Below are 144,179 nucleotides of genomic sequence, written 5' to 3'. Positions count from 1 at the left end.
CAAAAGCCAAAACAAAAAACAAAAAGGATTTTTTAAAAAAATAGGTATAGGGAGGGGAAAGGGTGAGAGAGATTGAGGTGGGCCAAAAAACCAGGCCATATACTTCAGTGGTTGAGATTTCCGGGGCAACAACAATTTACATTTTGCCAGTGGGAAACTTATCTTGAGCCTAATACTTACTACTGGAGTTTCACTGGACTGTGCTATACATCGAGTATTACATTTGCTATTTCATATAGTATTGTGAGGATCATGGGGATTGTTCAGTAATTATTGATAAAGCCCTTGAAGAGGGCTTTTATGCACAAAGCTTTGTTTTCCCTTTTGTTACCAAAACACTTCCAGGGAATGTGGCTATACATCCTTTTCCCCAGAGGTATATCTTTTCCCCAAAATGACAATATATCTTTGACTCAGAATAGCTAGAAACTTTGACCTTCTGTTTCTTCACCTCGGTCCAGGGTGGTGCAGGAAATGTTTCCTCTAATTATGTTCATTTAATGTCTTGGTGGGGGAGGGGGGTAGAATAAAAGGACTCATTTAAAGTACTAAAAATCTTTATCACCATGAATAAGCATATTGAAAGTATTGCCTATGGGACACTGTTAATTATAATATTGTTTATTATCTGGTACAAATCCATTTTGGTATATCATTAGGTTAATATTTACTGAGTAACTTTGCCACCTGGGTATGGATTTATGGCCCTCAAAGGAGATAAATGAACTGCTATTCAAAGTATACTATGGATTAAGTGTAACATTTTATCAACTACTTACTAAAAGTCATCAAGTGCAAGGTATTCTAGGCAGGAAGTAAAAATCTCAGGAATCAGAAATAAGTCGAGTGTCATAAAGTAAGCACCAGTCAGGGGGATATTTGGCACAACTTATAACTTTTTTTATAAACTGCCAATTTAAGATACTATTTCGAATTTCAGAGTGCTAATTTTAGTAAAAACTCAGCTTTAGTCTATGATCGAGAAGTCTTACCCAACAAGTCTATCTCACAGTGTATTCTCCCTTTTCTAAACTCCTTGTGAGAAATGGGCAGTTGTTTCTTCTCAGTGTGGATGTGTCAGTCATACTCCTCCTGACCTGTTTGTAGGACAAAGGTCTCAGATCCCCTCCTCCCCCTCAGGTTAGCAAGGTCACATGGTTCAAGGAGCCCTGGTCTCAATAAGGTCTGCTCCAGAGTTGTGTCCATATAAGGAAGTATAAGGTCCACTCCTGAGTTATGCCCATACAAGGTAGAGGGGTGGGAATACTGCATTCTGATTAGCTAGTTTTTGCACGTAGATTGTAACCCCACCAGTGATGAAAAAGGGGAAGGTCCATTCAGGTTAGGGACTAGGGTATAAAACAGTGCCTGCAAACCCACTTTCTGGGCACCCACTAGCTACACACTAGGGTGCCTCCTTCTCATGAGAAGAAAATAAAGCCTTTGTCACTTCGCTGCTGAGTTTCTGAGAACTATTGAGAACAGTATGAATTTTTCCCTCATACTCCTAGTTTAGCTTTTTATTAGATACATTCTATACTACCACCCATCTTTTACAAAGTCCTTACTATATTCCTTTGTTATAAATGCCAGAGATACAAAGAAAGGCAAAAGAATGGCCATACCTGTAAAGGAGAATACATTTAATGGGGAAGACAACATTCAAGCAACCTATAAATGCAAATACAGTGTAAATAGGAGGTACTCTGACAGAGACAACATGGGGGCAGGTGAAATGGCAAAGGATTGTTACAGAAGCTGAGATCCGAGCTGTCTTTAAAGATACCACAAAAGCTAGGAGGCAGAGCTGAGGAGGAAAAATATTTCAGGCATGAGGATGAGCCAGTTAAAAGGCATGGAGTCAGGAAATGAAGTGTCCTATTTGAGGAAAATAAAGAAAGATATTTTAAGCAGCTAGGTGGCACAGTAGATAAAGCACAGGGCCTGGAGTCAGGAAGTCAGGAAGACCTAAGTCCAAATTCAGCCCGATACTGGTTTCGTGACTCTGGGCAAGTCACTTAACCCTATTGGCCTCAGTTTCCTTAACTGTAAAATGAGCTGGAGGGAGAAATGGCAAACTGGTCCAGTATCTATGCTAAAACAAACAAAAAATCCAAACGGGGACCCAAAATTCAAACAGGACTGAAAACCAACTAAAAGAAAGGTAACATCACTGGATGGGAGAGAACATATAGGGAAGTAAAATTTAAGACTGGAAAAATGGCAAGTGGCCAGGTTGTGAAGGTCTTTGAAAGTCAAACAGCTTATTCTGAAGATAGTAGGGAACCAATGGAATGTATTGAATATATGGATGATATGGTGATCCTTTGCCTTAAGTTCCCTTTGCCAGCTGAAAGGAGGATGGATGGGAGAGGGAAGAGACTTAAATCAGGAAAACCTATCAGTACGCAGTTGATATAATCTGGGTATGAGGTACTGAAGGCCTGCACTGAGGGGGTGGGGGGGAGGTAGTTGGTTAAGTGGATACAGGTGGACACATAAAGAGATGTCATGAAGGTAATTGTTACTTGATATACGGTGTTCTATTTGTTTGCTTGTTTTTTGTCTTGTTTATGTCTTTTGGAATTCATAATTTATGATATTTCATGAGCTACTCAAGTTCACCATGAGCCTGCCAATTGCTGTTTGGGTAATCTTCAACTTCAATTCTTCAGAGACTGTGGTATTCCTCCAAAATGTAAGCTATCCAGTATCACCAAAAGAAACCCCGGAGTTATCCTCAGCCTTTTATTCTTCCTCAAACCTTATTTTGAATGAGTAATTTTTATTGATTTTACCTTCATTCACATAAGTATCACTTCACACTTGGCCTATTGAAATACTCTATCTCTTCCTTTTTCAATCAATATTCCAAATAGCTGCCAAATTAGAGTCCCTAGAGTACAACTATAACTACATCATTCATCTGTTCAAAAAATCCCAGTGACCTTTGGGGAAAATACAAATTTCTCTGTTTGGCATATAAAGTTTGAACAATCTAAACTCAGCTTACTTTCCTGGGCTTATTCCATCTTATTTCATGAACTTTCAACTCCAGACAAACTTACTTACTTGCTATTTCCCCATACCATCCCCAACCACACACATTCCATCTCCCATCTTTTTATTATATCACACATCTGCACTTTACTCTTTACTCAACTCCACCTTAAGACTACTCTGGGGCAGCTAGGTGGTGAAGTGGATAAAGCACTGGCCCTGGATTCAGGAGGACCTGAGTTCAAATCTGGCCTCAGACACTTGACACTTACTAGCTGTGTGACCCTGGACAAGTCACTTAACCCCAATTGCCTAAAAAAGAAAAAAGAAAAGACTACTCTGGAATTTATTCTGAATATATTTTGTATTTACTTATTTGTATTCACTCTTTCACCCAATAAAATGCAGTCTTCTTAGAGACAGGATCTATTTAGTTTTTGTCTTTGTATTGCCAGTGTTGAGGACAGTGCCAAGTATATGCTAGACACCTAAATCCTTATGAATGGATGAATTAATGAACGAAAATTTTGGGTCTTTTTTCAGTAAGAAACTTGTGTCCACTAAGGGAACTGTGCATTTTTTCAAAGGCTACTCACCTTATGTCTCATTCAGGATCCAGCTCAATGTCCATTTTCAATGTCTGTCTAATGTATAAGTATTAATGGAGAAACTCAATTGGTTATCCATAGATCTACATGTAATAGCATGGATGAAAGGCATTATTTGTCTACTTTGTTTTTTTCTGTGTGGATCATGGGGTCAAAAACATTTAGGAGCCTCTGAACTATTCTGGGCTTTGTCACAACCACCATAATATCATTTACAAACAAACATATAGGGAACCCTGACATTTATAGGGAATTTCTCTTCTATTCGAATTCTGTGCTAAATATACTCTATGGTACTACAAATATTTTTGGCAATGTTAACAGAGAAATTTATGACTGCAGAAAAACTGATCTAGTCATATGGTGAGAATGAAGGTTGAAGCATGGTGGCATATATGTACAATTGGTATCTATGCAATGTTGAAAGATCTAGAGGATGGGCCTCCGAAAGTTGGATTGACCTGCTTTGGAAGATTTATGGGAGGACCTAGACAAGACTCTTATTGCTGAGACACATGTAGATGGGTTGAGAACCATGTTATATGGAATATGTCACCAATTCATTGATGTGCCAAAGAATTTTTATCTACCTAGCCAAAATATACATTTCTTTCTTTTTTTTTTTTTGTGAGGCAATTGGGGTTAAGTGACTTGCCCACAGTCACACAGCTAGTAAGTGTTAAGTGTCTGAGGTCAGATTTGAACTCAGGTACTCCTGAATCCAGGGCCAGTGCTCTATCCACTGCGCCATCTAGCTGCCCCTAAAATATACATTTCTTAAGGATAGAGATGCGTTCCCTTTAGTGATTATCATGGTTTTAGTGCTTGGCAAATTTTTATGCTTGGTTTATTGTAAAATCTTGGAATGGATGGATTCATAGATCATGAACTGGGAAGGACCTTAGAAGAAGAACTTAGTCCAACACTCTTATTTTATAGATGAGGTTACTGATGCCAAGAGGCCTTAAATATATTACTTAATACCACACAGGTGATAGTTGGAGAGCCAAAATGTGTCAAGACATACCCTGACTCAAGCACAAATGTTCTTGCTACTCTTCCATGATTTCTCCCACTAAAAGAAATATCATAGATTAATTTAATAAGAAAATTTATTTGTTTTTATTTAAAAGTCTGTAAAAGAAGTTTGGATATATTATATCAGATAATATATATGTGAAAGAAAATATAGAAAGACTAATTTTTCTGGCCGTATACTAGCATATACTATATATACAATCCAGAAAATATAAAAGATAATGAATGTTGCTCCCTTTTCTGAAAGTTAATTAAGACACAACCAATTAATTTCCTGACAGATAATGCCATCTATATAATATCTGCCTTTTTTAGTTCCTTATTTGAATATGTCTGTTTCTGTTATTTCTTCAATGGGGAGGAGCAACCCATTTGTCACTTAATAAAGCCTAGAGAGTTGACTGAAGCTTTAAGAAAGGAAATGACTTCATCAGGGTTACAAAGCTAGCAAGTGTCAGAGGTAGTATTTGAGTGCATGTCTTCCTAACTACAAGCCCATCACTCTATCCACTATTCTATGCTTTCTCTCCTATGGTTCTTAGAAATATGACCTCAAATAATATTTTCATGATTTATTATTTTATTTGTTTATATTTATTTATTTTGAACTTAAATATAAAAAGGCCAAAAAAAGGACACCTTTCCACATACATAAAAAAGCATTCAATATAAAACCATGAATTCCCATTTCACACCATTTGCTTTTTTTTTAAGGAAAACTATTATGAGTAATAGACATTGTTTTCAAAGCTACAGTGTTTTTCTGTGCTTCCTTCTAAGTTTTCTTTGGTACTCTTCTGGGCACTTTTTATTTTTGTTTCTCCCTCCCTCACTTACCGTAGAGAAGGCTACCATTAGACATTAGATGTGGACGGCATCTTCCTTCATGGATTATTCATAGCTTATTTTTTGTAATTTTTTTGTGTTTTTTTTTTGTAATACTCAAAATGAGTTAGTTATTCAAAATTCTTCTTAGAACAACATTACTGTTAACTGTGTACAATTTTCTCTTGGTTCTCATTTTACTCCATTATTTCATGCAAGTCTTTCCATGTTTTTCTAAAATCAACCAGCTCATCATTTCTTATAGAACAATAGTATTCCATCACAATCATACCACAGGTTGTTTAGCCATTCCCCACTTTCTAGTTCTTTGCCACCACAAACAATCTATTATAAATATTTCAGAACATATAAATTCTTTTCCCTAATCACCTTGGGAAACAGACCTAATAGTGGCATTGCTGGGTAAAAGGGCATACACAGTTTTATAACTCTTTGGACATAATTCCAACTTGTTCTACAAAATAGTTGGAAAAGTTAATAATTTCAACATGAATTACTGTCAAATATTATTTTGTTCTTACTGAAAATATCAGACAAGAATATCATGTTTCAACAATATGATCCTCTAGCATTAGAAGAGAACTGAAAGTCATTTATACATTTATTCATTCATTTATTAAAAATATTCATTGTATTTGTATATAAAAATAAATACATTATGCTAGGTGCTAAGGAAGATATGAAGATATAATGATATAATCCCTTTCCTCAAATTGCTTACAAAAAGTCTACATGGAAGTGATGACACATATATAGATAAATGCAATACTCATAAGAATATGAAACTTCCACTTTGTGAAACCTTACTACCAGAGGGATAATCAGGGAAGGGCCCATAAAGAACATGTTCATTGAGATATCTCTGGAGGTTGAATAAGATAGAGATGTGTAATGGAGGAAATGGGGTACGGGGTTTGGGTTAGGGGTTGGGATTCTTAGGAATTCCTCTTTAAAGAATTACACCCTCTTGCACACAAAAGTAGTTAGAATAAGGTGGTAGTTTATTTAGGGGCAAGGGAAGGGAAGGGTGGGGAGGAAGGGAAACCATGAAAGAAATCCTTGGACTTCTCATGGGGAGATAGACACAAAGCATGTGGCTCAGAGGTATCAATCTCCTCAAGCTGGAGAATGGCAGGTACTTTTATAGAGGATTGATGGGGGGAGGGGTGACCATCTGACTGTGGAAAGTTCCTTTAGTGAAGGAGGACCATCCCCCACTGGTGGTAGCTGGGGGAATTGGGTGAAGAGTGGAGGACCATCCCCCACTGGTAGTGACCAGAGGAATTGGGTGAGGGGTGGCTATGGAGCCCTCTTCAGGACACAAAGGCCACAGCCACACCCAAATTTATCTCCCCAGGGTAAGGGAAACCAGAATGAAGGGTGGGAATCCTTAGCTAGCTCAGTGATTTGGTTCTGCTTATCTCTCTAGGTGTTATCTGCCCTCTGGTTTAGTTTCTCAAGGAGAAGATTCCTTGATGTGCCCCAGAGAACTGCACCCCATGACAGATGGATGAACATAAAGGAAAATCATTTAAGATCTAGGGAAGAATCACCTAATCAGGGATTACCCTGATTTATGGTATGAGTTCCCTCTGCTAAGTTGCCAAGAAATGATCATGTAACCTTATTCAAACCTACACTAACAGAGAACTCACTTTTTCACAAAGCAGCCAATTTTTGGAATAGCCTATTTTTCTTTTTTAGAAATTTCTTCTTGGGGGCAGCTAGGTGGTGCAGTGGATAAAGCACCAGCCCTGGATTCAGGAGGACCTGAGTTGAAATCTCAACTGCCTCAAACACTTGACACTTACTAGCTGTGTGACCCTGACCAAGTAACAACCCTCATTGCCCAGTAATTAAAATAAAATAAATACATAAACAAACAAATAAATAAATAAATAAATAAATTTTTAAAATAAAATTTAAAAATTCTTCTTTATGTATAACTTAAAGTCTGACTCCTTTTAACTTTTCACTATTTATTTTTCACTATTAACTTTTCACCTAGTTCTTATGACCATTATCTCAGAGCTGAAAGTGATCTTAGATAAAATTTAGTTCTATCCCCTCACTTTTTGGATGAGCAAATTGAGGTAGAGAAAAGGGAAATAAGTTTCCCAAGGTCACATACGTGTTTTTTTTTTAATGCCTCAGAATGAGCAGTTAACAAGTTACCATCTTTCTATACTTCAAAATACCTGGAGTTACAATAAAGCAATTATTTTATAAAATTATGATACTCTATTGCCACTCTTGATATTTTGTAAAGACTTCCAGACCCCAACCAATGAAGAAAACAAAATTAATATAAAAATACGTTTCTGAGGGGCGGCTAGGTGGCGCAGTGGATAGAGCACTGGCCCTGGAGTCAGGAGTACCTGAGTTCAAATCCGGCCTCAGACACTTAACATTTACTAGCTGTGTGACCCTGGGCAAGTCACTTAACCCCAATTGCCTCACTTAAAAAAAAAAATACGTTTCTGCCCCTCAGAAGAAAAGCCTGGGCCTTACAGTATACATGGAATTGTCCTCACAAAGATATGGGACCTGGGATTAATTTGATATTACCCTCTCTCCTTGAGGTAAGCAAAGTTTTCTTAAATGAAAATTCCTCCATAATCCCTTTAGAACATTCAACTGCAGATTTGGACAAAACATGTCCTGGTGTAATTTTCCATACTGGACACAGCAAAATCTTTGCATACAAGGAAATTCCATGGAAAGTCTGTATGAGTTTCCTCTGCATCCAGAAAACAGCCTGCACTTCCAAAAATGTTTCTACCAATGCACAGAGACATCCAAATGGAGCTTTGGACTTAACAGTCACTATGATAAACTGGTTAACTTAAAAGAAAAACAAATTTTAAAAATCTCCTAAAAGATGAAGGGTCCCCAAAATGGGCTTAAGGACCTATGGTTGATTAGTCATGGTTTCAGCAGACAAACCTTATCATAAAAACCAATATTCCATTAAGATCTCAGATAGTTTGTCAAGACTCCTGTCACAATAAAGCAAACAGTCTAGGTCTGTTTAAAATTAAAAGAAAAAAGATCATTTATGAGGTATCATAGTGTGCTTTAGGTAAATTGCTAGGCACCAATATTTGAGGGATGCAAAAAAACCACAATGAAATTTTATATTGCTTATAATAGCTTGGGCGAGCTTGAAGAAATTAATATAGTAATAAAAGAGAAATCAGTACTTAAATATTCAAATAAACAAAAATTATCATGAAAATCAAAAAAGAAAAAAAGCTGCGACTGATTCTAAAGGAAATAAACTGAAAATTAGACTGTTAAATTTTAATCAAGACCAAAAAATAGAAAAAAAAATCTAATTTTACTCTACTAAATCCTGAAGACAAAACTAGGGTATTGTTATGGGGAAATAGGGTAGGGGGTTTGGGATAGGGGTAGGGATTTGGGGTCCTTAGGAATTCCTCTTTAAATAATTATACCCTCAGGGGGCAGCTATGAAGTACAGTGGTTAAAGCACCACCAGTCCTGGATTCAGGAGGATCTGAGTTCAAATCCAGCCTCAGACACTTGGCACTTACTAGCTGTGTGACCCTGAGCAAGTCACTTAACCCTCATTGCTCAACAACAACAACAACAGCAACAACAAAAGAATTACACCCTCTTGCACACAAATCCAATAGAATAAGATAATAGTTTATTTAGGGGCTGGGGAAGGGAAACCAAGAGAGAAATCTTTGGACTTCTTCTCATGGGGAGAAGGCATGGCACAGAAAATGGCTCTGAGATACCAATCTCCTTGAGCAGGAGACAGGCAGGTCCTTTTTTTTTCTTTTCTTTTTTTGTGTGTGTGTGACTTGCCCAGGGTCACACAGCTAGCAAGTGTCGAGTGTCTGAGATTGGATTTGAACTCAGGTCCTCCTGAATCCAAGGCCAGTGCTTTTTCCTTATTGAGGGAGAACCATTCCCCACTGGTGATGACTGAGGGAATTGGGTGAGAGGTGGCTGCAGATCTCTCAAGCCATCTCTCTCCTCCTCCAGCCCACAAAGGCAGCAGTCACACCTAATCTTATCTCCCCAGGGGTGAGGGAGTCTAGAATGAAGGGTTGGTGGTCCTGGAGCTAGCTCAGTCCCAATCTGGTTCAATTTATCTCTTTAGGTGTGTCTGTCCTTTGGTTTAGTTTCTCAAGGAGAAATTTTTTTGATTTTTTTGGGTTTTTTTCCTGGGGTGGCCTGGGCCCATAACAATATCTAGGAATGAGAGTCCAGGATTGAAAATATGTCTGGTTGGCCCATGCAAATGTGAAGGGGCCACAATTGTCATAGATAAGTCACCACAATGTATCAGGCCTCTAGGGCTACTTTTACTTTTCCAGGCTGTATCCTAAGAGGGCCACAGACTATTGCTATTTATGGTTCTTTGGGGAATCTAGAAGAGGTAGTTTCTTCTGATAACTGCAATTTACTGAGAACTGACTGATCCCCAACAACTCCCCATTCCCAAGCCAGTGAATTGCCTGGGAGTAACCAGTCTTTGTCAATTCCAGACTCTTGATCGTCTTATGGATCTCCCCCAAACAAACTATCCCCTCCCAAAGATTCCCAAGCTTACTTCCTGGACTTTAGGTTATTACGTAAAAAGGCTCATTTATATTAAGTATTTTCTGTCAGTGAGAAATTTAGTTTTCCCAAGGGCAATTTCATAGCTCCCTGTTCTGTTACCCCATATAAATAAACCCTGTCCTCAGTCCCCATCTTTGGGTATTCCTAGTATCTTGCTTTGCCATACTCTGAGTTTTAACTCCTCTGCCCCGATTAAAGACCTTATTTCTCCTATAATGATTGTTTCATTAATTTCCATGTTAACATTTGGGGGCTCTTTCTGGGATTTGAAGACTTCATGTCCAGCTAGCAACTGTTTTTGACCTCCCAAGGCTTGGCGCCAGCAGGAATGTTTTGTGTTCTAGTCTAGACTCAAAATTCAATGGCTCTGTCTGGGTAAGGGTCTCTCATATTCAGAACTCAGCATCCTTTTCACTTGAGTTCCTAAAAGCTCTTTGATCAGGGGTCTGGTTTTGTCCATGGATAACTTGGCAACTTGGGTCCATTCTGCCAGGTCCCCCAAAAGGGGATGGCTGCAATTTGTTTTTATGAACAATATGTGGCCACTCTGACAGGTCCCAAAAGAGGATAGCTGTTGGATTGTGTTTTCAAATCATGTACTACATGATTGCAAGTACCTGGAAAATTAGCAGAATTCAAGCCTGACCTACAACACTGATGGCCACAGTGGGGTCTCTCTCCTTTGTGAGTTTAGTCTTGATTCTGCCAGTCCAAAAATTAAAGGCCCTGAGTGTGATATTTTTGTTATTTTTTTTCCTCTTTTCAATGGCATTTTGAATCAACTAGGTGAGAATCTGAATCTGTATCCTCCTCCCTTCCAGAAAAGAGTCCCCCCCCACCCCCCACCCACGCCAAAAAGAGGAGGAAAATAGGATTTTTGATAGGATTTTTGTCCCTCAGGAAAAAGGTCTCTTTTTTTTTTTTAAGAAAGAAAGAAAGAGACCACTTGACCCAGCTCAAATTAATTGGTCTTTGAGGATATGGAGGACTAAAATTGTGCTTGCTAAATTATCTTAAGAATCTTTGCCATTATTGTTTAATGGTTTTTGTGTCTGTACTTAGAGTGATTTTTGTATTAAAATGTGTGTGTGTCCCTTGCTATTCAATCTAATTCTCTTATCTTACACTCAGCAATCCTCTCTGCCACTCAAAGCAGAATTGTCAGAAGGGTAATTTACACAGAGAAGCAATTAGAGAGTGACTATAACTTGTTTTTTGTTTGCCTGTTTTTAAGAAATTTGTAAAATTTTAATTGGGAATTAATCTCCAATATTTGATATTTTAAATCCAGCTTTTATGAACCCCCAAATTAAGGTTATAATCAGGTTCTGTTTAAGTCTGGGGAACTATCTGGCTTCTCACTCACCAGTGTTTATCACTATATAAAAAAGAGTATTGATAATAAATAATGGTTTCATATTGATATGCTAGTAGATGTGCCTTTGATAAATGAGAATTTTAGCATTTGGGAATAGTTCCAGTTGTAATTTTATCTATTTGTTTTATTTTAAGTGAAATATGACTTCTAATGATGTGAGGGGTTTTTTAAGTTGAGGTTTATTTTGAGATTTGCATTAAGACAAAGTGTTAAAAATTCGAATCTGGAAATTTGTGAATTGCATGATCTTAAAGCAAGTTACTTCAATTTACCAATCTATAATGTGAATATTTGATAATTATATTCTTTTTTGTTATAAATTGTTATAGATGCAACTGTTAAAAGAACATCAAGTACTTGAAATTGTTTAGAAATGCAGTATTACTGTGAATTCACAAAGAAGTGATTTCAAAATCAGGAATATCTGGATTCAAGTTTTCCCTTTGGGATACTCCCTAGTTATAATGAATGTGTGACCCTGGGAAAAATCATTTGGATTCTAGGTGTTAATAGCAAGAACAAATTTATTAAATTCTGAAAACTGAAGGTTTCCCTAATATGCCAGAGACACATGTTCCATTTAGCAGTGGTGCTATTTCATAGTTTTTCTCAATAACTCTGTTAATCAGTTTCTTCATCTAAAATCAGACCTGTTAGATACTATTGAAATATTATAATAATAATGGCGTGGAAGTTTAAAATAACTTTGTTTTAACTTTGTTAAACTTTTGCTGTTTTTTTTTTCTTCAAGCTTCAGGTATTTCAAGTTTTTATACCCCTAGCAATTCAAATATTATGATGGCTTTGTATGTTTAATAACTTTTAATTGATAGATGCTTAGTGTTTTATTTCAAAATAGGATATTCAACTGGAATTTCTTTTACTATCTGGTGTTTTTGTTAAAACATTTATGCTGTTTGAACCTTTTTTACTTCCCTTAATATTCTATTTCATTGCCAGGATTAGAAACTTCCATAGCATTCACCTACTTTTTAAATGTTGTCCTATTAATGGTATTTTTAGGCACACTGAATTTTCATACCAAGTGTGACTTATCAGAGTCAACCTTAATGAGCTATTGTTTTATCTTTCTTTCTTCCTTGAAAGCTTTGATTATTATTACAATTAATTTCTAATGAAAATGTAAAAGATGCACCTCCCCACCTTCTAGGCTGTGGCTTTCACTGGAAATACAGAGCTACTATTTATTTCTCTCCCCATAATGACATCCAGCTCTCCCTCTTTCTAAAAAGCTCTCTACTTTTCTCCATACTCTGACAGCTCTTCTCAACCCCTGGATGAAGTCCCATTGTCCCATTTCCCCCCTGAGCAGTTAACTCTTCTGATATTGGAAAGGTTCTTAGTGTCGCTCCAATCCAGATTCAGTTGGATCCCTCTAAACCTCTTCCTTGAATCTAACAGTATCCACTTTCCAGAGGTAATTGAGGACATTAGACCTCTCATTAAAGACTATCTTATCCTCTGGTCTTTTAGACTAGTTCTTCCAATTCTGATATTTCCTGTTTGTGACCACTTCTTTTGCTGGTGGTTCTGTTGTCCGTGACATCTTGTCCAAGACCTGAGCAGTGAATGCTTGTGTGATTCCTAGAATATCTGTGGTACCTAATCCCTATACTCTCCTGAATTTCATTCCCCATGATTTCACTGTTTTCACCTTTGATTTCTATAGTGCCTTTTTTCAGTGGGTCCTTTGGTGTGAATTGCCAGTTTTTACTTTTTACTTTACTTTTACCTGGGAGGGCTTGCTGTACACTTGGGCTGTTTTGCGTCAGAAAGCCCCTCCTACTTTTCACAAATTTTGAAAGCAGACCTTGCTGACCTTAAGTTTCCTTTCGACTTCACCCTCTCCAGTATGTAGATGACTTACTCCTTTGCTCCCTGGATCTCCAGTCTTCAAAAGCTGATTCCATTTTTCTCACCTCCTTCCTCAAATGCCATAAGGTATCTTGTTCTCAGGTTTTAAGTTTTTAGGACATCTGATTACAGCCAATAGTCTCTATCTTGCAGGATTAGAGATCTCTCTACTATCCAAACCTAATGGAGCTCTCAGCCTAGTCACTTTCCTTCCTGAACAAAGGGGACAGGAATTCTTACCATATATAGGATCACGATCATATTAAAATTATTTATTTTATTTTACCCTCCCCACCCCCAAGAAGATCTCCAAGAAACTGAGATAGAAAACCTCGATTATTCCTGGTACACTGATGGTTTCTGTCACAAATAATGCTGGGTATGCTATCACCACCACAGAAGAGGTCACTGACACCTTCCTTTGGCTTCCTCAGCAAAACACGCTGAATTTGAAGCCCTGATTCGAGTTTATAAATTAGCAAAAGGAAAACTAGCGAACATTTGTTTGGGGTAGCACATGATTTTAGGATGTTATAGAAATATAATGGGTTCCTGATATCCTCTGGCAGTCCCACACAAGTCTAGAGATTGCTCGACTCCTTTTTTTGCTAGAAGCAGTGACTTATTAAAGTGCCAAGACACTCCCATAAAGATTTTCCCCAAGCACAGGGTAATGCCCTTGCTGACCTGCATGCCAAGCAGGCTGCTCAGAAAACTCAAATCCCTATTAGTCTGCCTTGTTTTAAATCTGCTGGGCCTGGCCCCAAATTAACATTGACCCTAGCATAGCTTGCTGTAGTCCAAGAGACCATATCCTATCCCATCCAAGACAGACTAAGACTGGAAGCATACAAAAAAATAAACTCTAGGCTCTGGTATGGGCCAAATGAATTTCCATTGACCTATGATGGAATACCTTCACTCTTTAAGTTGCTGGAGTCCTGATAAACCTCTTAGTTTAGGCTGCAAATATTGGTGGGGAAAATGAGATGCACATGACATTTATGTACAATGTGAGATCTGGTCTAAATACACTGTAAGCAAGCCCCTAAAACCTCCCCTTGGAAATTCTTTCACCCCTTTTCAAGTTTGGCAAATTGATTTTATTCAGCTTCCACCCTGCTCCAGTTTTGTTTGTATTAGTTATGGTTTGCATGTTCTCCCACTGGGTAGAAGTTTTCCCTTGCAGGAAAGCTACTGCAACAGTTGTAGCCAAGTGTTTATTAGAAAGGATTTTTCCCACCTGGGGAATTCTTGAAGAAGTTCACAGTGATAAAGGTATTTCTTTTACTGCTTCAATTGTTTCCCCATTGTTATCTTCCTGGCCAGTACTTCAGCACTTACAGTGCTAACCATCCCACAATCCTCAGGTCTGATAGAACTTATCAATGAGGTTTGGCTTGGCAAGTTTGGATGATTTGGGTCTGCCATGGTCAAAAAGTCCTTTTCCTAGTTCTTCTGAACCTCGAGGCAACCCCTTTTGGTCAATATTCTTTCACACTTTACCAGGCATCATTTCTCTCTCTAGGGACTCCCTCACCAGCAAGGCCTTACCTAAAATGTTCATTGCCTTAGCCATCTTGTCTCTTGGTCATTTTCTAGAGGCTCAACCTTAAATTAGTCTGCTATTGGAAAAGGCACCTACAAAAGGATTCCCTATAGCCCATATGGAAAGGTACCTACCAAGTCCTGCTGAACAACCCCTCTGCTGCAAAACTGAAAGGAATTGACAGCTGGATCCACTTATCACATCTGAAGAAGGCTCCTGACCCCTGAATCGATGGCCAGACATACTACCAGCAATACTAAACTTTGTCTGACTAGGAAAAAGAAGTAGGTAACAGCAGGGTAGATAGCTTTCCCAAGATGCCAGATGCGACCTGAGAATGCTGTATTTCATACCCCTTCACTACTTTTTGGTCATTGACAAATTCCAGAATTGTTCTTGACCAAGAGGAGGCAATGATTACTGCCATTTACTGAGAACTGACTGATCCCCACCTACTCCCCATTCCCAGGCCAGTAAATTGCCTGTGGCTAACCAACCTTTGCCAATTCCAGACTCTTGGTTGTCTTATGGATCTCCCCCAAACTATCCCCTCCCAAAGATTCCCAAGCTTACTCCCTGGGCTTTAAGTTATGTATAAAGGTTCATTTACATTAAGTAGTTTCTGTCTGTGAGAAACTTTTCCCAATGGCAGTCTCATAGCTCCCTCAGTTCTGATACTCCATATAAACTTTGTCCTCAGTCCTCATCTTTGTGTATTCCTAGCATCTTGCTTTGCCATACTCTGAGTTGTAACTCCTCTGCCCTGATTAAAGACCTAATTTCTCCTATATTGTTTCATTAATTTCCAGGTTGACACTTCCTTGCACCATTGTTCATGATCCCCCAATGCTGTGCTTTTATAAAGAATATTTATTAATAAGCTATAGAGGGGCGGCTAGGTGGCACAGTAGATAAAGCACCAGCCCTGGATTCAGGAATACCTGAGTTCAAATCCGGCCTCAGACACTTGATACTTACTAGCTGTGTGACTCTGGGCAAGTCACTTAACCCCCATTGCCCCACGCAAAAAAAAAAAACCAAAAAACAAATAAGCTATAGAGAAGACAGTTGTTATAGGACCTGTCTCCAAAGTGGCAGCACACCCTTGCCTGGAGGCAGCTGGGGGAGTAGAGTCAAACTTAGAAAACACATGTGGCCAAAGGGTAAATTCATAGCTACTAACAGCTGAAAGTCCTTTTCTCTCTTTGGGTAGTACTCCTCATGTAAATGCATACATATACATATATGCACATGCATATATGCATATACATATATGTACTTTTTCCCTAGGCTTTGAGGGTCAATGCCTATGAGGAAAATGACTCAATAATTTTCTAGAACTCAGTGTCGTTGAAGTGTCAAAGGCTCATTTATTGACATTCTCATGAGAATGCACAAACCAGTGTGTAGCTGGTGGGTACAAAGAATGGAGACTCAAAGGCCCCGTTTGAACCCCTAGTCCCTAATGTGAATGGACTCTCCCCTTTTTCATCATTGGTCAATTACTCAAGGGTTACAATCTATGTGCAAATACTAGCTAACAGGAACACAGTATTCCTAATGCTAATTTCCATAATTCTTCTTTGTGTTCTTAGCCAATGGGGGAGGTGACACAGGGACATTTCATCAATCTCCCCTTATATGGTCACAACCCAGGAGAGGACCTAATTGAGACCAGCTCAGGGCTCCTTGAACCTCTGTCATCTTGTTTGCTGGAGGGGAAGGAAGGGGACTGAGACCTTTTTCCTCAAACAAGTCTGAAGGAGTATAATTTGAATGGTGACTATTATATCCTTATTTAGAGGAGACTATTCCCCATTTCCTCACAATGCCCTTGTAGAGTGCTGAGGTCTCTCCTCTTGTATTTCTAAATTAACAATGCGAACACTGATGTCAATCATTGTTACTCTGGGGATATTATTAGAGTTGCTGATTAGACCTCTGGGTTTTCCAAACTTAGGAAATCAGTGTCATCATCTTCTTGTCAAAGAAAAGATGGTAGAAGAAGGGAGACAAAAAAAAAGAAACTTCTGTCATTCCTGTACACAGGCAATTACCTCTCAGGAGTCCTTCACCATTGTATGCAATGAATGGGAGACTGGCCTGTTGCTGGAATGCATGATACTTAATTGGTTGCAATATTATATGTATGCCAAGAGGTGTATCTGATTCTTCTTAGTCAGTCACAAGATATATCCTTATAGCATTATTTATTTTTAATCAATAGCCTAATGTTTCTGTGGTTCTTTCAAATTCATTTATTTGGTCTGTCACTAAGCAGTTATTAAGTACTTACTATGTGCAGTGTACTATCTTAAATGCTAAAGATACAAAAGGAGGCAAAAAACAGCCCCTGCCTTCAAAGTGCTCACAATCTAATGAGGGAGACAGCAAGAAAACAAATATGTACAAACAAGTTATGTATAAGATAAATAAGAAATTAAAGAGAGATTGGGAAAGGCAATAACTTATTCCACCATTCTTCAACAAATAGGGAATAAGTTACAGTTCTTTGTACAAGTTGTTGCTAAGAACATTTTTGTACATATGAATAATTTTATGTTTTCTTTTATTTCTTTGTAACATATGCCTAGGAGTTACATCTCTGGATCAAAGGACTTGTTCAATTCAGCCACTTTTTTGGGCACAGCAGCAAATTGTTTTCTAGAAGCCTGGACCAAGAGCTTCAGCAGTAATGCTCTGATGTATTTGCATTCCTTAATCTCTCCAATTGTCATTTTCCTTTTTTTTTTGTCATTGCTAATTTCATAAATCTGAGGTACAACCTTGGAGGTGATTTCATTTCTCTTATTATTAGTGATTTGGAGCATTTTTCATATTTTATTTATAGATAGCTTTTCCTCTTTCAAGAACTAATTTTGCATACTTTGACCATTTATCTATAGAGGAATGTCTCTTATCTGCATTTGAATTATTTGAATCAGTTCTCTCCATATCTAGGATAGCCCACTTTCCTCTGAGAAATTAGCTATAAATATTTTTTATAACCTAGCAAACTCTTTCCCTTCTAAATGCATTGTTTGTTTGTTTGTTTGTTGTTGTTGTTGTTGTTGTTGTTTTTTTGGTGTTTGTGGGTGAGCAAAAATGTTTCAACTTTAATAAAAATTTTCCACTTCATCTGTAATCTATTCCATTCCCCATTTTTCCAAGAACTCTTCCACTATTAATAGTTGTGAAAAGTATTTCTTTTCTTTGGCCCTTTAATTTGTTTATTGTGTTGTTTTTCAAAACTACACATGCATCCAGTTGGGGGTTTTGTGGTGTATAGTGTGAAATATTGATTTAAAGCTAATTTCTGCAGGACAGCTTTCCAAATTCATCAACAATGTCTGGAAAAAAAACTTTACTGCAATTAATGGTATTTTTGCACTCATCAAACACTATTTTGCTTCATTGAGTTGTGTCTATATTTTATGTACCTAATCTGTTCCTCTGGTAAATTTCTCTACTTTATAATTAGTACCAACTAATTTTTTTAATCATTGTTGCATTGTATTATAATTTAATATCTGATACGGATACTCGCTTCCTTTTTTATTTTTATTATTTATACTATTTTCTTGATCTTTCATTGCTCTTTATTAATTTTATTATTTTTCTAGCTCTATAAAAGAGTCATCATTAATTTGATTTTTTATGGTACTGAAAAAGTAAATTAATAAATAATGTTATCATTTTTATTATATTGGACTAGCCTAACCATGAGAAACTAATACCTCTCTAATTATTTAGGTCTGGAGCCTAATTTCCATTGTTATGATTGGAGTGACACTACCTGCTGGAGAATTACTGCAGGAAAGCTCCGCCATGAGGAGAAGGCGTCTGAGGGCAAGCCATGCGGCTTTTCCTTGGCATCAGGAAGTGACGTTTGCTGGTAGGTACTGTCTATCAAAGCTACCAGCCAATTAGCTTGGAGCTGTGTGTGGGTGTGGATGGGATGTTCCCAGTTTCACGGGAAGCTTCTGGGAGGAAGAAGGAAACGTTGGGTCCTTTTGGTTCCTGACCTCGCCATGGCAGGTCGGATTAATGGGGTCTCTTAGAAATAGTTAGGTTTTTACCTTTCTCTCTGATCATTAGATCCTAATGCTCTTTAATAAATACTTAAACACTTAAATACTCTTCCTAAAGCTTATCATTTATTGGTGACCACTCATTAGATATTTTAGATGGTATAGCTAGGATTTTAGCCTCTTACACCATCCTAGGTTCTTTTAAAATGTGCTTATCTTTTAAAGCATTGTGGAGTTTCTTCCTTTTGTTCTTTGGTTTCTGGGGAGTTGGTAGTATTCTCTATTTGATTGTAGAATGTTGGTTCATTTTCCTTAATATTATAATACACATTCAAAAAATCTCTACTTATACCTAGGCTTTTTGTCTTTCAGTCACATTGTTCTTTCATACACTTTGACTTGTTTCTGACTTCCATTATTGCTCTCACTATTTGGTTCCCCCACTTTCATTATTACACAGACTCCTGCTGCTTTGGCTTAAGATGTATAGAGGCCTGACTGTGTTTCTGCCAAACATAAACTCTGTGCTGAGATGGTCACTCTGAACCAGGTAATTTTGTTAGAATGGAAATCTCTTTCTCTCTAGTCATCTCTCTACTACCAGCTAGCTCTGCAACAACATATCTTTTTCCTACCCTACCCAACCTTTCATCTCTTGAATATCTTTCTTTTATGTGGTAGGGAAGAAACAGTTTTCTTCTTGTGGAGTGTGGGGTGGGATGAGGGGAGGAGGATGGGATTCAGAATGAGTTACAACAATAGAAGCAATGGAACATGGGGAGAAGAGACTACCAAATTCTTACTCTGAAACTCAAGGAGGCTGGTTGTTTATGTTCCTTGAACCTAGTGAGCACAGTTTTCTGAAAGTGGCTTTGGTGAATGAGATTTCTAATATTTCAGCTTCCTTGTTATTTCAATAGGCTTTTCAAATTAAAAATTCCATAAAAATACAATATGTCTAAAACTTAACTTATTATCTTTCTCTCCATGACCTCCCCTCTTCCTAAATTCCTTACTACCATTAAGGGTATCAGCTTCCTCCCAGTCACTCAGACACACAACCTAGATTTCTTGCTCAAATCCTTACCCTTTCTCAACTGCTATATACAATTAGTAATAGTAACATCTCTCGAGTACATCCCATTTTCTCCTCTAATACAGCTTCCACCCTGGTGTAGGCTCTTATCACATCAAGCTTGGACTATTGTCATTGTCTAATGGTTGGTCTTCCTGCCTCAAGTGTCTCCATAACTCTTGTTCAATCTCTACTAAGCTACTAAATTGATCTTCCTGAAGGGTAGATCTGAACATTCACACCACCCCCCATTCAATAAACTCCATTGGCTCCCTATTACCTTCAGGATCAACATAAAGTCCTCTGTTAGGCTTTTAAGAGCCATCATAATTTGGCTCCTTCTTTTCCGGTCTTCTTACTACTTATTCTTTCTACATATTCTACAATCTAGTAACACTTCCTTCCTTTTCCTTGTAAATGAAATTCCATCTCCCAAATCTGAGCATTTTCACTGGCTTTCTTCCATGTCTGGATTTCTTTCATTACTTATCTCTACTTCATAGCCTTTCTGGCTTCATTCAGATCTCATCTAATGTCTCACCTTCTACAAGAACCCTTTTCTGACCCACTCCCAGTCCCTTTAATCCTAGGGCCTTGCCTCTAAGACCACCCTCAATTCCTACTGTATATGTCTTTTTTGTATATCATTATTTTCATGTTATCCACCTCCCCCATTAAACTTAAAGGAAGGTATTTTTCTTTTCTTTTCTTTTTATTCCTAGTACAGCACCTGCCATATAATAGGTGCTAAATAAATGCTAGTTACTACTACTGCTTTTGCTGCTGCTATTGCTGCTACTACTACTATTACTACCACCACAACCACCAGAACCACCACCACCAATACTACCACCAGAATCACCACCACCACCACCAATACTACCACCATCACCACCACCACTACCGCTACCACCACCACCATCACTACCTGACATGTATATGGTTCATTTATGTGACATATTATGTGCTGGGTACTGAGCTAAATGCTTATAAATATGATTTCATTTGATGCTCACAAAACCCTGGAAGGTAGGTATTATTATTATCACCATTTTATGGGAGGTAGGTGCTATTAATATAGGTGAGGAAACAGGCAAATAGAGTTTAAGTGACTTGGTCAGAGTCACACAGTTAGTAAGTGTCTAAAGAGAGATTTGAACTTAGGGCTTCCTGAATCTAGTCCCAGTGCTCTATCCACTGTACCAACCTACACATCTAGTTGATTGAATTTTCTCTTATCCAATATTTCTGTCATCTTACAAATTCTGTTTTTGGCTACTATAGATTTGGGGCATATTTTTCTCCTTTTGAGTTTTTGTTAACTGTTTCTTTTTGGGGGGGGTTATTTAGGTTGGAGTGCTATACATAAAATAATAACTTTCTATGTCCATCAAGTAACTATTGCCTAGACTATCACACTACTCACTGGGTTCTTACCATGAGTCTATCCCTTTTCCAATTCATCATTCACAGCACTACCTCACAATCTTGATAATTTGCCCTGTGGTAATATATATTTAAAAGAAGGTCCAGTGGTTTCCTTCTGAAAGATAACCAATTGATCCTGGTATTCATACTTCTCCAAGATCTGGCTCATGTTCACCACTTCTGGCTTATTTCATATAGCCAACATTCCAGCCAAACTATGTCCAGTTATCTTACTGACTTCTCCTGATTCTAGAATGATTCCATTCCCCATGACTTAAATGGGGTCTCCCATTTTCATTCGGACTAGATTATTTTAATTCTAAAGTTCCTTCTCTCCTTCCCATTCAAACTTAGGTACTGGTCTGTCTCTTCATGCAGTCTAATTCCCTGGGTAAAAGGGATCTATCTGCCTCAATATTATCATGGCATTTTGTATGGATCTCTTCTTCGTAGTTATGATACTCTCTTTTATATCCCAGAAATTTATATCCTTTTGCTTCTCTCAGTGAGATTGTAATTCTTTTTTTAATATTTGGGCCTATATGGTATTTCTGTATCTTTATTGTTTATTACTGTGCTTTACTTAGTAAGTATTGATGATCTACGTTGAGCTAATACATTGTAAAATTAAATGAGCTTCATGGGTAGTCACATGAGACTGGTGACTCATACTTATCTAATAGCTAATTAAACATTCTCCCTCACAGGTCTTTTTCACATATATTTCTGTTAATCATGTCTCTCACATACTATACTTATTCAGTTGATCATTACAACCTAAGTGTTGAACTTTTCATTCATTTTTAATAAATTTCATCTTTTTACACTCAGCCTATATTTCCTACTTGTCAAAATCCTTTTGGATCTCTATTCTGTCACCCAAGGTATTAGCTATTCCTCTCAACTTCATTTTTGAGAACCATGAAATTTATGTAATCTCCAAGTCTGTAATAAAAAGATAAAATAAAACAGTCCTGGAATTGGTCCATAAAGATGCGTCTCCAAGTTGATACTGCTCTATTAATACTTTTTATGTCAGAACATAAATCACATCAGAGCATGATTGTCAGTCATCTAGGTCTGCTATAATCTCCCAATCTTATGCAATTAACATTTATTAAGCATTTGCTATGTGCCAAGCAGTGTGCTAAGTCCTGAGCATAAAATCAATAAAAAGAAAGTTTCTATCCTCAAAGAGCTCACAATCTAATAAGGGAAGACATTACGAAAAGGAGACAGAAAAGGTGGAGGAAAAGTAGGGGATACCCAGCACAGGGACATTCTGTTCAATGGAGTTGAAATGATGCAGAGTAGTATCCACATTCCTCCAGTGGGTCTATTTTGTGAGGGATATTGTTAAGTAATTTGCTGAAATCCAGTTGCATTAAGTCTATAGGTCATGTCAATAAGCATTTATAATTGTTTACTATGAGCCAGGCAGTGTACTAAGTGCTGAGATACAGAGAGGCAAAAACATAAAAATAGTCCTTACTCTCAAGGAACTCACAATCAAATGGAGGAAACAAGAAGCAAACAACTGCACTCAAATAAGACTTAGACAGAAACAAATTGGAGATAATCGAAAGAGGGGAAACACTAAAATTAAGGGATATTGGGAAAAGCTTCTTGTAGAAAACTGGATTTTGGCTGGAACTTGGAGAATGCCAGAAAATGGAGATGAGAGAGAAAAGAATTCAGTCATGAAGGATAGCCAAGGAAAATGCCTGGAGGTTGTATATGAAGTGTCTTGTTCAAGGAACAGCAAGCAAGCCAATGTCACTGGATTGCAGAATTGTTGGAGATGAGGGATAGAGGCAGTGAGATGTAAGAAGACTGTAAAGGGAGGAGGGGACCAGATTATGAAGGTCTTTACATGCCAAATTGAAAATTGTATATTTTGTTCCTGGTGGTAATAGGGAGCCACTGGAGTTGATTAAATGTGGGGAGAGGCAGGAATGCTATATAATGAGGTTGAACTTTAGGAAGATCAGTAACAATTTGACATTTGAATTGAAGGTGGACTGGAGTGAGGAAATGGATACTTGAGGCAAAAGGCTATGTCTATAGCATTCCTCTCTTTAACCCATTTAATAAGTGTAAGAAATGGAAATGAGTTTGAACCGGTAGGATTTTTGCTTAGTATACTTCTGCATCTCCAATTTCCTTTTCTAAGTGATTCCATTAGTAGGGCACACCACCAAACAATCACATTTATTATTATTATTTCCAAAATATTATCTTTAGAGATGTCATATAGAAGCATGTTTAAGAGATGAGAAAGTTGTCATATTTTATTATATGTTCATTCATTCTTTTTAGAGCCAAGAATTTTACAGGATGGATTTTAATAAATAAATAATTCCCAGGTAATTTCTCACATTAATTATTCAGTGAAAGTAGAGTAATTAGCCTTCTCTAAAAATAATTAATGCTGGCAGTACGATCAGTAATAACAAAATTAAATTATACAAGTTATATGGTAGGACATGGATAAGTACAGCCAATAAGAAAAACAGGTGGTTTATCAATGTTCATGTCTCAATTTGTAAATTAGTGCTGCTCATACTTGTCAGCTAAATAAAGATCTCTAATAAAATATAAGATATAATATTGACACATAGGATGAACCGCCCCTCCACATAATTGCATGAAGCTATAAAACAGAACAATCTGTTGACATTGTAAGGACAAACCAATTCAATGCTTCATTCTTTAAGCCTCTGTTATTTCAGAAATAGGATCTCCATCCTTGTAAATGAAGGTAAGCATAATGTAGTCTTCCTCAAAAATACTGGGGTTTTTGTTGATTTAAATATAATTGTATAATTTAACTAACTGCATTTAAGACAAAGAACATTTAAAATGATTTTTAATATGAAAAAAAGTAATTAATTTAAAATGCCAGTTCAAGATTCATGTATCATTCATGGAATTTATTTTGAGGCATTTTTTTCAGTTGTTATTTATTTACTAAATACTAAATATGGTATTTATACATTACTCTATAACAGGGATTCACAACTGCATTACAACTTTCAGTAAACTTTTTCATCTTAAGAGTTTAGGAAAAATGATAAAATCACCAAGAGTTTTTCTACTTTATGAAGACTGAAAGTTTAAAACATACACTCATGATAAAATGAAAATATATGATACAAAACCTAATTCAATAAGAGTTTTAAAATTTCAGCTTAAAAAATATTTCTACTATTTGTAAAGTTACAAGCATTAGAAAATAGTAAGAACTTAAGGGGAAAACCACATGCTACTGGGATTTTATTTTTGCTCTTAGTCAACCTGTCCATTAATTAAAATCACCTCACTGTACAATAGTTGCCATGCTACTTTATGCTAAATAAATATGTGGACATATTACTTTAAAACTATCCTTTAAAAATAAAATGAAAATAAAATAAGATTGAATTAAAATACAAAATATTAAAATTATAGTCTAGTACTGCAAACTCAACTTGCTTCTATGGATAAACCTGTGGTTATTTACTTATAAATTAATAATTTGAAAACTAATTATTTATCATTAAATGTATAATAGCTGTTTCCTCTACCACATATCTCCAAATTTCATTTTATATAATTAGCATTTTTAAAATCATATACATTTTTTAAGAGAAAAAGAAAAAAAATACAATGATAGTGAGCCTTTTCTGTTTCTTAGGTATAATGGGATGGAGGGGAAGCATTTGATTTCTAGGGAAAAAAATCTGGATTAAATCTCAAATCTGTCATTTAAAGTTATATTATTTTTAGCAAATAAATATCTCTCTGAATTTGAGTATCAAATTATGGTTTCAAACATAATACACTTATTATCTCAAGATTTCTATGATGATGAAAAGAAATAAAAGCTATGTTTTTGTAAGTAGCATATTAGTATATGCATTTCACTCAAAACCAATTCAATTTTGTTGTCTTTGGAGAGTTGCCATAATAACATGCAATATACCACAAAACTCACATTTTTTCATCTGATTAAGAAGTAAACATTTTGGAATGAATTCATAAGGATCCCCAAAGTGTAATAATGTTAAATTTTATTTTACATTTAATTAAGTCTCAAATGATATCACATTATTGACTCTTGTGGGAATGAATTTCCTGACTTTGACCAATACCTTTGATTTTTTCATCATCACTTAATTTCTAATGTGTGTCCTAACCCTAACCCTACTTGCCATTGGTCAAAAGCCCTTCTCTGATAAAATAGATGTGGTTATTTTTTTCCTTGCTTGGCATTTTGATAATAGGATAGGTCAGGAAATGAGAAGTAGAATGATCAGGTTCTGCACAAGGTGGTTTTCTTTCTTTTTTTAATTATAATCTAACATTTGAAAAATTCTTATGTTTATTTGAAAAATTATCAGTGCTTAATAATTTGTTTAGAAGTTAGAGTTCTACACTTGGCCCTTTTTCTACATAATGGAGCCCTGTGAATTTCAGGGGCAGAAGGGAATCTAAATTAGGCAAACATTTCCAGTAAAGCAGATTGTATGAGCTAAAAATAAGAAACGGTAATTAAGATGTTTTATCAATTTTTTTGCTGTGATCAGTTTAAGAAAAGATGATATAAGCCTATAAAATTTAAGTGGAATGTGAAATGTGGATTTTAAAAGCACAGTATTAGAAACATAGATAATATAAAACAAAGGCAATCTTATAGCTTTTTTAGGATATTAGTTCGTCCACTTAAAAATATTTTTTACTTTAATGCCAATTATTTGAATTAAATTATACATAACTATGATATAACCAAACTGTTCAAATTTCAAGAATTTTTTTTTGTTTGTTTTTGTTTTTTTGTTTTGTTTTGTTTTGCAGGCAATGGGGGTTAAGTGACTTGCCCAGGGTCACACAGCTAGTAAGTGTCAAGTGTCTGAGGCCGGATTTGAACTCAGGTATTCCTGAATCCAGGGCTGGTGCTTTAACCACTGCACCATCTAGCTGCCCCTCAAGAATTATTTTTTAAAATTTTATTTACTTGCAAAATGGTCAGTAACATTTTGTTTTCATTGATACTTTATATTTTTTTACTAGTGACTCCATTGGATTTTGTCATTAATGTTCTTTCCTGGGAAATAGGAAAAACTGTATCATTTTCATTCCTTTCTCCTTTAGGGAATATGAATTATTCTTTGTCTTCTATTACAGTGCTTATAAAATCAACAGGTAGTTAAAATGGGAAGGTGGTTTTGTCTAGGTTCTCTTAGGAAAAATAATTTTATTAAAAAGTTTTCAACTACTTATCATTTTCCCATAAAAGTAATTTGAAAGAAAATAATAATTTGAATCTAGAAATGATTTAAAGGGTATTCCTTGTCCTAGCAATCAATTTATTTTTACAAATACAGGTTATTGCTGGTATTACTTAAAATCGATTAAATGTGCTAAGTGGGTATTCCATTTTCTAGTTAGTGACATCATTTTCAATATTATTCATTAATAATTAAACATCAGAGAAATCTATAGTCTGAGTTATGTGTTATAAATGGCTTTGAAGGAATTTATTTAGATTTTTGTTCCACTTTGAAACTTGTGCTTTGTGACAAAACATTTGAATTATTTTATAGGAAGCACTGTCTTGACCAAAAATGTTTATTTTTGGTTTTTTGGTCAGGCAATGAAGGATAAGTGACTTGCCCAGGGTCACACAGCTAGTAAGTGTCAAGTATCTGATACCAGATTTGAACTTAGGTCTTCCTGAATCCAGGGCCAGTGCTTTATCCACTGTGCCACCTAGCTGCCCCCAGCCAAACATGTTTAATATCAATAAATTATAATAACAATGAATTATGAATAAGAATTAGAGCCTACTAATTATGTTGTTAAAGTTGTGATATGTTGAAAAGTTTGAGAAATATGTAACATTATGGGAAGAATGATGCTACTGTTAAGGGTAGGGGAAGAATGACCTTAGTTTAAGGAAGAAACTTTTGATCTTTAAAAAACAACTAAAACTTCTGGTTTTCAGTTTCAACTTCCCAATGCTGATCTGGCTGAGTCCTCCTATTTAATTATGATCATCTTATTGTCTATTTGGAACATAAGTCCTACAACAAATATAGACTTATGAAAGGAATTTATAGGTTGTCCATTGAACTGCATAGTATCGTCTACTTGCTTCTGTCTTTATGAATGACTAGGATAAATCTCATTGATTTGGCTCTGCAGTGATCTAGGGCTTGACACAATCATTCCAATGTCACCCTCAAATGGAACATCTGGAAGAATCCACCATATGTAGGAGAAATATCCTTTGACTTAGACTCCATGGTAGAGTCTGCCAAGAGAATGGTTTCACTTTAGGAAAGTATATATTTATTGGATTGTGCTGTGTTTGATATTAGTTATTAAAGGAGAGTCAAAAGCTCTTTGTTATTAAACTTTCTAGGAATGTTTTATAATTTTGACACATGTAAGGTAAATATATTTTTTGTTTTTGTTTTTGTTTTTTTTTAGTGAGGCAATTGGGGTTAAGTGACTTTGCCCAGGGTCACACAGCTAGTAATGGTTAAGTGTCTGAGGCCGGATTTGAACTCAGGTCCTCCTGACTCCAGGGCCGGTGCTCGATCCACTGCGCCACCTAGCTGCCCCCTCATTTTTTTGTTTTGTTTTTAAATATATTCTTTTATGAGAACTTCTTATGCTATTTTATGTTCTGCCAAATCAATTGCTTTTTTTAGATGACACATTAACACATTTGTATCTTTAAGTCTCTAAAACTTTCAGTAAATATTGTGAAATAATACTTGTAAAAAAATTCTGTTTCCTCCTAATACCTTTATCAGAAACCCTCAATACATTATATTATTTTTACACACAACAAAATCACAGAGATGAGAAAGAAGTCACTCATGAGTACATTTATACATATTTATATGTATTTGTATATTCATACTCGTGCTTTTTTGACATCTTTTTTTCATATTAATTGAGAATGCATCTCCAAATTACCTGCAACACAGAACTTCCATGTATTTTTGATCTAGAACTGTTACTTGTGCTGTCTTTAATTCTTAAGTATAATTTCTACTTTTTGTAGCAGCGTAACTAGGACAATTATGATTCAACAAAAAGACTCTCTCTTCTGGATAGTGAAAAAGAATGTTTTAGAAATCCCTACTCTTCCTTTTTCATTTATTGTCCTCATTCCAGGTTCAACCTTAATTGCCCTCTAGCTGACTTTGGTTCAGTGAGCTTTTGCCAAACTTTCTTTAAATTTATTTTCTAGGGAGGGGGGAGGAAAGAGTAGGGAACAAGTACTTATTAAGCTCCTACTATGTGCCAGGCACTGTGCTAAGCTATTCATAAATATTTTCTTCTTTCTTTTTGCTTTATGAGGTAAAACTCATAATCTTCTCCATGAAATTTTATAAATGACTTTGTATTCTAAACCAGGGATTCTTAACCTGGGGTCTGTAAGCTTTTTACACACACACACATACATACATACAATACATAAATACATACATACATTTTAGAAAATAATTCATTTCTTTTGTAATGTTGTAGCTTTTATTTTAAGTTTAATTTAGGTAAGAACATTTTTTGAGAAGGGGTCCATTTATTTCACTTAGACTGCCAAAACAGCCCTTAAAATAACAACAATAAAATTAAGAACCCCTACTTTCAACTGATATTTCCTTCATTATTATATTTCTCTATTTGACAGCAGAAGCTAGATGATGCAATAAATAGAGTGTTGAATCTGGAATCAAGAAGACCTTCATTCAAATATGACTTCAGATACTTACTGAGTGTGTGAACCTTGGCAAATCACTTAACTTCTGTCTTTCTCAATTTCTTCAACTGTAAATGGAGACAAAAGTTACAACAACATCTACTTCTCAGGGTCCTTGTGAGAATCAAGTTGAGGTAATACTTTTAAATTGTATTAATTAATGCCTGACACATAGTAGGTAGTTAATAAAGGCTTATTTACTTACTTCCTTAACAAGGAAATGAAATGTTTCCTGACTGATATAGTTTCTATAGTCCCTTTGTCTTTGTCTTGTGACATTTGAGTCACAGGGTGCCACATTTCTGCCATGAAAGGACAGGTAAAATATGAGATGAGATCCCTGATGTCAAAGGGAGGGTTGTTCTTCTTTGTGTTGGAGATGCTCCACCTTCCAGTTCAGATATTGGGCTGGTAGCAGGAGGTGGCAAGTACTGATAGAAGTAGATGCTTTGCTCCAAATGAAAGGTATCCCGCCTGAATACTAGAAGCCTTTACTCAGTGGACATGCTATGTCCAGTAGCAGATGTAAGGCTCAGGGCACTAGCACATGTGGGGTCTGAGATATCCTCACCTGAGGAGGTTATGAGGTAGCAGCAGGAAGAGTTATGAAAGCAACACAAAGTATGTTGTCTAGATGTGAACATGCATCTGAAAAGAAACCTTATACAGGGATTCTTAGCAGTATGTATTTCTGAGACAGACAATACAGATCACATGGGTCTAGTTCTAATTTTAAAAAAGAAGGAGGAGAGCAGGATAAATTCCTTTCAAGAAATTACAAAGTACTTTTATTGACCTTAAGTTTTTTGTTGATTCTCTAGGATTTTCTGAGTATAACATCATATCATCTGCAAAGAGTGATAGTTTTGTTTCCTCATTACCTAGTCTACATTAATTTCTTTTTCTTTTCTTATTGTTATAGCTAACATTTCTAGTAAAATATTAGATAACCGAGAAAATAATGATCATCCTTGCTTCACCCCTGATTGTACTAGGAAGGCTTCTAGCGTATCCTCATTACACATAATGCTTGCTGATGGTTTTAGATAAATATTACTTATCATTTTAAGGTAAGCTCTATTTATTCCTATGCTCTCTAGTGTTTTTAATAGGAATGGCTGCTGTATTTTGTCAAAAATTCTTTTCTACACCTCTAGAGATAAACATATGATTTCTGTTGGTTTTGTTATTGATATGGTCAATTATGCTCATAGTTTTCCTAATATTGAACCAGACCTGCATTCTTGGTATAAATCCCACCTGGTCATAGTATATGATACCTGTGATGTATTGCTGCATTTTTTTGCTAGTCTTGTATTTGAAATTTTTGCATCAATATTCGTTAGGGAGATGGGTCTATAATTTATTTTCTCTGTTTTTGTCTCTTCCTGGTTTGGGTATTAACACATCATTTTTCTCATAAAAGGAATTTGGTAGGACTCCACTTATTTTCTCAAATAATTTATATAGTATTGGAATTAATTGTTCTTTAAATGTTTGGTATAATTCACTCATCAATATATCTGGTCCTGGGGATTTTTTCTTTTTCACTGATGGCTTGTTCAATTTCTTTTTCTAAAATAGGATTAAGTATTTTATTTCTTCTGTTTATATGGGTAATTTATATTTTTGTAGATTTTCATCCATTTCATTTAGATTGCCAAATTTATTGGCATATAACTGGGCAGAATACTTCTTGTTCTTGTTCTTGTTCTTGTTCTTGTTCTTGTTCTTGTTCTTCTTGTTCTTCTTCTTCTTCTTCTTCTTCTTCTTCTTCTTCTTGTTCTTCTTCTTCTTCTTCTTCTTCTTCTTCTTCTTCTTCTTGTTCTTCTTGTTCTTCTTCTTCTTCTTCTTCTTCTTCTTCTTCTTCTTCTTCTTCTTCTTCTTCTTCTTCTTCTTCTTCTTCTTCTTCTTCTTTAGTGAGGCAATTGGGGTTAAGTGATTTGCCCAGGGTCACACAACCTGTAAGTGTTAAGTGTCTGAGGCCAGATTTGAACTCAGGTAGTCCTGACTCCAGGGCTGGTGCTCTATCCACTGCACCACCTAGCTGCCCCCAGAATACTTCTTAATAATTGTTTTAATTTCTTCTTCATTGGGGGGAGTTCACCCCTTTTATCTTTGATACTAGCAATTTGGCTTTCTTTCCTTTTTTTTAAAAATTAACCAATGCTTTGTCTATTTTATTGTTGTTGTTTTTTCATTAAATCAGCTTCTAGTTTTATTTATTAATTCAATGGTTTTCTTACTTTCAATCTTATTAATGGGGGGCAGCTAGGTGGTGCAGTGGATAAAGCACTAGCCCTGGATTCAGGAGGACCTGAGTTCAAATCTGGCCTCAGATACTTGATACTTACTAGCTGTGTGATGCTGGATAAGTCACTTAATCCTCATTCCCCCTCAAGAAAAAAATCTCTCTAAATCTTATTAATGTCTCCTTTGATTTTCAGGATTTTCAATTTAATGTTTAGTTGGAAATTCTTAATTTGTTCATTTCCTAGTTTTTTTAGCTGCATGCATGCCCGATTCATCAATCTGTTTTTCCCTCTATTTTATTGATATAAGCAGTTAGGGATATAAAATTTTCCTCAAGTACTACATTAGCTGCATCCCATAAATTTTGATACATTTTCTTATCATTGTCATTTTCTTTAATGAAATCATCAATTGTTTCTATAACTTGATCTTTGACCCACTTGCTTTTTAGGATCAGATTATTTAATTTCCAATTGGTTTTTAATCCCTCTTTCAATTGTCCATTACTGAATGTAATTTTATTGCATTATTATCTGAAAAGGATGTGTTTACTATGTCTACTTTTCTGCATCTGATTATAATATCTTTATGCCCTCATACATGGTCAATTTTTGTATAGGTCGCATGTACTGCTGAGAAGAAGACATATTCCTTTCTATTCGCATTCAGTTTTCTCCAGAGATCTATCATATCTAACTTTTCAAGAATTTTATTCATTTCCTTAACTTCTTTCTTGTTTATTTTTTGGTTAGATTTATCCAGTTCTGAGAGGGAAAGGTCAAGGTTCCCCACAAGTGGTTTTATTATTTATTTCCTCCTGTAATTTATTTAATTCCTCCTTCAAAAATTTAGATGCTATATCATTTGGTGCACATATTTAAGTATTAATATGATTTCATTGTCTATGGTAACTTTCAGCAAGATATAGTTTCCTTCTTTAGCTCTTTTAACTAGATCTATTTTTGCTTTCATCTGAAATTATGATTGCCACCCCTGCTTTTGTTAATTAAGCTGAAACATAATGGATCCTGTTCCAGCCCCTTACATTTATCCTGTGTATATTTCTCTGCTTCAAATGTGTTGCTTGTAAAGAACATGTTGTAGGATTTTGGTTTTTAATCCATTCAGCTATCAGCTTCCATTTAATGGGTGAGTTCATCCCATTCGCATTTATAATTCTGACTGTTTATTTTCCTCCATGCTATTTTTCAGGTGTTTATCCCCATCCCCACTCTCACCCTTTCCCTCCTCACAAGTGTTTTACTTATGATTGCCACCTTCCCCAATATCCCCTCCCCTGTATCACTCTCCCCCTCCCCTTTTTATTATCCCCATCTCTATTTTTACTTCCTGTTAATGTAAGATAGATTTCTTTATCCAACTGATTGTGTATGTTAAGCCCAGGAGAAGTAATTTTGCAGCAAATCTACCTAAGTGTGAGGGTCCTGATGCTGAGTTGCTATGGTAACAGTGTCACTCTGCTATCAGGTCCTGGAAGGCTAATTTTGTCACAGATCTACTCATGTTTGATGATCCCTACTCCTGGTTTGCTAAGGGAAAAAGTCTTTCTGTTGGTAGGCTCCAGGAGCTGGAACTTGCTGTTGACCAGTTTGGGGTGGGGCTTCACTACTGGTTAACAGTGGGGTCAAGGCCTCTGTAGTGGTCTGTGCTGGTGTGGGGTGCCTGGTGAGGGTCCCTGCTATGCTGCCCAGAGTGTTCACTTGCCAAGGGGGCCACTGGTTTGGAAATGGGTGGGGCCTCACTGTTGGATTGCTCCAGGCAAATCCTGCTGTGAGCCCACAAGCTGCTGCTTTTGCTCCTGCTGCTCTTGAACCTCACTTCCCTCCCACCCAGGTAAGATGGACCTTTCTTGTTAAGCTGGTAACCTGCTTCCCTGCTTTTGGAATGATTCAGAGGCAGTTTTCTATTGGTTTGGAGGATAAATTTTGGAGAGCTTCAGAGGGTTCTTTCCTCACTCTGCCATCTTGGTACTGGAAGTCTGATTTTTTTTTTTTTGGTCAACTAATGGCCAGAACCTTCAATTCTAATAAGCTTGACCGTAGAATTCACATAGTAAGTGGGTAACAAGGTGTAAACACAACTTTGTTCTTCCTTTAAGATCTTAATACTTTGTTGTCTCTCTTCCGATAAATCCCTCCCCAAGCCATTACCAACACTTAATTTGTAATTTACATTATTTGAAGGTTACTCAAGGCATTGCAAAGTTACTCTTTGCCTGTCTTGGTCATTTTGTACATATTGAAAGCAAGACTTGAACCTAGGTCTTCTTGATTTTGAAAATTCCAGTTTTCCATTTCCCCAAACTGCCTTTCAGTTCAGTTTAATATAAATAATGACAAAGCATATTTGGCATGAACAGGCTAAAACATTAAAATGAGGAATTGTGTAGGAGAAATATATGTTAGAAATAATGGTTGATCAAGTGGAGAAAATAAGAAATATCTGGTGGATACCTTCTGCATCCCCTTGGTATTTTTACAATGTGAAATAAACTTTAAGAAGGTCCCTCCAGTAGGTCAGGTGAATCTACCATGGTTAAAGGAGGGTATGGAGGAGAATCACAAGGCATGGTTGGATATGAATTGAGTTGTAAATTGGGGATGTTTAGTTTGGAGAGGACAGGAAAACTGTCTTCAAGTTTTTGAAAGGCTGTAATTTAAGGTAGGCATTGAAATTGTTCTATTTGGCCTCAGAGGAAGAAAGTGAAATTAACAAAGAAACCAATTTAGGCTAGATGACAAGAGAAAAACATGGGAATTGAAACTGTCCCAAAGTGGGATGGGCAACTACAGGAGTTAGTAGGTCCTTTTTTTTTTTTGGAGGTCTTTAAGCTATGGCTGGACAACAACTTGCCAGTTATGTCATAGTGGGCATTTCTTTCATGTCTGGGTTGGACTGAATGGCCACAAAGGTTACATTCAACTTTGAAATTTTGTGACTTTTTGAAACATTATTGGCAATAACCAAACTGATACAATCACAGCTTCATTGATGGTAGTGAAAAAAAATGTATGCAGAATTTACAGAAATAAAAGACAAGAAAGGAAATATTTCAAAAATGTGAATATTCTGCTTTGGGATCAGTAATTCTAGATAATAATACTGACAAAACATTTTTTAAAAGTTTCAATGATGTGTTTTGGTTTTACATTTCAAATATTTACAGGTTACTCTGACTCTGTGGGAGGTTTTTTGCCACAAAATAAGACTCATAATACAGTGATCTCATCTGAGAGTGATTACAACATTCCATATATGTAGAATGATTCCTCCCCTATTTTTTAAGTGAACAGAGACTGACTTACTCTTCCTCCTAATCACCACCCCTTTGGGTGAAAAAAGAAAAGAAAAACAAATTCATTGCATATTTAGTTTGTTTATAGAGTATTATAAATGTAGAAATTTTGTGCTTCTACTTACTTCCTTTTTCCTTTTATAAAGGATTTTAAAACTTTTCACTTTTATAATATTGATAAAGATAAGGAAAGTTGAGCATGTTGTCCTTATGGTTCTACTTATTTCACTTTGTGTTAGTTGCTATACCTTTTCAAAATAACCCATTTCTTAATTTTTTAAAACTCACAATAGTATTCTATCACATTCTTATACCACAACTTATTCAACTATTCCTCAATTGATAGACATCTTCTCCCTGACTTCCCCCCCATTTTTTACCACCACAAAAATAGTTGCTACAAATGTTTTTGTACACATAGGATATTTTCCTCTTTAATTACTTTTAGGTAAAGGACTAGCAGTGGTATAACTGGGTCAAAGGGAGTGTGTTGTATTTTCTGCATAATTTCAAATTGTTTTCCAGAATGGTTATACCCATTCATAGCTTCACCAACAGGACATAAATGTGACTGTTTTCTTATAGCTCTTCCAACATTATTCAGTTTCCTTTTATTTTGTCTTCTTTGCTACTCTGATGAATTTTTCAATTGAGATTTTTAAAAATTACATTTAGATTTTTCATTTCTGATAGTTATATATTAGAATTATGGCTTTTTGCAGAAATTGTAATAATTTAAAAATTATATTTACTTTTCCAAATTAATATTAATTATTCATGGAGGCAATAGGAAGCCATTAAATTTTATTGAGTTGAGGGAATGGGTAGTGGGATGTGTAACATTATCAGACCTAGACTTCAGGAAAATTATTTTAGTGACTGAATGGAGAATGGACTGGAATGGAGAAAGAGTTGAGGCAGGCAGACCTACCAGCAGACTATTTCAATAATCAAGGTATGAGGTGATGAGGACCTGCACTAGAGTGGTACCAGTGTTTGGTAAGGGAAGTTGCAAAGGTGAAATCGACAGGCTTTGGACAACACCTTGTATTATGGTACATGAGGGATAGTGAGACATTCAACATTACTCCTACACTGCAAGCCTGAAGAACTGGGAGGATGTCATTGCCCTCTACAGTACTAGGGAAAGTGGGAGGAGGGGAAGGAGGTTTAGAAGGAAAAATAATGAGCTCTGTTTTGGATATATTGAGTTTAAGATGTCTCTTGGACATCCAGTTTGAGATGTCTAAAAGGCAGTTGGAGATGAGTGATTGGAAATCAGTAGAGAGTTTGGGGCATGAAATGTAGATTTAAGAATCAACGTAGAAATGATAATTAAATCCATGTGAGCTGATGAGATCACTAAAAGAAGGTGAATAAACAGAGAAGAGAAATGGGACCAGGACAGAATCCTGAGCACCTACAGTTAGAGAGCATAATCTGGAAGAGGAATAAGCAAAGGGGAGAGATTGATGACGGTCAACTAGATAGGAGGAAAACAGGAGAGAGTAGTGCCTCAGAAAACTAGAGAGAGGAGAGAATCAAGGAGAAAAGAGTGATCAACAGTGTCAAAAACTGTAGAGAGGTCAAAAAGTATGAGAATTAAGACCTGGTCATTGGATTTGGCAACTATGACACATAATAAACATATGCCAGAATCTGTACACCTTTATCAATTCTGTTCTCAGACCATTTTAAGCAAATTTTCCCAGTCTTTTCAGAAGCCTTTGCTTTCACAAAACCTCCTGTTAGTCAACACTTCCTAGACCAGAAGTCTTTCCCACTCTCCTTAATTGTTTGTGTCCCTTCTTATGTTATAACATATTTAATCACTTTTATAAATATTATAACCTTTTCCTTCCCCAATTGAATATAAGCTCCATGAGAGTAGGGACATTTTTGGTTTTAGATCCCCAGCAGACAGCACACTGGTTTGAATGTAGTAATCACTTAATAAATGTTTGTTGAATTTAACTAATAGGAGAAAGTCTCCCTGCTTTTATTCTACAATGATGTTGATTTATAAAATACAAAATTTGAAAAACATTAACTTTACAAGTTCATTACTAAATGCATCCAAATTGAACCATTTAAAGGAGTTTTCAGTATAATTCATTTATTGAAATCACTGTCCTTTATTTAGGTAAATCTCATAAGAATCTTTTAAATGTGACTATTTCCAATTTCCAGGAAAACAACACCTTGAGACAGAAGTAACATAAAGCAAATTATGCAACGTATAGAGCTGGATGGGATCTTAGAAATCAGCTAAGAACAAAGTAGATAAATAATAAGTGATCCCTTGTCATACTACGACTCATGTCAAAGCTTAGTAGCCATGTCTCCTCACTCCCAACAGTTTTTTGTTGGCTTCACTACCCCTCCTAAAGTGATTTGTTTTGAGAATTTCCTCCCCCCTCCCCCTTTTCCCTCACATCATTGGTAAAAATAAGATTTCTCCCAAGATTCTAGAAGCTCAGTCCATCTGAAAGCATATCCACTTCTATTGTGGAGCAAACTGGAGGCCCACTTAAAGGAATTAGGCACAAAAGAAATGTCTCAGTGAACTGACAGAAGACCACCGAAGAAAACAAAACATTCATTTATCTAGGAGCATTCCAAAAGATGGCAATAGTATACAACTGTATACACACACACAGGGACAGGAGCTAGGTCCTATGCAGCCCAGAGCCTGTGACCCCTGGACACTGAATAGCCTGACACCTCCCCCCGCCCCACCCTCCCCCCAACTTCTCTTCCAAGAGAGGGAGGAGAAGGATAAATAATGCCTTCTATATATAAGTACTTGGACTAGAAAGCTCCGCTTGAACTTCCACCCCCAACCTGGCTTCTGCTAGGGTAAGATTTCTGTAGCTGCTAAACTCCAACTTCTCTAAGACTCTGTCAACGGAGGCTGGTTCAAGTTTAAAGCCTGGTCTTTCGCCGGCCCTTCAGCAGAGCCCTTGGCACTCTCTTAAGAACTTGTTCTAGACTCCCCAAATCCCTCCCCCGGAGCTGACTCTTTCCTCTCTCAGGTCCCCAGGTCCCTCCTTGGAACTGATTATCTCCTCTCTCGGGTCCGCGGGTCTCTTCCCGGAGTTGACTCTCTCCTCTCTTGGGTCCCCACCATGCCACCGAAGCCCATGCGCCAGTCGAGCGTGCCTGGGGCGGGGTCAATGAAGCTCAGTGTGAAGAAAGTACTGAAAGCCACTGGAGAGAATAAGGAACTCCAGGGCGTTGCCTATGAGGGGGTGGAGAACGAAACGGATGCTTCAGAGGAAGATGTGTTTAAGGTAAAGGGGACTGGGATGCTTTCAAATTCGGGTCCCCTCCCTCGCTTACAACGAACTTCCACTAATTCCTTCAGACATGACTCGGAAACCCGGAGGGTGCTGAGTATGTTCCCGTGTCACTCGGTGTGCAGTGAGATTAGGAAATACAGGTGTAGGAGGCATAGAGGGGGAGCAGCGCCTTTAGTCCTGGTCTTTCTTCACGTTCTTTCCTTGACCTCCTTGTCCAGAGGTCCCAGATCCTGCTTTGCCTTTTGAGAATGGGAGAAATGGGGAAAAAAAAATCCAACCAAGGACTCAGGTCCAGGAACTGCCCAAACTGGCTCAAAGACAAGGAAGAAGGGAAAGGACTCAAGCTTGTTGGTTTAGAAAAGAGAATCTAATGACCTTCTGTAGATTTACACCAGTATATGGTGTATATTGGATTTGTGGGTAAAAGGAAAGTATTGTATGTATGCGTATTTATATACGTACTTCTAAATGTATGATTGAGGGGAGGTGGTACCATGGTACTATATTGTACTCTTGCCCAAAACTATTTAATTCCATTGTCCATTTCAGAAGCTCTTGAGAACTGTTTGTGGCAGGGAGAGATTTGGAGGAAGTTATTTATACAGAATAATTCTGAATGTCAAAGACTACATCCATGTAGAGATCCTTATGTCACTGACATAAATAGGTGATCAGCAAGGGGCTTATCACTTTCCCTCTCAATGATTTCACTTATGCCAGGCTCCCCAAAGTTTAAAAAATCCATCTTTTTCTGTCTTAAAGAATAGTCAGGTCTTTTCTGTGAACTTTTACTCTAATGATGAATACACATAAGGTAAAAGAAAATGATTCTTAACTGACTTAGTAGAGGGATGTAGCTACCACAGCAACATCATATTAGTAATTTTTTTAATTGACAGCATTTGGCGGCATCATTACAGGAATGTGCTCTAAAATTCTGCCTTATCAACTTCATTTCCTTTTTCACCAAAGACACTTTCTATCAGGAAAATCATTAGAATGTTTTCCTTTGTTTTTGTTTTGTTTTGTTTGGGTTGGGGGATGCATTAGTGAGAATTAGCACTGGTTTGCTGAAAAGACTATCTAAGAGCCTATTAGAGGAAAAATGATGGTTTGATTCTCTTCTCCAAAAAATCTCATCTCATCTTAAAAAATAAAAACAATCTGCTTTTTTTTGTTGCTGTTATTGTTGTTGTTGTTTTGGAAGTGACAATGATATATGGTTTCCAATTGATAGAGTAGGGGTCAGGGACTGTTCAGTGATTGGTTCTGTGAGCTTCCAAATGAAAAATCACCTTCTTCTAATATTTTAGAGATCAGAAAATAGAGGTACAAAAAAAGGTAAGTGACTTTCCCAGGGTTACAGAGTAAGTGACTGAGGCAGAATTTGAATGCGGTTCTAATACAAGGTGGCATTTTTCTTTGCAACTTAGAGAGTTGCCAAGAGCATTATGAGGTCAAGTGACTGGCCCAGGGTCACAGAGTCAGTATGGGTTGGAGACAGAGCTTGAACTAAAGCCTCCCCAGCAGATTAAGTGATTTGCTTTGGTCTCACAATTAGGAAGTGCCAGGAGAGACTGGAACCTGTCCCTCCTGACTTCAACTCCAACACTCTCTCTAGAGTGCCAGAATACAATTTTGGTTTTATTTTGTGGAGATTAGGCAATGTCTTTTGCAGGTATTTAAAATATTTGAAATGTTTAATGTGAAGATAGCTTAAAGCTCCTATACGAGATGCCACAAGAGTAAGGTTGTCATCATGTGGTAGTGAAAGGCCCATCCTTTCCCACTGCTTTGAGGTCATGGTATGCAGTCTGTCTTCTAGCAAGTTTGCTTGTTCTCTCTCTCTCTCTCTCCCTCCTTCCTTCTCTTTGTCTTCTCTTTCCCTTTCTCTCTCTTCCCCCTCCTGTTTCCCCTTCCCTCTCCCCCCAACTTCTCTCTCTCTCTTTCAAGCACACACACACACACACACACACACACACCCATTGCAATTAGCAGAGGACTACTACTCAAGGTTTCCATATCAATCTAAAACACCAAATCATTTCAGCACCGAGCCACCACAGCCAGTAAACAGCTTGGAACCTTAGGAAGCTTATGGTCCTCCAAAGCCCCAAGCACCTCATCTTTGGATTCCCTAGAAGGGGAGCTCTACGATGAGGATCAGCCAGTCCACCTTCCTTACATCTTTTAACCTCTATTCCTTGCCATGCAAACATCACAGAATTAAAGAATCTGAGTTATAAGTAACATCAGAGTCTATCTAGACCAGAGATTATTAACCTTTTCTGAATCTTAGACCCCTTTAGCAGTCCATTGAAGCCTATGAAACCCTGCTCAGAGCAATGTATTTTTTAATTCATAATCAAAGGAAACACTACATTTCATATAATTTTATTTAACATAAAGATATAGGGGCAGCTAGGTGGCACAGTGGATAAAGGACCAGCCCTGGATTCAGGAGGACCTGAGTTCAAATCCAGCCTCAGACACTTGACACTTACTAGCTGTGTGACCCTGGGCAAGTCACTTAACCCCCATTGCCCCTCACAAAAAAAAAAAGAAAAGAAAGGAAAAGAAAGATATATTTTTTCCTATTCAATTTCATGGACCTCTTGAAATCTGTCCATAGACTTCTAGTTAAGGATCTTTGATCCAGACAAATTCATATCATCTTTTTAGTATCAAATTCTAGTTCAACATGTATTTTTATAAGTGGGTAAGTGGTACAGTGGATAGAAAACTGGACCTTGAGTCAGGAAGATAAGCTCAAATTCAGCTTTAGACACTTACTAGCTGTGCGGCCATGGCTAAACCACTTAACTTCTGTCTACCTCAGTTTCCTCAACTGTAAAAAGGTGATAATAATGGCATCTATTTCCCAGGGTATTGTGAAGATCAAATGAGATCATATTTGACAGCACTTAGCATTTCTTCCTCCATTCATTTCTTCCTTTCTTCCTTTTTTCCTTTGGTGTTGTAAGGATGAAATGAAACAGTATTTGTGATGAGCTTTGCTGATCTAAAAGTATTATATAAGTCCTAGGGATTTTTTGGGTTGTTTTTTTTTTTTGGTGGGGCAATGAGGGTTAAGTGACTTGCCTAGGGTCACACAGCTAGTAAGTGTCAAGTGTCTGAGGCCGGATTTGAACTCAGGTCCTCCTGAATCCAAGGCTGGTGCTTTATCCACTGTGCCACCTAGCTGTCCCCATAAATCCTAGTTATTACTACTACTGATGTTATTGTTGCTATTGCTGTTGTTACCAACCTTGTGAGGTGAGTACTATTATTATCCCCATTTTACAGATGAGGAGACTGGAGCTGAATGGTGTCAATTGACTTGTAAGAGCCACAGTTAGTTAGTGTCTGTGCCACTATATATTGGTAAAATTAGGTAGTTTTTAAATTGGTTGAGTGACTGCACCCAAAGGATATTCATTGATGGAGCTACATTTACTTGCAAGGAGGTCATTGGTTGAGTATCCCAGATATCTATTAGTTCTTGGCTTATACTATTTAACAATCTTATCAATTACTTCGATAAAGGGATAAAGATGCCATCCTTATTAAATTCCAGATAACACAAAGCTAGAAGGGATGTTATATGACAAAAGAATACCACAAAAAGTCCTCAAGAGAGATGTTTGGACTACTTCAATAAGATGGAATTTAATGCAATTTAGTGCAAAAGTAGATGTTGGAGAAGATATAACAAAATAGCAGCTAAACTCAAAAAATATATGGGTTTTTGTGGAGTGCAGTTTTCATGTATTGACAGTGTAATGAAATTTACTTTTGAGTTAAAGAAATTTTAGGATCCATTAGGGGTCATTCATTCCTGAAGATGAAAGAGTCCCATTATATTTTTTCCCTAGTCAATCCACACTGGTGTATGGCATTCAATTTTAGGTGCCACTTTTTATGAGGTAAGTTGATCAGTTGAAAGGGAAAGAGAAGGACCACAGAGATCATGCTATATTAAGATAAACAGAAGGAACAAAGAGTTTTTAACCTTGGGAAAGAAATACTTGACAAGACATGACATATATCTTAAAAAATATTTATTAATAATTATAAGGGCTATTTGTCTAGAAGAGAGGCCCACAGGCCAGAACTAGGAACAGTGGGAGAATGTGGTAAAAAGGGTTGATTTAGATTTGGCATAAAGAAGCTTTCCTAGTAATCGAAGCTATCCAAAAATGGATTCAGTTACCTTAAGAAATAAGCTTCTCGGGGGCAGCTAGGTGGTGCAGTGGTAAAGCATCGGCCCTGGAGTCAAGAGTACCTGAGTTCAGATCCAGTCTCAGACACTTAACACTTACTAGCTGTGTGACCCTGGGCAAATCACTTAACCCCCATAGCCCTGCAAAAAAACCCCAAAAAACAAACAAACAAACAAAAAGAAATAAGCTTCTCCACTGTAGATATCTTCAAGCAAAAGTTATAAATTCTTTTTATAGAATGCATAAAATGAGATGGCCCCCTTGAAGTCCCTTCCAATTACAAAATTATATAATGATAAAGGCAAAGGATTGGGCTGACTTAAAATTTATAAATAAGACCAACTGGAGTCTTGTTCATGCATGATGTATTCATTCACTTCCAATTTCTTCAAGAGAGAATCGCTATCTTTTCCTTATTCTTTTTTTTTTTTTTTTTTGTCATTGCGTCCCCATTGCTTGGCATAGTGCCTGGCAACTACTAAATGCTTAATGAAGGTTTGTTGATTGATTAATCCATTCATTATAAGATTTCCTTCTAGTTTCCTTCTTTATTTCCTTCCCTTTCCTTGCATATACTTTAAAGTAGAAGAAAGACTTACTAGAAATATTTGTTTTGTTTTTTTTTGGGGGGGGGGGTTTAGTGAGGCAATTGGGGTTAAGTGACTTGCCCAGGGTCACACAGCTAGTAAGTGTTAAGTGTCTGAGGCCGGATTTGAACTCAGGTACTCCTGACTCCAGGGCCGATGCTCTATCCACTGTGCCATCTAGCTGCCCCGAAATATTTGATTAGATGATGTATATAGTACATTATTATTACCCCCCGTTTTCAGATGAGGAAATTGAGGCTAAGATATTAAGTATCTTACCCAGAGTCACACAGTTAAATATTTGTGGCAAGACTCAAACTCAAACTCTTGAAAATGATTGATAATGAGTGTTATTTATTTGTCCCTATGCATTTATTAGCATCAGAGTCAAAGAATAAGTTTGCAAATATAAAGAAAAGAGCCTGTAGATATTGAAAATCACATACAAAAATACCTTTGTTAATTTGCTGAAATTAAATGCTTCATTTTCTTTTGCAACTCCAAGGTAATGTTTTTCAAAGTTTATAATTGAATTACATGAACAGGCACCTCATTTGTAATCCAATAGAAATTTTATGTACACAAGATTGTAATTTGTACATTGATTTTTTTTATCTTAATGAATTACAGAAGTATTTCTATAAGCACCTGATTCTAGTACATGATTAAAAGAGACTATAATTTTCTATTGACATCTGGCCACTGAATGACTGGTTTAACTGGCGCCATTAGATAAAATATGGTTTTACTGTCATCCAGAGAGAACATAAAATAGAAACAAAATTATAGGCAACAAACTCCATATGGATTTAGCAAAAAAAAAATGGAGAGGAAATTTTTTTTTGGTGTGGCAAATATTGAGGAGAATCTAATACTAGATAGATTTTACAACTTAACCATTCTTGTCTACATATAAATTTTGAGAAGGCCCAATATTACCCAAGCATGCATCATGCTACAGGCTTGGACCTTAAAAATAATTGCTATGTAAGATTCCTTTTGTGAAGTCATATATGGTGCAGAAATTTATTTATGCTATTATGAAGTAACAAATAAATTTGGAGAAGAAGGTTTTTTAAAATGTTTTTTCCATCTGATATTTTCATTCTGAAAAAAAACCCTCATTTTTTTATTATGTATACAACAATGTCCTAAGACTTTAAAACCTTCATTTCAGTTGTTGATTTATATTCAGAGAAAGGAAAGGAACTTGAGAAATCACTAATCCTATGTTCTTTTCTTCAGCTTTTATGTAGGAATATGTTGAAACTAGGGCAGAACGGTGTGCTGAAATAGGTTGATTTTCTTTGTTTTGTGTTTGAATTTTGAAATGAAAAACATTGTGTGTTAAGACAGATGTCGATTTAGTCTCTGGTTGTCAAGAGGAAATTCATGGATGAATTAATTAAGTCTCTACTTGAGAAATATCTTGAAATATAATTAAGTTTTGGGGTAGAAGTTGGAGAGTATGGAGGGTGTTCACAGGCAGGAAAATGGAGGTACAGAGACAAGAGTGTTGTTTGTATTCAGAGGGAAGTAAGGAAACCAGAGTGATGGGAAGAAAAAGACTATACATGTTGGTGAATAGGAGGAAATAAAGTCAGAGAAGTAATATGGTACCATACTACTAAAGGCCTTAAAAGACAGACAAAAGAGTTTGGATTTAATCCACGTGTTATTTCAGAGCCATTGCAGGTTATTGAGTCAGTGAATAGTAAGATTAAAAAAAAGTCCCATTAATCTTGCAGTGATACATGTATGTGTGTGTGCATGTATGTGAGTTGATTAGAGGCAACTTAGACAAGAAACTGTGAGTTGGTTAAAAAGCAATAATCAAGGTTTCAGTGTGTTAATAGCCTTTATTTTTTCAAACAATTTGATATCTAATTGAAATCCCCCTTGTAATTTGATTTCACTTTCTTTTATCAGAAGTAGATTGCACTAAATCCTCCTTAAGTTTATTATGTTGTAGTTAAAATAATTTTGATTACATTAATCTTTCTGTGAAGAAACATTTCTAAACTTTGGATGATCCTTAAGGTTTTTCTTTGGTACAATTAGGTGGCACAGTAAATAGAGTGACAGGCCTGAAGTCAGGCACTTTCATTTTCTTGAATTCCAATCTTGATGCAGACACTTACTAGCTGTATGACTTTGTACAAGTCCCTTAATTCTGTGTGCCTTGGTTCCTAATCTGTTAAATGAGCTAAAGAAGGAAATAGCAAACCATTCCAGTATCTTTTCCCAAGAAATCCCTGAATGGTATCACAAAGAATTGGACTCAACTGAAATGACAAAAGGAAGAGGTAGAAGAGGAGGAGGAGGAGGAGAAGTTTCTTCTTGCTTTGAAAGGGCATCCAAGTTCTTTACTTCTCAGAATAATAATTTATCATTTAATTAATTAATTAATATGAGCATCAAAATTAATTAGTAAATAACTGGCCATGCAGTCAAGAATTCAATTCATGTCCTGTCTCTGACATAAAATAGCCATATGATCATAGCAAGTCACTTAATCTCTCAGCTTTGTAGGACAACTGGAAAATGGTGGAGGATTTTTTACATATTAGGTGCTCCCCACTGATGAAATCACAGGTTTGTACCCTTCTAAAACTGAAATGATCAATTTAGTATTTTCATCAGCTTTTAGTCATTTCTCTTCACTTCTTTTTTTTTTTGTCATTTTTACTCTTATAAGATAAAAACTGTGTTTGAAAACTTACTTTATACAGTGCAGATCATAATTACCAAATTTCTTGTTGGTCAGCCATGTCTGATTCTTCATGGCCCTTTTTGGGGTTTTCTTGGTAAAGACACTGGAGTCATTTGCAATTCCCTTTTCAAGATCATTTTATACTTGAGGAATCTGGGAGAAAACAGTGTTAAGTGACTTGCCCAGGGTCACATAGCTAGTAAGTTTCTGAGGTTGTATTTGAACTCATGAATATGAGTTTCCCTGACTCCAGGTCTCACACTTTATTATGGCACAAAACTGCCCCCATGTTACCCCCAAAGTACCAAATTTACAATAAATAATTTGATATAATGATAATCCATTTTCAGTTGTAGAGAATAAGTTGTACTTTACAATGTAATAAGAGGGTAGATTTAAAAAATTTATTTTTATGTTAAACTCTATGCTTAATTAAATGTTTTTAGTATATCACTAATAATCTTTTAAAATATAAATCTAGGTTATTTTGAAAGGAAATGTAAAGAGATTGCAAAGTTTCATCATGAAAAATCGTGATGGCTTACATAAATATGATGAACTGAATGCCACACCTTTGCATCATGCAGCTGCACAAGATCAGGTTGAACTGCTAGAGATGATTATCAATGACTCCTCATTTGAAGGTAACTCAAGATTATGACATGTATATACCCAAATGTTAACCAGTTCTTGTTCCATATAAGCTGATATCCCCTCAATAGAGAACAAATTTTAGCATCTGAAGGACATTGTTGATAGATGAGATTGCCCAAATCCCCTGGGTACCTACTTTTCCATCCAGGGTAGGAGTTGTTCCCCAACCAACTAGAAAACCTTACAGAAAATTGAATCTAAGGTGAATTCTGGGTTATGTCCCATCCAGCCAGGTCTGAGCAGAGGTGGACCCCTTTTTGTCTAGATTGTCCTGAGAGGGTGGTCTAGATAAGAGATCAGAGTCATATTCACTAGCCCCTCATTAGCATAAGCCCACCTTTAATTATACAGTTTATTTTTTCATTAATTTATTTTCTGATAAATTTATGGAATAAAACAAGAATTTCCATAACAAAGTAAAATAAAAAAGATGATTGCACATAAAACTGCAAATCTACTCGGTGCAACTTATTATTCCTTTCAAATATATAAGAAAATTATCGTGTAAATTTCTTTTTATTCTTCTATCTGGCTATCATTAGACAGGAACACCCATTCTTTCAAGGACATATAAGCATTCAGTGGGTTTCATGAGGGGTCTTTGGCATTTTAAAGTAGCACTGATTCCATTGATTATCTTCAAGCATAATTAATAAAATGATTAATTATTCAGAAACCATGACTCTTGAACTTTTTATATACCACACAGTATAACCAGAAGAAAATGTATTATTTGCATTTTATGCTGCTTTTTTTCTCTTAGGACTGAACGTACTGGATGTTTCAGGAAATACCCCTTTGCACTGGGCCACTGAAAAAAACCAGATTGAAAATGTTAAGTTTCTTCTTAGCAAAGGAGCTAATCCAAACATTTGCAACAACAACTTGATGTCACCCCTTCACCTGGCTATTCAAGGGCTTTATAATGAAATAGTGAAGGTAAGGCTACCATCAGAAGTCTGAATATCTTTGTGTATATGCATGTGTGTATCATGTATATATGTGTATACATGTGTGTGAAGTGTGTGAGTGTGAGTGGGTATGTACAATTCACAAATGTTTTCAAAATATGGTTGTCTAGAGGCAGATCAGATTGCCCTGCCAAACTCAGAATAAACAGATCTTGTGAAACTAGCCCCATTTCTGAACAACTTAAATGAATCACCCTCTGAATAGCATGAGAATTAGCAATGTTGTTTTAAGTGCTCTTAGAGATGATCATTCATGGCATCATTTTCTGCAACTGTTCACAGTATCACACCAGCATCATTGAAAACAAAAAAGAGGCAGAGTGGGATCACACAGGACAGAAGACCATTTCACATAGACAACATGTCATCAACTTTGTTCTAAGATGTATACCAGATAAGTTGGTGATAATGATTTGGGAGAAGGCTCTAGCAGGAAGAAGGATGACTTCTTATAGAAGATGGGATTTTAGCGGAGACTTGAAGAAAGCTAGGGGTAGAAATGAAGCTAAGAGAATTTCAGGATGAGTGAAAAAGCTCAGAGTGGGAAGATGGAGTGTCAACTTCCAAGAATTAGCAAGGAGGCCAGTGTCACTTGAGGCTGTATATGTTGGGAGGAATAAGGTATGAGATGACTGGAAAATGTACAAAAGTGCCAGATTATAAATGTCTCTGAATTCTAAATAGATGATTTTATATTTGACCCTGGAGGTAATAGAAAGAAGATGAATTGGTCATACAGTGAAATGGAGGGATAATTGAACATGTACCAAGATGGACAAGAAGACCTTGATCATTTTGGATGCGTCCCCTAGATAGTTTTTTTAATGTGCAAAAAAGTTGCTCCAAATGAGTTGTAGAGAGATTACATCCTCTGCCATTCTCTACTAAAGATATTAGCAATAACATTGTCTCATGCACAAAAGGGTCCTGGTCACAGAGCAAGGAGATGCCTACCTCCTTTCAAGTTCTAGATCTTATAGTTACTGACTCTGTGACCCAGGATAAATTACTTACCCTTTCCAAGCCTTGTTTCTTCACCTCTAAAATGAGGAAAATAGTAATTAAATTTCTTACCTCTTGAAGTTGTCATGCCAGAAGAACTTTATAAACCTCTATAAATAATGTATACCTTTGGGTCATCATTTTTTTTCGGGATTGGAGTGTCACATTGACTGATGTAGAGATAGTCCTGTCAGTGTAGGAAGGAGCATATTTCAGAACCCTAGAACATCTTTTTTTCTGATTTAAAAAAAACCCAACAACTTATAAATGATGGCTTATTTAGCTCGACTTGTGACCATTGGTACCTCGACTCATAGGCCTTGCAGTGGAAACTTGGCATTATGGATAGTAGATTGACCTTCAAGTCAGCATGACCTAAGTTTGAGGCCTACCTCTGACTCATCCTACCTCTGTGACACTGTAAACATCACCTCATTTCTACCCCCAGGCAACTTTCTAAGATATAGGAGGTACCATTCTGCCTCAGTGGAGTGAGTGTCTGATTCAGATGAAGTCACAGACCTGGTAAAAATGAAAACTTTAAAGAAAAAATTCCAGAGAAGTTATGATTTTGTAATGATGGCAGGAATTTCCACACCGATGAAATCATATGTCTGGATCAAAATAATAATATAGACTCTCATTCTTTATTTTAAAACTGTTTAAAAACACTTGACATTTTTTTTTTGGTGAGGCAATTGGGGTTAAGTGACTTATCCAGGGTCACACAGTTAGTAAGTGTTAAGTGTCTGAGGCCAGATTTGAACTCAGGTACTCCTGACTCCAGGGCCAGTGCTCTATCCACTGCACCACCTAGCTGCCCCTTGACATTTTAATAATTTCAATTTTACAAGTAAGACGGAGCAAGATTTTTTAAAATCCCTATAAATGTGCTGTATTTTCTAATCCATCTCACTATCCTATTTCATCTTTCTCTCTTCCCTCCTTCTTCATCTTATTCCTTCACTTCGATTTGTCTTCTTCCATCTCCATAACATATGTTATGTGTTTTGCAAATTTTAAGTGCTATATAAATATTAGCTATTGCTTTCTTCTAGAAGCAGATGTTACTCATCTCCTCATGCTAGGGTTGCAGGACTAAACAAAAGAAAGCCTACCAATTTGGCCTTAAGGAATATTAGGGATTTGGGGTTGTTCCTAGGGAGTCAAGTCAACAATTCAGCAAACTTTTATTGAGCACCTACTATGTTCTAAGCACTGCAAGCAACTATGTACAAACACGAAAATACAGGGTAAATTGAAGATGCTTATCAATGGGCTTAGCATTTTGCACTAGCATTAAGAGGCATCAGGAAAGGCTTCTTGTGGAAGGTGGGATTTTTGCTGGGCCTTGACAAGCCCAAGAAGGAGATGAAAAGCAAGAATATCCAGACATAGGAGACAATCAATGAAAATGCTCAGTCAGAAGATGGAATGCTAGTGTGTGAGGAAAAGGAAGGAGGACAGTGTTAATGGATCACAGAACATCCGTGGGTAGTAAAATGAAAGAAGACTGGAGGTTTGGAAGGAGTCAGCTTATGTGAGCTTTTGTTTTTGTTTTTGTTTTTTTGCGGGGCAATGGGGATTAAGTGATTTGCCCAGGGTCACAGAGCTAGTAAGTGTCAAGTGTCTGAGGCCGGATTTGAACTCAGGTACTCCTGAATCCAGGGCCAGTGCTTTATCCACTGTGCCACCTAGCTGCCCCCTTTATGTGAGCTTTAAGGGCCAAGAAGAAGATTTCATATGTGATCTTGGAGACAATAGGAAGGCACTTGAGTTTATTGAGGTGGGAAAATATCTGCATTTTAAGTTATATCTGTACTTTACTAAGATCATTTGGGGAGCTGATTAAAGGATGGTCTAGAGGGGGGAAAGAAGATGTAGGGAGAATGAACAGCAGGATATTGCAATAATTTAGTTGTGATATGATGGGGGCCTGCACCAGGATGTCACCAATGTCAGAGAAGAGAAGGGGGTATGTATGAGAGGGTTTATGAAGGTAGATATAATAGGATTTGACGACTGATTGGATATCGAACAAAAGAATGAGGCATCAAAGATGTCACTTGGGTTGAGAGCCTGGGTGACTGGGAGGCTGGAGGTATCTTTGATAGTAATATAGAAATTAAGAAGAGGGGAGGGTTTTAGAAGTAAGAAAATAGGTTTGGTTTTGTACATACTGAATTTAAGATGTTTGAGAAGGCTGCGAGTTGGCACATTGGATAAAGCACCGGCCCTGGATTCAGGAGGACCTTAGTTCAGATCCAGCCTCAGACACTTGACACATACTAGCTGTGTGACCCTAGGCAAGTCACTTAACCCTTATTGTCCTGCCAAAACAAAAAAGATGTTTGAGAAATCTAGTTTGAGTTGTCTAATAGATATTTGGAGATGTGAAACTGGAGGTTAGGAGAGGTAGAGGCTGGACAAAGTTATAAGAAGCATGTGTCTAGATCTAACCCCAAATAGAAGTAAGGGATCCATATTAAAACATAACCTCTGTGGGCAGCTAGGTGGAGCAGTGGATAGAGCACCAACCCTGGAGTCAGGAGGACCTGAGTTCAAATCTGGCATCAGATACTTGACATTGACTAGCTGTGTGACCCTGGGCAAGTCACTTAAGCCCAATTGCCTCACCAAAAAAACAAAAACAACAAAAACAACAACAAAACCAAACCATAATAACCTCTGTAACATTTTGAACTTGGCAGAAATCCCATGTGTGATTATAAAACTGATATGACTTACAGTTCCTGAGCAAACTGGTACCTTCAATATACCCTTCCTTGACTATGACTCTTGGAGTCATCCAGGAATGGCACAAGTTTTCAAAGGGCTAGGCCATTAACTACAGCACTTTAGTTTATAGAAGTCATTGATTCATGGTCTTAATCCCATTTTACTCCTATACCTTTAGACTCCTGCTAATGGATCAAATAATAGTTAATTTGGAAAGAAAAGACTAGATAGCCACTTGTTCTTCACCCTTGGATCAAGACTCTCTGATGCTTAGACCAGCTGACCTATGAGGTCTTTGCCAGCCCTGAACATCTTTGATTCTATAACATCACCCACAAATAGGGTTCACATTCCACAAGTATAAAAAAATACTATCCAAATCTTACTTGCTTTTTAAATATAGCTCTTGTGAATGTTTATTTTAATAGTTTTACTTTCATTAGTTAAATTGTAATTACGATTATTGACAGGTTTTATTTTCTTCTCTACATAGGTTTTGATTGAACACAGTGGTACTGATGTTAATTTGATAGGAGAAAATGGAAACACACCTCTGATGCTGGCCTGCTCCAAAGATAATAATGAAGCACTTAAACTCTTGGTTTGTATAAATAGAGGTCAATGGACCTCTATTTTAGTTCAGTGTATACTATTAATGGTTACCACTACATATATAATATGATCAAAGCATCTTGAAAGTATTCTTAGTAGGGACTTTGTCTTTAACTCCTGTGAAGGACAGAATTTAACATTTCCACAACTATTGAAAGGTTCTTTTGAGGTCTTATGGCTATTACAGCTTTTTTGGATTCAAGTTTATGTTACCATCCTGTTCAAACTACCATGATCATTTCCTGAAAGAAGTCATATTGGCAGCTAGGTGGTACAGTGCATAGTGGGAGATTTGGAGTCAAAAAGGCATCTGATGAAGTTTAATAGAGTTCCTAATATTAACTTCATCAATTCAACTGCTCTAGAATAACAATTGCATGAATCCTAATTTAACAGCAATGAATGAGGAAAAAAAAGGCAAGGATTTTAGTTGGTCCCTCCTGCAGAAGTCAGCATGACTATGTATTTGTTTCCAAAGCTAATGTAAACTAGGCATGCTTTGATAGAAGCATAGCATCCCAAACAAGTGAGATAGTAATCTTACCCTATTTTATGATGACCAGAGCACATCTGGACTTTTGTGTTCAAGAGCAGGTATCATTTTATTTTATATTTCATTTTATTTTTAATTCTATTTTTGGTTCTCAATTCTCTCCCTTACTACTCTCATTTCCCATCCCAGGAAAAGGACAAAAATAATACAAATATGATTAATCAGGCAAACCAAATTGCTGCATTAGCCATGTCAAAAAAAGATAGAAAAAGAAAGCATAAAATATGCTCCAATTTTTAATGTGTCTCTATCAGTTCCTTCTTTGGAGGTGGATACCATGTTTCTTCATGAGTCCTTTAGAATTATCTCGCTCTTGGGGGCAGCTAGGTGGTGCAGTGGATAGAGCACTGGCCCTGGAGTCAGGAGCACCTGAGTTCAAATCCGGCCTCAGACACGTAACACTTAATAGCTGTGTGACCCTGGGCAAGTCACTTAACCCCAATTGCCTCACTAAAAAAAAAAGAATTCTCTCGCTCAGTCACTAGGTCATTCACAGTTGATTTCTTGTTGTTTGATTGTTTCAGTTATACCCGACTCTTTGTGACCCCATTTAGGGTTTTCTTGGCAAAGATACTGGAGAGATTTGCCATTTCCTTCTCCATGTCATTTTATAGATGAAAAAACTGAGACAAACATGGTTAAATGACTTGCCGACTGTCACACAGATAGTAAGTGACTGAGGCTAGATTTGAACTCAAGAAGTTGTCTCCAGGCCCAACACTCTATCCATTCAGGTATCTAGTTGCCCCTTCAAAATTTATTATCTTTTCGATATTGCTATTATTATATAAATGATTATCTTGAGTCTACTAATATTACTTTGTATAAGTTCATATAATTTTTCCAAGCTTTTTCTGAAACCATACCCTTCCTCATTGTTTTCAGTATGATTATATTCCATTACGTTCATATTGTGCAGCTAGATGGTACAGTTGATAGAGCACTAGGCTTGAAAATAAAAAGACTCATTTTCATGAGTTGAAACCTGGCTTCACACATTTCCTAGCTGCATGACCCTGGTCAAGTCACTTAGCCCTGTTTCCTCAGTTCCTCATCTAAAAAATGAGTTGGAGAAGGAAATTGCAAAATATTCCAATATCTCTTCCCAGAAAACCTCACATGGGGACATGGAGAGTTGGACATGACTGAAAAATGGCCTAACAATAAAATTCATATACCATAACTTGTTTAGTCATTCCCTGATTGATGAGCATCCCCTTGGGTTTTTTTGGTTTTTGACACCACAAAAAGAGTTTCTATAAATATTTTTGTACATATGGGTTCTTTCCCTCTTTCTTTAATCTCATTGGTCTATAAACCTAGTAATGGTATCACTGTGTCACAGGGTAGGTAGAGTTTCATAGCTTTTTCAGGAATACTTTAAAATTGTATTCCAGAATGGCTGGACTAGGTTACAGTACAACATTTTTTCCCATAGCACACCCCCTCCCAACATTTTTCATTTTCCTTTTTGTCATCCTAGCCAATCTGATAGCTGTAAAGTGGTACTACAGAATTGTGTTAATTTCATTTCTCTGATTATTAGTGATTTAGAACATTTTTCATATGGCTATTGATAGCTTAGATTTCTTCTTCTAAAAACTGCCTATTTATAGCCTTTGGCCGTTTATCAATTGGGAATTTCTCTTATTCTTATAAATTTGTATATGCTACATTTTAACAGGAATATCAATGAAATCCTAAACTAAAGGTTTATCCAATCCTCTACTTTCCTTGGGAGGTGATTTGCTTGATTTTCAGGAGCATAAAATTCTCATTGTGGTTAATCCAGTCTTATAGTTTATATTCTTCCTTTCTCTTGGAGGCCACTTATAAACTAAATCATTCTTCCCCAACATTAAGTGAAATGATAAAAAAAATTAGTTAAAAACCAATAAATTCTGGTTTCCTATTAATCCATGTTAAATGTATAGTGGAAAGGGGTAGATGAAAATGATTGCCTAAATATAAGTTTTGGCCATGAAAGGACTTTTATGATTCAGCAACAGCACTAGCCTATTAACTGGCATATTTTAATTTGTATAAATGCATAGAATTAGGGCCATCCTTAAACATATTATTCCTTTGTATAATAACAAAAAGGATTTAGAATTGATGTAGCAGAGTGATATTTTAAAAATAGAATAATGATATTTTTGGAAATGGATTTCATTTCGCTATGTTGAAAGAGGATTACATTGAAGTCTGAATTACTAATTCTTATCTCTACCTCATTTGATTTATCTTTTGATAATTTTTATTATACTGCCAGATCCCACTCTAGTTCCCATAATTATCACTTTGATGATTTTTATCTGGTCTACTGAAGATTTTCTTACACATTTTTCATTTAGCATTGAATCTAACTATTGTACTTGAACCTTAATGCTGACTAAATAATCTGTAAGAATAGATGAGAACCAGGGGGAAGCTAGGTGACACAGTGAATAGAGCACTGGCCCTGGAGTCAGGAGGACCTGAGTTCAAATTTGACCTCAGACACTTAACACTTACTGTGTGTGACCCTGGGCAAATCACTTAATCCCAATTGCCTCTCCAAAAACAAAAACAAACAAACAAACAAAAAAAGAATAGATGAGAACTCTCATCCATTCTCTCCACTTTCCTACTGGGCATTATTATTTGACTTCATTCTGGGTTTTTTTCCAGGTGGATAATGGGGCAAAAATATGTAAATCCAATAAATTTGGATGTTTCCCAGTGCACATAGCTGCCTTTTCCGGTTCCAAGAAATGCATGGAAATGTTGTTAAAGTATGGTAAGTAAAGGCATTTATGTAGTAGACAGCAATAATAAGCCTATTTTACGTTTTGTGACATTTCAGATTGTATATTTAAGTAATATTCAATTTGGTTTTCTTATGAAGGTGAAGAACAAGGATATTCCAGGCAAAATCACATTAATTTTCTCAATAATAAAAATGCAAGTCCTCTTCATTTTGCTGTTCAAAGTGGTGACTTAGAAATGATTAAAATCTGCCTGGCAAATGGAGCACAGGTTAATCTAGAAGAGGTAATTTTTCATACTTTTTAATCACAGTCATATACTTTCTTTTTATAAATTATTTTCCCAGTTCTTTTATGGCTCCATGACTTCTTAAAACACAAAACAGCTTCTAAATAATGGGTATGAGGCTGGGGGTGGGGGGGTGGAGGAAGATAGCCAGTCCTGCTTCCATGATGTTATATGGCAAAGAGAAGTAGAAAGAGATTTCAAAATTATCTGGATTTTTAGGAAATTCATCAGTCCATTCTGTTTTTATCATGAATATTTATGATTATTAAAATATTATCAATCTTAGATTGCATTACTTTGGGAATTATGTAAAGATCAAGGGAAGCAATATTCTGTCCAAATCAAACCATAACTAAAATACTGAGTACAGTATACCAAGATTATTATCAAAGACAGTGTGGTATAGTGGGTATAGTGTTTACCTTGGAGTTAGGACCACCTTAAGTCTTATGCCTTGCCTATGATATATACTAATTGAATCAAAGTCACTTATTTTTCTAGTGCCATAAGCAGTGTTCTGAGACTAAATGGAAAAAGACATACTGATATGCAAGAGAGATCAAGAGGGAGGGAGAGAAGGATATTCTTCATCAAGAGGTCCCTACAATAATGAAATGGCAGGTCTGGGGAAAAAATTGCAAATGCAAACATGGGTTAATTAGGATGGCTATGGGTTTGAGAACCATTCCCGAAAAGGAATCTTTAAAGTAACTGAGGGTGTTTAGTTTAGGAATAGAATACTAAGGGAATAAAGATATTCTAATATAATTTTATATTATAGTGATATTCCAATATCTGAATTATCATAATGTAGAAAATAATATCATTTTTTTCTGTTTCACTTCCAAAGGTAGTAAATTGAGTAGGAAGATAGTATTGAAGGATGCACTTTTGCCCAGTACAAGAAATGTTTTTCCAACAAGACATGTCTAATGGTGGAATGGACGATCTAATTAAATAGGAAGTTTCACATCATGAAAGTATTTGAGTAGATTCTTAATAATTATCTTCTAGGCATATTAATTAAAACTATCATATTGTGGGAGAAGCTGGATAAGACAAATTATAAATTTCCTTCTAACTTTAAGATTCTGATTTTTGCTGTCTTAATTTGTCAGAATGAGGCCATTCTACACAATGTAAGTATTTCTTAATTTGAGGACAAATGGCTCAAAAACCACAGCTAAGATTTAAACCAAAGTTAATTACTTATGAAGATTTAAATCAGAAGTCACTGAGCTTGTCTTGTATCACTAAGCATCACCTTCTATAATAAACTTCCTTTTTCTTTTTTTTAACATTCTTATTTATAGAATGGGAAATGCACAGCTCTTCATTTTGCTGCCACTCAGGGAGCAACTGAGATTGTAAAACTGATGATATCTTCATATTCTGGCAGTGATGATATTATTAATACATTAGATGGAAATGATGAGACATTGCTTCACAGGTAAGAATTTCTCTTCTTCTACCTGTCATTGTTCCATAGTCTTTGTACTTTTGCTTTCTCAGGATCACCTTACACTAAAAAGGCTATACAGATGAAACATGTGGTTTAACAGTTCTATGGTTAAGGTTCATCCTAATTAGCCAATTAGAGATACTGGTTCTCTCTGGAATAAAAGTAGAAAGTTAAATAGGTTTTCACAAGAGAGACATGTCTAGTGGAAATCTAATGGTAAATGCCATAGAGATTTTGACATGAGAGAGTGAGTTGAGATTAACTGTATATTACCTGGATACAAAAGAGGGCTCTTATGCAACAATTAACCTGTGTACCACACTCTTGACTATAAACTTTTCAACAGATCTCTCAACCTCCTTACAAACAGGGGCAAAATTCTCATGTTCTCTTTCATGGGAATTTTTTTTCCACATTCAAAATCAGAAATTGTGGTCACAGGTCCTTGTAATTATATTTGAATAAATATTTCTTTTCCTTTTGCCTGTTAGTATGTGTGTGAGTATATGTGTGTACGTGTATACATGTATGCATGCATGCATGTATACACACAACATTTGCTGACAACAAACTGGTCCCTTTATCCTTTCCATTAAATTAATTTCTTTTTTTGTTGTTGTTTTTTAATTTTCATGATACAAGATATTGAGAGGAAAAATGCCCTACCAGATATAGAGTTGGGCTTGATAGAAAGAAGTCATGGATTCACATCTTGCCTCTAATGCTGATGAGTTGCATGACCATGGGAAAAATTACTTGTCAAGTCAGCAAACATCTATTAAAGTATACTATCTGCAAAATCACTGTGCATGTAAAGAAAGGCAAAAATTGTATCTACCCTCAACGAATTCACATTCCAGTGGGGAAGCCAATATATCATCAACAATGGCATCTAGGTGACTTAGTGGGTAGAGTGCTTAGCCTGGAGTCAGGAGTACTTGAATTCAAATCTGGTCTCAGAGGCTTAGCAGCTATGTAATCCTGAGCAAGGCATTTAATTACTATTTCATTCAGTTTCCTCAACTGTAAAAGGGGGATAATCCTAGCCTACCTCACAGGATTGTTGTGAGGATCAAATGAGTTTTATATTTATAAAGCACTTAGCATAGTTCCTGGCATGGGTTAGGTGCTATATAAATGCTTATTCCCTCCCTTCCTTACCCTATCTACATATAAAATACATATGGGAAAAATTGTAGGTGTGCATCTATGTGGCATAGTGGATAGAGTGCCAGGTCTCGAATCAGGAGGACCTGAGTTCAGATCAGCCTCAGATGCTTACTTGTTGTGTAATCTTGGGCAAGTCACTTAGCCCTGTTTTCCTCAGTTTCCTCTTCTGTAAAAATGATCTGGAAAAGGAATTGTAAAACTACTCTAGTATCTTTCCAAGAAAACCCCAAATAGGATAATGAAGAGTTAGACACATCTGAAAAATGATTGAAGAACAAATTGTAGGTAACTTCAGAAGGAAAACTCCTGAACTGAGGAGGACTAAGTAAGGCGTAACCTTTCTGAGTTTCAGAGTCCACATGTAAAAATAATAATGGCAATAGTATTTTCAGATTCAAACTAGATAGTGTAAAATGTCAGCATTTTGACTTTGATAAAAATTCACTTTTTATATATTGAAGCTCACCAAATTAGTTTGGGTTTTGTTTGGTTTTTTTGGTTTGTTTTGGTTTTTTTACCCCAAGTAGTCATTCACTGGTGACCTCTATATTATGTATCATGGCCAGTCATTTACATGCAATCTATCTAAAGTACTCTAGTCTGTAGTGCAAGGCCTTATAGTGTTCATTTTATCTCAAGATAGATGAAAACTGGCTATAGGTACCTCCAGCATCATAGATCAGTTTCATACCCACAATAATCAAATGGAAACTGGCCTGGGACATCTGTAGCTAACCCAAGGATGCATAGTGCCAGACTGGAGTAGTTAATTCCTAGTCTGATGGAGCTCTGGGACCCCACCTTCTTGTGGCTGGACATAGGTTTGTTCCTTCAGTAGATTCAATTTCTTATGACACAATCTCTCCAAGACTGCTCATGACCTACTGAAGCTGCTCTTGCTATTTCTGCAGATTTTTATAAGATCATTCACCAGAGTATAGACAGGGGTGTGCCAGAAACACTTCTAATTAGTTTATAGAACCTATTGTTAAAATTTCATGAATATTTACACTCCAGAAATCAGCAATGCTGCAATCAGTCAGTCAACAATCATTTATTAAGTTTAGTATGTGTCAGGCACTGTACTTGATTTATTGTTTTGCTGATTGTCTAGACTTAAGAAAGTGTTAATAATGCAGATTAAACTGAAAAGTAATACATTTTATTGTTTTTTTCTGAGATTTGGTTAAATATTTACCAGCAATCCCTTTTATTACTCTATAAACATTACTTGGGCTCACCGGGAGTACAATTGAAGGCTAAGAGAAGAGGAGAAAGTCATTAGCAGACTAGAAGTTTGGTGACTGGGGCATAATAATGGTGGTGGTGGTGGTGGTGGTGGCGGTGGTGGTTGTAGTAGTAGTAGTAGTAGTAGTAGTAGTAGTAGTAGTAGTAGTAGTAGTAGTAGTAGTAGTAGTAGTAATAGTAATGATAATAATAATAACAGCAAGAACAATAATAATACCTGGGCTTTATATACTGCTTTAACGTTTGCAAAGTACTTTATATCCATTATCTCATTTGAACCTCCCAACTAAATTCCTAAATGGGACTTCATGGAATCTGACATGTTCCAAAGGGTCCATAACTGGCCCCAGATCTTAAGACTTAGCATGTTTTGGTAGTATGTATGATATGGGATCATAGGATCACAGATTTAGAGATGGGAAGAGAGCTTAGAGGTTTTTTAGAACAGTTTACTCATTTTACGGAAGAGGAAACTCAGACCCAAGATAGTTAAATGACTTGACCAACATGATGCAGGAAGATAAATAGTTAGTAGAGCTAAGATTAAAAGTCAAGTTTTGTGACTTAAAGCTGAGTACTTCAAGTTCATCAAAAGATGAGAGGAAGTCAGTGAGAACTTCTGCTTTTTACTTGATTCTTACAAACAAAAAGAAGCTGTTTATTGTGATGGGAATATTAGAAACATTGGGGGTGACAATTCCACATTTGAATTTTGTTTTAGAGAAAGAGAGGAAAGGTGAGCACCACCTGACATGCACACTAGATTTGGAAAAGAAAAAAATTCAAAAAGAGTTTGGACAAAGGATAACTAAAGTCTGATGGAAGAAATTTCAATATAGCAAATTGATCCATGAGAGATGAGAACTTCTCAAAAGTAAAATCCTGAGACACAAAGAAAAATAATTCAATTGCAGAGGGAAATTAGGATATGTCAAAGTGTATGGATAGAGAAATCACTGACCAATTGAAAATTTAAAAGACATGTAAGGAAGACATAAGCAAGGGTACATAATGGAGGAAAAATAAATACCAAAGTACTTAACAATCCTGCCAAAGTGTCAGGAGTTCAAAATCTCAGAATGAGTTGAAGATGTCAAGGGAAGCAAAGGACATGAGTTTAAAAACAAAATATACTAGGGCAAAAAAAGGCAATGAAATGAGAAATAAGATGGTTTTGGATGATGAAATAATTAATGTGAAGAAAGTGGATCTACTCAACTCTAATTTTGTTTCTGTTTAAAAGGGAGAATGATATAGGAAATTTGTAATTACCATCAGCAAACAGGAAGTTGATAGTGGGGGGAGGAGTATAATATGGTTTTAAAAAGTGATCTCAGAAGTGTAAGATGGGAAATATTTGGCTAGAGACCAATTTGTCTGAGAAGAGGCAGAGTTTTCAAGACCAAGGAGATGACTTTCCCACTGTACTTTGCTCTGGTCACATCTCATATTCAGTAATATGTTCAGTTCAAGGACCACATTTTAGGAAGTTCATTGATAAGCTGGAAAGTGTCTTGAGGGGCTAACCAGGATGGAAATAGTAGGATACTCCTCCCCAATGTCTAAAAGCAAAGGGTATATCATACAATATTTAGTAATTTCACAAGATTTTGTTTATAGTCCCTGCTACTGGAGAGTTTGAAACTGGTGGATCACTTGATTTTGAGAGTTATGGGCTGCCGTAGGTAGGGCTAAAGCCAATTGTTTGATTACAGTAAGTCTGATGCCAATATGCTAAGCAGCTAGGAATCAGGAGGCAACTGACCTACCTAAGGAGGAGTAAAACTATCACAGATGAAAAAAGTAGAGTAAGTTAAATCTTCTGTTATGATCTGTATTGGGATTTTTTGCCTTTGAGTAGCCATTGCATTTGAAGCCTGCATTTCTCAAGGTAAGGAAAGTCAGTCTCAAAGAAAAAAAGGTTTTGTTCCAAATTTTAAAAAGAAATAAATTCCATTTTATGAAGGAATGCTTTTAAGTATTTTACAATAATTTACATAATGATTATTTTCAATTTTTTGTAGAGTAGCATTATTTGATCACCATGAACTGGCTGAATATTTAATTTCAATGGTAAGTATGCAGTTGATGAGTTTGTACATTACTACTAGTGATAACTTAAAGTACATAGAGTAATCTTACAAATAACCATCTAAAGTAAAGATGATAATATTAATAATAAATTTAACATTATTTTCAATGTCCAAAATGAAAGAAATTTCAGGAATTTTCAGGTAGTTGGCATTACATTTCATACATGGCAGAAAAGGTAAGCAATTAATATGGATTTACTTAATATATATTTATAGAAGATAATCTACTTCTATATGACTAAAATTTCATACATAATGATTCTTTAATTATGGGGAAAATTCTCTGAAGCTTTTCAAGCAAATTTTCCTAATGCCCCTGGAACTGAACATTTTCTTGTATTTATTCTTACCTTAAAATTTTGGCTCCCATGCCATCTTCATGAAGCAGAGCTATATATGCACAATTTATTTTGCTTCAACTTAATTCTAGAGTTATACATCGTATTCCCCCTAGTAGAATGAAAGTCCATGAGCACGTACTCTGATTAATTTTTTTCCTTTGTATCCCACAAACATATGACATAATACATGGCAGATATTCAATAAATGTTTGTTGAATGGATTGAATTAGACTCTAATACCCAGAATGATCTAAATTAACCTTGGTTTATCTGAGTAAATTTTTTTACATTTATTTTTTGCAGGGCAATGAGGGTTAAGTGACTTGCCCAGGGTTACACAGCTAATAGGTGTCAAGTGTCTGAGGCTGGATAACTGCCACCTAGCAGCCCCCTAATGTGATCTTAAAAGAGTGAAACTTTGGTTTCTTACTATACCAAATAGTGTCTCCACAGTGTAGAACAGAAAGTGCTGATTTTAAACACTTGCTCTATGCCTGGCATTGAGCTTGGAATAAAGGATCCATAGATGATCCATAGTCCCTGACATGCTTGCGTTCTATTGGGGGATAAAACATATACACAATTCACTACACAAAAAATAAAAACAAAAATTTCTGGGGAGTGACTTTTTTTTAACTTCTTAGCATTGAGTTCCACATCTATTAAGGTGGAAAAATAATCTTTTTACTACCTACCTCACAGGATTATTGTGAGGAAAAATCACTTTTTAAAACACACACAAAAACATTCTTGTTAATATTGTTACTACTAATAAATCAATATATAATTGACTTATGAGTGGAATCCAAATTGATACTATAGTCATAGGGAACTCCTATGGGATAATATTCTGTTCAGCTCTGAAGGAAAAAAAAATTACACAATTTTATTTGGCTGAAATTGGAAAATAATGGTTTGGTGCTTCATATCCTACCATAAAAACAAAGGGACAGATTAAGAAATTTATTTTTGCAATGCCAACTGTTTTGAAATATTCTGTTTTTTAAAAAATATATTTGTTTTTGTTGTTTATAGATTTTAAGAGCAAATTATCTCATTAGTGAACTCCATGTTGATCTTTTAATTTTGCTTTAGGGAGCAAATCTTAACAGTATTGATTGTGAAGGTCGTTCTCCTCTTCTACTAGCAACTAGTTCTGCATCATGGAATGTAATGAATTTATTACTTTCTAAAGGTACAGTGAGCAAATTCTCAATGTCGGTCCTTTTAAATAGTACTTATGTGCTTATTTGTTTTTCTTTTTTCAGTCTGATGCCAAGTAAATCTTATTTATATCTTGTTAGTTGAACTTTGTAACAAGATAAAAATTGGCAAGATGGGGTGTAAGGCTTTACTGCCTTAAAGTCTGAAATCTACCTTAAGCTATTTCCATGATTCTGAGATTTCTCCCAGCACAGATCACCATCCGGCCATGTCTTCTTATTTTGGGCTATTCTTGTACGTGTGTTCCCATATATTCCCTATTGGGTGGTGGGGATTAGGGAAAGCATAGTGGAGTAAGGCATCCAATATTTGGGGGATTTTCTTTAAGGTCTTTTGACATTGTGTGAATATCAGTGGATCACACAGACTGCTTTGGTTTTTCTTTGGTATTGCTACATTTTAAAATAGATGAACATAATTTGCATTTTTGTTCATGTTTATTCAGGAGCCAATGTGGAAATAAAAGATTATTTTGGGCGAAACTTTTTACATTTAACTGTCCTCCAGCCTTATGGACTAAAAAATTTGAAGCAGGAGTTTCTGCAGGTATGCAGCAAAAGCTTTGATTTTTTTTTTTAATGGAATCACACAGTACTGTTACAAAGTGTCATAGAGAGTATTTGTTACCAACATAACTGAGTTAGCAAGGATATCAGCATGATTCTATCATCTATTCTAAAAAAAAGCTCAAAATAAATATTTTCAATAGTCAGTCTATAAACTATCAATCATTATATGTGAAATTCAGCATCTTTTTATGATGTGTTATATATTTCATACACACACACACTTTTCAACTGGGTGTGGAGACACATACCTGTAATCCTTGATACTGAGAGAGGCTGAGGCTAATAAACCTCTCAAGTTCTTAAATTCTTTGAGCTGCAATGTTAATCCAGGTAGGCATCTATATTAAGTCCATTATCGATGCAGTGCATCCTTGGGGTGGGGATGGAAAAGCCCCAAGTTACCTAAAGAGGAATGAACTGACTAATCTTGAAAAGAGATCAGGTCATGCTTTTGTGTGAGTTAGCAGTGGGGTCAAGCCTGTGAGTGAGCTTTTAGCCTGGGTGAGAGATACAACTCAGCCTCAACATTAAATAAATCAAGAAAGCAAATAAAAAATATAACCCTTTTCTCTAAGGAAAAATATAAATGAGAGTTCAGTGTATTACAATATATTAAAACATATTAGAAGTATTTAGAATTGCATAGTAAGAAACAGTGGACTCAGTATTCATTTTGAGGTAAAACAATGTTAAAAGGACATTGTGGTGATATTTATAATATTTATTTCCCAATAGATGCAACATATTAAAAATCTTGTAATGGATGAAGACATTGATGGGTGTACTCCTCTACATTATGCATGCAGCCAAGGTGTACCACTTTCTGTAAATAACTTGCTTTGCTTGAATGTTTCCATTTGTACCAAAAGCAAAGATAACAAGTCACCTTTGCATTTTGCTGCCAAGTAAGTTATAGCATATGCACATCTATACATCTACACAAACACATGAATGTGTCTATATATGTGTGTGTGTTTCTGTATTTACATGTGTATCATGTATATGTCCATGTGATACCCCTCTTCCTCTCCATCTATATATCTATAGTTATCTATGTATTTATCTTTGAATGTCCTGCTTACCTCTAAAGAGCTATACTAAATAACTTATTTTTTTTTCCTTTAAGTTTTGGCCGGATAAATACCTGTCAAAGGCTTGTTCGGGACATGACTGATACAAGACTTTTGAATGAAGGTGACCAAAGTGGAATGACTCCATTGCACTTGGCAGCAAAAAATGGACATGATAAAGTAGTCAAGTTTCTCTTGAAAAAAGGTGCCTTATTTCTCAGGTAAGAACATGGTAATAGAACATTTTCAATGTTCCTTTTGGCTTGTCAATAAAGCATTTTCCAGCTAGCAAACTGTACTCTTTATCCTAGTAGCTGACGTTTAATGAGCTTTGAGGCTTGTGACTTTACGACATAGTACATTTTATTTTTTTGGAATCTTACAACAATCCTGTGAAAGAGTCAAATCATTTATTACTATTTCCAGTTTCATAGAAGGGAAAACTAAGGTTCAGAGACTTGACCAGGATTACAACATATGTTTAACAACATTTTGTGTTGTTATTCAATTGTTCCAATAGTGTCCAATCCTATGTGACCCTATTGGGGTTTTCTTGCCAAAGATACTACAGTGGCTTGCCATTTCTTCCTCCAGCTCATTTTACAGATGAGGACACTGAGGCAAACATAATTAAGTGATTTGTCCAGGGTCACATGGCTAGTGAATATTTGAAGGTGGATTTGAATTTGTGTCTTCCTTACACCAGGTCTGACACTCTATCCACTGTGCCACTTAGCTGCCCTTAACAGCAATAGAATCTGGATATTTTGCCTTCTAATCCAGGGATCTTTTCTGTTGTAGTGTGTTGTCCTTTTAATTTAAGTATGCATTTAAGTTCAAAACCATATCTCGGAATCACAAACTTGGAAAGAACCTCCGTGAATGTGTAGTCCAATTTATACCTAAATCTCATGTCCCCTATAATGGAATAGAATCGTAGTTCTTTGCTATAATATTTTCTAAGGAAGGGAATCTTTAAAGAAGACCATTCTTATAGCTCTAATTGTTATGAGGTTATTCCTGACATCAAACCTACCTTTACCACTTTTTAACTTCCCCATTCCTCCTGGTGGACTTTATAGGGTCAAAAAGAAAAACTCCAATTATTCCATATGATAACTCTTCATAATGTTGCTTTTTGTCCTTCAATCATGATATCAGAATGAAGTCATGACTTGCACTGAATTGGATTTAAGTGAGGGAGGGCTAAGCAAGGCCACCAACCTCATTCTCTTCTCCGGTGCTATATGGGTCCAATGGCAAGAAATATATCAGTATGATTGGCGATGGCCCTGGATGTTTAAGGCAATTGGAGTTAAAGTGACTTACCCAGTGTCACACAGTGAGTGTCTGAAGTGAGATTTAAACTCAAGTCCTCTTGGCTCCAGGGTCAGTGCTCTATCCATTGAGCCACCTGTCATAATTTCCCTGAGTCTTTTCTGCTCCAAGATAAATGCTCATAGTTCCATTAACTTAACCTTATTTAAGATAGACTCAAGGCTCTTTTCCATCCTGGCTGCCATTCTTTTGGTTTCTATTCAGTTTGTTAATGTCCTTCAAGTGTGGTGACCTGAGTTGAACACAGTACTCTGGATGTCTGCTTAGTTCTATATCACCTCTTTCTGAAAGTTGTGTGTCTCTTAACCTAGCCCACATTTCCATTTACCTTGTTTGATTGCCACAACATATTTCTGATTAATATTGAGTCCATTAAATCACTCAGCTATTTTTTAAAGTAAAAGTATTTTATTATTTTCCAGTTACATGTAGAGATAGCTTTCAGCATTTGTTTACATAAGATTTCCAATTTCAAATTTTTCTCCCTCCCTCCCCTCCTTCCCCTTCTCCCCCAGACAGCAGGCAATCTGATAAACTACTGAGCAACTATCCCATACTCTTGAAGTTTATTTTTTAATTTTCTGTGGGAAGGTCTTTCCCAATTTCTCATGCCTTCCCTATGTTGATTAATTCCAATTTATACTGCACATGACTTGTTTGTACATAGTGGTTTGTAAATCATTTCCCCCATTAGACTGTGAGCTCCTTGAAAGAATGGACTCCTTTGCCTTTCTTTATATCCCTAGCTTTTAGTCTAATTTCTGGAACAGAGTAGGTGCTTAATAAATGTTTATTGATAGATTGATTTCTTTTCAATCCTGAACATAACACATTATGTTAACTATCTACTATCCCCTTCATCTTAAAAAAATTGATGAGTATGTCATCTCTGTTCAGATCAGTGGTAGAATGCTAGTCATCACAGGGTCAACCACAAATGTTTGGGGCATTGAATTGGATACATTCCAAAATGACAAGGAACCATTAGTGCAATCTCTTTGATTCTGGCCAATCAACCAGTTAGGAAGCTATCTATGAGTATTATTGTCAAGTGACTAAACTCTAATCTCTATCTTTCCATCTTTTCTGTTAAAATTGCACGAGGTACCATATCAGATATTTGCTAAAAACATACCCGTGATCTATCAATTTATTATAACCTTCTCCAAAAAAGATAATAAGGTTAGTATATAATAATAATAATAATAGCTAACATTTATAATAATGCTCATAATGGTCCAGGCACTGTGCCAAGCATTTTATGAACATTGCCTCATTTGATCCTCAAAAGAACGCTTGGAGTTTGGTGTTATTTACAGATGAGGAAACTGGGGAGAGCAAAGATAAGATGACTTCCAGAGATCACAAAGCTAGTAAGTGTCTGAGACTATTTGAACTAAGATCATTCTGACTCCAGACCTGGCATTCTATGCATTCCACCACTTAGATGGCATAACTTGTTCCTGTTAAAGATATGCTATGTCTTCATTATCACCACTACTTTTTCTAAATAGTCAATAACCTGCTCACCCATGGTCTGTTATAGAGCTTTTCCAGTAACCAAAGTCAGTGCCACTGGATTTAATCTACTTTCTATTTCTGTTTGGGTTTTTTTGTCTTCTTAAAAATTGGGATATTTGCCATTTTCTAGTCTTAGGTACCTCTCCCAGACTTTCAAAAATCATAATTTCCTTGTTTCTTTTAGTACCTGAGAATGTAGTTATCTAGCCTACATTGAATTCACAAAGAACAGCTAGGAGCTTTCTTAATAACTCCTTACTTATCATGGGTATCAAATCCTCATTAGCCAGTTCTATCCTGCCATTTCCAATTCAAAGTTCATTCTTGGAGGGGAAAATAGAAGCAAAATAACATAGTGCCTCTGCTTTCTTTTTGTTATCAGTTAACATCACCCATCCAACTCAGGTAGCAGTCCTATCCCTTTTTTGATTCTCCATTTCCCCTAACATTTGTGCGGGGAAAAAACAAAACAAAACTTTATGTGGATCTTGGTTTCCTTTGCCACTCTCAGACAAGCCTCAGTCAATAGTCCATAGGCTAAAGAATAATAGGGTGGCTTCCTTTTTGGTTTCTTTCTCTGGTTGGACTAATCTTTATTTCATTCTTCCACTTCTGCCCATCAAAAATATAAGGAGGAAAAAGTCTTTATAGATTGATCTCACCCACTAATTCATAAAATCAATGTAATAAAACCATATGAATGGGGCAGCTAGATGGTGCAGTGGGTAAAGCACCAGCCCTGGATTCAGGAGGACCTGAGTTCAAATCCAACCTCAGACACTTGATACTAGCTGTGTGACCCTGGGCAAGTCACTTAACCCTCATTAACCCGCAAAAAAAAAAATTTAAATAATAAAATCATCTGATTTATCTTAATACAAAAGCTGCTTATATTCACCCAGTCTAATGCTTAAATTATTTTACACCTATGTAAATGTCAATTAGGAAATAGGCGAAAGGAATCTTGTTAATTCTATTAAGGGAATTTACCAGTGTAGTCTAGGGAAATAGTGCTGCATTGACAGCAAGGATTCAAATGATGTCTCCATTGCATGCTGGTAGTGGGTCTATGAAAAAGAAATTCAGACTCTTTGGATCTCTCATTGTTTATTCGTAAACCTATAGCAATCACAGAATTGATAGGGACCTAGGGATTTATATAGATTAATGCCTACCTGCCTATGAATTTTCTGTATGGCAGGGTTTCTTAACCTTGGGTTTTTTGTTTGTTTATTTATTTTTGTTATCATGGACCCTTTTGTTTATCCAAGGAAATCTATGAACCTTTTAGAATAATGTTTTCAATACATAAAGTAAAATTCATGGAAATACAAATGAAACCTATTATACTGATTTACAATTATCAAAAAAATAAGTAGACCTCAGTTACAGAATCCCCACTCTATGGTATCTTTAACAAGGGGTCAACTAATTTTCACTTGAAGACCTCCATTGAGAAGGAACCTGCTACCTCTTGAGAGAGTTCATTCCACTTTTGGAATGTTTCCTAATACAAAATACAGAATAACAGAATGATTTTAAATTTACCTCTGCCCTATGTCTGTACATTATTCCTACATCTACCCACTAGGGACACAAATCTAATCTGGTGAAACAAATCTAATACTTCCGCATGCCCACCTCCCAAATACTAAAAGATAATTGTTATGTTTCCTTTAACTTATTTTTTTCAAGCTAAATGTCCCCAGTTTTTTATATGGCATGAAGTATAATTCCCTCACAATCCTGAATACTCTTTGGTAGAATTCCATCAGTTTATTAAAATCTCTCCTAAATTGTTGTGCCCAGAATTGAACATAATATCATGCTTGGGGCCTGACCAAGAGAGAGTACAATGAGATTGTGATAAACCTTATTTTGAACATCATTTCTTAATTAGTGAAGCCTAAGTTGATAATAGAGTTGTTTGTTTTGGCTTCCATCTTGAGCTAATAATTTATATTCATCTTTCATTTAATTTTGACCTCCAGATAGATTTCATATAGACTATTATTGGGCCATGCCTTCCTTATCTTGTCTATGAGGGCTGTTGTTTTTTTAACCCCAGAAAATAAATTCATATTTATGTATATTAAATAATATTGTGGAGAGGAAGCAGTTCTTAGAGTCAGGAAAAGCTTAGAGTTTTGCCTCTAATATATATGGTTGGTATGATTCTGTGAAAGTCATTGTCCCTGTTAACTCTAAGACCACAAATAATTGTACAGCCATCATCTATCTATACTGACTGAGAAAGATACTTTCTGGGAGTTCACTGCACCAATAAAATGATAAATTTAGTCAGAAAAAACCAACAAAAACAAAAATATTTAATCATCTTTAGTTCAGTCCTTCATTATAGCCTGAGATCTTTTTGGATCTAGATCCTGCTATCCAATGTTAACTATCTCTTCTACCTATATGTCATGTAAAAGTTGGATAAGCATGTTATCTGGGCTTCTTTTCAGGACATTGGCAAAACTTTAAGATGTATAAATACAGTGACAGTTCTCTGGGGAGCTTCATCAAGGACCCCACTCCAAGTTGATGTAGAACTATCAATGAATACTGTTAGTGTATACTTCTAAATTCACCTAATGGTGCTCTGATTTATTCTCTATCTTGATCCAAAGATAGCATAAGAGATCCTGTCAAATGCTCCTCAGATAAACACTAGCTCCACTCAAAAATTCCATTTACTGAATTTTCCTGATCTATCAAATAACCCTATTCAAAATAGAAAACAATAGAAAGCCAATGAAAAATCTGCCATGGCTTACATTTGAGGAAGTTATAGTGGCTTTTAATGACCTCCATTTCCTTTTCTAGGTGTTCACACATCATATATTTTAGAACATATTATATTTAGAACATATGTTCTAGAACATATGACACATATTGAAGTCAATCTCATTGATCTTTCAATTAGTTGCTTTATCTCTATTTCCTTTTCCTTTTTACTTTCTTTCTTCTTGCCTTTTTTTTTTCAGAATTGGGACATTTTCCCTTTTCCAATTCTGTAGCTCCTTTCTCATTTTTCATGATCTTTCTGAGAATACTGACAGTGACTCTATAGTCTCATACATAATGTTTTTCAGTATCCTGGAACATAGTTTTTCTGGACCTCATGCCAAGATGGCTTCTTTCTTACTATCTCCTTATTTATCCCTAGTTTTAATTCCCTTTTAATAACATTTCCCTATATTTTTCCAGTACACAGATTATTCTCCTTGGCAGAATGAACACGTGATTTCATCAGATTTCACCAAGTCAAATTCATCTTTCTGTTCCTTAGAAAATAATCTTACTGAGTTTTGTTGGCTAAAAAAGAACTAAATTACCTAGTGGCCAATTTTAGAATGAAGAATTCCTCCCAATTTTCTATGACGGAGCTTAGACTATAGACATATAATCTCTTTTGAGCCAATAGTCAAAACCTTTCCAGTTTAGTGGGATTTGCCAAAGTTCTCATACTGCTGAATACCCTTTGGGAATCCATGTCATCTTCATATGGTGATGAGGCAGCAAAGGAAGATTTTGTTAGAGGAAATCATTTGTTTACTTGAACATTTATCAACAACAACAACAGGCCTTTTAACAAGATAGCTCATTTTATCCACACTACAATACTAGGAGGCAGGTTCTAATATTTGTATTTTACAGTTAAAGAAACTAACAATGAGAGGCTGAGTTACTCTGATTGGCCCATGGACACACTACTAGCAAATATCTGATGCTGGATTATTTCAATGGATCCATAATTTTATTGATTATAAATACTCCCATTGATATAGATTATAATCTAGCCAAGTCTGCACCTTATATAATTTTGTATGAAAATACTTCATAAATTTTTACAATAGATATTTCTAACTTGTTAAAGATCCTCTTCTAATATTTAATATTTCTTCTTTACTAGAACACATGTGCACATACATGTATATTTACACATGTATAATGCATATTTACATGTAGTTGCATGTCCTTATGTACTTTTTTTCCTTTTAACAGTGATCATAATGGTTGGACAGCTCTTCATCATGCTTCCATGGGAGGATACACTCAGACCATGAAAATAATTCTTGATACTAATGTGAAATGTACAGATTATATAGATGAAGAAGGGGTATGTATGTATTATAATACTTCAGGACTACTGAAAACCAGGTGATAAGTTTTATTGCTTAAAGGTCCCTTCCTTATGAAAAATAAAATCAAATATAAAATCTGGGAAGGAGGAAACAGAAGAGGAAAAGTTTGAATGGTATAACTAGAGAAGAAAGAATGAGCTTAGAAAAGCGGTTCTGTACAGAAGACTCCCTATAACAGAATCACAGTTTCCTAAGTGAAATATATTTTCCTGTCCTAACCTCCCCTTCCAACCCACTAATTGCAGCAAGACAACACTCAGAATGCTTTAAAGTTGAGAAAAAATAGAGCTTAAGCTCCCAATGATAATTTTCCTGACAGTTTTAGATTTATGGATTTTTGACACATTTGGTGGCTCTTGTTTGTCAACTTAATGCTGCTTAGCAACTTAATAATAAAGATGAGCAAACAACTATTTGATGCTTAATCATTTTTGGTTGCTTGTAACATATCCTATTTCCCTCTGAAGAACACTGCTCTTCACTATGCTGCACGGGAAGGACATGCCAAGGCAGTTGCACTACTTTTGGATTATGATGCTGAAATTCTCATGAACAAACAATCAGCCTCCTTTCTGCATGATGCCATTCATAATAGGAGAAAGGAGGTAGTTATTATTACCATTAGGAGCAAAAGGTAAAAGTATTGGCTGTAGAATAATATCCTTCATATTGGGTTCTTTGTCAATGTTCCCCCAAATTCTTTTCACATATTATTTTTATTGTTCAGTTCTTTCACTTGTGTCTGATTCTTCATAACTCCATTTGGCCTTTCCTCAGCAAAGATACTACCTGTAGTATACATGTAGCTTATATATAGTTTATGTTTATATAAATATATTTACATATATATATATATATGTGTGTGTGTGTGCATAAGTTTATATATAGTTTTTTATGGCTTACAGTAGGTAGTTCATGTATAGTTTGTAGTTTGTATAGTCTGTATTTATATGGTTTGCCATTTCTTTCTGCAGCTCATTTTACAGATGAGGGAGGCAAACAGATTTAATTGACTTGCCCAGATCACACAGCTAGTAAGTGTCTGAGGCTACATTTGAACTCAGGCTTTTCTGACTCCAGGCCTGTCATTCTATAGACTGTGCCATCTAGCTGCTCCTTCATATATTTCACATATGAAATATTTGTACATATTTGTACATAAAGATCCTCTGTTTGTGTTACAAGATTAGTGCTGGTGAATACAAAGGAAATTGGGACACATAATGGTAAACCATAAAGAACAATAGCTATGGATGCAAAAGCTCTACATACAAATTTCATATCTAAGATATTACCTGGGGAGTTTGGGCAACTCATTTAACTACCATGGGTCTCAATTTCCTAACGTGTAAAATGAAAGTATTATATTGTCTTCTGAGGATCCCTTCTAGATCAGCACAGATTTTGAGTCTTTATTGTGCCCATATGCTTTTTTTAAAAAATTTTTGCCCATATGCTTTTCAAGTGGTTTCTCCTGACATAGATATTGTTTACTCTAGCTTGAAAAGTATTTTTCCATATAAATATTTTATTATTTTCCAGTTACATTTAAAGATAGTTTTCAACATTTGTTTTTAATAAGATTTCTAGTTCCAAATTTTTCTCCCTCCCTTCCCCCTCCCCAAGACAGCAAGTAATCTGATATAGGTTATATATGTACAATCACATTAAACATATTTCTGCATTAGTCATGTTATGAGAGAAGAATCAGAGTAAAAAGGAAAAACCTCAAAAAAGAAAAACAACAACAACAAAACAATAGCAATAGTATGGTTTGATCTGCACCCAGATTCAACAGTTCTTTTTTATCTGGATTTGGAGAGCGTTTTCCATCATGAGGCCTTTGGAAGTATCTTGGACCATTGTATTGCTGAGAAGAATCAAGTCTATCACAGTTGATCAACACACAATGTTGTTGATACTGTGTACAATGTTCTCCTGGTTCTGCTCATCTCACTCAACATCAGTTCATGCAAGTCCTTCCACCTGCTCATCATTTCTTATAGCACAATAGTATTCCATTACATTCATATACCACAACTTGCCCAGCCATTCCCCAAGTGATGGGCAACCCCTCAATTTCCAATTCCTTGCCACCACAAAAAGAGCAGCTATAAATATTTTTGTACATGTGGGTCCTTTTCTCTTTTCCATAATCCCCCTGGGGAAAAGACCCAACAGTGGTATTGCTGGGTCAAAGGCTATGCACAGTTTTATAGCCCTTTGGGCATAGTTCCAAAATGCTCTCCAGAATGGCTGGATCAGTTCACAGCTCCACCAACAATGCATTAGTGTTCCAATTTTTCCACAGCTTCTCCAACATTTATTATTTTCCTTTTTTGTCATATTAGCCAATCTGATAGGTGTCAGGTGGTACCTCAGAGTTGTTTTAATCTCTAATCATTAGAGATTTAGAGCATTTTTTCCTGTGGCAATAGATAGCTTTTACTTCTTCATCAGAAAACTACCTGTTAATATCATTTGACCATTTCTCAATTGGGGAATGACTTGGATTCTTATAAATTTGATTTATTTCTTGATATATTTTAGAAATGAGGCCTTTATCAGAAGAATTGGCTATGAAAATTGTTTCCCAGTTTTCTGTCTCCCTTCTAATTTTGGATGCATTGCTTCTGTTTGTACAAAAACTTGAAAAGTATTTTAATTCAATAGAACACACCCTCTTATTTAAGGAACTGTGGGATTTTAAGTGTACTTGTAAATACTATTAGGTTAGGCCCACCATCATTTTAGCCAGCCCAGATAATTTATATGGGATTTGCTTCCATTATTTCCCCCTTGCCTCCTATGTAACCACATTTTGAAATACAATCAAGGTCAGATACATATAATTTCAGATTCATTCAATGGGAGACATGGAAGCACAATTTACAAACAGAAAAACAAAAAAAATAGTGGTTTTTTTTGAGACATCTTAAGCTGAATGTCCTGTAGACATATTAAATTCAACATATCCAAAACTGAACTCATTCCCCCCCCAAATGCTTCCCCCTTCTTAGCATCCCTTTTTCTGTTGAGGGTACAACTATCTTTCTAGTCCCTCCCAAAATGTAAACAATACCTCCAAGAATTATTTGGGTTATAATTTTGCTATATTAATCAGTGTGGTCCAATGCTTTTAGCTGATAATGCCACCATGTTAGATGCTTCCTTCTGATTGGTTTAACTGAAAGTTGATAATATTTCCAGAAATTTTTCTATCATTATGCACTTAATCTCTAAGAAGGAAATAGACATCTTCTTTCAACCCTTTCCTAGATTTGTCTTCTCAGTGAAATTATAGTTCCCATCCTTTTTCATCCATTCATCCACCCACTTCTTCAGTCAGTATTTGTTAAGTGCCTATTGTATGGGATTACACAGGAGCTATATTACAAAGATGAAAATTAAAAAGTCCTTACCCTTAAGGACATTTCATATTGAGCAGGGCAGAAATCAAGTAGTTTGGGGAGCAGAGCATTAGCAACTGGGTAAATAAAAACAGGTTTCATTTAGAAGACGGCTCTTCATCCGAGTTCTGAAGGGATTCTAAAAGGTAGAAGGGATGAGGAAGGACATTCCAGGCAGAAGGTTGTATTACAATGCAAGGGCTTGGAGATGAGAGTAAAATATCATTTGTTAGTGAATAACAAATTAGGACAGTTTAGCTGGAATACAAAATCAATCAAGTAGCACTTACTATGTACTGGGGTAGTGTGCTAGGTGCTGGGGTTACAAAGACAAAAGTGAATTACAATTTCATTGAGGGAGACAATGTGTGTCTGTGGGTCTCTCTGTGTGTTTGTGTGTCTCTGTGTGTATATCTATATATAATCTATTTATATATATAGAAGACGATATATGTTTACACACACAAAATAGAAAAAAAAGATGATTCAGAGTGGGGAGGAATTGTATAGATGAGAAAAGTCTTCTAGAGGCCTTTTGAGAAAGGCTTTAAGAAATTTAGGAAATCTAAGTAGGAATGAGGAGGGGGTACATTCCATATGTATGAGTAATAGCCAGTGAAAATTCATAGAGGCAGGGACTGTGTGAGGAACAATATGAAGCTACGTTTGGCTCAACCATTGGGTATATGAATGTTTGTAATCTATAATATAACTACAAAGGTATGTTGGAGTTAAGTTAGGAAGACCTTTAAGCAATGACATAAATGTTTATATTTGAAGGAAAATGGAATAGGGAACCATTGGAATTTGCTGAACAAGGGAGTAAAATGGCCAGAACTGTGCTTTAGAAAATAATTTTGTCATTTATATGCAAGTAACATACACTAATCTTGAAAAGATAGGCTAAAGGAAAACTATTCAGGGTTTTAAATTCTAAAATGTGGGGTTCATTATTGTGCTCTGGAGGTAAAATAGACTCTAAGTGGTCTATCTGCTTGCAGTTGCTGTCTTCTCTAAAACTTGCTACAAATAACTGTCAGATTTTATTTCAGACATCCATAATTGACTTTGACCTTTTCTGCTTAAAAAAATCAATGACTCCATATTTCTTCTGGGTGTAAAAAACATAATGCCAAATCTAGCATTTAAAGCCTTCCACAATATGGCTGCCATCTCCCAGTTATCCAATTAAACCCTTTCACGTACTCTCCATTTCTTCTAAAATATCCAGCCAACTGTTCTGAATCCATCCATATCTCTGCTTTGCGCCAATGTTTTTCTTTTGTTCGTTTTGTTTGTTTGTTTTTTCAGGCCTTTTCTTGGCCTGAGAACTTCTTGAGGAGCATATCAGGTGTCAGCTTTCTACTCCAGGCCTTTGGTTGTGTTCCCTCTCTCTTGAAATTCTCTATCACACTGTATTTATTTATGAGTATAAACTGTGTAAGGGCAAAGAAATATTCTGTCTCTGCCTTTATGTCCTCTATACCTAGCCTTGTACATGGTAGAAACTTAAGAAATATTTGTTGGATTTAACCTAATACTGAGATTCTGCTCAGATAATAGCTATGAAACCCTGGGCAAACCTGTTAAGCTTTATTTGCCTGTTTCTTCATCAGTAAAATGGGGGTAATAATAGCACTTACCTCTTAGTGATGTTATGAGGATAAAATGAGTTAATTTTTGTAAAGGGGCTTGTAAACCTTAAGGTACTATATAAATGCCAGCTTTTGTTATTATTCAGTCTCACTTTCATAAAGTCAATCGCATTATAAATCATTATTTAACTGGAGCATCAAATGTCAAATTTTTGCCTAGTATATTTGCTTTTTTATGAAAACAGAATGGTGAATAATTTAGTTTGCTTTTTTTTCAACAGATGGGATGAATGTCTGTCAGTATTCAATCCTGTTTCTGTAACCAATAAATGTGCTGTATTAGAAATGGTGGAATACCTCCCTGAATGCATGAAAGTAAGTTCTCCTGACTTGGCTTCATTCATAACACAATCTTAACCAAACACAATACTTACCTTTGAATAAAAATAAAGGATTCATTCTCCTCCCCCTTCTCTCAGGGTATAAAAACTGCAGTTTGAATCTTAGCTCTACTCCTCTACTCCTTACTACCTGTGTGACCTTGATGAAGTCAACCTCTTAAAGCTTTAATATCCTCATCTGTCAAATGAGGCATTTGGATACAAATACACAATATAAAAGTTGTTAGCAAAGTCAACTAAAGTACTTAATGAAAGGAGGCAAATCTGACCTCAGAAATGTCACCGAGAATTGGTGTAAGATAAAAGGGGAAGGGGGGTGATTGAATAACATCATATATTAAGAAGAAATACCCAAATAAGACTATCCAAAGACCAAAGAGAAGAAACATACTTAAGAGTGCTCAGTTAAGAATCATTGGGGGAAGAAACAGAAGTGGTATTGTCAAGAAAATACAACCAATTTCTTCAATAGAAATAAATGATTTTCAAGACATGAATCACAAGTGTTGCACCAAGGTATGGTTTAATTATTCTAGGAGACATTGACTAGAACTTTCTATCATAAGTACAACAGAAAAATATTTTTTGATTTGCATTCATGACAATTTTATCTTTGGAAAGGTAGAAAAACCACCGAGAACTTCTATTCTAGGAATGTTCCTCACCAATAAGTAGGAATTGGTTGTTGTGTTGGAGATGATGGTAATCTCAGGGGTCAAGAGTGTGACAACTTTCTTTTGGCATTTGTGAAAGAGACAAGCTAGGCATGATCAGATATGCGTACAAAGTACCAGAGAACAAATTTCAAAAGGCTTAGAGAAAGGATAGGTAGAGTCCTACTGGCTACATTTCCATGCGGATTGTCACCTTAAGAGGGATAGGAAGCTTTGAAGAATGGAATTCTGAAGACACATACAAATGCTTCCAATAAAGAGGAAAAGGGCAGTTGTCTTAAGACCCAAATGTAGACTTGCTGATGTGGGCTGAATAATTTACAAAAGACATGCATGGGCTCTGAATGCAATGTCAGGAAAAGGTACAAAAAAGTGTGGGACATCTGGTATTGAAAGCATTTAGATGTGATTCCTTAGCCACTGCCTCCAATCTTTGAAAAATTGTGGTGCTTAATTGATGTGGCATAGAATTGGAGAAGTCAGTCAACAAGAATTTATTAAATATCTACTATGAGCTAGGCACTGTGTTCAGAATTAGGAATATAAAGAAGTGGAAAAACAGTCCCTGCTCTCACAGACTTCACTATAATAGGGGAGGCTACATGTAAACAACTATATATAGTCAAAATCTATATAATAAAAGTTAGGGATAATCTCAGAGGGAAAGAGATAACATTAAGGCTAAATATTTTCCTGATTTTTTTTAAAAGGAAGAGTAGAGTTCATAACCTAGAAGACACTAAGCTTGATTTTGAATTTTGGCAAAATTCAAGATGTTAGTTAACATCTAGAGAAACAAGTAGTGCATACATAGAGCCAGCATGACCTTATCAATAAGTCATATTAGATCCTCCTTATTTTTTCCTTTGACAGTATTATTCAATTGTCTGATCAGGAGAATGCAATGAATATAATTTACTTCAATTGAATATTAATATTGGATCAGGTTTTCATGATGTAAAAATGGAAAATGGAGTAGATGGGAGTTACAGTTAAATTGCTTTGGAACTTAACTAGATGAGTAGCTGGACACAAAGATCAGTCATTAATGATTTGATATTATTTCAGAAGGTCACCTTTGGAGTGCCCCTAGGATTTGTGCTTGGTGATGTGTTTTTAAAAGTTCTACATATTTACTTGAATAAAGGCAAATATTGCTACATATGAAATTTGTAGATGATAATAAAATTAAGGAATAGTTCACATAGTTTATAGTCAAGATACAAAAAGATCATATAGATAGGATATGTAACTGAATCCAATAAGATTTATTTTAGTGGGGATAAATGTCATGTCATATGAACAAGTTCAGGTGAAAGAGGAGTAGTCTGATAGTAATCTCTATGAAAGATCAGGAGGGTGTAGTTGGTGTCTGTAGTCATATAAAATGCAATGTGAGTCAACAGTAATATGTTACAAGCAAAAAGCAAACAACTAATGTATATTAAGAGTTATAATTTCCATTATCATGAAGTGATAACACTGTAATTTTCAATCAATAAACATTTATTGAGCATTTATTATGTCCCAGGCACTGTGATAAGTGCTGGGGGTAAAAATAAACATAAAAAGGAAGAACCTGCCATCAGAGAGTTTACAATCTGATGGAAGAAGATTTTGCACAAAAGGAAGGTATAAATTCGGGTGAAGATGTTTTTATAAAGGATGCAGAATAATCTAAAAATATTTCTTGGAGGAGGTGACTATTAATTATTTTAAGATATGCATATTGAAGGAGGGGAAGGCAGAAGCTTTTCTTTCTTTTTTTTTTTAGGTGAGGCAATTGGGGTTAAGGGACTTGCCCAGGGTCATACAGCTAGTAAGTGTTAAGTGTCTGAGGCCGGATTTGAACTCAGGTACTCCTGAATCCAGAGCTGGTGCTCTATCCACTGCGCCATCTAGCTGCCCCTAGGCAGATGCTTTTCAAGGGAAGAAAAGATCCCTAGAAAAGATTACCAGTTCTGGCTGTATCACAAATCATGACAGAGAAGAGAGGAATGAGTCTGGAGAGATGGGGGATGGGGGATGGGGGATGGGGGAAAAAGTAACTTGATTGCTGCTGAAAAAAGCTAGATTTTATAATAAACAAGAAGGAATTAATACGTTATTGAGCAGGAGTACAGTTAAAATGTATATTCTTCAGTGACTTTTCTCAGCAAATCTATATAGGTGAGAGGCTAAAAAGGTATAGTTGAAATACAGGGTATCCTTATATTCTAGAACTGCACTGATACTGTTGGGAGACCCTGTAAGGAACATCTGTTGGAATCTTTGATAGGAGCAATGGAATATGTGTTGTTTAAGATCTTACATCTGATTCTCATGTTACTTTTCTTTCTTTGCAATTACTATTTTAAATGAGCAAAGAAATAATATAAATAGACATCTTCAAGCTATCATTTTAGAAGTGCTTTGATATCTTTTCTTATATTCACCCTCATGATACTAATGGACCAGATTGTAACTCATTCTTCTCTGTCAAAGAGTCTTTTAGATATCTGCATTGTGGAGTCTACAGAGGAAAGGTCATGTTTAAATTTTCATGTAAGTCATTTTTTAAAAATCTGTTTTTACTGATGTGAAAGGGAGAGGCAACATGGTAAAGGAGAGAGCATCATGGATCTGATACAGGAAGACACATTTTCAAATTATGACTCTTCTACTTAGTGGCTGAGTGACCAGAGGCAAATCACTTGACCTAAGTCTCATGTAACTATCTGATATTTGTTTCTAAGTTCATAGAGCTAAGAGGGATTGAAGATGTCACTGGTTCAACTTCTATCTTAGCAACTAAGGGAACTGAGACAGATGATGGTTGGCTCATTTTTCTCAAGTTCCATGAGTAACATATATCAAGGTTGAGATTTGAACTCTTTGATTCCTGAATGAGTGCTCTTTGTTCATTACCATGCTGCCTTATCTATTAAATGATAGACTGCTTGTAATATGTCTTGTGGATGAAATTCCTACACTCACAAAACAAAGAATGTTGATCTATTCAATAATATTCCAGTGGATTTAAGGGTAGAAATGATGTTCAAATTAAAAATAATCCTAACTTTGTACATATACAACCTATATAAGAATGCTTTCCATCTTGAGGAAGAGGGAGGGAAGTGAGAGTGGAAAAAAAAAATTGGAACTAAAAATCCTGTGGAAAAAAATGTTGAAAACTATCCTTATATGTAACTGGAATATAACAAAATACTTAAAAAAATAATCCTAACTTGGGGGCAGCTAAGTAGCACAGTGGATAAAGCACTGACCCTGGATTCAAGAGGACCTGAGTTCAAATCTGACCTCAGACACTTGACACTTACTAGCTGTGTGACTCTGGGCAAGTCACTTAACCCTCATTTGACCCAACAAAAAAATCCTAACTTACTTCTATAATATTAATATTTTATTTTAAAATTTGACACATTAGTAACTTATCAGTTTATTATAGTTTTGTTGTTGTTTGTTTCTCCGGTTCAAATATGAACATTCTAATGTTTAGATGTTTTGTATCACTTAAAGATTTAAATTTTTTAGGAAAAATCTTCTCTGCCTAAAGAGAGGATTGCACTTAGTTACCATCTGAAATCCATGCCTGAGTATAGTGGCAACTAGTTTACTGATAATATTTTTCAGGATATGTGTGTGTGTGTGTGTGTGTGTGTGTGTGTGTATAAAGGGTAAAATAGTTAGCTTTTATTGCTGTAACATAGAACTTTCCTGTTTTAATGAACTTAATTATCCAGAGAATTTTACTGTTATTAATTATTTTTTGGTTTTAATATTTATCCTATAGGTTGAGTATAATTTTAAATATCTTCAAAGTCCATTAGAATTGAGACAGAAAGAAGACAGCAATAACATACTTTATGGACCACTTTCCACACTCAATGTGAGTAGATTTTTTCAATTATCCTAGATACATTGATATGAAACATGCAACTTTTAAAATGTCTTATGTCATAATTAAAGGACTTTAGAAACCACACACACACACACACACACACATATATGATTTAAAGTTCAAGATATCTAGGTTAAGAACCTAATCTAATAAATAATAAATAATAATAAATGTCCTCATTTTATTTATGGAGAAACTGATAGAATAATCTTCTCCTCCAAGTCTGATTCCTTTGAATTTTCATTCTCATTGTAGTTCTCAGTGTATTTAATATGTTTTCCCTTAACATAGAAATCACTATGGATACAGAGGACATTTTAAGTCATTTATATTTATACATGTGGAGTTCTGTACCTCACAACATGAATGAAGAATTTTAAAGTTCTGTACAGTAAATGTGAGGGTGCATAGAACTTAGGCAGTCAGCTAATAGCCTGAATATGGGGTGGTTTCAAAACTTTGGCTATCCCTAATATACCCTAGAAAACTGGATACAAGCATCATCATACTCAAGAGACCTCATGTCTTCCATAAGGGGTTTGGTCCAAGGTAGCTGAAGCTCAAGATCCTTCCTCATCTACTTCCTCCTTCCCCAAACCCATTCCAATAGACATACACCAGGTTCTTTTACATTTCCAATCTATTAAAGGGGCAAGGATGGAATAAACAATAACAATAACAATAATTAGAATTATTTATACCATACAATATGGAAGAAAGGAAGGAAGGAAGGGAGGGAGGGAGGGAGGGAGGGAGAAAAAAATCAGTAGTATTTATAACCAAGAATTTATTTAAATAATGGCTTCCTTGTTAAAGTTAAGGTCAATGAGAAAATTTGAAGCCTATGGGACCTAAGTTTGTGGCCATGGGTGATGCTTAAGCCAGGAAGATTAACTTACTTTAACATGTTTTTTCAACAATTTAGAGGGTGCCAAATTTCTCTTGGTATTATTATGAGGGGGTCCAATTTGACACATTTCTGCTCCATGAACATTTACTGAAAATAAATCATAATTTTTGTATGTTTATGTTCATTTTATGTCATATGAATAAGGGGAAAGAGCACTGAGCAGGAAACATGATGTGGTATAAAAAATACCGATGCTGGAATCTGAGAACATGGGTCTAAATCTTACCTGATCTGATTACTACCTGTGTGACCTAAGGCATATTCCTTCATCTCTCTGGGCCTCAGTTTCTTTACCTTTAAAAGGAGGAGAGTAGACTAGTATGACATCAGAGGTCCCTTAAAGCCCTAAACATATGATCCTAAGGTGGTTATTTGGTTGTTTTTTCTTTACCCTTTTGCAAAACAGTCTCACTTTAGGGTATACCCTTAACTGTGTCAGGCAGGTTTGTCGAGGAATACCAAGACATCTGGTAAGTATTGCTACTATATTCAGAAATGCAGGTACTTGGACAAGACTCAGCATGGACCACTGAGGAATTAGGAGTGATGGCACTGTAGTGTGACAATTTACTTTCTGGTGCATATTGATTGAGAATTCACCTGAAAAGATTTACTGCCATTCTGTATAAATCAATGATAATTTTGTAACCACTCTGTGTATCATGTCTATACTTCATTCTACCAAGCTTTATATTGTCAGCTAAATACATACATATATATATATATATATATATACATATTGTGTGCACACATATACATGCATGTGTATGCATGTGTATACACACACACACACACACATATATATATATATATATACATATATATATATATATATATATATTTGTGTTTGTAAATAAAAAGTGCCAGACTTGTTCCAATGGCAGATTTTTTAGATTCTTTACATGACCAAAGTGAATTTCATTATATTTCATTGTGGTTTTTATCTCCCAATGCTCACAGAGAATGAAATTACACAATGGACAAATTCTATGTTTAAACAATTTATCGTTATTTCTTATACAGTATTTTTAAATTAACTAATAGCTTGTGGCATATCATTCGGTTTTCCCCACTAGTTCTTTATACCATCAGAGAACATTGTCCCTACTAATTCTTTATGCCATTAGAGAGCATAGATTCCTTCCCTCTCTTTTTTTTTTAGACTTTAGGCATTATTGATATATTCTGTGTTTATATTAGAAACATGTACAGATTATTCGCATTTTCTCTTGTAAAAAAGTCAAAGTAAAATTAAAAACAAAGTAATCTCATCTAAATGGGCATGTGACATTTCATATTTTTAAAAAATTGACAGAAATTTATTTTCTCTTCCTTTAACCCTTCACCTCAAAAAAGGGAAAAGGAAAACAAATTTCTTGTAACAAATGTTCATTGTTATGCAAAACAAATTCCCTCAATGACTATATATTTGCATAGACACATATATGTGTATATGTGTCATTGTGTACCCTAAATCATCACCTCTCTGTTATGAATAGCATGCTTTATCATTGGTACTCTGTAATCAAGAACTGTCATTATAAGGAGGTGGGAGGGACAAGCATTAATTAAGAACCTACTATGTGTGGGGCAGCTAGGTGGTGCAGTGGATAGAGCACCGGCCCTGGAGTCAGGAGTACCTGAGTTCAAATCTGGCCTCAGATACGTAACACTTACTAGCTGTGTGACCCTGGGCAAGTCACTTAAGCCCAATTGCCTCACTTAAAAAAAAAAAGAACCTACTATGTTCTGGGCACTGGGTCAAGCCCTTTAAAATATCTCATTTGAGTCTCATAAAAACCTGGGGAGGTAGGTGCTATTATTATCCACATTTTGCAGCTGGGGACACTGAGTCAGACAGGTGAACTGAGTTGCCCAGGATCCTATAGCTATTAAGTATCCAAGTTTGGGTTTAAATTCAGGTCTTCCTGACTTAAGACCCAGGGCTCTATCCACTATGTCATCCAGCTGCCCTATTGATCATAGTTTCAAAGTTGTTTTTCAAGGTTATTTTATTGTATAAATTGGTCTCCTAGTTCTGCTCATTTCTTTCTTTATCAATATATAAGAGTATTCAAATTTTCATTCCACTCTTCATCCATTCATACATATCTTACCATGTTTATTTTAAATTCTTCTATTTGCTCATGTCTTATTGCACAGTAGTACTCCATCACACTCATTCATCCATACAACTTATTCATCCATTCCTCTAGAGATGGGTAAACCTTCAAGATTCCAATTTTGGGCCACCACAAAAAAGCTACTATAAATATTTTTGTACATAAATGACCCTTTCCTCTTTCTTTAATCTCTTTTGGGTATAAGTCTAACAGTGGTATAGCTGAATTAAAGGACACACACTCTATAACTTTTTTGTTTGTAATTACAAATTGATTCCAGAGTGGTTGCACCCATTCATTCAAGAGCCCACTGACAATGGATCAATGTGCCTGTTTTCCCACAGATCCTCCAACAGTTATTATTTTCCTTGTGTTACTCTTATGGGTGTGAGATAGAATCTCAGGATTGCTTTAATTTTTCATTTCCTTAATTGGTGACTTAGCACATGGCTTCACATGGTTGTAAATAGCTTTATTTTTTTTCTATCAAGAACTGTCATTTATTCATTATGAAATAGTTATTTTTCTTTTTTTCTGAGGTAATTGGACTTAAGTGACTTGGCCAAGGTAACACAGCTAATAAGTGTCAAATGTCTGAGGTTGGATTTGAACTCAGGTACTCCTAACTCCAGGGCAGGTGCTCTATCCACTGTACCACCTAACTGCCCCCAGTAGTTATTTTTCTCAAAATTGTTAATAAGTTCCTTAAATATCTTGAAAAGAAGACTTGGAGAAACTTATTACAAATATTTTCCCCAGTTGTTTTCCTTTTAATATTAATAGATTTGTTTGCGTAATAACTTTTAAATTTTACATAATCAATTATCCATTTCATATTGTGATTTTTTTGCATTCCTTGTTTGGTTATGAACTTTTCTCCTATCCATAGATATGATAGGTAACTTTCCCCTTATTTCCTTAATTTGTTTATGATGTGATAGTTCTATGTAGGTCATATATTTATTTGGATCTTGTCTTGGTATAAGGGGTGAGGTATTGGTCTAAATTGGTCTAAATTGGTCTAAATCTAATTTCTCTCATAATTCTGTCGTCTTCCCAGCAGTTTTTTTCTCAAATAGTGAGAAAAATAGTGAGGACCCAGTAGCTGGGGTCTGTATTTATAAGATAGGAGGGTATTCAATACATTTGCTTCTGCATATTGTGTGCCTAATTCACCCACTTTTAACTAGTACCAAATTGCTTTGTATTATAATTTGAGATTTAGAAGTGATGGCCTACTTGGTTCCCATTCTATTCATTATTTCTCTGAGATTCTTGACCTTTTCTTCCTCTGTATAAAATTTTAAAATTAGTTTTATCGTTTTATAAAGAAATTCTTTGGTAGTTTATGTCATTGAATAAGTATGTTAATTTATATATATAGTATTATATACATCACATCATAACATATCATATAATCATATTATATTTCTTATTAGAGCACTTAGCACCTTTCTGTCCTTCTTCAATGAAGCAGAAGTGCTAGTCTTTCTTGAGTGGAAGTTTCAAGTGGTACCAAGCCTTGTGTCACTGCTTAACCATATCAGCTGTTGGCTGATTTTATTTGCTGAGTGTATTGTTCTCAGTCAGTCATTTGGAAGGTAAATTGATCTATCTCGTTCATATCTGTTTTTACAGAATAGAAAAGCCAGCCTCATCTAACATGTGGTTTGCTTATGTAGATAATATTTACTAATATTTGTCCGATTTATAAAACTAAAGTAATAGGGAATTATCTTTAAATAGTTTTTGTTTGTTTCAATGTGGCATGAGAAACAATTTAATGTAATTAATTATCAAACATACATTATTTTGTATCTGGGTTATAGCAACAACTGGGTATCACAATTATCTACTCTGTAACTGATGCACAATAATAGACAAGAGCACAAAAATCTCCTCTGGAGGTATAAGCACAACACTGTTTGTCTGGAAAATAATAATAAAAGTAGCTCATATGAACACAGTGCTTTATAGTTTACAAAGCTCCCAACTCTCTCTCCATGTAAGTATCTGAGGTCAGATTTGAACTTGTGTCATCCTTACTCCAGTCCCGGTGTTCCTTCCACTGTACCACTAACTACTATGGCACATAGTATTTTCTTGTTCAAATGTTTTCAGTTATGTCCGACTCTTTGTGACTCCATTAGGGGTGTTCTTGGATATTAGAGTTGTTTCCCACTTTCTTCTCCAGCTCATTTTACTAATGATGAAATTGAATGTATTTACTGAAATATCTAAAATTAAATAGAGTTGAGAATAAAAACCTGGCTCATCATAAAAGTGAACTTCAGATCTTCTTGTTAAGTGATGCTAGTCATAGTGGTCCCAGTAGAAGGGAATTTTTAAACATTTGAGAAAGAATGTGAAAGGCATTGAGTGATTATGGGGTAGCAAGGTGGTCCAGTAGATGCAGCACCAGACCTTGAGTCAGGAAGACCTAAGTTCAATTCTGGCCTCAGACACTTGTTAGCTGTGTGACTCTGGAAAACTTACTTATCCTAGGTTTGTCTCATCTGTAAAATCGGGTAATAATAGCACCTACTTCTTTGTGTTGTTGCAAGGAACAAATGAGATAACAATTGCAAAGTGCTTAGCACAGTGCCTGGCATGTAGTAGTAGTAGCAGCTGTCATTTAGTTGTTCAGTTGTGTTCAATTCCATGTGACCCCATGGGTTTGTTTGGTTGTTCGGTTTTTTTGGTGTTTTGGGGCAAAGATTCTGGAGTGGTTTGCTTTTTCCTCTTCTCCTGTGTCCCATTTTACATATGAAGAGCTGAGGCAGATAAAATTAAGTGACTTACTCAAAGTCACACAGCTAGTGTCTGAAGTCAGATTTGAACTTGTATCATCCTTTCTTCAGTCCTGGTGTTCTTTCCACTGTACCACTAACTACTATAGCACATAGTATTTTGTTGTTCAAATATTTTCAGTTATGTCTGACTCTTTGTGACTCCATTTGGGGTTTTCTTGGATATTGGAGTTGTTTGTCACTTTCTTCTCCAGCTCATTTTACTAATGATGAAATTGAAGCAGAGTTCAGTGACTTGTCCAGGGTCACATAACTAGTAAGTTTCTCAGGCCAGATTAGAACTCAGAAAAGTCAGGATGAGTCTTCCTTACTACAGGACCTTTTTATGTTCTTCTTCTTATTGTAATGGAAAGAGAGCTGGTCTCAGTCAAGAAGATCTGATTCCAAGTGCCAGCTTTGATACATACAGGCTGTATGACTGAACAAATCCCAGAACCTTTCTGTGCTACTAGCTGTGTGACCCTGGGCAAGTCACTTAACCCCCATTGCCCCCCACACACAAAAAAAATTTTAAATTATATAACACTTGCCAGTCTGCATTGGCAGGAGAATTTCATCACCAAGTGTTCCTATCCCTTCCCAATTTCCCTAATAGATTGCTCCCATTGTCATTCCCCTAAATCTTCAACCTCTCTTTAGCTATTGGTTCCTCCCCTGCTACCTGCAAACATAATCAAGTCTTCCTATCCTTAAAAATCAGACTGAGAAGATCCAACTATCTCTGATAACTGTGATCCTCTATATCTACTCTCTTTCTTAGCCAAATTCCTTGAAAAAGCTGCCTGTACTCAGGGCCACCACTTCCTTTCCTCAGAGGCTGTTCTCTTCATAATTTCCTCCTATCTGCTTCTAACCTTATGACTCAACAGAAACTACTCTGCCCAAAGTCTCCAGTGATCTTTTATCTGCAAAATTTAAGGGCCTCTTCTCTGCCCCCATCCTCCTTTACCCTCCTGCAGTTTTTGGCACTATTGACCAACCTCTTCTTTTATATTCTCTCTCCATTCTGGATTTTCCTAACACTGCTATCTTGGGGAACATGAAGAGAACCTCTAAGAAGGTCTCCTTACCTATCTTACTGCTACTTTTCATTCTCATTTGTTGATCATAATCCATTTCATACCCCCTAATTATAGGGATATCTCAGCTCAGTATCCTCAGTCTCTTCTCAATAAGCATTTGGGGTTCTCACCAGTGTCCGTGTGTCTAATTATCATCTTTATGAAGATAACCCCCAGAACTATAAAACCAGCCCCTCCTAGCCTCTCTCCTGAGTGACAGTCCCACCTCACCAACTGCCTATTAGTTGTTCAAACTCAGTGTTCCAGAGGCATCTCACACTAAACATGTTGTTGAATTTGATGTTGTTGGAAGAATATTTATATATACATTATACCTACATGTATATAAATCATTTTAGTGCTGACACACATACATGTATACACAGGCATATATACATATGTATAATATTATTAGTATAAATATACACATATATTCATGTGTTTATGTATACATATGTGTAAAGGGTAGGTATCCCAAAACTCTTCTTGCAACTTTAAGCTTTGGGGGTCTATTCTGTATATATGACTTTGATTTCTATGTACATAGATTCATATGTGTGTGCTTGCATGCATGTATATGTACATATACATTTGTATATGTGTGTATAATATATACATACACACATACACATATATACATACAAACACATACATATATACACATATATACAAATATATATATATATATATATATAAACATTTTTCCAACAACATCAAATTCAACATTACTGAACAAGTGCTTACTCTGTATAAAGGCGACTTCCTGAAAATTAGGCATATCATGATAAAAAATGAAAGAGTATTTCCTCTTAATAATGTTATGATCTTTTAAGGGGCTTTATCTCTCACATCCTTACTGCAGCTTGCAACATCTGTAGAGAAAGAAGAAAATTTAACAATCAGCAAGCATGCACCTGATGTGGTATACTTACAAACTATTGAAAATTTTATTTTACAGATGGATTTAATGTTTACATTGCATGATATAGTTATAGAAAGTTAAGCTTTTATGCTGAATTTTAAAAATATTTTAATATGTCTCATTTTCCCCATGTTACATGCAAGGCAATGGTACAACATAATCGTAGAGACCTTCTTGACCACCCCATTTGCAGAGAATTTTTACTTATGAAATGGTAAGATTTGAATTATCTAAATGGGACTTAGTTCTTATTGACATGTGTATGTACTTATGCTATATTCTGATTTCTTAATAGCCAGGCATCACTAAAGATAAATTATTCCTTTATAATACCAAATTTGGGAATCTACCCTGGATAAGTCCTTAAGTACTACCTTATCACTTGTGGGAGATATTGATACTGTCTTGCTTTGGCCATCTGAAGTCAATCCACACATGGGGGAGTGTTAGATAAGCTAAGACATAATGAACTCCTTCCTAACTCTAAGAATCAGTAGGTAGACAGTGCACTAGATTCTTGAGACATGGATTTTTCTTTTATGTAGATCTTAAACTTTCTACAACAAAGAAGAAAAACTTTATGTCAAAAATATATTCATTATGTTTTGCATATTTTGTTTTTTAGGATGGCTTATGGATTTAGAGCCCATGTTATGAATCTAGGATTGTACTGTTTTGGTCTTATTCCTATGACCATTCTCATTTCTAATGTAAAGCCAGGTGTGGCTTTCAATTCAACAGGTATCATCAATGGTACCAACAATGGATCAGAACCTTTAAACAATGAGGTATTATTTTCAATTTATTAGCATTCTTTGACTTAACTTTGATATTATCTTTTTTAATGAATGATTAGGAGATGGTCCATTTGATGTATTAGGCAAATAGTCCTGTGTATCGCTCTAACCAGTAGATTGATGACTGAAAATCAGCCCCCTTAGTTCACTCTCTATTGGCTTCACCCTAGACACTAGAGGGTGCTTTAGCTTTATACCCCATCTAACCAGTTGATCTCATTATTTGTCTGCTGTCTCTCACCCCACTCTCACTTCCTACCTCTTGCTCTGGGTACAGCAATCAAATTAAGAGTATCACTACTTCTAGAAGAGCATGTCCTTTCTCTGGTCATCACTCCCCCAATATGTGTTATCTTCCCCCATTACAATGTAGTCCTCTTGAGGACAGAAAATGTCTCTCTTTTTATATCCCCAAGACTTAGTACAGTTCCTGGCACATAGTAAATATTTAATAAATGCTTTTTCATTCTTTCATACATAATAAGAAATAGGAAATACAGTAGAAAGAGTATAAGACTTGAGATCAGAAGAAACAAAGGTTTGAAACCCAGACTTAGAAGTAGTTACGTGGTTTTAGGCAAGTCACTTAACCTCCCTGAGCCTCTGTTTCCTTTGCTGCAAAATGGGATAATACTTATTAAAACTGCTTCACAGTATTGTTCTAAGAAAAGGACTTTATAAACCTGGTTATGCTATATCAATGTGAGTTAGAAATAATTCTGAAGGTATAGTATATTAACTAACATGAATAATCTACAGAATGAATGAATAATTGAATAAAAACACATTAAATGCTAAGTATTCTTCTTCCAGAACCAGATATAAAATTAAGACAGTCCCTGGCATTAAAGAACTTGTGTAGGGGAGACAGCACATATAGAGGAAGGCCCATGGTCTGGGTAATAACAAAAATAATGAATGAGTAACAATTGAACACTGCAGTAACGGAGCCTTTCCAGAGGCAATGAGTGATTATGATTTGATTACAGTTCTCAGAAAAAGAAGTAAAGAGAGTTGAATGTGGTATAAGAGCTGAAAATAGCAAGGGTGAAGATAACCAGAGAACACAGAGTACAATGACATAGCTCCTCCTCTCAGGCATGGCCCCTGGAGGTATATTTTGGTAGGAAGATAAACAGCAACATAGAATCTGAAGCTGGTCTGCTTGTCTGTATGTTATGGTTCTTACTATGTAGTCGGTCTTTACTTTCTCATTTAGCCATAGTTATATTTTGTATATCTCTCTGAATAAAGAAAATATCATTTCCATAAAATTAATATATTGTCTTCAGAGTGACATCTGTGTTTGAATCAGAATAGGAAATAAAAAAGAACCAAAACAGAAAGGAAAATTTGCCCCCAGCCAAATATGAACACATTAAATTATTTTCTTTTACATAAACACTTTGTCAACTTACTTATCTTGCATGCTTTTCTATTTCAGAATTCATATGTCATAAACATTTGCATGATTTTAGTTTTTCTGTCAAGCATATTTGGATTTTGCAAAGAACTGATCCAAATCTTCCAGCAGGTAATTGATATATTTTTACATCTTCATAGTTGCAGCTATCTCAAAATGAAGAACACTGATTGGTCTAATGGAAAGACTATTATTATAGCAAATTTTATTTCATTAGAGGAAGCTGACATGACTTCTTTCTTAATTAGAACTCACAGTATACACATCAAAATATTGTTAGGAAAGAATGTTACTTACCAGTGGTTCTTATGTTGGGTCAGACACGCAGATTCTATATGGCTTTTTATCCATTATGGATCTGAGCCTAAGAAGTCTTGCTTGTTTTACTAATGCATCCTATGTTATTCTCCTTTTGTCTGTTTTAATATTCTTTGGCATAGTAGACAATTAGGCTACGAATATTTTTATTTTAATCTTGTAGGCTAAGCCTATTCAATCAATTAACAAATACTAATTGAGTATCTGTATAAAAGGCATCAAAAAAAGCCTAATCTCATGAAAGGTAGAAAGTAGTCAGGATACAATATTGAATGTGACTTTCATAAAGCCATGGTTTCTTTGAAATAGGTTGTTCTGTAACTAAGGCAAACAGCAGTGACTTCCTGCCTTCTGAGTCATGTGATTCTTGTCTCTCCATTTTTTCTTATTTCTTCCATAGAGGATAACACCCAATGAACTGCAGGCTTTCCTTCAGATCATTATTATATTACTTATTGCTTGGTCAGGCTAATTGTTGCTTCTTTTTCTCCCACTTTCATTTTTGGTCACTGATAATATATTTTCCCCTGCTACTTACACATTATCAATAGTGACATACTGCTGCCTTCTCATGCCCACTTGTTATTTTGATTCTTTCCAAATGGTTGAGTTCTATGAGTTGTACTTATATGTCATTATTGAGAGAATAATTTTGTTAATAAGACTTTTATAATGTGTAATGCAATGCAATTAATTCACTTGCATTCAGTTCCTGGCCCAGCTCAGTTTCTAACTGTTGTGCCTTTATAGGAGATATACAACAACAGAGTCAGCAATAAAATATTTGGCTTTATATATCTATAGACAAATGCCTGAAGCACCAATAACAAGAAAGGTGAAAATAATCTACCATATTCTGTTCAACTCAGCAAGCATCTTTTTGGTCCAGATCCTCAATTTCATTGGTGTAGTGAACTGCCAGTAATGAAACTCCCTTTATCAATGCAGATTGGCTATAATTCTAAGCATTTTGTAATCTTACAAAATTATATGAAGCTCTGAGAAATTAAGTGACAATTTGACAAGAGAATTTTTTAAGAACTTAGTATGAGTTAAGCTCTGTATTAAGGGCTGGAGCTAAAAAGACAAAAATGAAACAGTCCCTGCCCTCAAGGAGCTTATAGTCGAACAGTAGAGGCAACAATATCTAAAAGTATATGCAAAAATATACAAAATCAACAAAAAATAGTACTGGGAGGGAAGATATTAGCAACTGGCAGGGCTCAGGGATGGTTTAATGTAGGAAGTTGTGCTTGACTTGAAATTTGGAGGTAACCAAGGATTATGAAATTTGAAATTAAGGAGGGAGAACATTTTAGACTTGGTAGCTAGATGGTGCAAAGGAATGTGGACAAGAGATGGAATGTCCTATTTGAGAAAGGGCCGGACCATAGAGGTTTGAGGGGAATAATGTGTAAGAAGACTTGAAAGCTAAGAAACTGGGGCAGCTAGGTGGCACAGTGGATAGAGCACTGACCCTGGAGTCAGGAGTACCTGAGTTCAAATCCAGCCTCAGACACTTAACACTTACTAGCTATGTGACCTTGGGCAAGTCACTTAACCCCAATTGCCTCACTAAAAAAAAAAAGAAAGAAAGCTAAGAAACTGAATTCTAAAAAGCTTTAAATCATAAGCAGAGGAGTTTGATTGTAGATATGATAAAGAGGCATTACAATTTATTGAGTAGGAGAGTGACATTTAGATTGTGAGGTACTAGAGTTTGGAAAGGAAAAATAATAAGTACACAGATAAGGAAATACAAAATACTTCCAGAGGAAGTGATAGGTCCCATGATTGAAATTAGGCCTAGGAAGGTCTAGTTTTTTTGAAAGGAACAGAATAATTAATTTAAGGTAAGTGTGTAACATTTTATATTAAGGAGTTTATTTGAGAAAATCTTAGTATCTGAGAGGATAAACATAGTTAAAAGCATTTCAGGAAAGATCAAAGGAGGGTAAAATAGAAGTGATATTGTCCTATGAATAAGCACTCAGATCAAAAGGGGAAACAGATGACAAATCAGGAAACAGATAACAAGCCTGGCCCAAAGGCATAAGGTAGTTATGGGGACTATCAATCATTTCCACAACTTCTGGAGGTCAGAGAAACTAATAATTTATTGATTTACTTTAATGATAATTTTTTTCTTCAAGAGTGGAGGCATCTATAAAGGGAAATAGCCATTTAAACCTAAATCTGTAGTAAAGGAGAGGAAAGCCTGGCATATTCTGGCATGCAATCTAGATTTTTAAGAGAGCAAATTTAAAAGATTTCAGAAAATAGTTGGCCAAGATGCCATGGACTAAACTTCCATTTTAACCTTGAGAATAAGATGTCAACCTGAACTATTAGGCGGGTCCCTTTGAGAAGGCCAATTGAGTGTTAAAAGTCTGTTGAGACTGTCAGTAACTACTTCTTGCCTGGAATATGCTTATGTTAGAAACATACATTCTTAATTCACATGATAATCCCCTTAGGAGGCTGAGCTGAGCATACCTCTTGAGGGGACCTTTGCAATTCCTCAACCATTATTAGCTGCATAGTGTATAGGGAACTCTCATAATGTTTCCGGTCAGAACTGAAGACACAGGTCTGCTCTAGATGAAATGAATCCATAGCAATAGTCCTGGGAGCCTAGTCCTCTGGAAGGGATTCTCTCAATGAATGTTAGTTCAAAATCCAGCTATTACAAATTGGGGGACCTTGGAGAAGTCAACCTTTTTGTACTTGATTTGTCTCATGTGGAAAATAGAAAAGATTGCATTGGCATCTCAGCTTTAAAATTCCATGACCTTATCCATCCTAAAAAAATATTGATATTAACTACACAGAAGGGGGTGGGGAGATATTCTGACACCCTCCATGACGGTACATTAATATCATCCCATATGCATATATCATGGAAATCTCTTCTTTCTTTTAAATCCCAGAGAATGAATTACTTTTTGGATTACAGTAACCTCTTGGAATGGGTAATCTACACAACTAGTATCATTTTTGTGGCACCCTTATTTATCAACATACCAACTACGCTCCAGTGGAAGTGTGGAGCGATTTCTGTTTTCTTATTCTGGATGAACTTCTTGTTGTATCTGCAGAGGTAAAGCTAAGCTATTTGGTTTCTTTCTCTTAAAAAAACAAACAAACTCCAAAGTACAACTGAATTCTGAATTTTGGCAACATTTAATTTTTCATACAATTTTTAAAGCATCAAAATGTATATATGCTATGTATAAATATAGATTATGATATAATATTATATATGTTAATATGTGTGTATGTCTATAAATACAGACATGCATACATAAATTTTTATAAGTAATATGCTTCTCTGAGGTAACTTCTGTATTTGTTTTAGAAGTACAGGCTAATACCCTTTAAAATTCTTTGAGAATTTTTGAAAATATAATATGCCGAGTAATTTTCCTCAGAGTGCATTAATAACATTGATTTCATCACTTCAGGGATCAGACAATCAATGTTTAAGATGGAGGTTGTAGGCAATATTTGATTGATCTTGTTCTTGATCCACCTATCATTTCATTGCTCACCCATTTGGTCACATGCTACACTCTTAAGACATTTAAATAAGGCCAGGTTTTTGAAGAGATGAAAGCAGGAAAGTGAAGAGTATAAGAAAGAAAAGTGAATGACCACATTTTATGAAGAGAAATTCCAGGTTTCTTTTTGTCTATATATCCACAGATATAAGATAATTCTTTACTATGTTTTTGGAGGCTGTCATAGTATCATTTAGAAACTGAAAGGACTAGTTCAGCCTCTTAATTTTACAAAATAGGAAACTAAGGATCAGAAAAGTTAAGTGATTTTTTTCCCCCAAGGTCACACTGGTTGCAAGTAGTAGTGATGGGATTTGAACCCAGGTCTTCTGACTCAAATCCAGTGTTCTTTTCCACTGCACCATGTTCTGTGATTAAAAAGTCAAAAAACAAAACAAAATAAAACACTGCTGTAGGAGTCTTCAAAACTTAGTTTGAAACTAAGTTAATTCTCTGACCAAGAGTCAGTAACTTAATATCCCTGAGTAGCTTCTTATTCTGTGAAGTAAGGGGATTTGCCAGTTTCCCTTTCCCATAACATCTATTTTTTAAATAAATCAGATTTCTCTGCCTGAAGCAAGTGTCTGAAGCCTACTTTGACTGCTAAACTCTTGCAGCTTCAGCTAACAGAGACCACTCCATAAGTTTAAGAGTCTCCAAAGCATGGATCTTTAAATGTTTACTAAAGATCAAAGACATAGAAGATAAGGCAACTGTTTCTTTAATGAATAGTCATGATCCATGACTGTGGGCAAGGCACATGAATTTTAAACAACAGCACAAGGGAAATCATTCACATTTATAGATATGATATCATTGTATTTATTTTATCTTTAATTTATTAAATAAAACAAGCATTTCCATAACAATAGAATAAAAAGAAATGATTACACATGAAACTGAAATTTTATTATGTAGAGCTTGCTATTCCTTTTAAATATATAATGAAGTTATCATGTAAATTTCTTTTCTTTCCCTGTTTGTCTTTCTTCCCCCTCCCACCCTGACCCTGGAGGTGGCTACTATTCAACACAAATATATATATATATATATATATATATATATATACAGAGAGAGAGAGAGAGAGAGAGAATTTTATTACCTCATTTCCTATTATGATTACTTTTATTTCTTTTACTTCTTACTGCTAGGATTTTCAATATAATACTGAATAATATTGGTGAAATTGGACATCCTTGTTTCACACTTGATCTTACTGAGAAGGCTTCTAGCTTATTCCCATTACAAATTATGTTTGCTGTTTATCAATTTAAGGAAAAGATCCATTTATACCTATATTTTCAAGCATTTTTAATAGAAATGAGTTTTATACTTTTCAAAAGCTTTTTTTCTATATCTATTGATATAATCACATGATTTTTAAAAAACTTTTATTGTTGATATAATCATTTAGATTAATAATTTTCCTGATGTAAAACCATACCTGCATTCCTATTATAAATCCCATTTTGTCATAATTTATAATCTTTGTAATATAATGTAATCTTTTAGCTAGTATTTTATTTAAAAGTTTCATATCCATATTCATTAATTTTAAGAATGGGAGATACAGAGTTAAAACCAAAGGTTAGAGTAGAATTTATTGAGCTTCAGCTGATACAAAAAAACCCCACAACGGTGGTAAGCATTTATGATCTCAGATAAAGTTATGGCTAAAATAGATTTAATTAAAAGAGATAAACAGAGTAACTACATTTTGATAAAAGGTACCATAGACAATGAAGCAATATCAATACTTAACCTATATGCAGCAAATACTATAGTACCTACATTTTTAAAAGAAAAGTTAAATGAATTAGAGGTGGAAATAGTAATACTACTGTAGTAAGGGATTTCAGTCGTCCCCTCTCAGAACTAAATGAATGTAACCAAAAATAAACAAATAATAAAGGAATCAAGGAAGTGAATAGAATTTTAGATAAGCTAGATGTGATAGATATCTGAAGAGAATTAAATGGAAATAGAAAGTGATACATATTTTTCTCAGCAATTCATGGTACCTTTACAAAAACTAGCCATATTAAAAATTTTATAATTGAAAGCAGAAAAGCAGAAATATTAAAAGTATCCTTTTCAGATCACAATGCCAAAAAAAGTATATTTAATAGGGGACCATGGAAACAGGTTAAAAACTAGTTGGTGATTAAACAACCTAATCTTAAAGAATTCATTGATTAAAGAATAAATCAGAGAAACAATAAATAATTTCATCAAATAGAATGACAATAGGCAGGCAAAAGTGGTAATCAGAGGAAAATTTATATTTCTAAATGTTTAAATTAATAAAATAGAGGAAGAACAGACCAATGAATTGGGTATGAATTTAAAAAAAAACTAGAAAAAGGGGGCAGCTAGGTGGTTCAGTGGATAAGGCACCAGCCCTGGAGTCAGGAGTACCTGAGTTCAAATCTGGCCTCAGACACTTGACACTTACTAGCTGTGTGACCCTGGGCAAGTCACTTAACCCCAATTACCTCACCAAACAAAACAAAACAAAAAAACTAGAAAAAGAACAAACTAAAAAATCCCAATTAAACACCAAACCGGAAATCCTAAAAGTTAAAGGTGAGATTAGTACAATTGACTGTAAAAGCCATTGAATTAATAAATAAAACTAGGGGTTAGTTTTATGAAAAAAACAAAAAAGAGAAAAGAAACCAAATTAGTAGTATTAAAAACAAAAGTATGAGTATAACACTAATGAAGGTTAAATCACTTATAAGAAGTTATTTTATCCAATTATATGCCAATAAATTTAACAATTTAAGGGAAATTGAAGAATATTTACAAATATATTAATTGCCTAGATTAGCAGAAGAGGAAATAGAATATCTAAATAGACCTATTTTAGAAAAAGAAATTAAAGAGGCCATAAATGAGCTTCTTTTTTTTGTGTGGGGCAATGGGGATTAAGTGACTTGCCCAGGGTCACACAGCTAGTAAGTGTCAAGTGTCTGAGGCTGGATTTGAACTCAGGTACTCCTGAATTCAGGGCTGGTGCTTTATCCACTGCTCCACCTAGCTGCCCCCATAAATGAACTTCTTAAGAAAGAAAAAAGCACCAAGACAAGATGGATTTATAAGTCACTTCTTTCAAACATTTGAAGATCAATTAATTTCAATATTAAATAAATTATTTGGAATAATAAGCAAGGAAACAATCCTAGAGCTTCTTTTTCTGAAACAAATATGATGCTGATATCTAAACCAAGAAGAGTAAAATCAAAGAAAGAAAATTATAGGCCAATATCATTAATATATTTTCAATAACCCTAGACCTTCTAGACAATCATAAGAGTCAGTATCAGTTCCTGGGTCAACTCAGTGAGCTGAGACAGAGATGAATAGGAACTATTAGATGAATGAGTAGCTCATGCTCCCCACACCTTTGCTGATGAAAGGAACCAGCATACTGGTAAGCATGATAGTTATCTTAGACAGCTACTGGTCAGGAGGCAAAGGTCCCAATCCAATGGACTCTTTATATATTTAATATATTTAATAGCACTACTTGACTTGCATCAACACCTAGAAGAAATTTTCACAAATTTTTGTTGATCATAGTAAGGAATCATTTATATTAAGACTTATCATTGCTTCTGGGTGGAAAAAATCAAAGCATTTTTCATAATAATATCTTTAATATCAGAAGGTTAAGATACTTACCTATTTCCTTTTTTTGTTCCAGACATATGGTTTTTTTGGGGGGATTTTTTGCGGGGCAATGGGGGTTAAGTGACTTGCCCAGAGTCACACAGCTAGTAAGTGTCAAGTGTCTGAGATCAGATTTGAACTCAGGTACTCCTGAATACAAGGCCGGTGCTTTATCCACTGCGCCACCTAGCTGCCCCCCAGACATATGTTTTTCAATAGCATATAAAATTCCCTGTATAGAAATGCCTCTCGCTTATAATAAATTAACAGTTCGTTTTCATTTTTTTTTTTTGCGGGGCAATGGGGGTTAAGTGACTTGCTCAGGGTCACACTGCTAGTAAATGTCAAGTGCCTGAGGTCGGATTTGAACTCAGGTACTCCTGAATCCAGGGCCGGTGCTTTATCCCCTACATCACCTAGCTGCCCACCATTTTCATTTTTAACATACTTTCCTGGAACAGTGAATGGAAAAGTGACTTGCCCATGTCACAGAGTTAATATGGGTCAGGGACAGGATTTGACCATAATCTAATCCACTTCAAGACCAGACCTCTATCTAGTACCCCATGTCACCTCTCTTTGCACTGTTAGTCAAGATACAATTAATTTAAAAGGCAGGTTTCCCATCTAACCCACAAAGTGGGTAACTAACTTCAGAAGAAAAATTATCTATACACAAAGTCACTTCTGCCTTCGTGTCTCATAACCCAGGGCTGCCTTCATTTAAAATACACTTTAGCTTTCTGATCTGTGAAGCCCAGTTTGTGGTCTGACAGGTTGTAAAAAGGAACTGATTCTGGGTAAAGAAACAAATGAATGAAAGAGCACTCACGTGGCACATACTATATTCCAAGTACTGTGTAAGAATCAAAGTAACCAAAATAACAAAATATATAATTGGAAGTAGAGCATTTAAAAATTTTTGTTTGTTCTTATCTTTTTTCCTAGATTCGAAAATTGTGGGATCTATGTTGTAATGTTGTTAGAAATTACTAAAACATTGCTGAAGACTACTTTTGTATTTTTCTTTCTGATTTTGGCTTTTGGACTTGGATTTCATGTTCTTCTGGGTTTCCAGGTAAGATACCCACTATGACTGCTAACATTCTAAATCATGAAAATAAATGTATATCTATTCGTTCATCATCTTTTCATCTTTGAAACTCATTTTAGCACTTTTTATATGGTGAATCCTCATTTAATGTATGTGAATGGAAGGGATTTAACCAATATATCTGATTTTCAAAACAAGAGATCATAACAAATTTGTTTTTTCTGTTGGGTTTTTGTTGCTGCAATAAAGCCATCACTTTCTTTTATGTGTATCCTTTCTTCATGACTTATTTTGTGGGTGGGTGGATCTCATATATTGTTTGTGAACTTTCTTTTTATTACCTTCTTTTTTATCTACAGAATGCATTCAAGACCCCAGTGCTCTCTGTACTCCAGACCTTTAGCATGATGCTGGGAGATCTTAATTACCATGAGGCTTTCCTTATGCCATTACTTGAAGATAATTTGCCATATCCCTTTCTATCAATTTCATTCCTTATAATCTTCACCCTGTACGTTCCAATTGTTCTAATGAATTTACTTGTAAGTAATATTTATCCATTCAATAAGTAGTCACATAGTTCTTTTCCTGTTGATGGCTTGTAATCAATAAGAATGAATGCTTGGTATAATGATTGTTTCTTGTAATTTTGATCCTTCTTCCATGATGCACCACTTGGCTATTACAAAGAAGTACTCACTCTAATGCTCCATGGTGCAGAATCTCCCTCCTCCCCACACTACACTGTATATTTTAACTCCTGACCTCTGACTCTAAAACAGGTAGAGTGAAAAGGTTATCTTGGTGAGAAATGTCTACATAGGATTTTATAGAATGTTTATTAGTGTTTTGATCAAAATCTTAATTAATTCCTTTAAATTTTGTTTTGTTATTTTTGCTTAGCTAAGAATGATATTCTATTAGATAATATTCAAATGAAAATACTTTATAAATATTTGTCCAATATGCTACTTTTATTCTTGTTTCTTGCCTCAGAGGCAGCTAGGTGGAGCAGTAGCTATAATATAAGTCCCAGAGTCTGGAAGACCTGTGTTCAAATCCAGACTCAGGTACTTACTAGCTATATGACACTAAATAAGTCATTTAGCCTATGTCTGCGTAAGTTTCTTCATCTGTAAAAATGGGAATGATAATAGCACCTATGTCCCAGGGTTGTTGAGAGGATCAAATGAGATATTTATAAAGTATTCAGTACAGTGTCTGGCACATAGTAGGTACTTAACAAATACTTGTTTCCTTAACTCCTTAAATTTGTTGGATTCTGAAAAGTCTTATTAGATAAATGCTGATATTTTTTCATACTTCTTGGTATTAAGTTGAAATTCTTCAGAATTGAAATAACTACTTCCCATCACCCCATTCCTTCTGGAGATAGAAACCAAAAATGGCTTATCCCAGTTCCTAATGTATCCCTAAGAGTGCTCTTTTTTTCTTACTTCATCTAATTCTTGATTCTTTATGGTCTCAGTTCAATGATTTTATCCTTTACATATTTTCCCATTTCAGTGGTGTCTGTCTTTTATTGAAAACTCCTAGAATAGTAATTCTGGAGCCATTTTGGAGTTGAAACACCTCATTACTTCTTTGATTTTACAAAATATCATGGGCTTCCCATGGCGTTAAGTGGAATAAGAAATAGCTAAACTGAGGCATGACTCCTGGTCTGGTGCAAAGCAGGAGGGCCATTTTATTATGATCTTGCAAGAAAGGGCACACACTTCCAAAGAAGTTGTGCAAGAGGGCAGCTAGGTGGCACAGTGGATAAAGCACCAGCCCTGGATTCAGGAAGACCTGAAGAATCTGGCCTCAGACACTTGACGCTAGCTGTGTGACCCTGAGCAAGTCACTTAACCCTCATTGCCCCCCAAAATAAATACATACATACATACATAAATGAATAAATAAATAAATCAGAAGTTGTGCAAAGCATGTTAGTCTCAGCAAGCTTATATAGGTCCCTAATGCAAAGATTCCTTCCCCCATTTTGCTGTTTATCTGGCTATTCCAGATGCACATTCTTCCTGATATTCCTAAACATGTATATCCCCCTACCCCATCCCCACGGGACAACTTCTGGACAGGGATTTCACAGTTCTCCTGTTACCTGACTTTAGATAACTAACTGCTAGCTCAGCAGGAAAAAGAAGAAAATTTAGGAGAGGGAGAGAAGCCCCTGGGACTTGGACAGTGTAGTCTGGCCTATCTGAGAGGAACATATTCCTCTCAATTGTAACTGCTAGCTCAGCAGGAAAGGAAGGGAATGGTGGGGAGGGAGAGAAGAAGCCCCAAGGACTTAAACAATATAGCCTGCCCAATATTTCCTGAGGAGAGCACATTTCATTCATCCCTCTCATTCGGCATTTATTTATTTATTTACTTATTTACTTATTTGTTTGTTTGTTTATTTATTTATTTTTTGCAGGGCAATGGGGGTTAAGTGACTTGCCCAGGGTCACACAGCTAGTTAAGTGTCAAGTGTCTGAGGACAGATTTGAACTCAGGGAGTCCTGAATCCAGAGCCGGTGCTTTATCCACTGCGCCACCTAGCTGTCCCCATATTTATTTTTAATAAAGTCCTACTCTGATGGTCCATTGTAATGTGAAAATAATACTAGCCAATATAGTGTAGGATGGACATATGGGCCCCAAATAACAGACTGTGTCTATAATCAGATGATCAGGCTACCTAAATTTAGTATATCCTAAATATTTTTTGGTGTTAATGGTTTTGATAAAATAGAATCTATAATCCTGGATATTTTATCCCACAAAGGGGTATGTGCATTTTAACTAAGTCTCTAGAATGTTAATAGCAATGAGTTAATATTAACTAATTAACCTTAGCAATATAATAATAATTTGGTAATACATTACAGATTGGTTTGGCAGTTGGTGACATAGCTGAGGTACAGAAGAATGCCTCTCTGAAAAGGATTGCCATGCAGGTAAACAGCATGTGTATAAATGCATGGGGACTAATACTAGAGTGATTATTTTTTGCATATGAACTCATTGATTTACTGAGAACAAATTGTTATTGAGCAGTTATTTGACAAATATTTTCAAAATAATTATTTGAATTATTCCCAAGATCTTTTCCATTTTGTCTTGACTACTTTTCATATTGTCTGCTCTGTTGGTTATAGCCAAAATAATAGGAGAAATGTCCTTTCTTCACTTCTTAGTATATAACCACCCTGCCAGTGATTGAATCCAGAGGTAGATATGTCCCACTGAGTAAGTGATCCTGTCTCTAGTCAGCTGTTCACTGTGGAGCAGGAAAAAAAAAAAAAGCTAGAGGACACTAGGGGCCTCATGCTGTGTTGTCCATGTGAATCTTAACAGTCAGCCCTGAGGTTGTTAACTTGTCAGAGTGGAGAGGTCTGGGGGACGGAAGAGAGACAGAATTTCACAGTTCTGATAGTATAACTAATGTGGAGATAAGAACTTTTTCTTAGCAACGAATTCCAGGAATAAATGTATCATCCATCTTCTTATATAAATGACATTGGATAACATAAATGGATATGGTTTTGCAGAAGACCCTAATGTTTTTCAAATTTACCTTTTTTGTGTTGGTCCCCTATAAAAACTGGTGGCTAAATGAAATGAAGCTTAATTAGGTGAAATCATTTCTTGTATGAGTTAAGATAAATCATCCAGAAGTGTTGCTTTGTTATTATCTAAATTTATATAGGATGGAATTTAGAGAACCTAGAGGGAAAATTAGTTTACTGTGTCCTTTAGCTTGTCTTTGCCAAATATCCAATTCATTTCAACAAGCATCTATCTATCACCTACTATATACCAGGCACTGTTCTGGGTCCTGGGAAATACAAAGAAAAAAAATAGTCCCTTCCCCCAAGAAGTTGTCACTCCAATAAATATCCAAGATAGCCTTCCTTTGGAAACTATTAGATTACCATCAATACAGGAGGAGTTGTTTGCCAGGAACCTGGAATGCTGAAATTCTGTATTATGAATTTGAGAAGGATCTTTATTCTTTAGATTCTGAATGTTCTAGAAGCTGAGTTGACATTCTCCTTTGAATTACTAGAAGCCTGACTTTTATTTTTGCCCAGTCAGAGGGCCATAAACACTCCCCCAAAGAGGTAGTGGGTTGCAGGAGTTCCAGTGAAGAGAATGAATTTTTTTTCTCTGAAATAAGTTCAAATCTTTCCAAAGAATTGGATAATTTGTATCTACAGAGTTCCACACCATAAATAATAGAAGGGATGTTTATGGTCTGACAAGTTTAGAGATCACCTGACCTTCTTTTTTTTTTTTTTTTTGGTGAGGCAATTGGGGTTAAGTGACTTGCCCAGGGTCACACAGCTAGTAAGTATCAAGTGTCTGAGGCCGGATTTGAACTCAGGTCCTCCTGACTCCAGGGCCGGTACTCTATCCACTGCGCCACCTAGCTGCCCCATCACCTGACCTTCTTAACTCTAATCTTTCATAATTATTTTATCTCCTGTTGTTCATTCATTCATTCATGCACTCATTCATTCAACAGACAGCTTTTAAATCTCCTGGAAGTGCAATGTACTAGATAGTCTGAGGAGATAAAGGACATAAAAGGTTTGGTCCCTAAAGGACTGTGAATTGTTTAAAACTTTGAGGATGCTGAGAGAATCATCATGCTATCCAAGGGGGGGAAGGGTGGGTGAACTGATCTAGGTTGGAAAAATGGAACAGATCAAAGTTTTGATGCTGATCAGTATTGAGACTGGGTTTATGAAGAGCCTCTACACTTCCAGTGTGGGAGGGATATAGAGATCCTATATAATAAAAAAAATATATGTCAAACCACAAATCTATCTATAACATCTATATGCATATTCACACATGCATGTACATACAATTGTAACCATGTGTATGTCACAGAGGAAATAGGTGGTGGGGGTCCTTAGGTATTCCTCTTTAAAAAATGACACCCTTTTGAAGTCAATCCAAATAGAATAAAATAGTCTTTTATTTGTGCATTTAGAGAAAGTGACCAAGAAGGAAATCAAAGACTTCCCTGGAGGGGAGAAAATGGCTTAGAGATAATATGATTATCTGAGGCACATTTCTCCTCTACCTGGAGAGAGATCCAAACATTTACAGGGGAAGGGTGCAGTAGGGAAGGATAGGATGACCATCTCACTATGGAAAGTTTCCTTTGGGGGTGGGGAAAGCTGGAGTTCTCTCTGTCCCTTGGTGCAGCTCAGGCAGCAGCCATACTTAATGAGCTTATCTCCTTTCTTAGGTGTGTCCATCATTTTGCTAGTAGGCCAATTTAAATTTTAATAGTCCCAGGGGCAGCTAGGTGGCACAGTAGATAGAGAACTGGCTCTAGAGTCAGGAGTACCTGAGTTCAAATCCGGCTTCAGACACTTGACACTTACTAGCTGTGTGACCCTGGGCAAGTCACTTAACCCCAATTGCCTCACTAAAAAAAAGAAAAATTTTAATAGTCCCAACCCCCATGTCAGTGTATAGATACACATCTATGCATATAAATAAATATATATCTACATTTGTTTGCATACGCACGTATGTGTATATATAAACAAAACTCACAGACAAAATCTAGTTGAGGGGAGAGTTAAGCAATAAAGCATTTACTGAATGTCTCCTCATTAGCTATGAAGTATGTGTCTCACATTATAGTAGATGCCATTAACAAGACAAAAAATTACACTACAAGTGTACGTTAAAACTTATTGGAAAGAAAAAGAAACTAACATATATAGAACAAGTAAATGTAAATGATGAATAATATATAATAAATGATAAATTTGGGAGACACTCTGCTAAATTTGTTAAGAAAATGTTTTATAATGTGACTTGAACTGAACACTGAGGGGTGAATAGAATTTAAAGGGTAGAAAGGCATTAACATTCTAGATAGGGTAATGACACAGGTGGGTGGGTCTGTTTCTTAGGTATTCCTCAGTAAAGAATTTTATACTCTTGTACACAGTCCAATCAGAATCAAAGTCATCTTTATTTGGTGCTAGGGAAGGTGACCAAGAGGAAAATCAGAGGAGGAAAAAGAGTCCAAAAACATTTCCTCAAAAACCAGAGGAAAGGCAAAGCTTTTATAGAGGATATATTGGGGGGGGGAGGGGAAGAGGGGGAAAGGGGGGAACTTGAAACCAGAAAGTTAAGTGAAACTGAAACAGTTGGTATTACTTTCCTGAGTTCTGGGGTCGAAGGTTACAGATTTTGGAACAGGGATAATCCTGTCCTCTGAGATTATCTCTTTCTCCTGGCTAGCAGTAGACACACCTGGTTTAACATTTGGCTTCCTGCTATCCTGTTATCTGGTCATCTTTTTTGTTTTCACAGGAAGAGCTTCCCAGGCCCTGCTGCATCTTTGATTTTGTTTCTCACAGGAAAAACACCTTCTGATAGATTTTTAGACCCATGTCATCAATGAAATGAGCAAAGGCAGAAAAGTAGAAATTAGTATTTTTTGTTTGATGGAAAATGAGAATATTTACTTGACTGAAGGAAAAAAATTCATGTTCATTAATATTTAGTTGAATCCAGATTATGGGAGATCTTGTATTCCAAGGTTAGGAGGCTGAACTTCACTTACTATACATTAGTAGAATTATTTAAGATCTTGGGAAAAGAAATGACATAATGGAAATGGTATTTTAAAAAGATTAGGGGGCAGCTAGGTGGCACAGTGGATAAAGCATCAGCTCTGGATTTAGGAGGACCTGAGTTCAAATCCAGCCTCAGACACTTGACACTTACTAACTGTGTGACCCTGGAAAGTCACTTAACGTTCATTGGCCCCCCCCAAAAAAAAAAGTTTAGTATCATAATGTTTTTTAAGCTCATTCTGATATAGAGGAAAGAGGCAGGAGATCTCTAATAGTATGCTTGAAGTAATGTCAGTTAAAAGTAAAATGGAACCCTAGACAATAGTGGCCCCTTCCTGCTTTTCTAGTTTTGTTTTTGTTTTTGTTTTTGTTCATGTATATACTTCACTACCCACCACATACTCTACAATCCAGCAGCACTGGCCTTTTTCCTATTTATCTCACAGGATCCTCTATCTCTCAGCGAAGTGAAGTTTTAGTAGACTCAGGCCCATATTCAGGATGCTCTCCCTTTCCCCCTTCAATTCAATAAGCATTTAGTAAGCACCTGTTACTCTTCAAGCACTGTGTTAAACCTTGAGGATACAAATAAATTTTTAATAAAAGACAGTCCTTGCCCTCAAGGATCTTACAGTCTAATGAGGAAAAGACCACATACAAAAGGAAGCTGAAAAAGAGGGGGAAATAGAGGAAGGAAGACAGGGCAGCACCTGGGAGTAGAAGACAGAACTACTGATGGAGAGCTGTGAAGGTTGGAAGGGTATGAGCCCTCTATAAAGCAAGGCTTTGGGAGGAGTTCAGGCAACTAAGGGTGAGTTTAGAAGGTATAGAGTGTTTACATTTGAGTCATTCTTGATGGTGATGAGATTTGAGATGATTTGGGGGGGGGGGAACAGAGCAGTTGATGGAGAATCAGCAGAATCTTCACTTCTATCTTTTCTTCAGCTCCAATCTCACCTTCTGCAGGAAGCCTTTCCTGCCCTAATCCTACCCTCCAATTTCCACTGTTAGTGATTTCTCTATGAGATTACCTTCCATTTATACTACATATCTTGTATCTTGTGTGTGTGTGTATATATATATATATATACATATATATATATATATATTTCACATTGTATCTACCATTAAAATTTGAGTTGCTTGAGGGCAGACCCCTGTTTTGTTGTGGTGGTGGTTGTTTCGTACCCTCGTTTCATAGCCTAGTGCCTGGCACATAATCTTTAATAAATGTTTGTTGACTGTGACAAACACAATTTACTAAGAGCTGACTGATCTTCACTTGGTCTCCATTCCCAGCGGACTTTCTCAGTCCCAGACTCTGTGGATCTCCCAAACTATCCTTTCCCAGAGGTTCCCAAGCTTTCTTCCTGGACTTCAGCTTATTATGCAAAAATGAAATAAAACAAAACAAAAAAACCTAATGGAAATTTACTCTTCCCAGAGGCAATCTCTTCCCTCTCTTGTTCTGTCACCCCCTATAAATGCTGTCCCCAGTTCCAATCTTTGGGTTATGCACTACTCCAAATTATAATGCAGCTGCCCTGATTTAAGGCCTTAATTTTGTTACATTGATTGTTTTTTTTTTAATTAATTCTCAGGTTGACTTCAAACACATCATAGTAGCGGAATTGGAATAGAAAGATTAAATCTGTGTGACATTGCAGAGGAATAAAATCACTACAACACAGCTTCTGTTTAGATGGTTTTGAGAAAGCATTATATGGTTGAGAGTGCTAGACTTGGACTTAGGAGGTGTAGGTATAGGTGTTATTCCTAGTAATGGCCAATTATGATATAGGACCCTAGGCAAATGACTTCTCTGGAATTTAGTTTCCTCATCAATAAAATGGAAATATTACTACCTCAGACTTATTGGGAGGAAGATGCTTTGTGAACTTTGTACTATATAACAAGTAGATTTGACCTAGTATTAGAGAATAGGGACTACAACTGAGAGTCAGGAAGATCCTGAGTTCAAATCATGCCTCAAACATTTACTGCCAGTATGACCCTAGGCAAATCACTTAACTTCTCTCAGGCTCAGTTTCCTCATCTATAAAATGGAGATGATGACCTTACCCTGGGCAGTTAGGTGGCTTAGTGGATTGAGCATCAACCTTGGAGACAAAAAGAACTAAATTCAAATCTGGTCTCAGTTACTTACTATAGCTGTGTGAATCTAGGCAAGTCATTTAATCCTATTTGCCTCAGTTTCCTCTTATGTAAAATCAGTTGAAGAAGGAAATGTCAAAGCCATTCCAGTGTCTTTATTGAGAAAGCCTGAAATAGGCTCTCAGAGAACTGGACATGGCTAAAACAACTCAACAAGAACAAAAATGATAATACCTACCTGACAGGATTGTTTTGAGGATCAAATGAGATGATATGTGCAGTACTTTGCAGACCATAGAGTGATATATAAATACTAGTTAATGTTATTGCTATTATTATTAGGAGCTCTTTGATGAGAAAACTCAGATTTTCAATAATGTGCTGGCAAAGTCTTAACTGATTGGCTAATTGACTTCCCAGGATTACAAAGCCACTATATGTCACAGGGAGAACTTGAATCCAGGTCTTCTTGGTTATAAAGCTAGTTCTTTATCCACTTTGCTGCACTGCCTCTCATTATATAATAAAAAGAAAAGGGAGTAGTCAATAATAGTTCCAATGTTGTGTACTTGGGTGAATGGTTTCTTAATTAACAAACTTATTAAGATGGATTGGTGGGAAGATGGTAGTTTGTCTTGTTGAATCTTTTTGATGATGGGACATACAAGTGTGAAGGTCCTATGGTTCATTGCAAATGGAGCACTGGAAAGCAGGTGAAAGGGCAAGAGAGATGGAATGGAATGGAAAAGCATTGTTTAAACACTTAGTATATGCAAGGTCCTCTATTAAGTGCTGAGAAAGTCTCTGTTCTTAAGAAGTTCATATTCCAATCAGAAGACAACACCTAAATGATGGTTCATGTGCTTATTTAATTCATGGCAGATCAAAAGCCAGATAGTAATTGAGGAGGGGGTAAGTAATGGGGCAGATGGCAAGACCCCATTGACCTTGGGACAGGGGAGATACATATAGTCATATGGGAATAATTGTCTTAGACATCATATTGAAAGCATGGAAAATGAATGAATTCTCCAAGGGAGGGGATATAGAGGAAAAAGAGAATGACTTTTCCCTCTATGTGTTCTTCCTTGTTAGCCCTTCCTTCCATCATATGCTGTGTACTGGATGGGTACTATGGGATGAGATAAAATATGGGGACTGAGGTTGGTACCTAGCAGAGTAGCAAGGATAAAGTAGAACTGAGGGGAAAAGGAGAATAATTTCTTAAATGATTTTTAGTAAAAGAGTAATATAATGGTTCAGCTAAATTTTATCATTAAACTATATGTAATTTTTATGATCATGCTAATGACTATATTTCTGCTGTATTATTATGTGTGTTAGGTTAAACTTCATACAAGTTTAGAGAAAAAACTGCCATATTGGTTCCTAAGTAAAGTGGACCAGGAATCGATCACTGTGTATCCTAACAAGAGAAAGAAATATGGATTTATGGTAAATATATGAAATCATAAATAAGTTATACTTCTTGACATTTATATGGTGTTATTTCTCAGAACTTCTTTTCTGGATTTTGAGACTAATCCTGTCAATGAAGGAAGTAATAACCCTTTTTTTTAACATTAACTCAAGTCATGAGGATAATTTGAAATGGATGAGAAGAGATGATTTAAATAGATCCAAAGATGCTTTCCCAAACTCAGTTATTTCCTCTCTTCTACATGATAGGGCAGAATATTTTAATTTTCACAATATCTTTATAATAGTGAGTAGTCATTGTTGTGGGTATGGTTGAAAAAAAATTGTGACCTGAAGAGATTAAGAGGTATAATTCATGGTCAAAGTGACTTTTTCAGGCATAACTACTTTGAACCCGGGGGTCAGGGAGAAAGCAACCTCCCATGTTAGTACGTTAGTATCCTTTTAAAAATCTAATTTTCATACATTTTTTCCTTAACGTTAACATGTACAGTATCATATAGTGGAAGGGATTGACTCTGAATAAATATGGACCTAGAGTCTTTGTCATTAAAAGCTTTTGATCTTGAGCAAAGCCTCTGGCTTAATGCAAAAATACAAAACATTAGGCATTATATATAAGATCCTTGTTAAAGGCAATAATTCATTGACAATCTGTAAAAGTTTTAGAAGAATTTATTTCCAATAATTAGCAGGTTTGAAAAAATGAGTCTAGAAAAGACCTTAATTAGTGAAGGTTCTGTTTAGTCTTCCTTGAAATTATATCAGTCCATAGCTGCATACCCTTATCTCATTTAATATAATAGTTTATAGAAGACTTGAAGAAAATTGACCTGGCATACTCTACTCACAAACATATAAGTTACAGACTATTATTTGATGATTGTCCTCTTACTCTGTGTGCATTTATGTTACAGATAAGATGAAAGACTACTTTTTTCCTCTACAATGAAAACTTCCCAGGAACAAATACTCTTACAAGCATTTAAATTTGATTGGGAAAATGTGGATAGTCATTTATGGCATAATTTCATAAAACAATTTACCATATGCCCATTTGAATTTTTGCCATTTAGTATCATTTTACTGAAAATAATTTTAGAGAATTTATTTCCAATATAGCACTAAATTGTATTATCTGAGATTTTAAAAAAATCTTGAACTAACCAAATGATAGTTTAATTGTCATGTTTTATTTCACAGAGTTTATTCCATTATTGTTTTTGTTCTCGATATACAAAACCAGAAACACAACATACTGATAAAACTTTAGAAGTTGAAGTTTTGAAGCAGAAATACAGGTATTTGCTTCTTCTTCCATATTAAATAACCTCATGGCTAATTGTGAATTAGTGTCAGTTTATTGTTTTGCTTAATTGACTGTTATTGGTAGCACGGAAGTAAGTGGAAGTAAAAGGTGCTTTTCTGGGCTATTTGGTATCAATGTTTGGATCTCATCTATGCCCAAGCTTTCTACATTTATTTGTAAGGAATTATTTTGAAAACGTTTAGGAAAAATTGTTATCTACCTAGGCATTTTATTTAGGCGTGCATACTATGGTGATGTGATTTTTCTAGAAAACATGTTTCGAAGAACCTGAAAAACATTATTTATCCCTTCATTATAAAGCTCACAACTTCATACAGACCATGTGGATAGATGCAAAGTGTAATAAATCCCTCTTGAAAATACTCAAATAATAAAATTGCTCCTTGAGAAAGAATCTGTAACAGAAAAAGAAAAAAAAAAGAAAAAAAAGAATTATGAGCTAGGTGGTGCAGTGGATAGAGCACCGGCCCTGGTGTCAGGGGTGCCTGAGTTCAAATCCGGCCTCAGACACTTGACACTTACTAGCTGTGTGACCCTGGGCAAGTCACTTAACCCCAATTGCCTCACTAAAAAACAAAAAAAAAAACAAACCAATAAACAAAAAAACAGAAAAAGCACCAACCTTTCCAGCTTGTTCTACTGAATATAAATGTTAAGGCAGAAATCATTTTGATTTGAATGGTTCACTTTTGCTTAGCATATCTTTCCTAATTTATACTTAACTAAGTAAAGCTCAGATATCCCGGGCTATCATATATGTTACCTTCTTCTCAGATTCCTTGCCTTGGAAGTAATGACTTGGAAGTGGGCTTTTGGCTGGATTGAGAGGAGAAATGGAATCCCAACTCTTGCTGTAGCTTAGTCATTATGCTGAAAGAGAAAATTAAACTGAAAAATCAATTAATGAATGATATATGTTCCTTTAGATTGAAGGATCTTTCTATGCTCCTGGAGAAACAGCATGAGCTTGTTAAGCTCATCATTCAGAAGATGGAGATCATTTCTGAGGCTGAGGATGAAGACAGCAGTTTTTCATTTCAACAAAGATTTAGAAACAAACAGTTGGAGAAAAATAGCAAGTGGCACAGTGTGCTAAAAGCAGTAAAAGCAAAAAAACCTTGTGTTTAGAATCACAGTTATTCATTCTTTTCAGTTTGCTGCTCGTGTTAACTTTATTCATGTGGGAGTTTTGCTCATTTTATCATATCCACTTTCCATTTGTGAGGAAAAGGGAGTTGTGATTCTCACTTCGTGATCAATTTAAATAGAATTAAATGTCCTTTAAAGTTTATATAAAATTAAACAACCCCTTTTGACCTCCCTAGCATGTTTTAGTCATTGAAAATATCTATTTTTAAAATATGTCCCTGCTGATATCTTTAACTTGGAAATCCCTTATTATTTGGGTGAGTTAAAAAAGAAATTCTAGAACACTGAGAAAAACTTCTACTCAAATGATAAGGAGTCATAAATATGGATATTATTTTAGAGCTCAAATGTCAATAAGCATACTTCTGGGATGTTTATCTTGAATAATAGGTAACCTCATAGACCATAATCATAAGAACTATATTGGTTCCTATCATTTGTGCTACTGTTTGTTCAATTTATATTGATATAACTCTGTGTTTACTCCGTATGCTCTTTAGAATAGGCTTTGCCCCTGTGCCTGCTTGCCTACCACCAATGTATTTCATGTCATCAGAGCTTTACATAGAAGATAATAGTAATCGACTCTGCATGAAAAGAAAGACTTCTCCCTGAATGTAAATCTGACCTGTTGTGCTGTTATATCCAGTTCTAACAATTATCCTAATAAACTCTCTCTAGTGTCCATGTGTTCCTTAATATTCAACCAATTTAAGATTTACCAAAATATACATCTTATCTGTGTGATCCTAAACAAGTAATTTAACCTTTCTCGGTATTTATCTGTGAAATGGGGATGATAATAGTGCCTAACTTATAAGATGATCAAATGAGACAACATATGTAAATATTTGGAAGAGGCTAGGTAGTGCAGTGGATGGAGTGCTTGGCTTGAAGTCAGGAAGGATCAGCTTCCCAAATTCAAATCTGGCCTCAGACACTACTAGCTGTGAGATCCAGGGAATGTCATTTAACCCTGTTTATTTCAGTTACATAAGTTGAGCTAGAGAAGGAAATAGCAAACTACTCCAGTATCTTTGCCAAGAAAAACCCAAATGCTAAAATTCATTCAAGTTCAACATTATGAACATTTGGGAACTTTATTAAAATTTCTTCTCAGATACAACATTTTCTTCAGTCCTCATCCTGCAAGGATGAGGGAGAGATTAATATTAATTAGATCAACTAGGTGGTACTGTGGATAGAGGGACAGGCCTGGAGTCAGGAAGACTCATCTTCCTAAGTTCAAATCAAGCCTCAGACACTTGCTAGCTGTGAGTCCCTGGGCAAGTCATTTGTGTATGTCCCTTTAGGCTGAAGGATCTTGCTTTACTCATGGAAAAACAGCATGAGTTTATTGAGCTTATTGTTCAGAAGACAGAAATCATCTCTGAGACCTTCATCAAAACACAGATAATAAATATATGTTCTAGTACTGTCTCAGAATGTATATGTGTGATTAATCATAGCAACCTAAGGAAATTATTGTTCTGCCCCAAGGGAAAAGTCATATCCTTGGCTTTGGAGATGTGAGAAGGAAACCTATCCCAGACAGTATAGGCAATCTGGCAGGATTGGTAAGGAAGGAAAGAAGGAAGAGAAAGTTCCATACTCAAAGAACATGATTCATTCCAGTGACATGCTACACACACACACACACACACACATATACATATATACCCGAGGAAATGGTTTTCAGATAAGATTTAGACAAAACAAATCTGTGGTATATGATATAAAGATTCAAATCCCTTTGTGACTTAAGATGATGCCTCACTTGTGTGGGAACAGTATAATGTTTTAAGTAGGCAGGGAAAGAGCTTTTATATATTAAAAACTAGATAAATGAATGTATAGGGACACAGTTTCAAGATGCCAAAGTGATGGATGCTCATGGTGAAGCCTTCAGAGCTATAAGCATGATGTGTATTTCAGTTCATTTTTAAGTAACTCTTTTTTATTGAATGAAAAACTTAAAGAAAAATAAATCATATAAACATCTGGAGTCTGAGATGTGATTTTTTTAAAGGACTATCGATTTGATAGAAAAAGTTTGGGGAGTTGTGAATATGTCAGTGAAACATGAATGTCTGAGAGTCAGGAGGCTACCATTTAATGTATAAGAACTAGGAAGAACTAGGTAGAAAAACCTGACATAGGAAATTGAGGAGAATTGAAGACCTCATGAGAGCTTCAAAGTTGCTCATGTTCTAGCATTTAAAAGTAGTCCATTCACAATAGGTTTCATCTGAGTGATTCTTGATTCTGGGAGAGAGAATTGATTTCTTTGACTAAGTGCTTCAGTGACAACTATTACCCTTTGATGTCACCTGCTCCCTTCTCATTCTAAAGGTGAAAGAAACTGATGTCCACAAAGGTCCTCAAACTGATGTTCAATCAAGGCCACGTGGAGAGGCCACTCCGGAAAAATCTTTCTAACAATTAGAGATACGCTAGAGTGAAACCTAGGAAAGTAGGTTTCCCCCTTCCTAGAAATCTTTTAAGCAGAGCATAGATGGTTACTTTGTCAAGTATATGATGTTGATAGGGTTATTATTCAGTCACAGGCAGGATTTTGTGATCAAAGGCTTCTTGAAGTCTTGATTCATTGTATTGATTAAAATAGTTAAGTATTTTTCTTTCCTAGTTTATCATCATGCAATGCTGCTGTTACTGTGTACAATGTTCTCCTGGTTCTGCATACTGGACTTTGCATCAATTCATATTTCTTTCCAGGTTTTTCTGAAACCATCTCCCTCATCATTTCTTATACCAGAATAGTATCCCATCACAATCACATAGTATATGGTTATTAATAGCTTGCATTTCTTCTTTTAAAAAAAAATGGAGGCAGCTAGGTGGTGCAGTGGATAAAGTACCGGCCCTAGATTCAGGACTACCTGATTTCAAATCCGGCCTCAAACACTTGACACTTACTAGCTGTGTGACCCTGGGCAAGTCACTTAGCCCTCATTGCCCTGCAAAAAACAAAAACAAGAAACAAACAAAAAAATGAAAAACAAAAACACCTCATCACTTTTAAAGAAAGCCCAGCCCAGGACAATACATTTAGAGCCAACATTTATGGGCAGTAGACAGTAACATTTACACCTTATGACAACCCTGTAAGGTAGTTACTACATGTGTTTTCTTCACATTTTATAGTTAGGAAACTGAGGTTCAGAGTGATCAAATGCCACATTGAGGAATTAAATGATACACACTAAGGAAATATCAGAGGCAGAATTTGAACCCAAGTTTTCCTGACTCTAGGACCACTGCCCTATCCATTGCTCTTTTATCCCTCTCCACACTATTAGCGACAGCATGGTACTGTGAAAAGAGCTCTGCATTAGGAGTCTGAGGAACTTGACTTGATTCTCAGCCCCTCCCCCACTTGCAGTTTTGTGACCATGGGCAGGGGACCTAATCTCTCTGTATTTACTGTAAAGAATTAATTGTTATTTGAGGTTTTTATGCCTCTGCACACTGACCTGGGGCTCCGCAAACCGCATGGTGCTCCACCCACTGGTTGTAGCCATTGCCAGGGCTCTGGCACCTCACGTCATAACCACTCGCCAATGCCTAAATGGGCTTGGCAAAATTATAATGATTGGAAGCCTAGTGAGGGCAGTCATGTGACTGTCAGAGCGGCCATCCCATTGGCTGGGGCTGTGTGGGGAGTTTCTAGGTTTGGGGGAGGGGACAGGCATTGTGCTGCGTATTTTCAGCTGATTCCTGGGCGGTGGTATTTTTTCAGGTATTATAATTTACCTTTCCCTATTTTATTTCCTTTCCCTTGATCCTACTGATCCTGCTTGTGTTTTGTTTTTAAGTTCGTCCTTGTTAAAATAAATCCTGTTCTGTTTTGAGGGAGGCTGCCGGTCTCCTTCCTTGCCCCAATATTGCGGAGAGCCGCTTAGCTAGCACTCCCCAATTAAAAATTGGTCCCCACATTACCACATGCTCTGGAGCTAGAATAGGATGCTGTTGCAATAGTCCATGTCAGTGGTGATGAAGTGGTAAGGAATACATGAATTATGATAGTATTCATGTGAGTAAAGAGAAGGGAACCAATGAAAGATGAAAAAATCAAGTTAATGAGACTCAACAAAACTGAGTGGATATGAAGAGTGGAGGGGGGTGGGGGAAGAGTTCAAGAAGATTTAGGGATATAAACCTACCTGCTGGGGAGGTGGAGATACTCAGTAGGCACTTAGCATTGCAGCAAAAGGGAATTGAGGAGAGAAATTAGAGTTGAGTCTAGAGATCAGAGGATTATTTGTATGGAAGTAATAATTGGGCACTAGTCATGTGACTCTGGGCAAGGCATGTGACCTGGTTTGCCTCAGTTTCCTCATCTGCAAAATGAGCTGGAGAAGGAAATGACAAACCATTCCAGTATCTTTGCTAAGAAAACCCCAAATGGGGTCATAAAATGTAGGACACAACTGAAAAATGATTGACCAACCACAATAATTGAACTCATGATAGCTGGTGAGATACCTTGTGACAGCATATAGGGAAAAAAAAGAAAGAAGGGACTGGGGCAGGAAGCAGACATGAATAATGCCCCCCCCCCAAAAAAAATAAATTGTGAAGGTAGACCCAGGAGATAAAAAGAGATGCTGGTCAACAGTGGCAAAAAATAGCAAAGTCCAGCAGAATTTGTGATCTTATAGTATGGATCTTACTCAAATGGTATAGATCATTTCCTGTCCTAGAATGCTTGCTTTTTATCCATACATTTCTACACATCTTCTATATCAGTTCTACCCATATCCTGTGGTTTCTTTAATATTTAGAAGATTCATGTACTCCTTGGATTGTCATTCTCTTCACCTCCATTTCTGGTAGTGCAAACAGAGGATGATGGATTTTTTTGTGTGCTCTTAAGCAAATTTAGTAATTTGTTTTAGCCTATTTAGATCCACCATACATCTTTCTGTTGGTGCTTTTCTCATATAATATATTTGAGTTGTATAGACAAGTGGGCACTCACCATGCTGTTTTTGAAAATCAATGATATTCCTAAGGAATGATAGGCCTGCTAGAAAGTTACATCTGAATAACATTTAACGAGACTGGAACTTCCACATTGATAGAAAATAAAGTTACTTCTTCTAAAAAGTTTACCTGCTAGGAAAATCAGACTATACATGAATTTATATATAAGGGGAATAGAGTATTCATATCGTTAAATTGATTATCATGATGTATTCCTAAGAGAGCTACATTCTCTTGGTAAATTTAGAATTAAGTATTATATAATTGAAAGAAAAGATATATATATATATATATATATATATATATATATATATATATATATATCACTTTAAAGGAAAGGTTAGTTATAAAAGAGGCAGTGGATAGAGTGCTGGGCCTAAAGTCAGGAACACTCATCTTTCTGAGTTAAAATCTGGCCTCAGTCACTTACTAGCTATGTAATCTTGGGAAGCTCATGTTTGCCTCAGTTTCCTCATCTGTAAAATGAACTGGAGAAGGAAATGACAAACCACTTCAGCATCTTTGCCAAGAAAATCCCAAAAGGGGTCATGAAGAATCAGAAATCACTGAATAGTATTTTACAGATACATAGATAAATGTTCCTGACTGAAATTTCCATGCTAGTCCCTAAATTTAATAAAGATAATAGGAGTAGGGTAAAAACACAAGTATGTAACCCCAAAGCTATTATCTACCATTAACATTATAGCATAAATTAGAAGAGGTCAACAGCACCCTGAGAATTGGACATAGCACAAATATGATTTAATCATAAATGTATAGACTCATAGATTTTGGAGTTGGAAGGGAAGGCAGTAACTTAGAGATCATCAAATCCAAGCCCCAATCATACAGATGAGGAACATAACAGGGAAGTGATGCCCTAGATCACTGAGAAAGTCAGTAACAGAGCCAAGAGCATGCCTCCAGTGATGTGACTCACAATCCAGGTTTCTCTCTACCACAGTGACTGAGTAAAGATTTTGAACATAATAAACTAAGAAGGGAAGCCCTTGCTGGAGACCTGGAAGTTCAGTGGAGAGCAAAAGACATGCGATACTCTTAAGGAGGGACTATTAAAAATAGTAGGAAGGGGGGCAGCTAGGTGGTGCAGTGGATAGAGCACCAGACCTGGAGTCAGGAGTACCTGAGTTCAAATCCGGCCTCAGACAATTGACACTTACTAGCTGTGGTGACCCTGGGCAAGTCACTTAACTCCAATTGCCTCACCAAAAAAAAAAAATAGTAGGAAGGAGAGGGCTTGAGGGGGAGAAGGAGACATCAAAGATTTAAATTCATGTCATTCGCAACTTTTAGGAGTGATGGTGTAGGGTCAGAGAATTAGATATTGGAGGAGACAGAACTTTCCTTTATTTGTATCACAAGACACTTGTAGAGAAAGAACTGGTATTAATCTCCTTTCATAGGGTATTGTTCTCTCTTTTTCTCATTATCATCTTCCTACCAGCAGCAGACCAACAGCTATACCTTTAACCACAGATCATGTCCTGGAAGCTTTAAACCTTTCAACTTCTGTATTATATTTCACAGGCCCTGATGTTTTTAGGTGGCCCCAGCTTCTCTTCATCTTGCATCCTGATCATCTTCTTACCAATCACTGTTCTACTATTCTGCTATATCCCCTCTCCCCCTAGCCCCCCACAATTTTCCATTCTCCTTTTCCTATTCTGAACCATAGTGAGATCAATATTACCATTGATCTTGTAATGAGTATATCAATATAGACCCCTTTGGCTCCACTCACTATTCCTGTGACTTTTTAGACCAAAGCGTCTAATCCTTGATCACCACTCCTTCATAGGTGCCACAGTGAGTAAGGTGCTGGGCCTGGATTCGGAAGGGTCTGAGTTCAAATCCTGCCTCAGACATTTAGTAGCTATGTGGCCTTGAACAGGTCACTTAACCTCTGTTTGCATCAGTTTCTTCATCTGTAAAATGAGGATAATAATAGTACCTGATTCCCAGAGATGTTGTAGGATCAATTGAGGTAATAATTGCAAAGCACTTAGCACAATGCTGGACACATAGTAGGTGTTTTTAAAATGTTAGTTGTTTATTATTATTATTATTATTTATTATCATATTTGTTGACTATGAGTTCCTTGAGAGTAGGGACTGGTTTTTGCCTTCAGTGTTTAGTACAATGCTTGACAAATATCTGTAACTTAATAAAAGTTGCTGACTGACTTACTAATCCTATTAGAATATCAACTCTTTGGGCAGCTAGTGGATAAAGCACCAGCCCTGGATTCAGGAAGACCTGAGTTCAAATCCAGCCTCAGACACTTGACAGTTACTAGCTGTGTGACCCTGGGCAAGTCACTTAACCCTCATTGCCCCCTAAAAAAAGACAAATGGAATATCAGCTCCTTCAGGGCAGAGACTAATTTTGCTTTTGTATCAGTAACCCTAGTGCTTAGGAAAGTGCTTTGCATATAGTGAGTGCTTCAAAAATTATTAGGTAACATAATAAAGTTTGGGACTTAGAGTCAAGAAGACCTGAATCCAAATCCTGTCTTGGACACTGGGCTGTGTTACCCTGGGCAAGTAATTTAACCTCTCAGTTTCCTTGTCTGTAAAAGGAATATAAGGTTACTGTGAGGATCAAATGAGATAATATGTAAAGTCCTTTGAAAAGCTTAAAATGCTCTATAAATACTAGCTGGTACTGTTTTTAATTCATTCATTCATCCATCCTCCCTCCCTCTCTCTCTCTCTCTCTCTCTCTCTCTCTCTCTCTCTCTCTCTCTCTCTCTCTCTCTCTGTTTTACCCATTCATAACAGACTCAAGACAACTATGTGGCAGAGGTAAAAGTCCTGACTTTAGAGGACCTGGGATAGAATACCATCCTCTGATCCTTCCTATTCACTTTGTGACTTTAGCCAAGGCATCTTTCTGGTTCTCAGTTTTCTCATCTGCAAAGTGAGAGTGTTAGACTAAAAATGATCCCTAAGGCTCCATTCGGCTCTAGATCTATGATCCTAATACATTTCACCTCATCCTTTGGATGTCATCAGATTCAAGGTGGTGTCATACTTTGTAAAATATGAGAACTGAAATATAAGAAATATCTGGGGTTACTTCCAGTTCCATAATTCTGTAATGTGTTCCAACATCTTAGGAAATAACTCCCTTGTTCATTATTTTCCTGACAGCACAAAGCAGGAAGGAGAAATGAATCAAAGAGGATGTGGCCTCAGATAAAGGTATAGGGCTCACAGTTACTCTTCATTCATTCATTCATTCATTCATTCACTGAAGCAACTAGTATTTTTCAGCACTTTTGTATACTTACCACCTTGGTTGCTAATAGGGGAAAAAGATCACTTCCCTTCCTTACTGCTTTCTTTCATATGCTCATCAAATGTCAGCCTAAGGATGGGGTTGGGGTAGTAAAAGGGAGTGAAAAGAGAAAGCCTGACAGCTAAGAGATAATAGTTCTTTTCTCTCCCTCAACCCCCAGTAGATGCATTACCTTGCTCATGTCCCTTAACCCTTGACCTCAGTTGAATTTATTTCAACTATCAATCCTTTAAAGTCAGGGACTTGTGTTTTTTTCATCTTAGTGACCCAGTGATTAGCATAGCATCCTCTCTTTGCCAAAGAAATAATGAACACATATCAATTCTTCATTGAATTCAATCAAATCTGTAAAGCAGGTAAACTGGTGGAAAGAGTCATTTCAGGCCCATGCTATTCCAAAATTGCATGATTCTTTGAATGGTAACAAAGATGGTATCCACAACACAACCTTGGTGAAATGCATCTAATTACTTGAGTGACACTGAACACATTCACTAACCTTTGGCTTTCTACTTTTCCTCTAGAACCCTAATCTTATTTCTGATTTGGACTGGATTTGTCAGAGGAACTGGTTTGGAGTCCCGATTGTGCCACTTAATACCCATGTGACACTGGGAAACTTACTTAAACTCTCTGAGCCTATTTCCTCGTCTGAAAAAAAAAAAAGGGCAGATTATATTAGATGACCCCTCAGCTGCTTTCTAGCTCTAAATTTGGAGGCATTAAATGTTTTGTTTTTGTATCATGGATCCCACTGGAATTATGGTGAAGCACCTTTTCAGAATAAAGTCTTAAAAGCATAAAATAAATATGCTCTGCCCTTTTCAGAATAAAGTCTTAAAAGCATAAAATAAATATGCTTACAAAGGAAACCAATAAAATATAAATACAGTTATCAAAATGTTTCAAAAACCCAAGCTCTCATATTCCAAAACCCTTGCTCTAAATCTATAATCCTATTATCCCTAAGGTCCTTTCTGTTTCTAACATATGGGACAAGATTTATTAGGGGTGGGACTGGAAGCCCTCTGAGGCTTTTTTCAAAATCAAGACTCTATGAGGCTATCATTTTATTCAGGAAGGGGAAAATTGAGCTATATCTCCAAGTAAGGGACACAGATCAGCAAAGAGGGGTCAGGGACCTCTATTCTTTCTTTCCCCCACCAGCACCCTTTCACTTAATTCAACAAACATTTATTAAATATCTGCTATGTAATGGGTATTGGGTTTTCAAAGAGAAAATTGAAATGTCCCCTGACCTTAAAAATTTTACATTGCACTGAAGACAAGGGTGGGGGAAATTATATGCAAAAATAAGCAATTATGTCCATATGTGCATAATATGGATATATATTCATATGTGTATGTATGTACATATATGCATCTTTATGTATATGGCTTTGGGCGTGGGGGAGAAACACATTGTCTTCTGCTCCCCTAGCTGGTGAAGACCTGCTCTTCCTTCTACTGCATTCGTGCTCCATTTTGGCTGTAAGAAGGTCATGCTATGCACCCCCAGAAAGACTCTGCCCTAGGACAATGAATAGAACTTCTCAAAAGAAAAGAAGCATTGGTGCATGTGAGGAAGGGCACTGTCTCTTCAGAAGAATAGATAGCCCTTCAGTAGGCCAGATTTAGCTGCCCTGGATCCTGTGTGTTAATATTAAGAGAAACTTCCCCAACAATGTTCTTAGGCAGCAAAATAAAACATTTTTAAAGCCCAGCTTCACCACAAGTACTATTGATTCACTGGTATGTGCTCCCTCAATAGTAAAAGGCTGTCAGGATTTACTCCTAAAGTTTTTCCCATCTCTAGGCCATCATTATTCAGTGTAAAATTCCTTTAACCTGGTGGAGTTGTTGCTGTTGCTAATACTGCATTAGCAAATTATTGATCTATATGATGAGAACAGCAATTGTTTCTCCTATTCCAGGACGTGCAATTGAATCTACTTTCTGCCCAAGTAATTTTCTCTATAGATCTTTCAGGGGGACTAGGCAAAAGGACCATTAAAAGAGGATGGAGGTGGGGATGCCTGATGTTGATGGTAAAATTAAGTTGAACCCAAACTTTATTAGTATTTCTCAGTTTTTACTTGAAAACTTATAAACAAAGCTCTTTGGCACTTTATGGTTTCATTTTGGGTTTTGGTTGTTTCACTTGTTTATTTTATTGTTATTTTATTTTCTCTCACTTTTAGAGGGGAAAGGAGGACAAATTCATTTTCTGCCTCTTCGTTTTAAAATGAAATTGAAGCTTTATCAGCATCTCAACAGATCCCAACAAGGGCAACACAAAGTCAATGGCCCCCTGAGTAAAAATGAGAAAGAAAAGATGACATGGGATAATGGAAGTTTGTGGATTTCAAGAAATCTACACCCTGGAGGAAAACCAAGGGGCTTATACAAAAGTTCACTGAAATCTTCCAGGTTTTATAGCAAGATGAGGTTATCCCCCCAGGATTCAAGAATGCTTCCATTGTCCATCTCTAGAAAGGAAAAGGAAATAGTTTGTCCTGCGACAGTCATGGCAGGGAGAGTCTCTCTCTTAGCCACTTCCAGGAAGATTCTTTCCAGAGTCCTCCTTAATAGGCTCATCCTTCATCTGGAAGATTGCCATCTACCTGAGAGTCAGTATAGCTTCAGAAAGGTCAACATGGTGTTTAAATGTAGAAAAAGCCTTCAACAAAATGCTGCACTCATTTATATTAAAACTTTAATAGGCATATTCATGAAAGGATCTAGTTCTCTTTGATCCAAAGCATCTATTTAAAGTCAACATTTAGAATTATTTTCAAAGAAGAAAGATTAGTAGCTTTCATGGTTAAAAAAAAAAAGAGCAGAGTAAGGATTTACTCAATTTATCTCAATTTACCCTCTGGGGGGACTGTAATAATACTAAGTTTTAGAGAAGTGTAGTAACATTAAGTTTTAGAGAATGTTTCAATTTTTATTATTTGTTCCTTTAGACATGTTTTTGAAAACTCTCATTGTTTGATTTGATTACTGGCAAAGCTCTTTAAAGTTGTGTTAAGCTCAATTTTGTAGGAAACTTTTTCTAGCTGATTACCAGCATCTACACATTTGAAACACCTGAAAAGACTTCCATTCCACAACTACACCCAGAGGACATCCCAAGAATCATCTGAGAAAAGATTTTCAAAGACTTAATTATTTTTTTACTGTTTCATCAAGGAACACCTATTCCTAGAAGAAACAAATGGGGAATGTGATGAAATAATGGGATTTAGCAGATACTCAAAGACCCACCTGGAGATTAATCTAAACTGATTATATCAAGTGAGAGTGATTGACTGCTGATTAGTCTACTTCAAAGTTAACTAGATTGTAATCACACCTGGCTAGCCCTTCTTAAGAAGGTATTGTTCTCAGAAGCTAGACTTTGAACTTAATTTGAGAACACCTTCAAGTTCAGTGAACCAATGGATTTGGAGGATGCCAACCAATCAGCTTGAAGCAGTGTGTAAGGACCGCCTCTGTTCCAGACCTATAAAAAACTTCCACAATCAGTTTGCTAGAGAGTTCATGATTAAAGCAGGCTCATGGCAGAGGACTTGAGGAAGAACCCGACCAGAATGGAACTCAAGGCTAGATAAGCCTTTTCTTAACTTTCTGAACTCCATTTGAATACCTGTATGCTTTTAATAAATGTTTAATGCCCAAAGACTGGTGCTAAAGATTCTAATTTAAGGTGACCACAATATAGATTTTAAACATCATACCAGCAAAAAAATAAAAAAAAAATAGAAAAGCATGTAATTCACAAAATATGTACTTAAATACAACTATATAACCCCTCTTTTATAGAAAGAAACCAGAATTTTTGCAGAAATACCCAGTGGCGATGACTGGACTATGCCAATATAAGAAAAAATAACACTAAAGTTAATTGAAGGGCTTTTTTTTTTTTGGCTGCATCAATAAAATTTCCCAGGCAATGCCTAATAGAAATAAGTAAGATAACAAAATTAATTTGGAAGAAGTTCTAGAATCTCAATGGAAATAAGAAGAAAATGTATGAATTGGAACAATTAAAAAAATATTTCAAAATATATAAAGCTAATGCCAAGGAAAGTTAAGTGATCAGAAAAGTAGTAAACATAAGAAGTGGAATTAAAGCCTAAATTATCTGATTCCAAAACCTCTCAACTTTTCTGTCTCCATTATAGACATATTACAGACAGAATCTGGAATGTGATAAAAACTCAAATTGGCCAACCACTTCTATTTTTGATTAAAATGATCATGCTAATTAAGGTACTATGTCAAGATCCATGAGAATTATAATACTTTCTAGGTTCAAGTGTACGAACTTATCTATCAGTTAATCAATCAATAAGTAATTATAATATAATTACTATGTCTCAGGCATTGTGCTAAATATTCAAACATAGACTTAAAATGAGTTTATGAGGCTGGAAATCAGAGATATATATCAGAATCTAAGATGAATTCAAAAATTCAAATTCAACAGACAGTTGAGTTCCTACTATGTGGAAATATAGTAGGTGCAAGGGTTTCAAAGATACCAATAAAACAACCTTTGTCCTCAAGGAACATTCATTCTTCTGGGGAGAAAACTCAGTAACAATGAAGATAAAAATCAAGATATTACACCAAAGTCAGAAACACAGGAGACTAGAGCTGCCAGTCATGTGCTGTTGAAAATATTCTTGCTCCCTGTGGTACCACATTCACCTGGCATATGTTCACTAGAAGCAGGTAGGGATTGGAGGGTTGGTAATGTTGGAAACTTACCCTCATCTGAACTGTAGAGAAATCAACATGTATGTAAGGGTGTAGAAATCTTCCTAAAATGTAGAGAAGTGAGAAACAGAGGAGCAAGATGAGGTAACAACTTTTAGAGGGGTGTGGAGATGGGGATTTGGAAGTGTAGGGGAGAGGATGGTGGGGACATTTGGAGGGGTGTGTGGATTGAAATTGGGGGTGAGGGAGGATATAGAAGAACTCTTAAAGGGGTAGATGAAGTGGGAGTGAGAGCATGGGGGATATGATAAGGTAACAAGAATAGTTTAAAAAAGCTGAGATAAAATAATGAGTTAAAAATAAGGTGGAAGAAAATTCACAAATATTATAACTTTGAATGTGAATTTGATGTTTATAGTAGCTCTCTTTGTGGTGGCAACCAACTAGAAATTGCAACAATCCCCATAAATTGGGAATGGCTGAACAAGTTTTGGATAAGGTTGTGAAGGAATACTACTGTGCTATAAGAAAGGATGAGCTCAGTAATGTTAGAAAGGCATGTGGGGAGGGGTCAAAATGGTGGAGGAAAGGCTGTGACTCTCCCTGCTCTCAACAAACCTGTCCACCAACTCCAAAACTAATGCCATAAGACAACTTCTGGAGCAGCATAACCCACAAAAGAACAGAGTGGAACTGTTTTCCAGCCAAAGATGGCTTAATTAGGTGACTGGGATCACCTGCTGTTCAAGCTAAGAGAGAAGTTTAGCACATAGCACAGAACCAGACCCAGGCAGGCCGCACGTCCAGAGCCTCAGAATCTTCAGCTGCTTCTTCTGAAACTCAGATCATGGACTGGTGAGGGGGTCCAGCAGTTGGGGGGAACAGCTGCGGTTTCTGCTGGAGCTGAGGCAAAGTGCCCATATTCTGAACCAGTAAGCAAACTCAAGCAGCAACAGCCCAGTGATGGAGGGCACAGTCCTACCAAGTTTCTGACCACAGAGAATCAGATTTCAATCAGACATCTGCTTCCAGATCAAAGAGAAAGCAGGGCGTGGTTACTTACAAGTCAGACGGGCTAAGAACAAGCCTAATCTCCCCATGGGCCTGCTGTAGCTTGGGACAGTGTGTCCTGTAAGCAGTGCTATACATTAAGAGGGAGTTAAAAGCCAAGAAATAGGCAGTCAAGATGAGTAGGCAGAGAAAGCAAGGAATCACAGAAAGCTTCTTTGGGGAAAAGGTAGGCCAGAATACACCCTCTGAAGAAGATAATAACAAAGTCAAAGCTCCTATATCCAAAGCTTCCAAAAAAATTATGAATTGGTCTCAGGCTATGGAAGTGCTCAAAAAGGACTTTGAAGAGAAAGTAAGAGAGATAGAGGGAAGATTTAGAGAGGTAGAGGAAAAAATGGAAAGAGAAATGAGAATGATGTAGGCAACTCATGAGAAAAAAAAAAATCAACAGCTTGAAAAGCCAAATGGAAAAGGAGATACAAAAGCTCTCTGAAGAAAATAATTGCCCAAGAATTAGGATTGAACAAATGGAAGCTAGTGACTTTATGAGAAACCAAGACACAATAAAGCAAATACAAATGAATAAAAAAAAAATAGAGAGCAATATGAAATATCTCCTTGGAAAAACAGCTGACCTGGAAAATAGATCCAGGAGAGATAATTTGAAAATCATTGGACTACCTGAAAACCATGATCAAAATAAGAGTTTAGACATCATGTTCCAATAAATTGTCAGGGAAAATTGCTCTGATACTCTAGAAGCAGAAGGTAAAATAGAAATTGAAAGAATCTACTGATCACCTTCCAAAAGAAATCTCAAAAGGAAAACTTCCAGGAATATGAGAGCCAAATTCCAGAGATCCCAGGTCAAGGAGAAGATACTGCAAACGGCTAGGAAAAAAAAAAAAAGAATTCAAATACTGTGAAGCTACAGTCAGGATAACACAAGATCTATCAGCTTCTACATTAAAGGGCCAGAGGGCTTGGGATATGATATTCTGGAGGGAAAAGGAACTGGGACTTCAACCAAAAATCACCTACCCAGCAAAACTGACTAAAATCTTTCAGGGGAAAAATGGGGCTTCAATGAAAAAGAGGACTTTCAGGCATTCATGATGAAAAGACCTGAACTGAATAGATAATTTGACTTTCAAATACAAGACCCCAGAGAAGCATAAAAAGGTAAACAGTAAAAAGAAATTATGAGGGATATTAAAAGGTTAAACTCTTTACATTCCGACATGGGAAGATAATACTTCTAACTCATAAGAACTTTCTCAATATTAGGGCAACTGAGAGGAATATACTTAGAGGGAACAAGTGTGAATTGAATATGAAGGGATGTAAAGCATTTATTTTTTGTTTTTCCTAGTTTTTTGGGGGTAGGCAGGGTGAGGTAGCTTATGTCTGGGGCTGGATTTGGGCTCGGGCCTCCTGGGTCCGGGGCTAGTGCTTTGCCCACTATGTCACCTAGCTGACCCATGATGACATCTTTAAAATAAAGTTAAGGGGCAAGAGAAATGCACTGGAAGAAAGGGAAAGGGAGAGGTGAAAGGAGGTAAAGTAGCTCACATTAAAGAAACAAGAAAAAGCTTATGGAGTGGAGGGGAAGATGGGGAAGGAGGGGGGAGTGAGTAAGCCTTACTTTCCTCAGAATTGGCTCAAATATGGAATAACATACACACTTAAGTGGGTATAGTAATACATTTTGCCCTTAGGAAAAGTGGTAGGGGAAGGGGATGGTGGGGGGGGGGAAGGCAAAGGAAGGGAGGGCAGATTGGGGGAGGGAGCAGTAAAAAGAAAAACACTTTTGAGGAGGGATAGGGTGAAACAAGATAGAAAATACAATAAATATCTCAGGGAGGAAATATGATTGAGGGTAATACAGTTAGCAATAGTAAGTGTGAAAGAAATGATGAGCAGGATGCTATCAGAAGGATGTATGAAAAATGCAAACCATCAACAGAGGAAGAACTGACAGTATCTGAACACAGATTGAAATATAATTTTATTTGTTAGTTCCTCTTTCTAAAGATATTTTGTCTCTTTTTCACAACCTGACTAATGTGAAAATGTTTTGCATAACTGCACATGTATGACTTATATTGAAGTGCTTGTTTGCATAGGGAGGGTTGAGGAGGGAGGGAGGAAGAAAATTTAGAACACAAAATTTTTTTAAAAATCAATGTGAAATAATTTGTTGGGTTTTTTTACATGTAATCTGGGGAAAATTCTAAATAAAAATTTTAAATAAATAAATAAAAGAAAGGCATGGAAAGACGTGCAGGAAATGATAAAGAGCAAAGTGGAAATAACCAAGGAAACATTATATACGGTAATGGGAATATTGTTTTAAGAATGACATTTAGGAGGCAGCTAGGTGGCATAGTGGATAAAGTACTGGCCCTGGATTCAGGAGGGCCTGAGTTCAAATCCAGCCTCAGACACTTGACAATTACTAGCTGTGTGACCCTGGGCAAGTCACTTAACTCTCATTAGCCTGCCCCCCCCCAAAAGAATGACATTTAGCCACTAAGTCATTTTGACTATTATAAATACACAAATTAAAAATAAAGGCTGCATGAAGAAAGACACTATCATCATCCAGAGAACTTATATATAATAATTTGCACACACATACATACATACATACACATGTACATATGTGTGTGTCTGACAGTAGCCATTTCTAGAGAGGAGTGGAGAGGGGAGGGGAAAGAAAAGGAAAAAAGGAAATTTATATAACTGTGGTCTATTTTGAGGGAATGGCAAGTTGTTTGTGGTAGATTTTCAGTTTCATGTGTAATCATCTTTTTTATTGTACTGTTAGGAAATGCTTGTTTTGTTCCATGAATTAAAAATTAAATAATATTTTAGAAAAAGAATCAAAGGCCGGAGGTCAGATCAAGGGAGGACAGAAGCACCAGAGTTTTGCTCAGTCTAGACAAGTATAGGATCAGCGAATCAGGCAACCAAAAGGGGAAAATTCTATTTAGCGCCCTTTAATAACTCTCTGGGGTCAGCTAGGTAGCACAGTAGATAGAATGTCAGATCCTCAGTCAAGAAGCCTTATCTCCCTGAGTTCAAAGCCTCAGACATTTACTAGCTTTGTGACCCTGGGCAAGTCCCTTAACCCTATTTGCCTCAGTTTCCTCATCTGTAAAATGAGCTGGAGAAGGAAATGGCAATTCACTCCAGTATCTTTGCCAAGAGAATCCCAAATGGGATCATTAAGAGTTGAACATGACTGAAAAACAACTGAACAACAACAATGAATTCTCCATCTCTGCCAATAACTGTGGTGTTCTCCTGATCCCATTTTCCTTGCTCTTCAGCATGCTAATGCAGATTGGAAAGAACACTAGATATGGTATCAGAGGACCAGGATTCAAATCCTTTTTCTGCTGCTTACACCTTGTGCAACCTTGGGAAAATAGTGCAGCTCTCTGATTTTCTTTCTAAAATAATGGGATCAGACTAAATGATTCTTAATCTTACTGCTCTGTAGCTCTGAACCACTGACTTATGGACAAGAAAACAATATATTTGTTCAAGTCTAATGCTTCTTAAATATTTTTATCCTATGACCTTGACTTCTAGTGAAAGAAGAAAAGAATAAATGATGGAAACCATTGGGTTATCCCCATACCAAAAGTTCTACAGCTGTACCAAGAAAGAGGGGGGAAGAAAGAAGTGATTCATCCATATAGCATAAAGCAGACAAGCTTAATATAATCCATGTTTCGAGCAAACCCTGGAACATTTTGCATTAGAATCTCCTAATTGCTGGAGATAATGAAGACTCATCTCATCTCTTTACATAGGCATACATGAATCATCATTCTTTCCTCCAATTAAGAAGCTTGATTAGAAACTTGGGTTACATTAATAAAGGAGTCTACAGATGAGAAAGGGAAAGTTGCTGAATAAACAGACCCTGAACATAACAATTGTAATTGAAAAACTTCTATGCTTTCAAAGTCACATTGTCTCCAGCAATACTGAATACAGAGAAACCTTTCAACTAAAAGAGAGGCATTTCAGTAGAATAGTGAACTAGAGCAGGCTGAGTCACAAAACATCATGAAAGGAAGACAGAAGGAGTCCTGGTCTCAAAAGAAAAGAGGGTGGGGGAATAAACATTTATTAAGTGCTTACTATGTTCCAGGTACCGTGCTAAGCACTAGGGATTAATTGTTCATTGATTTATTATGATGCAACAATGAGAAAGTCCCTTCCAAAAAGGGGCATGAGGTTCATCTGCCCACCCCTGCTTTCTACCAGTGGATTCATAGCGCCACACTTGTCCAAGAGAGGTACAGCTATGGGACAGAATAAGCCTCATTGCTGGTGCTCTCACCTTATGAGCTAAGGGAAAGGAAGCCCAAGGGGGTCCTGTTAGGTAAGGGCAAGCATGCCTGGGTTTTCTGAATACTCTCCAGGAAAAACTATAGTCACAAGCCAGGAGTCATATTTCAATCCCTTTTTAATAAGACATAGATAGTACAGGAGCAAACAGCAGAGACAGAAAGTGCAGGGATGGCAGTGGCTATAGGAGTGGAAGCATTGCCAGAATAAGAAGCCCAGTTAAATAGAGGTGGAAAAGGAGACTGGGTAGCCAGGGTTTGAGCTGAGTCAGAAGTGTCCAAGACAATGACATATTGGTGATCTATAGTAATCCTTTTACCTCAGTGGATCTCAAAGGGAACAAAGGGATTACCTTGCTTGTTTATCTATTGATAAAAAGAATAACAGAATCGCCGAGTTGGACAAGACCTCAAGGATAATTTAGCCTGTTTCTTTACAGGAATAACTTTCCTTCCACATTCTTCTTGAAAACCTCCAGTGATAGGAAAGTAATGGTTTTCCCAGGCAGCCCATTCTGTTTTGGGGATGTTTGAATCTTTAGGAATGTTTTCCCCTATCAACTCGGAAATCTTTCACACATGATCCTTAGATCTTCCCACAAGGTCTAAAAAAGTAAGTCTAATCATAGGACCATGGATTTGGACCTGGGAGGGACCTTATAGAACATATAATCCAACCTTTTCATTTCATAAATGAAGACACTGAGGTCTGTGACTTCATAGAATTACAGAATTTAAGAGTTGGAAGTGACCTCAGAAGTCTTCTAGTCCAACCCATAAATGAAAGGAATCTTCATTGGGGAACATAGTTTGTAAGTTACAGAAGTGGCATTTGAACCCAAGACCCCTGACTGATAATTCCACCACACCATGCTGTTTCTTAAACTTTCTAATGTATGGTGATTCATCAAATGCTTAAGAAAACCATCATGTCCCCAGAGCAATGTTAATCAATTGTCAAGGAAAGTACTGTGACTAGGATCTAGCAAGACTAAAGGGCCAATGGAAAACAAAAATGCATCTTTCAAATTTATGTCATAAAAACTATAACAAAACTTTCTTCTTTAATACACACATACATGCAAACTTGTGCATGTTAAAGATAGGAAAAGTATATATGTGAAGACTTAGGTCAATTTTGAGTGAAATAATCATACCAGATTACACTATTGGCTCATATTAATTTTACAGTCCACTAAAAAAGCCCAAGTTTTTTTTTTTATCTGAAATGTTCTCTGGGCAGAACTTCCTCCATTCTCTGTTTATCAGCTGATTAAAAAAATTCAATTGTACAACCTTCTTTTTATTGCATTAAACGTTATTAGGGGCAGCTAGGTGGCACAGTGGATAGAGCACCAGCCCTGGAGTCAGGAGTACCTGAGTTCAAATCCGGCCTCAGACACTTAACACTTACTAGCTGTGTGACCCTAGGCAAGTCACTTAACCCCAATTGCCTCACTAAAAAAGAAAAAAAGAAAAAATTAAAAAAAAAGAAACATCTGATGTAGAAGGAATAATAAAAATCTGTATTTAAAAAAAAAAAAAGGGGGCGGCTAGGTGGCGCAGTGGATAAAGCACCGGCCCTGGAGTCAGGAGTACCTGAGTTCAAATCCGGCCTCAGACACTTAACACTTACTAGCTGTGTGACCCTGGGCAAGTCACTTAACCCCAATTGCCTCACTAAAAAAAAAAACAAAAAACAAACGTTATTAGCTTTGACCGAACTTTCACATATGAGATATTTTTTATCTTGATTGTAAAGGAGCTATTTCTTCTGAGTATAATATCATGTAAAATGTTGGCATTTTTAAACGACTTTACATGTTATAAATTTATATGTATATATATATATATTTTAAGCTGAACTAAGGAGATCCCCAGAGCAAACAACAAGAGACCTCCCTCCTGGCTGACATTAATCCATTAAAATTACTCTTTGGGGAAGGTTTTGATTGTGTGGGTAGATAGAACACCAAGCTGAAAAGAAAAACATATATTTTGCAGTCATAAAGCAAATTATGCTTTCTATTCAAATAAATGCTACAGTTTTAAAATATCCAAATTAAATAAAGCAAAGAAGATAAGATTGAAAACATTCTTATATGCTTTAAGGGAAAGGGAATGGTTTAAGTAAAAGATCCCTTTACAAAGTTTGTATTTTAAGTTAATTTAAATTAAGTTTAGTTATGTTTTAGATTCTTTAGTTCATTTATTACTAAGCATCCAATAAATGTGTGCATTTAAAAAAACACTATACTCTGGGGTCTGATCATTCACTCATTACTCACTTACTTCTGTTGTCCACCCTGCTGTCTTTCTGACTTGTAACACAGGCTAAATCAGGTTAAGGGTAACCAATAAGCCTCAAACCCATTCGTTGGTTAGGGAATGTCTACCCCAAGCATGTGAAAACTTTCTCTGGTGGAATGAGTGGATGAGAACAATGGAAATCAAGGCAGATGAAGAAGATGCTGTGGAGCACTTAGAGCTTGGTTGGACATTAAAGATGCCAAGGTCATACATTGCATCCCAGTTCATCATTAGATATTCTGATGTTTGTCTTGCCACTGCATTTGATTGACTCAGGAAGAGAGAATAATGCTGACAACTTTGCACAACTCTGCCTCATTTAAATCCAATTCATGCACAAGACAAGATATCACCCTGTGCTGTCACTGGTCCCCTGAAAATCCAATGAACTGTTCAGTCAACATGTATCTATCCACAGAAATATGATTACCACATTTGTCAAAAGCTGGGTTGAAATCTAAATATACTCTTATCTTTGACATTCCCCTGATCTACCAATCAGACAGTGCTCTAAAAAAAGGAAATGAGTTTAATCTGGAACAACCTGTTGTTGATTATGTCAGGGTGATTCCTAATAACTAAATGTTAGCAAACTATCTCTCTTATTATAACATTCTAACGTGTGGCAAGGAGTTGAAATTATGCTCACCAACAACTCTCTATAGATGGAGGAATTCACTTTCTACCACTTGTCCATGTTTTTCAAAGATCACACACTGCAGCTGGTCCATCAGCTGAATCTCTAGTTCCCTGGGATGGAGTTATTAGGTCATACTGATTTGAACTCATTGAGAGTGGCTATATAGCCACTTATTCCTTCCCAATTTGTGTTGAACATTAGTCAGGCAACAAGTATTTATTAGCATTTCTGAAATGATTTTTGCAGGATTCTGTGTTAGGTTTGAATCTTTTCTTTGAATAACACTTCCTAGCACATTGTAGTGGTAAGAATGTTGAGGTCATTCACTGGATTTGGGTATAGACGCTGAAGTCAATGGGGTTACATTTGGTTACATTTGGTTCAATAATTGCAGAGGTTTATAATTGTATAAATCTGAGGATTTGGGTATTTTTAAAGCAATGGCTGCTTATTTTCCTTAGAAGAAATAGATGTTTTTCAATGTTTTAATTTACTGTTTTATTTAGCTACTGTGTGTATAGCTTTTGCAACTATCATTCTTTTTGCTGATCAGCCCAAGTCCTAATGCAACTGAAACCTTTGAAAGATCAGGATATGAGGAAGGAATAATGCAATGTGGGAGCCAATGGCCTGAGAATTTTGCCCTACCTCTACTAGGGGTGGGTGGATGAACAATTCCTAGGATAAGGTGGCTAAGGATGGAAGAGAAGCCCAGAGACTTAGAGTTTGGGGTGAAAGTGATGAAGAACTGATTTGAGGCATACAGGAATTTTACACAAAGACAATACTTAAAAGACATAGTTGGACTTGGTTACCTTCCTTTTTTCACAATCTATGTTTATAAGAATGTGGAAATGAGTTTTAGCATCATTTTGTTTTTAGAAAATGATAAATACTATATAAAATATAAAGATTTTAATAATAAAGATTTGGAAAGGTCCCACTGTCTGAAGAACAGTAGATGGCAGTAAAGGACAACATTTCTTTGGAAAATGCTTTGGCATTCAAATGCTGTATTCTATTTCAGAGCATAGGACAGCTTCGGATTATTCTCAGTTTTAATATGGAAAATGTCACTTGGGATTCTAGATAATTGGTTTCTTTCACTCTTTTGCAGTCATCTACATTAAAAACATAAAGTACTTCGTCTCTCTACCTCTTTCTTCATGGAGAACCTTTTTAAAAGACGCAGCTACTCTGAGATTTACTCAACAGGAAAGACCAGGTAACTGCTGTTATAAGCAACTTCTAAAAATTCCCAAGTAAATTTATTTTATTTTATTTACTTTTTTCCATCATCACAACATCAATGACCTATAAAGGGTTCTCTTGGAAATTCCTATAAATGGCCAAGAAAATTCCAATTATTTTTTCTGAATTCAAGTATTTAAAAATTATTTGAGTTTATATTTCTTTAAAAAGTTTTTAAAAGAGTATATTTCTTAATGTCATTAATTAAAATAGTGAACGGAATATGGATGAATAGCATATTTCATCACAAGTCCTTCAGAACTGTCCTGGATCATTGTATTCCTGAGAATAGCTAAAGTCATTCACCATTTATCTCCATACAATATTGCTGTTACTGTGTACAATGATTTTAGTTTTGCTCATTTAACCTTGCTTCAGTTTGTGTAAATCTTTCTAGGTTTTTCTGAGAGCGCCCTGTTTGTCATTTCTTATAGTACAATAATATTCTATCATAATCATATGAAATAACTTGTTCAGTCATTCCCTTAATTTCCAATTCTTTGCCAGCACAGAACTACTGTAATTATTTTTGTACATGTAAGTCCTTTTTTCCTTTTTGTTTTTTATCTCTCTGGGATACAGAACTAGCAGTGGTATTACTAGGTTAAAGGGTATACATAGTTTTTTATTCCTTTGGGCATAGTTCCAAATTGTCTCCAGAAAGGTCGATTCAATTCACAATAGCACCAACAGTTCATTACTGTCTCGTTTTTCCCCATCCCTTCTAACATTTATCATTTTCCTTTTTTGTCATATTAGCTAATCTGATAGATACAGGGTACCATATCAGAAATGGTTTAATTTGCATTTATCAAATCAATAGTGATTAGAGCATCCTTTCAAATGACTACAGATAGCTTTGATTATGCCATCAAAAATGCTTTTTCATATTCTTTAACCATTTTTCAGTTAGTGAATGGCTCTTATTTTTATAAACTTGACAGTTCTCTATATATTTGAAAAAATAGGCTATTATTAAAGAAATAGGTGAAAGATTTTTCTTATGATTACTGTGTTTTCCCCTCTATCCTATTTTTGCCCTATTTATTCCACTCTCACCTTTCACTCTAACCACCCTCAAAAGTATTCTCCTTCTGACTGTTATGTCCCCCAATATGTACTCCCTTCTATCAGCACCCCTCCTTTTCTTATGCCTTTCCCCTCCTATTTCCCTATAGATAGCTTTCTATACCCACCTGGGTGTGTATGCTATTTTGTCTTTGAGCCAATTCTGATGAGAGTAAGGTTCAAGTGCTTCCCCATGCTTCCCTCATCTTCTCCACTGTAAAAGCTCTTTTGTACCTCTTTTATGCAAGATAATTTGCTTCATTCCACCTCTCCCTTTCCATTTCTCCAAGGGTATTCCTTTTTCTCGGGACTTAATTTTATTTTTTAATACCATCCCATCATACTCAACTTTCACCAATGCCCTCTATTTATAGTAACTGCCTTAATAATAAGAAAGTTCTTAAGAGTTACAAATATCATCTTTCATGTAGGAATGTAAAGAGTTTAACCTTATTGAATCCCTAATGATTTCTCTTCCTTGCTTAACTTTTTTGCTTCTCTTGAGTCTTATATTTGAAAGTCACATTTTCTATTCAGCTCTGGTCTTTTCATCATCAATGACTGAAAGTCTTCTATTTCATTGAATATCAATTTTTTTCCTTTGAAGGATTATGTTCAATTTTACTGGGTAGGCAATTCTTGATTGTAATCCTAGCTACTTTGCCCTCAGAATTATCCCAAGACTTCTGATCCTTTAATGTAGAAGCTGATAAATCTTGTGTTATCCTGATGTTGGCTCCATGATATTTCAATCATTTCTTTCCGGCTGCTTGCAATATTTTCTCTTTGATGTGGGAGCTTTGGAATTTGACTATAATATTCACAAAAGCTTTAATTTGGGAATTGTTTTCATGAGGTGATTATTGGATTCTTTAAATTTCTATTTTTCCTCTCTGGTTCTAGAATGTCAGGGCAGTTTTCCCTGATACTTTCTTGAAAGATGATTTCTAGGTTCATCATCACCAATTATCACCATCACTATTGCTTTCAGGTAATCTAATAATTCTTAAATTATATATCTTTGATCTATTTTCCAGGTCAGTTGCTTTTACAATGAGATAATTTATATTTCTTCCTTTTTTAAAAATCCTTTTGATATTGTTTAATTATTTCTTGATATCTCACTTAGTCATTAGCTTTCCCTTGTTTAATTGTAATTTTTAAAGAATTATTTTCTTCAGTGAGACTTTGTACTTTTTTCTCCATTTAGCCAATTTTACTTTTTAAGGAGTCCTTTTTTTCATATCATTTACCTTTTGGCCTATTCTGTTTTTATAGTATTATTTTCTTCAGCATTTTTAATGCCTTCTTTACCAAGTTAATGACTTTTTATGATTTTTCTTGAATCACTCTCATTTAATTGTTTCTTTAACTTTCTTGTTTGATTTTAAAAATCCTTTTTAAGCTTTTATACAAATTCTTATATTAGAGGGTGGGGGAGAGAGCCTGAAACCAATTCCCTTTTTTTTGGGGGGGGGGAGGCCTTGGATATGGCAGAAGGGATGACTGAATAATCTCTTAAGTCTCTTTTCCTTCCTGGTGGTAAATGAGCAAGGATTGATATAAGTGGGTTGGGGTCGGGGGGAAGACAGCTGGCTATATTCCCCAATCTGACCACTATGTTTTCATAAACATATGAGACTTCTCTTTCTTTTGTATTTATTTTTCCTCACCTTAAGGGAATGTGTATTATAAGAAGAGAGTATCCTGGTGACTGTGTGAGTTTAGGAAATTCAGAGGTCCCATCTGAATTCCCATCAGGAAATGGAGGTTGCACCAATGGCCACTGAATTATTAAAGTTGAATGACAGAGAAAGTGCCCATAGTAAAATAAAGTAAAATAATCCCTGACTACTGAAGGTGGTAGCAATGATTAATGGAGTGATATTGGCTGACTGTAGAGGAAAGACAATCACTGGAGTTGTGGCTTTATGAATTCTGACTCTTCATGACAAAGAGAAGTGCCATCTGTGAACTATGGAAAGACAATTATTCTTGGAGCTCAGAATAGTCTTAAACCTAATGTGAACCTTGTGAGGACTCCACAAAGAGAGAAAAAAGACCTCTAATAATCAAGAGCCCCACTTGCCACATGTATTCTCTACATGTATATCTCATTAGCATTTTACTATAAGTTTGAGACCATATGGCTCAGGGACCCTGTTTGTCTAAGTAGAAGGTACATCTTCAGTTGTTTTGGGGAAAGATGGAGGAATGTACATATGATATGTATGTATGTACATATATATGTACACACACGTGTGTATACTGTTGCTATAACACATATACACGTGTGTATATAAACACATGCGCATATGTATATCTATATCTATAAAGATATAGATCTATCTATCTATCTATCTATCTATCTATCAGTGAGAGGATGCTCATCAATTGGGGAATGGCTGAATAAGCTCTGGCATATGATTGTGATAGAATACTACTGTGCTGTAAGAAATAACAAACAGGTTGATTTAGGAAAAAAACACATGGAAATATTTGTATGAAATAATGCAGAATGAAATGAGCAGAACAAGAGAATGTTGTATGCATTAACAGCAATATTGTTCAAAAAGTAACTCAATATCTAAGCTATTTTGAATAATATGATCATTCAAATCAGCTATGAAGGACTTAGGAAGGAGAATACTATCAACCTCCAAAGGAGGAAATGATATATGGAAGTATGTATTGTATAGATTCACAACTAAATCTATAGCAAATGTTTGCCTTTTCTAATGCAGGATTGGGAAGGAAAGAGAGAGACAATTCAAAACTCAAAATGTAACAAAAATACATTTTTTTTCAAATATAATTCCAACCTCTCTTTCCAGCTATTTTTTTATTACTAGACTTAGTGCATTCTCCATTCTGGAGAATTTGGATCCTTTTTTGAGCCACCCTGGACAATTAGTGGATCTTCAAAGATTTCACCTTTTATCTTTCTGCATTTGCATAAGGCATCTCAAATGCTTGGAATGTACTCCTTCCTAATCATTAACTTTCAGAAATCTTATTTTCCTTCAGGGCTCAGTTCAGTCAAATATTCCTGAATCAAGGAATCCATTTGTTGAGGTTTGGGGTTTCCACAGATTGTTTTTTATTTACCTATTTGAATATGTGCTATATCCCTCCCAATAGAATATAAGCTCCTTGAAGACAGGGACTGTTTCATTTTTGATTTTGTATTATGAGCACCTAAACCTATGCCATTCATACAGTAGTCACTTAACAAATGTGGGTTGAAATTAATACAATCTTACTAGGTATATTTATTTATTGTTTTTACTGTGCATATTTAAGGGAACAATTATTTTATATAAAAATGTAAAATTGCCCTGTTACCAGAATATTCTGGTTTCTGTTACTCTTAAACATTGCTTTTATCTTCCCCCTCCTCCCAAAAAGTTTCTAAGTTTCATATGGGCAAGGATTGTGTTACAAGTTTATGTTCTTCATCTGATATGTTGCTTGGTACATAGTATCTCAGTGAATAAGCACATCAAAACTACATCAAATTTGGGGTAGTGAAAAAAAAAAGAAAGAAAAAAGGGGGCAGCTAGGTGGCACAGTGGATAATACACTGGCCTTGGATTCAGGGGGACCTGAATTCAAATCTGGCCTCAGACACTTGACACTTACTAGCTGTGTGACCCTGGGCAAGTCACTTAACCCTCATTGCCCCACCAAAAAAAAAAAAAAAAGAAAAAGAAAAGATTTGGGGTAGTGGCCTTACATCAACCTGCAGTGTCTGTAAGAGAAAGGGTACATAGCCAGTCTTACTGTCCCCATCTCCAAACAAGTCTGTGGATATAGGACAAGAAAACAACTCTTCTCTTACTCAGCAATTGGTCCCATCAAAGTTCAAGGTCATAGCAAGGATGTAATGAGAACAGTCTCTATTCCAACCCAGCCATCCCCCCCCCCTTTTTTCTGGTTTAAATTGAAGTTAGATCTTTCATGTATGAAGGCTTAGTTCTTTCCATTCCTGCATCTCCAAATTCCAATTTGTTTTCCTTTATCCATTTGAGTCTTCCCTTTCATATCGCTAGGAAGCTCTGGTTCTCAGACATCTCTCTCTTGTTCTTTGGTTCCTCCTTTCTCAGGAAACATTCCATGATTTGGACCACTCCATTTTTCCTTCACCCCATCAAAGCTTGCCCTTGTTTTGTCTTGTTTGATATCTCATTTATTTAATGCTATGTTATGGTCATTGGCTAGCTAAGCTAATATTCTGTTTCAAGCTAGGTCACTAATGGTTAATGGTTGCTTAATATTACATTTGCATTTGAGTGGGAATTTTATGATCTTCACCCAAAGTTAACTCAGAGTGAATCAAGTAGTGGTTATTAGAAAGATTTAGCACAGGGAAGCCTCTTAGAACCACTTAAATCCTATGTCATAGTTGGCCACTTCCCTCACACCTGGTCCATTAACATGGAGAGGACACTGAGCTCTGCCTTCACACTTCACAACTGAGCTATGCCAGAACCTAAACTATTGGGTTAAGTAGGACTTTGGCTTTGTCAGAGAATGAAAAAATCTGGTGGTGTCTACTATACCTTCTCCACCCAGGGAGGCTAGTAAAGTAGAGAAGACATTACAAAGTAGGTACTAATCACATATGCCGAAGTAATCAAGGGAAGTCAACCTAAATGAATCAGATTGGTCCTGGCCCAATCTCTTCCAGCCTGACACAAGGACATACTTTGTAGGTATCTCCCCAAAACAATATTAACCTATCCTCTCTCTGCTCTTTTTAAACTACTCAATCATGTGGGAACTGATAGGACAGACTTTTGTGGCAGTACCATTGGGCCCCAATTTTATAAGGCAGGAATACTTGTGGGTACTTCATTGGTAAAATTCACTTGGTAAATAAAGCCCTCACTGTTTATTTTCCCTCTGAAATGGCATACATTTTCCATTTCTACTCAAATATTTTTCATGGTCCATTTCTGGAAATGCTTCATTGACTCTTAAGAAATGGGACTTGAATAAATTTGACCCTCAGGGCACACTGATTCAGCAGTCTGAGTTGATTGTTACTCAAAAAGGAGACCCAGTGAGTCTTTAAGATATGCAAATACCCTCTGAGATGGCAAAGTTGAGAAGAGAGGAAGTGGAAAGGCAGCCCACCTATGTGATTAGATTTGATGATTCATCAAAAGAATCATCTCAAACTTCAGACAACTTAAAAATTTGTGGGAGTAGCCAATCTTCATACATTTTTCAGTTGGCATTTAGGTCTCCTTGCTAAAAAGGACTATACAAACATTTAACCTCAATTCCAATTTTGACATCATTTTTGTGCCAAGATGCATGTTGTACTGAAATAATCTTTTCAGAAAAAAAAAATCCTCTGGAGAACTCACTTCAGTCTTGTGATTGGGATTAATAAATAGTACCTCATTGATGTCTGGGAGGGAAAACTTCCTTGTTTTAGCTCATAAGTGGTTCAGTATTGTATGCTGCAAAATGCTGCCCAAACAAAGTATAAGTCAATTTATCTTGTTGTACAATAGAACTCTAAATTTGAAAGATAACTTAGAAGTCATTTTATTCAAAACCAATCTCCACTTAAATTTCTTCAATGATAAGTCACTAGTTTCTCAACAACTCTGTTCTACTATTAAATAGTATTTTCTTATGTTAAGTGCAATTCATAGACTCAGCCTCTCCCTTAAATCTTTTAGAGTGTAAGCCTGTCACCTCTTCACTGTGACAGCACTTCGAATATCTGAAATAGCAAGCATGTCTCTCTCATGCTTTTCTAGGCTAAAGATACCAAATTTATTGCAAAGTTCCCTATAAGACTTTCCAGATTACCCTGGTCTCCCCCTCCCTCCAGAAATCCTTTGGATATGTTCTAGTTTGTCAGTGATCCTCTTAAAGGCAGCAAGACACAATATGTTGTATGACCCATGAAGACATATAACTCCACTTCAGTCTCATACAAATCCAATTCATCATATTTCCTTTAGAATTGTTTCCTGTTCAAACATTCTTTCAATGGTACCACCATTCATCGTCATGCAAACTGAAAAGTCATCACTTAAAATACCCTTAGGTATTTTAAGCAGTCATCACTGTCTCCTGAGGATTTTTCCCATGTAATGTTTCTCCTAGTTATTCTTCTCCAATCCATTTTATTCTCATTTCCAGAATCCTTTTCCAAATCCTTATCACCTCATGCCTGTCATTACTACAAACTTCTTAACTGGTTTCTCCATCATATAAGTTTTCCTAAAGTATTACTTCTGTCACACTACTAACCTAATTTTGAAATCTTCCATGGTTCTTTATTATCTAATGAATAATAACCAAACACTAGCCAGGCATTCAAGCCTCCCCACACTCTGGCCCTTTCTGACCCTTCTAAAGTTCCCTATTCCTCCATTTGCTGTCATTACAAAACCATTCTGCTAGTGTGAGCCTATGTATGTTCCCACCAAATGCCAAGCTTAACTATCCACACAGGCCTCTTACCCTCTTCTTGGTTTATCCAATTCTAGTCTTCATTCAAGGGAAGTCTCATTTCTGAAAAATAAACACAAATAAAACAAAGGAAAAACATTAAATATCTCTTACATTTTGTAAAAAACTTTTTGCCTTATTTATCACAAATATGAACATATAATTTGGACTTGACAGCTGAACAAATTCTTAACATTTGTTAATCAAAAAAGAATAGAGACAAAAGACAAATAAAGGGGCTCTTTAGGTTAAAAAATCTGAATTGGAATAGGAAGACAAAAGTGGAGTAATGGATGAATGTGAACCTTACAAAAGCCAGGAATTGTCTATGAGAAAATAATTATTACTAATGGATTTCTAGGGGTGACCCAGGGACCCAGTCTTAGTCAGCTTTCTCTTCTCCCCACTTCAGAGGTCAAGGAGAGTCCAAGGAATGGAGATAGGACTCTTTTGTGTCTAGCCCAGTGAACTAACAGGATTAAAACCACACCTATCTGAATGTGCCCTTGCTTCTCAGGGTCAATTTCCCATTAGACCCTGATGTCATCAAGGTAGAGCAAATTTTAATACGGACCACCCTCAAGTCATGTCAATTGATGGAATTGAAAAATTCTGACCAATTAGCTTTGATCAGTGTATAGCAACATGTCTCTATTAAAAGAGGATAAAAGTCAGGAATACAGGAGGATCCTGGCCAACACCATCTTGGACCTCACTTTTGTTCTGGATGCACTGTTGGTTGGTGAGTGCTCTCCTCTTAGGCCAGAGTAGGCAATGTAGGGCTTCTGAAGTCTGCTTGAAGCTGTGTGCTTTCTTAGAGACAATATGGTGATGGGGGCTTCTCTGCTTGTGTTAAATTCCATGTGGTCAATTCTTTACTAACATTTATTTTGCTTTAATAATAAATATTTACTGTCTAAACTGGTACAATAGCCATTAATTTATAAGTAGCAATATTTTAGAAAACCACAGTCTGGCTCCCAATAATTTACCTAGAAAAAGTTAACCCACCCAATAATTTAAATAACACGTCTCTTCTTCAGGTAAAACTCAGTGAATAAATGGATATTGAGGAAAAGACTGAGACTCTGTATCATGGAAGCAAAACAATACTTCATGCCTCCAGTACAAAACTGTCAGAATGCATTTATTAGTTATATTATTAACTTCAAGCATTGCTGCTTAGGGCGAGAGTCAAACAGAACATTTATTCTATTCTCCCTCCTCATTTAAAATTTTTTTTTAATGTGATATCTATATTTTATTATTTATTTATTTTGTTAAATATCTCCCAATTACATTTTTTTTTAGGCGGGGCAATGAGGATTAAGTGACTTGCACAGGGTCACACAGCTAGTAAGTGTTAAGTGTCT

The 144,179-nt window shown here is 36.0% G+C and overlaps 1 protein-coding gene across 1 annotated transcript; it reads left to right on the top strand.

The window, feature by feature from the left end:
* Nucleotides 1-37,928: 37,928 nt before the first annotated feature.
* Nucleotides 37,929-112,601, top strand: TRPA1 (transient receptor potential cation channel subfamily A member 1). Its single transcript, XM_043994090.1, has 27 exons — nt 37,929-38,045; nt 46,059-46,221; nt 46,995-47,170; nt 51,437-51,544; nt 54,779-54,887; nt 54,996-55,141; nt 56,458-56,594; nt 61,049-61,097; nt 62,554-62,653; nt 63,128-63,228; nt 63,987-64,156; nt 64,378-64,542; nt 71,192-71,306; nt 71,799-71,965; nt 76,618-76,711; nt 79,896-79,955; nt 81,205-81,300; nt 89,282-89,352; nt 89,764-89,926; nt 91,380-91,469; nt 94,607-94,776; nt 99,860-99,989; nt 100,325-100,507; nt 102,863-102,931; nt 110,048-110,158; nt 111,347-111,444; nt 112,400-112,601. Exons 1-27 carry the CDS (start codon nt 37,929-37,931, stop codon nt 112,599-112,601), a joined length of 3,360 nt encoding a protein of 1,119 aa, XP_043850025.1.
* Nucleotides 112,602-144,179: the final 31,578 nt, after the last annotated feature.

Source organism: Dromiciops gliroides, chromosome 1 (genome assembly GCF_019393635.1).
Source record: "Dromiciops gliroides isolate mDroGli1 chromosome 1, mDroGli1.pri, whole genome shotgun sequence".
NCBI lineage: Eukaryota > Metazoa > Chordata > Mammalia > Microbiotheria > Microbiotheriidae > Dromiciops > Dromiciops gliroides.
Note: the sequence above shows the minus strand (reverse complement) of the source record. Positions and strands in the feature narration are given on the sequence as shown.

Bases quoted from the DNA above. Each gene is read 5' to 3' on its own strand.
- TRPA1 (XM_043994090.1), top strand. From the start codon at position 37,929: ATGAAGCTCAGTGTGAAGAAAGTACTGAAAGCCACTGGAGAGAATAAG. The intron at 47,171-51,436 runs GTAAGGCTACCA...TTCTCTACATAG, and splicing joins TTTATAATGAAATAGTGAAG to GTTTTGATTGAACACAGTGG. The intron at 110,159-111,346 runs GTAAATATATGA...TTTATTTCACAG, and splicing joins GAAAGAAATATGGATTTATG to AGTTTATTCCATTATTGTTT.